This window comes from Centropristis striata, chromosome 7 (genome assembly GCF_030273125.1).
Source record: "Centropristis striata isolate RG_2023a ecotype Rhode Island chromosome 7, C.striata_1.0, whole genome shotgun sequence".
NCBI classification, from domain to species: Eukaryota; Metazoa; Chordata; class Actinopteri; order Perciformes; family Serranidae; genus Centropristis; species Centropristis striata.
This window is the reverse complement of record NC_081523.1, coordinates 25,331,609-25,443,981: the sequence shown is the minus strand read 5'-3', so window position 1 is coordinate 25,443,981 and position 112,373 is coordinate 25,331,609. Positions and strand designations below refer to the sequence as shown.

Below are 112,373 nucleotides of genomic sequence, written 5' to 3'. Positions count from 1 at the left end.
CCCTTCTGTTGCATGAATTTAAGAGTAGATGCACCGAAAAATATGATAAATCAGGTATGCCAGTCTGAATATGACCAAAAAGTTATAAATAAAGCATGCGCTTTAGCATTAAAATTGTAGTCACATTTCTATGTGCAATATTTCTTCAATGTATGAGCATGGGTCACATCCCAGGCAGATGGTAGGGGGTCCAGATTATGCTGCTTAGACTGCCATCTCTGTATAGCCACATAATGTCAAATGCACCAAGGGGAGGCTTTACTAAGGCTGCCTCTTCCAAACCCTCTGCTGCCAGGGGAGAAGGTAAAAAAGCAGAAGCAGAATAGGAAAAAAATGAAGTCTTTTTTCCTCTCCCTTCTTGCATCCGAGCAGGAGATGAGACTCAGTCAATGTGGAAGACAATAAAATTTACATCACATCACACCCAGAGGAACATTTATTGGCTTCTTCCCCACAGCCAGGGGTGATGGCAGATCAACGGGTCGTGGTTAGTTTGAAAAAAGAGAGACATAGAGGGAGGGAGATAGAAGGATTAGGCTTGATTCTAGTCCCTTATCATTCAGTTCAGTCTGCTGGCTCAGCAGCAGTAAGAAAATTGAAACTAACAGGATCTGCTGTAGCTACAACCTCTTCACAGTAATATGTGAGCCAAGCCGGGCCTGACTGTCATTAGAGGATTACACTTTATGTCCTCTGCTACTGCCAAAAGAATCCTGATGTACTTAAGGAACAGCCCCACCCTGAAAACAAAAATCACTCGAAACATTTGTTAATATGAGGATGTCTCCCTTGAAAGAAGCCAAACATCTTGATGTTTTTCAGGGGAAGGGCAATGTTTTTGTTTTGAACTTTAGCAATTATTTATTATAGTGGTGGAGTCTAGAACTTGAAAAGACACCAATTACTCAGGAAATGCTTCCTGGGTACTATAAAAATGTCTTTAACACTGACATTCATTGATGGCATCACTGCACACGCATTCAGACTCACTGACCTGTCCATTTATACAACCGTCAGCTTGGATAGATTACTAAACAGACAGACCAAGTTCAAGCCCAGGGGCCCAAAGTGTGAGTGGCCCGACTGGTCTTTACCAACAAAATATCACTCAAAGAGACATGTACCACAAGGAAGAGATTCAAAACGACCATAAAGAAACAAAAAAACTACAAAGAGACACAAAGAAACCATAAAGAGACACACTGTGACTATGAAAAGGGGCAAAACAACCACAAAGTGAAACAAAATGACTACAAAGAGACACAAAGCAATTACAATGAGACCGTAACAACTACATAGAGACGCAAACAGCTGCAAAGAGGCAAAGATTTACCACCACTATGAAATGGCAAAACAACCATAAAGAGACACAACATAACCACAAGTAGACACAAAGCAACTATAAAGAAACTCAAAATGACAACAAAGGGACACAAAGTGACCAAAAAGGGACTCAAATCAACCACAAACAGACTCAAAATGACCACAAAATAACCAGAAAGTGACACAAAGCAACTACAAAGAGACTTGAAAGTACTACAAAGAGACCGAAGTGACTAAAAAAAATGAGTAAAACAACCACAGACAAAAGATTCCAAAAGGCCAAAACAATTACAAAATGACACAAAACAACAACAAAGAGACACATAACAGCAACAAAGAGACATAAAGCAACTACAAAGAGACACAAAACAACAATAAGAGGCTAAATAAGTATAATTTTTGTGTGTCTTGCTCCCTTGTAGGCAAGTTGGTCGTTTCTTTTTTTGTCTGTGCTAGGAGGAACCTGTTATCTTATAATCCACCCATGACCTTCATATGTCCTTGGCTGTTTTGTACGTCGTGTCTTTGTCTGACAGAATCAGAGACACTTCATACGTATTCTACTGGACATATTGTCACCATGGCTGTATAATTCAGACCAATATCGATAACCTAACAAAAGGTCTTACGTTACACAATAAGCAAAGGAAATTAAACTCATTTTGAATTCCAAACATACATTACACTAGGTTTATTCACTTCAGTAGCAGGATAAGCCCCTTGAGATGAAACTGCTCATTAGAAGCATAAAAACAAGGGAAAAAAACTTAATGGACCTAGACTTCAGCACGACTTTCTCTGAGTCATTCCCACATCTTTGGTGAGTGCTGTTTAAGAAAGCCTCAGTGATCCACACAGGTGAGCTGTATTAATATCACAAGTTCTCATTTCATTTTACAAATTGAAAAGCATCCAACAAGATCCAGGAAGCTCAAACAGTCTTACAGGGAGCATACGACTGAATATTTGATTTTTCTATCTCACAAAAGAAGCAAAACAAAGCAAAATGTTATGCAACTATTCCCTTTGTGGGTGACCAATTTGAATTTGAATACCATTGTCTGTATGGAAATCATTGTTAGATATGATCCTAATTTCATGTCCTTTATGTAAAGATTTTTAGACTGTTTGAAGTGATAGAATTGATTTATTGCCCACATCCAATTAGTGCATTTATCCGAGGGCATAATATTTGCATTTACCTGTGCTACAAAGATTAATCACTCCACCTGATCTGCCTATATCAAGGAATGGGTCATTTTTACAGGTGTGTCCCTCTCCAGTCTGATAGGATCTGATATTTGCATGATGTCAATCACTCGTCTCAATAACCTTTTAAATTCCAAGCCTCATATTTTGCAACAGGTGATTTCCCTTTTTTTTAAAAAAACATTTCACAGGACAATATCCATGTTTAAAAAAAGCCTGGGAACAGACATTACCTCAAGTTTTATTTGAGGTATTGGTTTAAAGCAACAACAATTCCATCTAGAGCTTAGAGCAACACTTGCAGAAGCAGTCATGTTTATACTAGTTGCAGCCAGAGATATTTTTTTTGCAGCAGATTGGGGTTGAAAGTTCAATTTTAATCCTTTAAGATCTTAATTCATCATTTGACAAAACAGAATTTTAATGGGCTGCCTTCAATTCATGTGCTGACATCAAAGGAAAACACTAAACTGCCTCAGCTCAACAACATTCATACTCACTAATGGAAATGTCTTCTTTTTTTGCACACATTACCTTGTGGGGTTCCACAAGGTCCAGCCTTCAGCCCAGTCTTGTTTTTCATTTATTCGCACCCACTTGACCTTACAACATGAAAGGCAATAAAGAGTACCTTTGTGAAGATTTTATTTACTAGTTTTCTTGTTGAAACTGTTTTACTGATATATGAAATCCACTTGATTTTAGATTTTGAGTTAATCTCTGATGTTATACTTCTTTGATACGCTAATTTTCTACAGCTATCCATTTCCCTGTAATAGTAAAAGGAAGATTTAAAATGCTTAAATTAAAACATATCAGACAGGTTTGTTCCTACCCTTGAAAACAAGCCACAGGAGCTTTTCCTAAATTAGTGCCCCTCACTGTGGCAGGAGATCAACACGTCATCATAGCTAAACAACAACGCATGGTTAACGTTGTGAAACAGTTGCAATTCGGTTAGGTTTAGGCAACAAAACTCCTTGCTTAAGTTTAGGGGAAAAAATTACCCGGTAAGGCTTCAGAAAAGATAATTTGGCGTAGAATAAATGTGTGTACAGTGGTCTGCTGGGTGAATGTCCTGTGTTTGTTTGACCCGCCCACCCATGTTTTTCATTTAAATATGAATGCACACATACAGTAGAAAGAAAATGCTATTACAATGTGAATGAATTTAACTCTCCTTGTTTGTGTGATTGGTTTTAATGAGGCTACACTACTGTAACTCTCTATTTTGCAGTCAAGTCACACGTTTCACTTTTCTACCTTTCCTCTGCACGCAGAACCTCACATGCTTATTGGTAAAAGCAGACAAAATCCCACTATTCCAATTCTCACGGATTACCCATTGAGAATTGTATTTTTTTGCAATTTTACTGATAACTTTTAAATCAAGGTGATACAGTCCTGGGTCACATAGAAACATTATAACTCTAAAAGCCTCCAATTGAACCCTTTATTTGTCCTCAGTAACTCCCCCACATGATGGTCGTAGGTCAGGTAAATTTAAGACTAAAGATTATTTAAATGTTTTACTTAGACTTACATCATCATAATACTAATAATACACTTTATTAATGTTGCATCATATACAACAAAGTTACAAAGTGCTTTCCTGAGGAAAATCAAGATTAAAACATTTCAACGCCAGAATTCATTAAAAGCTGATAATTAAAGTCAGTGGTGGAAAGTACTCAATATTGTACAAATGTACAGTATTTTGATATGTGTACTTTACTTGATTATTTCCACTTTCTGCTTCTGTTCCACAAACAGACATTGTACTTTTTACTCTACACTACACATATTTGACAACAGCAGCTATTTGTGTTTTTGCAAATTCATATCAGGAGTACAAAATATAATTTAAAAATGTATATTATTATTCACAAACTATCTATCAGTACAGCCTGATATCACCAAATGGCATATGAATAACACGCCAACTAAGTAATTTTGCATGTTATTATTATGAATGCTTTGCTTTTGCATTTCATCTCACACTGCAGCAATATTTAATGCTGTCAGGAGGAGGATGGGGTGGATGGATGGGTTTAACAAACAAACGACTTTCACCCAGGAGACTGCATTAAAACCAAAAGTCAATGGCGACTTATTAACATTGACTACTAATGTACGTAGCTTAATTTACTTAACAAATGTAAAGCCAAACCATGGTCTTTTTCCAAGTAGTTTTGTTTGAATTCATGATGTTAACTGTTTAAAACTGTGACAGTATGTATGTAAATGATGAGTTGGAAATGAGAACAGGGCATTGAATGACATACGTAAAGCTTTAAATGTGTGGATATGACATGTGAAATGTGGGTTGCTATTTTTAGGCCTTCTCATGGGATCTTATAGTCAAAACCTCACCTTTGCCAGCTGCAGCATTAAAGTGATGTACTCATTAATGCATTAATAATTATAATCTCATAATAAAATATACATTATTCTGAAATGGGGCCACCCTGCATAATGAGTACTACTTTTACCTTTGGTACTTTAAGTCGGTTTTGATGTTTATACTATCCTAATTTTAAGTAAAAATTACAAAATGCAGACATTTTATTTGAATGCAGAACTTTTATTTGTAACAGAGTAATTTCACACAGTTGTATTGTAATTTTAATTGAAGTAAAAGTTCTGAGAAATTCATCCACTACTGATGAGCATAAAACCATTTAAATAGAATGAACAGCAACAATAGAATGAGCTAAAGAAAGATTGAAATCAACAAACAAGTAATACCTAAAGTTAAGGCTAGAGGTCACGTTTTTCTATTTTCTAAGTTTTTTTAAGCCTTGGCTCCATTGGGAAGTCTGATATTTAAGATTGTTGTATGTGTAACAATTCTTATCTTTTAGAATTTGACTTTTATTCTTCTGTCTGAAAACATAGATTTTTGTGAATGTTGGAGATAATCTTACCATGCACAATCATCCACACACAAAAGAGCGGCAAAGGGAAGGTACTGTGGAGCAGATAATGACACATGCACAATTCACCGGCACCTGCTGTAGAATTCAAGTAATGGAGAGGGAACACGAAGCAAAAACCAGTGAACCAGATAGCACATGAATAAAGCAGTAGGGAGATGGATGGAGCAGGGGGCTTGCGTCCTCCCTCCCCTCTCATTTCCTCCGGAGCGGGTCGGGGAGGCATCCTTGGCTTTAATCAGGCTCACCTAAGCATACCTCAGCGCTGCCGTGCCACAATGATGGATGGCCCGGAGAAATACCTGTAATGGCAAGCTCTCTGCAATGCTTTGTGTTTGGCAAAGCAGGTGCTGCCTTTCAAAAAGTGTGGTAGTGAACCAATCGACGGAGAGCGACAACCGAGGCATGTACTTTTCAATAGTTTCTGTTAATTACCGCATCTCTCCACTGTGTCTTTTTTTCCATCCGAGGAAGATGATCAACTTTAATGCTCCAACCTGGTGCCTTGAAGTTCAGACACAGCTGTGAAGTACTGACACAGGCTCTCAGGGCACTTGTGACATTTTCTGTGATATACCACACAGCAGTAACGTGTGTGTCATTCCTTTTTGCCTCTGGACTGACATCGTGTAGGGCTGATAGAAAGATGTCTTTTCACTCGGTCCTGAACGATACATTTTGTTCTTTGAGAAGTGCCAAAGGCTCAGTTTAATCTATTCACACACTCTTTTTCATGCTGTTGCCTTCGAGGGCTGAGGCTACTGCTGCACACAGAGCAGCTCTTGTAATTGTAATAAATAATGTATGATTAATATGGCTGATTAAACAGTCTGGGAATCCTCTCCCTGTGGGCAACACTACTTCTAGCAGAATAACAAAGATTACCTCAGAGCTTTTCCGCTCTTGTCACACCATTGTCTGATAAGGAGTTCGACAGCCGCTCCAGATCAAAGAACACCTTTATGTAACTTAGCTTTGCAAGTTCAGCTTTAGTCAGGTTGAAAGTCTTGGTAGGATTACAAGGTGTGCAATTTTGGTGATTCCTAACAGAAACTTTTCAGGTGAACTGTGTCTGGAATGTATTGCAATTATTTGGTATCCACTTTTGTTCAAAGCAGCTTAACAGATTCCCTCACATACCAGTCCTGACTCCTTTAGGAGGCACCCTGGGGCACCCTATGGGTTAAGATGCCTAATGATACAGCTCTGAATGTCACGGGACAGGTTTTGTTTACACTGCCATGTTGGCAGGAATAATGTCAGGAAAACAGATTGGTGCCAGCATTGATTTCAAGCTGGCAGAGTTCACCAGGCACTTTAAATCCAAAGACATTAAACGCTTCATTAAAAAGAAAAAGATAAATTCACCATTACTGACCCTGAGCCTCCAGAGTAATTTTCAGTATTAAAACATATTGAAACAGTTGGAACAGACAATATTCCAGATCTGCAATCTCAAAATTGCTAATGACCTGATCAACTTTCCTTTGAGTCTTTGAAAGCCTACAAACTCTTGGAGGGGTACAAATTGATAAATTCTGGATTTGTTGTGAATCTGTTTTGGAATCTACTGGGTAAAAGTAGCTCTGTCTTCAATGGACGTTAGCATGTAAACAGTGGGAACTGTAATGTAATTGGTGTGCTACCACGAACTAACTTTAATCCATAACATTATCTTTGATTTACCAAGACTAAACTACATTAATACTGTATAAAGGAATTTTGAAAGGCACTGGATCATGCATGAAATTATACCAAAACGTTCTCCAAGCCATACGATCACATGGGTTGTTTCTTCAAATACGACCCAAAGAAGTCACTCCAAAATTTGTGCCCTTACAGGTGGCAGTAGAGCAACACATTCTCATACATGAATAAAATGGTCTCTGTTTTAAATACATTGTTAACATTGTAAAACAATAGGAGTTTTATTAGCTTTAGGCAACAAAACTACTTCCCAAAGGTTAGGTACAAAAAAGACATGGTTGACATTATGCAAGACTGTTAAAACTGTTAAATAAATGCAAGTAACTGCCGGAAGTGACCTCCTGTGTTTGTTTGACCCATAAACCACGTCTCCCAACCGCCTTAAAGGGACCTTTGTGTCCTTTATGCTCCGTATCCTTGCTCACCCCTTAGTTGTTACAATCCAAAACGATCCTTTCACCATGGCGTCTTTCAATACCACAGCCACTAGAGGTCACCACTACCAACATATGTAAATATCAGTCTTAATAAGCTGCTGTACATACAACATATGGGCTACTTTTTTGGGGGAAGACAGTCTCTATTAGACTTTTATGATAAACAGCAATTCCAAGACAGCATGAACCTAATTTCTTTATGAATTGGATAACATTTTTATTCCCTCCTTTTTACTTGTTCCATTAGACTAGCTGTTAACAGACAATTTCATGTCAACTACCAGAGCTCTAAAAAATTTTTTTTTTAAAAGATATCTCTGGTTGCCATAAATTATTGCACTTAACTTTTCTATTTCAAAGATATCCACTGATTGTTATATGCAACCAATGCTAAATCAGTGGAGTATGCTTTTCATTTGTACAATGCATTTTAAACTCATTTTAACATAAGTTTTGATAACAAAAATTATAGATATAATGTAGAATGTTTGACTCCTCTTATTCACTTGCAAGTATTCATCACCATTTGTGCCGCAGAAACAGCACTAGAAATCCTTTTATTCTCTCAGTGTTAATAATCACCTGTTGGGAAATTGCATTTTAGCTACTGCGCTCTACAACCCCCTGCCTCCAAACCACCCTTGAGTGTCACCTTCTGTTATACTCTGTTCTTTAGCCTTCCCCTGGAGCCAGTAACATATCATCATTACTTGCCGAGATAGAAAATCTGGGCCTCTATTTCTCATTTATTTCTTTTCCCTTTTAGGACCTGTGGAGTACAATGCTTTAAGGACCATGACATTCTCCCTTCAATATCAGACACAAAGTATGAAAAATTACATTTCCTTCCTGTTCTACCTGATGGACACAACCCTAAAAACTTTCTGCCTATAAATTCTCTTTAACTGACAAGTTCCCATGGACTTGAGACAAGGTCAGAATCTTTGTCCATGAACAAGCCCCTGATATATGAGGATAAAATGCTATTACAAACTTAAACGCTTTTGAGGAACAAGCTCTGTCCCTGCACTTTGGCTAATGTACCTGATGGGACCGCCACCACAAGCGGCGCAGGGAGAGTAAGACTGGCGTATTTCTAATTTAACTGCCAATGTCTTTGACAGAGACTGACCTTTGGCGGACAGAGGTCTTTAAACACTATTACAGTGTTTTGGGGGAAATAGAAGTCATTTAGCCTAATGGCTGGCACAGGCACTCACAGAATCCAATGAAGCATAAGGTTACAGGCTGTCCATTCAAGTCTACACCAGAGCATTGAAAGAGCACTTGTTAAATGCTGTGTGATATCTTGTTGGGACTACAGAAACCTCAAAGTGTTCTGACAGCTTAAAATAGGAGAACAGCTGTTTGATTTACTATAATAGAGCGTTGAAGAAAAGGCTCAGAAAGAAGGTCATTTGTTTTACACATCAATACTTTATGTTCAATTATGTTAACTTTCTGACGAACTTAAATTATTATTAGAGGAATTATTTTTCAACCTGGGTGATATTCTCTCACCATTATAGCCATTTTAAAAACTCTTTACAGAGGCTGTTCTTATTCACTTTTCATGCTTTTATCTACGGAAAGTAATGCACTGTAAATCATATCTAACCCACATAAATGTTAGAGAGGAGGTGCAACTTAGTACGACCTCATGCGGTCATAGTAATTATAACGGAGTGATGGAGGAAGTCAGATGACACAGTACAACCCCAGTTCCAAAAAAGCTGGTACACTAATTAGATAGAATGCAATAATTTGCCAATTTTTCTTGCATATATTCAATAGAAAACTTTAACTAACATTTTTTTAAATATACACTCTGAATTCTGAATTTTATGCATTCTGTTTGTATTTATGTTTTACCCAGTGTCCCAAGTTCTTTGTATAAAGAACGAAAAAGTCCACGAAGGAATGAGGTCAGGACAGGACTTTGACCCATGAGACAGCTGTTTGTGTCCTTTATGAAACCAAAAGTCAACATTGTTATTTTAAATTTTGTAAATAGTGAACTTGTAAGTTAACGTTGGACTAACTATATTACAATCTACATTATCTAACTGCACACAAAATACATGATCTTTTTTCTAAACTTAACCAATAGTTTTGTTGCTTAAACCTAACCAAGTAGTTCTATTTCACAACAATAACCACAACTTTAAAACTGCAACAGTTCCACAATGTTGAAAATAGGAAGGTCATGTATGAAAAACAGCAGCTGCTTCACAATGTTAACGGTCATATTTTGCAAGATATCATACAAACAAATGTATGAGGATACATTGCACCACAACAACACAATAGCCACCTCAGTTGAAAAGATTTGGGAGATGCGACTCTGGCAAACAACTTACAAAGAGGGCCAAAGTCATAACGTTGCATCCGGGCAAGCATCTAGTTCACTGTAACTCAATGCTATCCGTCAAAAAATTCTGCCATTGGCTTTTCTCAAAAAATAAGCATGTTACTGGGGTCAACTTTCCCTATTCTACAACAAATTTGCATTTACTATAGTAGCTGCTTTAAGAAATTAAGTTAAAAACTATTTGTTTGTGAGCACAGAAAGAACTACAAGTGCAGCTGAGGTCTGAGCTAACCACGACCCCTTGACCCACTGGTTATGAGGCTTTTGCTACTTGCAGTTGCTTTACAGAATCATGTTTCCCCAACCTTGAATACAAAGTTAGCATGACCTACAGTCATAACAGCCACAGATATACCAGAAAAATACTGATATTATCCTTATTAACATATAGATATAGGATTGTGACTCATATCATGTTGGTATCTATACTGTTGAGATGTACAGTTGAATTTAGGCTACTGCACTTCGACAGCATATAGATGCTGTGATGCAACTGTTGTTGTTTGCCACAGACTAGTTGACCAGATGTCTCGAACGATACACACTGAAATGGAATATGTGCATGCTGTCTAGCAATAAAAGAGGGCTTAGGAGGCATTATGGAATTCATTAAAATTTTAAGAGTGAGCGAGTGTTTGAGCAAATAAATGCAAAAATCCTGCAGACATTTTGGCATTTCATAACAATACAAAATGACAAGTGAATCAGACAGAGAAAATGAAGAATGGCCGTGATGGTATTTAGCTAATATGAGTGGCATGACTGTGGTAAACCCATCCATATGCTAAATTATTCATTGTCTTGTTTGTTTGAAGGGGCCTGAAGTATTTCCCAACATGCATTGGGCAGGAGTTAATAACAGGGCTGACACAGATTGACAGTAACTCACACTCCCATTTATGGACAAAATAATGTTGCCAATCCAAACTACCTGCATATGTTTGGAGAACATCCAAAAGATAAGCATATAAATGTGGTAAAAAATATGCAAATGCGCTCACAACTGAGCCACTGTGTCACCTATTTTCACATGCAGCCACTCAAATTTTTGAAATGTGTCTGTGATTTTTTTTAACAACAAATCCAGTAGTCAAAATGATGTTAAAATCCCCCCAAAACTAAGCTGTCTCCAAAGAAGGACAGCAACAAGGTTAATGGCCTGGCTTGCTTTATGACTTTGGAGGATGATTACTTTTCGTGGTAATTTGCTGTTTATATGAATAGAAAAGCCTATAAATAGTGCTGCCTTGCAGAGTGACAATGTGATTATGGCTTTGGGAACTTAAGATAAGCAAATCGTGTTGCTCTAAGTAAAAGCTTTCCTGGGATTCACTTTCCTTGACCTAGAAAGTCCCATCACTCCCACTCGTATACACACTTCTTTCCCCTTGAGATGGTTTAAGAAGTCAGTTATGCTCTGAGGAAGCAGGGCCTACAGTATACTGTCCACAAGTAACCTAACTCTTTAGAGGTTGTTGTTTTTTACCTACTTTCATCCCCTCAAGATATTCACAAGAGTAATATAAGAGTAAATAAGAAAATGTTGTATATCGATGCTGCTGAGTTCACAGTGTGAGGTAGCTGCATCAATCACACAGTCCATGCCAATCAGCAGTCCTGGCCAAACTGTGAATTTGGATCTCTCTTGTGATTGTTAGAGAGCATTAAGGGTCCACAGATTTCATAGACAGATAGTCCTTAAGGCAATAAAAGCAGATAAGAGCTTGATATTGCTGTCCCCTGCATTATAATATGATTTTGAATGATGCTAGCAGCAAAGCTCCAGGGATGGCAGTGTGGCTTGGTCGTTCCACCACTTTGGTCCAGATTAAAATGTCTCAACAGCTACTGGATGGATTGAGAAAAAATGTTGTACAGATATTCATGTTTCTCAGAGGGTGAATCCTTGTGACTTTGGTGATCTCCAGACTATTCACAGAGCGCCACTAGCACGTGACCAAGATAATACTTTACAACTACAAGGGCACTCGGAGAGCGCAGAGCTCAGCCATGGCCAAATGCCCTGTCTTACAATGTTAATGAAAAATGTTAATGGATATGTTTAATGGGTTCTTCCTTGGCCCATGTGCTACCCTTGGGCCAGTGTTTTTTTTTCATAATCCTGCTGACAAAGAAATAGATAAACAAACTGAAATGGCACCTGGACAGTGCAGAGCTCAGCTAAGAATTACGTTGAATTCATGTGCTTCTCCAACAGTCCCATTTCCCACGTTTTGAAGTCATTCCACCGACCTTGGTGTCTTTCGCTTTAAGTCATAATGTGGAAATGACATGGAAGCTACAAAGATGATGTGTTGTGTTTTATTACTTATTTAAACAAAAGTGCTGATAGCTGTTTCCAGTATTTGTGTGACAACGTAGAGTAAAGGGAACACAGCAGATGAGCCAACTTTGCAACTTGTTGTTTGTGAGGAGGGCGCTCAAATGAATTTTCCAAGTCAGAAAAAATGTATTTCAAATATTCCAACATCACATGAATGCAGTGCAAATGGCTCATCTCATAATGTTAACAAAAGTGAAAATGAGTTTGTGTATCAGCCCCGTTATTCACTTCCTTTTCAAAATTTAATGGGTTCTTACTTGGCCTGTTCAACACCCTTAACAACCGCCCAAGTTTTATGAAAATTGAGCAGGTAGTTTTTTCATAGTCCTGCTGACAAACAGACAAACTGAACTGAAAAAAAACTTCCTAGGCAGATATAATAAGTGAACAAAGCATATACTTATGTAATGCTCTACTAATATATGACTCATGAGGATTTAAATTAATGCAGGAGGTATTTAAATTCCTGTTGCTCACCATTAACAAATGATCAATTTATAGTTCACACTCAATACATCATCAAATAATTCACATTTAGTTCTATTAACTGATATGTGACCAAATTAGCTGGATTCATTTTAGATCCATAAAATGAATGCTACGTTCAGCCAAAAACAAACAGACAAAGAAACTGTATGTACAGAGTGTATATACAATATATAAACATGTACATGTTGCATGAGCCAGTGGTAGTTATGTCATATTTACAACCTAGCGGGTAAAAGACAAATCATTGTTTTAAATTATTATTATATCTGCTTGTTGTTGTGGAGAGGAGTGAGAGTGTAGCAATGAGGCACCAGAACCAAAATCATCCAGCAGGTGCCAATTAACAGATTAGAGGAGAACGGAGTGCAGTGAAATGGGAAAACAAATAGCTTCATATTTCTCTGAGAATTGCTGCAGTTCTGCTTTCAGAGTTGAATTAGTTCATGAGTAAAGCATTACATATATCCATGATAAATGATAAGTCCAGTATCATCTCGCTATCAAATATAAATATAAGTACTTGCTGCAGAAAATTTCTCACTGCAGACACAAAAACCAGACCCATTATTATGCTTCAAATGGACACTGACTGGACTCTTTAGAACTGGATAATCAGCCATATTGGATGGAGATGTGTGTAATTATGCTGCCATTATGAAAACTGTGTGTTCTTTTCCTGTCTGCCTTTTAACTTGTCAAGCCTAAAGTTGTTATGTATGTGAAAAATGCTGGTTCAGTCTGCGAGTTTTGGAGCTGCAATTTAAAATACTGTTTCCTGTGAAGGAGATGATTGGCTTTTACCGATTTGTTTAAGACAGGCTGCAGCTTGATTTGACTCAATCACCCTTATGTAATGCAGTCCCCAGTGAAGCATGCAATGTTTCTCTTTCCATACCAGCAATATACGCCTGCTTCTAAAGTGAAAAGCCTCTGTGCCTCAAAAAGAAATATGGGTCCTGTGAGGTTATCAAACAAATAGGAGATAAAAAATGCTGCATAAATTACACAGTGTAGCTGCTGTTCTGTGAGCGGTAACATCAATGTAATGCTTCTCGGCACAGGCTCAGGCTTTGACATTATTGATCATGTTTCCTAATTGTAGATATCTACTACTGTGAACTGGTTTAGGATTTGTCCATTATCTGTAGCCGCTTCAGTGCAGGGCTGCAGTGGAGACTATCTGAGCTCATTACAAGAACTGACAACATTGAGTATTACATGAAAGAGGCTGACCATGGCACAGGTTTTACAATCAGTCCGGCACCTTAGGCGAAAAACACATAAAAAATCTGCTCAAACAGCGAAGAGGATCCATTCACTCAGCAAAAGTGATCCCTAAAGAGCTGACTGATGACTTTAACAGCTTCATTTGTGAATCTATAGTTGATTTCTTTCCTGTTATTATCGCATTTTTACAAACAGATTGTGAGGTAATTATAGCTTACACTAACAACTTATATTATATATGAATATATATTTATAGTGTTATTAATGTCTTATCCATATCGCCTCATGTCAGGTCCTGTATTATGGACAATGTATCATTTGTCCATATTGATTGTATAGTGTCAGTCAATGACTGGGAATATAGATTAAATAAATATATTATTTGGTGTATTATATACATCATATAAAATGGTTATTTTCCATTGACATAAAAACAAGAAAATTGCAACAATTTCTTATTATGTTATTAATGTGTCAATTATTGTTCTGAATAATTGATAATCTGTTAGGGTCTATGAAATGTTAAAATATCTGAATAAAATAAAATGGAATGAGTCACTGTCTGTCTCTCTGTCCTTTGATTTTCTTGACAACCACTTCATAGTCTGCAGGTGTATTGCTGAGCTACCAAGGAAGTGCAGTGTCAAGTGTACGCTCTTGAGATCTAAGGGACATATTCTATTCTAGTGTGTGATGTAAATACTGTGTACTGTCTGAAGAGGGGCCCATATTAACGGTTACACTGCCAAACGGCATAACTCACTCTCTATCGCTGGCTATAGAATATTCAAGAACAGATGAAGAAAGAGAGAAATAGTGATGTCCAAATGTGGCTTCATGAACCATTAGTTTAACTTGTTGACCCCAGATGGCAGTCTTGGTTTAAATAAAAGGGCTCAAGGAACCGCAGTTCAGTGTGGTTTCAACCCTTTGTTTAACAGAGTGCCATCTAGTTGAAAAATAAATAAAATGGCTCATGAAGCTTCAGTTGGCCATCACTACATTGTTGCAAACTTGAACATTTCAAGTACCTGTGCTTCAACTATTTTGAACTATTTTGCTTCTTGCTACTTGCTTCTGGTCCAAGTAGCTTACAGTTAGCAAATGACATGTAATTTGCTATTTGACGCAACTACATGATGGCAGTTTTATTGCTCAGGACCTATGGAAGCCCAGTGTCGAGTGTGAAGCGATTCTCAAGCAGAGATACAGTAGGCCAAGCAATTGGCCCATTCCAAACAGGAACATTTTGCAACCTAGTCATGTTTTTGCAAAACATGGATACTTTGAATCTCAACAGATCTAAGGCATTGCAAGCTGTTCTCATTCACTACTTGCCACATATCCATACACTGGGTTGTCATTTTAAACATGTGGTTAGTGTGAATTAAAGCAAAAACTACTTGGTTATGTTAAGGACAAAACTCAGGTTTTGGATAGAAAAACAACTTCTTCTGTACGTAACTTCTGGATGCAGTTTCCATACAAAGCTACATAGGTGACATAGAATGTGAAGTATTTATATAATTAAAAGTTAATTTACAGGTTAAAAAAACAACTGCTTTTACACAGGAACATCAGTCTCCTGGGTGACATTCTGTTTGATCCATCCAACCAGCCCAATCTGCCCCCTCTGTGTACTGTGACATTTCTTAAACTACATCACCAGCCGAAAACATTTCATAACAACATATGTGTGATTTGTAGAAATGCCAACACTTTTCCTGGCGACTGGGCTGCATTTTGTACCCGCACTGCACTAGCAAATCAAAAATTCCCAACACAAAAGAGAGTCAAAGATTATGTCTTCTTCATGTCTTGTTTTTTTCCAACCCACAATCCATAACCCAATGAAATTTAATTTATGATATTATAAAAACTGGGAAAGCAGCAAATTGTTGCTTTTAAACAAAAAAACAAGACAAGAAACAAAATAAGAAAAAAATACAAAAAATAGACGAGACACATGCAGAAACATGAATCAGGAAGAAAACACATGACAGGACAAAAAACACTTCAGGAAACAAATGTTATAAATACTTGAACCGTCGAGTGCAATAGCTTGTTATGCTCAAGTGAAGTGGTGCAACAAATACAAAAACAACTGTGTGAGAGTTAATTGCTGATACAAAATACTTTACATTTCTGTCAGAGTAGCACTTCCAGTGATAGCATCTACCTGATGAGAGCGGAGTTATCAGCCTGTCACCCTGTTGATTTTGCATCTGTGACTATCTCCCCATCACGGCACCTAAATGACACCCACAGATGGCATCTGTGTTCCAGAGCTGTTTAATGTGCTGTTTTTACAGCCTTGTCTATAAGCCTCCCACTCATCACTGCAGTTTTCTTTCCTGACTATAATATGGAAATCTTGACTGTTACATGGGGCTTTTTTTTTTTAACAGCGTTACTGAGCCTGCTTGCCAGCGGCTGAACATTGTGGACTTTCAAGGTCCTTGGACGTTTGAACTCCTAATAATGTGAAAAACTTTCTTTACACCAGCACCATTGACACTAATAGGAATGCGCTTTCTGCTGTGTGCCTTGAATGATTTCCTTCATGTTGGTGGCATTTAAATCAACTTTATTTTCACTTCACTACCCTGTGAGTCACACAAACTCCTCTCTGTGAAAAGGACTCATCATTATTCAGTTTTGCTGCTCGCTAATTTAATGATGCGGTCCCTATCATATTTTGCAATGCAGTCATGAGTGAAATGTGAATATAGAAGTGAACTAAGGGTGCACCTCTGGGGTGCACCTGCGTTCATTACCTCTGCAGATGAAGTGAAATTATCTATTCTCCCTGCTTTTTCTCTCCCAATAAAAAAGTCCGGGCTCACAGAAGGTGTGCATGCTGCGATGTACTGGTTGGTTTTAATGTTCATACTGGCTGATGATAGCGGTTAATTAGAGGAGTCTGTGTTGTGTGTGACCTTTAACATAGTACTTTGTGAGTGGGAGAAGGCTGCTTTAAGAAGGCAGATTTAACATAATGCTGATGTGTGGTTCTGCAATATAAATCAAAGTGAAACACTGAAATATTACCCATAACTGATCCTCTATCTCAATTCATCCATATTTTTGACGATGTGCTCCGTATTGGGAAACACATTTTCTAACACATCCACATTTTGTTTCAACCCTCACCAAAATAAAACACATTTATAGATGTAACATCTCTCTTCAGTGCTGTGACGATGGCTGAATGTGCTGCAGAACTGTCTAAAAAACTGGATCAAACAAGACTTATCAGCTTGACAACAAGATAAGATTAGTCTTCATGTTTAATAATGCTTATGGATTTACTTATGCCTTTATATCATTTCCACCCTGTGACTAAAGCACACTGTTTTGTTCCTGACTGGCACAGTGAGGAGTGCTACTGTCTCATCATCAGGAAATACAGTTTTAAATATCTCCCTATTGTATTTATTAATTCAAACAGTCTCGAACTGTGAACAGGTGTTCAAGTCCTTCCTATAGGAAATATCCATTCTGCAATGACCCTAAAACCGAAGTAAAATGGGATAGGGTAGGATACAAATGAGGAGTCACTGTATATTATAGGCATAAGACTGAAGGAAAAACTTTCCTGCAACATGAAATTAATTTTCCAAGCTTTGTTTGTGCCTAACCAAACCATAACTGTTTTTTAATTGTGACTTTTCAACAATCATTTCTCAATGGTTTGGAAGATACTGGGCATCAAATCAGAAATTGCTTCCATTTGCTGTTCTGGAGGGGAGTTAAGGGGGAGTTATTGGAATTCCTGGATAGTGTTGAACAGTCTCCAGGAACAGTATGGTACTGAACAACTGCAGAACTCTAAAATCTATTCAAAAGAGCAGGAACGGACTGAGGGGGATGGCTTCTTGGGCTCCATTGCTGAACATATGGGTTTTTGGCTGATCACCGAGGTCAGCCCTACACATGGGTGTGTATGTGACTGACTAACTGAGTGAGTGAGTGAGTGATCACATTTTGTTTAGGCAACAAGTTGTCCAACATTACCATACCAGTACCATAAAATACAGCACGTATGTACCTATCGTGGCTTGCAGTACAACAGCGTATTCTAAAAATAGCACACACGTACGGTCTGCGGTTGTAAAAAAGGCTGCAGTTTCTGTGGATTTATGTTGTTTGACTACTGACCTTAGGTTAAGGGCAAAAAACGTCCTGATTAGGCTTTATAAAAGACAGCTTTAACAGTTAATAAATGTAGTTAAATGTCGAAAGTGAAATAGTAACAAGGGTCACGTGACTGCCGCAAGTTATGTAAAAACCACTAGTAACGTTCAAAAAAGTGATTCACTTAAAAAGGGTTTACTTTTGTTTTCACACGGGAAGCAAATCCTGCTCTCCTAGGTGAAAATCCGCCGCTTGTTTGGCCCATCTACCACCCCATCCTCCAACCAAATGTGGGAATCCGTCATTTTAAACCTTGCCTGGCTGTCAATCACAACTATGTCAGCAAGATGGCGGCGGACGCATTACAGCTGACGCTGAAATAAGGAGACATAGCTCGTTTTTTCTCTATCTGTACAAGCGACCTATATTAACATTTTTGACGGGAAAATGCTTAACTCATTTCATATCAAAGGTAATTATTAGGGCTGGGGCATCGATTGGTGCAAACGCGCTATTGTTCCTCTAAGGTTTATTATATCAATAAGCATATTATCACTTGTTTGTATTACTGGGACAAAAGCGTACCAACTACTAACATGCAAAATATTCACATCATAGACACTAGCATTAACTATTCAGTTAGGTATTAACACATTGCCCCCAAAATCACACACAGTCAAACACAGTCAGCCATAGGATTTGACCTAGTCTTGTTAAAATATCTTTGACTTTGTGTCATTTACCCTGAGTCTCTCTGACTGGACCAGCAAATAAATGGAGCAAAAGTTATATTATAATGGAAAAATATTGCCATCAACGGGTTCACCTTTACTTTGTCATAGGGGGTTGTTTCATGCTACCACTACTAATACTACTATTACCACTGCTACAACCTCTGTGAAATGTAATACAATTAAGTAAATGTTCTTTTGTTAATCTCACACTCAGCATCAGAGTACAATTCAGAGTATTGAAAACCACATTTACTTGCCATTGTTGCAGTTAGAGCAGCTCAGCTCATTTGTCAGCCAAAACATTCATACTGAGAACCCTGCTGCAGCAGAGTAAAACAAAGTTTTGGGATGAGTAATGCTGTTTACAACAACTTCCTACCACACCTATGCTATGTAAAAATAATAACAGCAGTAACACACTGTTTGCCTGTGGCAGGAGTGAAAGTGAGTCATCCTCATCATTTGTTGTGTTACAGTTGCTGAATGATTAAGACAGCTGGAGAACAACTGGATACAAAATATGATGTAGGCTCTACAAGAAGGCAACTATCATGTTTTTGTAAAATGATATACAGATTTTTAAGTGTTCTATTTTAAACTATACTTTGTTTTAAGGATTGGGTACCTTTGGCTCACAGTCAAAGAGAAGAGTTTGGTGTATTAACACAAGCAAATGACAGGTTTGTAACAAAAAAAGAGGCAGCTTGCTGGCTGGCTAACAAAAGAAAACTGTCACCTGCATCATGTGAGCAGTTACATCATCTTGATGAGCTGTTAATGAACATGTTTTGTCACCATTTTTGTCTCCGCCACCCACTTAACTTCTTTTATTTTTTTTGTTTCTGGCTGCCTTCCGACATCATTTCCACCTGCTCATCCTCACCAGATGTCACCCTCACAGCAAATGTCTCTGCCACACAACATCCAGAACATCACTGTGAGCCAATTCCAGGTGAACAAGGAGATCAAGACCTGCATGGGTTGATAATGTGGAATGGACCCAATTTTTTGAAAAATATATTTCTATTTAAATGCCAAAAAGCTCCATATTGCAGCTTAAGCAGATGTTGCTACTGGCTCAGCATTGGCACATTTCCACTTTTCTTGACTTGCAACTGTGTGAGTTTCAGTTCCATGATTTACAGGATAGCGGCACATTCCTAGCTGTCAAAAAAACTGAGAAGAAATTTGCTTTACAAAACACTGTGAATTTCCAGTGTAACATTAACACACCATCTTCTCCATGGAAAACCCAACAAGCTGTTCAGAGCTGGACAGCCTCGACCCAATGATTGACCCGACTCGCTGGGCTCCCTGTGACCGTCCCTCACCTCAATAGCAATACTCCGAGCCCCTAATTGGGAAGACTGTGAGCTTATAGCAAAGAATGAGCCAATCAGGATGTCTCCCTCTCCACAGGAGTGGAACTGCATGCTGACTGTGGAGCTTGTTAAGGCATAGTTACTTGTAGCATCATGGGAGCAGCAGCACACATACCAGACAGTAGAGTTACTCAAATCACCACCTGTCTCTACACCATTAGAAAGCACCATGTAGAAATTTTATGTGGTACATTTGAGCAAAGCACATAACATGATAGTCCAACATTCTGTAGTTAATCATATTACCTTCCAAATCTTCCGAATTAATGACATTTGGCTGAATCAAACTGGCTTTTATAGGGGTGCCAGAGGGACAATGAGACACTATGAAGGAGATAAAATATAATAGCCAACATTTAACACTACAGTGAATCAGATTGTGCCTTCAGATGCCAATCAAATCCTAATGAGACGTCTTCTGTTGTTATTTCACCACCATCAGATCATGTTGGCAATGGATATGGCTCTAAGGGAAAGTCCCTGCATGTTTCCAATGCAGACAGTACAAGCTTTGAGCTACAAGAGCAGCTTTGACCACGACCAAGACATCAGGGAGGTTTACACCATCCTGCAAACAGCCATGATCGAAACAGGAAGACCCCTTTTATCCTTCATGGCCACTAAACCAGAGCACTGACCCAAGCCACATTTGACCCTTCAAGAGCCAACAAGATGGAAAGACCAATTCACACCCCAGTGTGAGCTGTTAGTACCACTTGGATAAACAGCCACCATCTTAAGTCACATCTAAGAGCCTGTCACCCACAGAGACCAACTTTAATTCCACTGTGGACTCTGTTCTCTATTAAAATGTAGTCTGGATTTTTTTCCACAGGACAGTTTGTATAGTGTATTAGTCTAATACTACATTACTATATACTTAATTAATACTGTAGTATATGTGTGTATATATCAATGTGTGTTTGCTTTAGTTTACAACACTTTCATTCCACTGCCTTTAAGTGAGGAAATGTACCATTAACATAATTCCACCAGTTTTGACAATACTAACGTTATGGTTAGTACCCCTCTGCATGTTTCATTCTTAAAAAAGCTAAACTGATCATCCAACATGCAAAATTAAAAATGATGTAATATGATGTTTAGTCATTGGAAGAGATTGCTTTTCATGTGTTTGCATCTCAGTCACATAACCTTAAAAGCAACCTATGGCAATGAAAAATCATGATTTTGATATGATCATAATTCTAATTTAGCTCTGCGTGGCCCAAAAGTACTGTTTTCCTATTATTGTACATATTGTTATGCGGCTGTGGCTCAGTTTGTAGAGTGGTCACCCATCGGTTGGAAGGGTGCTGGTTCGAACCATCGTCTACATGTTGAAGGATCCTTGGGCAAGATACTGAACCCCAAATTGCTTCTGATACTGCGTTCATCGGTGTGTGAATGAATTCCTGATGGTGTCAGGTGGCACTTGAATGTGTGTGTGAATGAGAGCCGTCAGAAGTGTAAATCACTTTGAGTGGTCGCAAAGACGAGACAAGCACTAAATAAGTGCAGTCCATTTACCATTCTTATATGATAATGTCTTTGGATGAATCATTTCATATTTGAGACATGCACAATAATCATTAATAATTCCTGCTTAAAATCACATATGTGTGCACAACTTCTTACATGGTTTACCGTACAGCCTATGGCTGGGTGATATGGACCAAAATTAATATCCCGTTATGTTAAGTCAAAGCCAAATATGACATGTCACAAGTAGTTTTATTGAAACCATTTATTTAAGTGAACATAAATATTGTACAACAGGAGTACCTTTTTTTTTTTTTTTTTAAATCAAAGCTCCATAAAGTGCACATTTAAATAAATAAAAATCTAAAATAAAAATTGCCTATGAAATAAAATATGCCAGTCTTTCTCTGAAATGAATATATTTATATGAGAAAAGAATAACAAACATTACAAAATAACTAAGTATGACAAACCCTAGTAAGGGCAGCATTTATATATAAAGCAGCTTGCCTGGATCAAGGATCACAGCTCAAATTTGAACTATATCGATATATGTGATATGGTCTAATTCCATATCACATTTAAAAATATATTGATATATCTTTTATATCGATATATCGCCCAGCCCTAGTACAGCCTTAACTACATAGGCCTATACAAACAAATCAGCCATGCTAGCAGCTCAACACTTTGACATAACAGTCTTTTGAGCTAAATGCTAACATCAGAATGCTAGCATGCTCACATTACAAAGCTAAAATTATATTTGTAAAATGTTTACCATGTTCACTATATTAACTCAACTTGTTAACATTTTTAATTATCAAATAACACAAAGTATGCTAGTGCATTATTATAGTGGAATTAGTTTTGCAGGTTTTTTGTCATAAAACAAAGTCAAATTAAGAATTTGACTTGATAAGGGCAGCAGATAAAGGTCAGGAGACCACCAAAGTGGTTTTAATTAATCCTGAGGTACACCAAATTTCATGGCAGTCCATCCAATATTTGACAAGACATTTGACTCAAAACCACAAATGTCAAGCTCATGGCAGCACAAGAGGAATATAAATGTCTGCACAAAATTTTGTGCCGTTCCTTCCAGTAGTTGTTGAGATATTTCACTGGGTAAGAAAATAATTAACTCTCTGGTGGCGCTAGAGAAAAAGTACATCAGATTCATCCTCTTGGGGAAATGTGTGTCCAAATTTTCATGGCAATCCTTCAATTGTTGAAGTATTTCAGTCTCATCCAAATAATTTGAGATGGGCAGAATTTTGAGTTCAGCCTCGGTGGCCTTGAGCTAAAGATGAGCCTGACATGAGTGACAGACACCCTGTGAAGAGATCACAGCGCAGGTCACATCAGACCTTGCTCTCCAAAAGAAGGCGGTGAATGATGAGCACCAGAAAAAGAACCTTCTGTCATATCAACTTTAATCTTCAGGGCTGCTTGTTTATATGACTCGTGTAACAGGCACTGCATCTACCAGGCAAAATAATAAAAACAATGGCGACTATACAATAACTTCACAGGATTTGAATATAGAGGAAATAGAGGCAGATGGGAAAATTAAAGGGCCTCAGAAGATGAATAAAGTAATATGAATATATATGATATGATCACAGTTTTTCATCAAAGGTGGCAGACTTTTACAAGAAGGGGTTAAAATGTGAGACACCCACTGATCGCTAATGAATGACAACCTCAGCAGGTACAAAGTTTGTTAACAAAGTTTGTTAAAATTAATCATATAATTTAAAGTGATTTTCATAACACTCAGCAGCTGGCACGAGCCTACATGTGGTGTGCTGATAGGTTTGACTATTTAGCATAATGCATAAGCCCCTGACAGCAACAGGGGGGCCAGATGTGTCTCATGATATGAAATAACTACCACAGACCTGGGGAAATGCTTTTGGCTCTCCTGCAATTATAAAGTGGGAGAACTTTTGGGAAAGCTAACAGCAACATGCTTTTAAAAATGTAAATGAAAGCAGTCAGGTAAATTATATCTTACTGTACGACAGCATGTTGCAGCACAGGTGAGAATTGCTTTGTACGTTTGGGCTTTCAGATTATATCCAGACTGATTTTAAAAGGTCTGGACACCAAAAAATGTAATTTTGGCAAGTCGGGTCCAAACCACTTTTGGAGGTTATTTAAATGCAGGTGTGTCTTAGCCAGGACGTTGTGGATTGGACAACGGGCGCAAATTGGCCGGCTGCCTGATTTCATCAAATGTGCCCACTGGTCCTTTGTGGATGGCACCACACCTCTCGCTGCACAGTGATTGTCTATGTTTGACACTGAGCCTTTGTTCAGCAACGGCTTCGAGGCAGCATCCATGTCTGTGCTGATGATTTAACTGTGCTGATGATTTAACCATCAGACAACAAATTAAACAAAAATTAGTTAGCTAGTGCTCCCCACGGTCCCTCTGCCTCAATCCCAGTCACATATGCCTGTCTGCTTAAGTAAAATCATGAATGCAGAGCCAACTAAATCTGTTATGCCCCGGCCTGGGGGTAACCTGAGCATGACAAAAAGTGCTCTCTCTTTTTCCCAACTCCCAGAGATGATGACGACCAGAGTTGCAGTGCAACACAATATATCTTTTAATTGAAACTAACTTGCCTATCCACAAATAAATAGTATAAAAGAATATACAGGGATCTTACCTGGCTCCCTAACACAAAACAGAAAAAGATTCCCAAACAAAATGGCAGCAGGGAAGACATCTCCAGCAGACATCCTTTTAACGCTGGCCTGACACAGAAATGCACATACCTAAACTATATGACCCATGTTAATATAACATAACAAATCTTAAAGGAGTACTTAGGGTATTGTTTCTTTTACTTTTACAGGTACAGCAGAAAGCAAATGAACACAACACTGACCCTGTTTACACTTACGTTTTAAAATGCGTCTCGGGCGATCACATGACCCCTTTTGTTCAGATTTCGTTACTACAGATGCCACATCTGCCTGAAGTTGAAATTGCCCCAAGCACATTTATTACATCGGATAACAACAACAACAACAACAACAACAACAACAACTCGAGTTGATAGTTGCTATCTTGCTAGCAATACCCCTTCAACTATATGAGTTGTCAAGTTTTCTTTGGATTCAATCTTACATCAGTGCACCTCTCTGTCATCAAACCACGCCAGGGCTTGCATCGATTACTTATTTTCCTGTTTCATCCTTGCCTGGTTGGATGCATCTGTGTTGACACTACTAAATATATTTGTTCAAATGCGTCCTAGACCACCTCGGCAAGTGGTTTGAGTGATCTGATCACAATGCATCTTGGACCCTGTTAACACGTATTTAGCGTTGACCACTTGTGATCCGATCACCCAAGGCACAATTTGAACTAAGTATAAGCTTTTGAAGTTGGTATAGCGAACTTGTCAGCAAACTCTTGCTTATTTACAGCAGTTAAAAGAGCAACATTATCATTTAGAGTCATCATGTCCATCAAGTCCATTGTTTGTTCACTCACTCTCACCAGCTACTTAGCCAAATATCTGGCTCTTTAGCTGCTAGATACTATATCAACAGCTGGTTGTTAGAAATTTTTTAGTATTCTGCTGCAGATGAAAGCAATGTCATGAGAGCGGGGAGAGTGAATCAAAAGTTAAACAATGACCTGAACTATAAAGCTCAATAAATCTGAAATCTTTCTGCAGATTCAGGCTTTATTCTCATTGTATATATTCATACATTATACTAAAGGTATAAATTACAGCAGATTTAAGTCAAATATCTCAGTTCTTTTTATACCCCTGCAAATCAAGTTTGTGCCACTTTTAATGAATGAAAACATAATTCTTGTTTTAAAAAAACATGGATACTGATTTTATGAAGGCTCTTACTGCATTTTTAGTAGTTAGTCTGCACAGAACTCTAACAGACTTTAAAACATACAGAAAGATTCAGTTCACAACAGGGTGTTGACTTTGAGGAGTGATAATTAAGGCCCCTGTCCCTCTGACCAGCAGCAGTCAAATCTGAGACTAAACTACAAGGACAAGGACTCTTCATTTTGAAGCCGCAACATTATTGCATCTTAAACTGCGAGCATCATTAGCACTCTACAAACCCCGAGGCTTTTTCACAATTTCAAAAGCCAGCCAACATTTAGTCCTGTGTAACAGATGTCTGTATAGGGCTTCACACGATATATACCCACGACAGACTTTATTAAAGCTCCGAGCTCCACCATTGAGCCGATCCCTCTCTACACAGCATCTGAAATGTAGCATGACCTTTCCGGTCCCATCAGACTGCCAGGCTGTCTGCTTGATGTGTTTAGGTCCAGTATGTGCTGACAGGAATCTGGAGGAGGAGCAGAGCACAGCCAAATCAGAGATGTGAAGCTTCTTATTCAGATCTGCCCTGTTTTGACAGTTTTCTCGCCCTTCTATACCTCTCTATTAAGGAGTCATTTAAAAACCCTCCATAGCTTAAATTTCATGTGACATTGAATGATGAGTATGTAAAAGATTCAGACGAGTCAGAACCAATCTGATCTATAAAGAACTCACAACACCTTTTCATAGGCGATGAACTCTATGAGCTGACAGCAATAATTTAGGAATAACACTTTCATTTCTATCTCAGGATAACAGGGTTAAAGTGCTCATAGGACAAGAAAGTTTGATAATCACCACAAAATTCCTTCCTTTCTATGTGTAAATGTTATGGATGAGCACACAGACTGATGTTCAATTCATCTAATTTCATTTTCAGTACTCGAAGCTGATACTGTAGCTCACAGGCTATTTTCAAATCCTGCATACCAACCTAATCATGAATTATTTAAGGAAAAAGATCCTAGGAAATACAGGTCATAAAAAGCATTTGTGAAAAACTTCCTCATCACATTATACGATTTCCTGTGTAATCTGATGTAATCATGTTTGAATAATTATGACCTGGTCTAATATGTGGAGCCTGCTTCCAGCTCTAATAAACAAAATCCACAGGACAACTGAATCATTAATATCAGCAGCACAAAGGATGTTATTTAGGGAACAATTCAAACTGAAAAAAAGACCAAACATTTGTTTTTGTCAGAACTTTAGCTGGTTTATAGGTTTTGGTGGCCCTTTATCACACTTTGATGATCAATAATTACATTTTTATTCATTTTTATCTGCACATACTGTCTGCAAGCAAGACTAGAAGCTGTACCCAAAGGCACAGTGGTGGTTTGAGCTAAATTATAATGCTATTATGCTCACAATGAAAATGCTAACATGCTGATTTAAATCGGGTATAATGTTCACCATGTTCACCATCTTAGTTCAGCATATTAGCAAGATAACATCAGGTAATTACCACTTAATGCAAGATACAGCTTTTGCAGTTTTGCAGGTATATTCAACCAAAATACTGGTTTATGAATTAGAATTTTACCTGATAATAACACAACATTAAATGTCAGAGGGTTGTCAAAGTGGATGCAATTCACTATTGAGAGGGATAGTCAAAGTCAATAGTTGTCAAAACACCCAAACCAACAAATGTCTAATAGCTGTTGAGATATTTCCATATGAACCAAAGTAGTAGATTAACCAACTGACACAGAGACAGAGTGCAACATGTCATAGTAAGAAAAAACACCATCGGAGGGGAAAACAGCACAACAACATGCAATCGTGCTAGGGCTAACACGCTAACAAAATGCCTGCAGCTAGCCTAACACTATTTTAGCCCCAGGAAGAGTATAGGGCTTTCAAGCCTATTTTTGTAGTTGCCACATTAAACATACTGTTTATACTACTGAGTGACAGGATCTGACAGTTTTCCCATTCTTCCTGCTGATGCCTCACATCATATTAAGAATCTATTTTTGTCTTTTACAGACTGAATTTTTCAGTTCGGCAGCTTATAAACATTCTTATGGGTTTTTTTTTTGTCCCTGTTAGTGCATCCCACCACACAGCAGGTTTCAGACATGTTTTTTTGTTTGCTTGCAGACAGAACTGACCAGGAGGCACCTTCACGCAAAACAAAGTCAATAGAGAGCAATGAGTTATTTTCCCCTCCAGTGTGGGCGGGACTTAATTGCACTCTGTCTTTATTGCCATCCCTGGAGCCATGCTGCCATCGTGGTTAAAAACTAAGTGAATCAAAAAAGGCAACAAGTAACTTGAAATTAAAAAAGTCACTGTAGCAAGTACATAGCAAAACAGAAATGAATACAGCAACGACAAGAAGTCCTGAGGGACAACAGTGACAATTGGATTTTGCCTGGGGATTTCTAATATGTGATATTGATTGGCTGCACACTAGGAGCAGCTCTGTGACCGCAGCAGCAGGGGGAAGTGGGATGGGGGATAACTAGAAAGGACAGTGTCTAGGTGAACAATGTTCCATTGAGATGTACAGAATGTACTCTTGTATGTTGGTCTCCTCCAAATCTAAATCAGTACAAGTGTGCATCAGCCTGTTGGAAAAATTATATTCCAGGTTTGAAACCAGACCTCCTCCTCCTCCGTGCTGGGCTTGTTCCCCAGAACAGTATTTAACCTGCAGCCCAGAGTTCGGTAGCTGCGATAAAACTCAAGAGTCTCCACTTCCCCCTCAGTCTCTGAACTGTTTGCTGTTGCAGTTAAAGAAGAGCTTCTCTGCCTCCTCTAAGTGATAAAGCTACAGTATAGCTGTAACAATTTCATTGCTGATTTTTCTCTCTTTCCTAACTTCTAATCTCCCCCATGGACATTCACTAATCTCTCATTTATATTTAAATCACAACTTTATGCAGAATGTCTGACTCGTGAGGCAAATGAGGCATGGTACTGTTTCAAGCTCAATTTAAGTGAGTGATAGCGTGATGGAGACACACGAAAAGCCAACGTTTTGCTCTCTGAAGCGTTGACCTGTCCATGAAAAACATATAAATAAGAGAGAAATATTTGAAATAAAAAACTATCTTTGTTTATTTCCTGTAATCAAATTAGTCCATCCAAGATGCAAGTGATTAACTTAACCTCAAGTAACCTATCATCATTACGGACCAGTGTTTGCACCCTCGAGTGCATCTGGTCCTATAAAATGGCTTCATATTTCCTGGTTGCTATGCAATCATGCAGAACAAACATTGGACTCTCATCAGATGGATGCCCAAACCGTTACAGATTGACCAACATGTTTAATGGTGGGCAACAGACACTGTAGGTTAAATGCATCCTGTTGGCTTTCTTCAAATTCAATCTTTTGGATGAAAAAAGGCTGAAAGATGGATGATGAGTCATCCATCAGCCCCTCAGCATTTCCACTCTTTGGGCTAAATTATGCATCTCTGTGTGTTGACCTTGGATACTAGTGGTGCACAAACTGCCTTTCTGTTATAGGTCAAAGCTTTGTGATGCCATTTTGTTGACACTGGAGTGAAATTCATTTCTAACCTGAATAAATTTGGAGGCCAAACTGTAGTTTTCTTGCCAAGGCAGTTTGTCCATGTTTGGAAGTTGTCTTCATTTTCAAGAGTGTTCCCTCTCCAGCATTCAGTGGCTCTCAGTCTTTCTGACAGGGGCACCTGCAATTTTAGAAGCATCTAGTGTTCCTCTTGTCTCTGTTTTCTGTCTTGTTTTGATTTTTAAACTCACATTCTCTGAACTCTTGTAAAATAGAAAGGAAACTTGTTTTTTAACAACACTATCTGTTTCCCACCTTTCTGCAGGGTTATATTTTTTAGAATGACACTGAAAGCAGGCACACCTGTAAGGTGTTATATTCATGAATATGCAGCACACTGTATCTGTTATTTATTGTAATTCATAATAGGTGTGTTAAAAATCACTGTTTGCGTGTTACCATTAAAAGATTTTGTGAATGTCAGTGCCTGATTTGGGTAGACTGTTTGAAAACAATGGACGTATCATCACTTCGACATCACCCATTGGTTTGTGGACTACGGTTCTGAAGCCCTAATTTCAGATTTCAGACCACAAATTAATTATGAAAATGTTTACTGAGTTAATAAATAAGAAGTAGGCTCCTTTTCATATTGACTTTCAAACAATTTTACTTGTTTTTGCAACCAGTGGAGTCGCCCCCCTCTGGCTATGAGAAAGAATGCAGGTTTTAGGCACTTCATACTTCACTTTTCCATCAGCCTCAGTACTTTGCAGTTAGTGCCAAGTAGCCAGTTTTATTGTGTGTTAACGTAATGTCTGCTTAGCATCAGCATGTTACCATCGTTACTGTGAGCATCTTAGCATGCTGATGTTAGCCCTTAGTTCATTCATTTAATTTAATTTATCCTTAATTAATTTCTCGAGGAATCACTGAGGGCAACTCAGAAACATAATGAAGAACAAACAACACAGACAAAACACTTGAAAAACATTAAAAACAGTTACGGTGAAAGGCAGAGTTATTGGTTATTATAGTTTTGGCCTATAGTTATAATTGTGTTAAGTTTGAGTGAATGTTGTGAGATGTTCCAGGTAGATGCAGCAGGAAAAACTGAAAGCAGTTTTTCCGAATTCAGTATTTGTCCGGCGAACATTGAGCATTAAGCCATCACTTGAGCGTGTTGTATAATTATTATGTGACCAGTTTAATAGAGACCTGAGGTATGGTGGTATGTTGCCTATCAAGACTTTATAAATGAAAAAGGACCAGTGCATATCTCGTCTCTTAGATAAAGGTGCCCATTCCACCTTGTTGTATAGGATGCATGATGGGTGGATTAACTGTCACCAGTAATGAATCGGAGAGCAGAATGACAGACACAGTCCAGTGAGGTGAGAGTGGAGACAGAAGCATGTCTATAACATCAGCATATAGCTAAAACCCCTACTGTACCTAAGTACAGCCCCACAAAGCTGCTAGCATGGCTGTAAATTCTGAAAAATAAGGTGGACCAGCAAACTATAAGGTAACAAGAACCAAATAAAAGAAAAAGTTTCAAAAGTCAAATTTTTGCACTGTGTGTCTCACCATATTTCAGCCCAGTACTGCAGCTCTGTATTCAGACTGCAGGATTTACCCAAGGAAAAACCATGCAAATAAACCGAGCTGAAATCGCTCTAGTGCTGTAGGTTATGGTGTGTCAGAGTAATAATCCTGTTAGATATGTTAGCCAAGAATCCATGAATACAAAGAAGGTACTTTCTTTGATTTCATGTGTGGTGAAAGTACAGGGATATTCACTGTTTGAAATTTCAATATCTAAGACCTTGTCATTTTGGTGTAATTTGTCTCATTAAGCACAGTCACAGGCCTTTTATTCCCGCCAAGGGGTGTGCTCTCCACTTGGAATATTGAGTCTCTTATTACACAAATTTCCATTACTTGGCTTTTCATTGAAGTGGCAAGAGAGTGACGGAAAAATGCCCTGAAATATATACAGCCTCACAAAGTTTTGTGTTGATTTAGCCACTGTTTCATTTTGCATTTCAATGGCACTTTATTTCCCCTTTCAATATCAACAGAATCCTTTTAGAATACCGTTCCTCAAATTATCCGATGGAAATAAAAAAGGGAAGAGGGCCAATTTTTATTTCTTTTTGATGAGACGGAGAGGGCTACAAAGACGCTATTTAATGCATAGGTTGTGTGGGTTGTACCTTGTTCAGCTTAATATATAATCTTTAATATAAGAAAAGGATATAAATGCTCAGATGATTCAACAAAATTTAGATAAAAGCATGAAGCAATCCTGTGTATAACTCATATTGCTCCCCATTCTTATTTAGAAACATCTTTTTCTTGTGCTCTTTTTCCCTTTTGGACAGAGGGAGAAGAGAAGTTAATATAAGGACTTTAAACACCCCCTCAGTGACCTTATTCCATCAAATTTTCAAGGCTCAACAGAAACACTCTGAGTAAAGAATTGAAGCATAATTAGCTGAAGCAGTGGCAGTTCTGGTAAAAATGAGGAATTTGTTTTTCCCCCTCCTTTATCTTGCCCTGTAAATAAACGCTTTGCTTGCAAAACTTGAATGGAAAAATGTTGATGAGGTCACTGGAGTGAGGGTGTAGGTGTGTGTGTTTATTTTGAATCACAAGAAGCCTTAACAGAGAGACGCTAAAAACCACTTTCATGTCTGCCAGGGGACTGACAGCACTGAGAACAGCTAGCCTGACTTGGTCCAAAGATTAAAAAACCTCCCTGCCAGCACCTTTGATGTCTCTAATTAACTCATTATTATCTTGTTTGTTGAATCTGTACAAAGAATAAAACATGACAAGTTATGGAGCGGGGTAATAGAGGGGTTTGTGCTGGACAGACAGGCTAACTGTTTCCTGTTTTCAGTCTTTGTGCTAAGCTCAGCTGTTGTCTGCAGCTAGTTGCTTCATATTGAGCAGACAAATGTGAAAAGTATCAATCTTCTCATCCAACACTTGCTAAGAAAGACAGTTTTACCCAAAGTTTATTTCCCAAATCTGTTCACTTTGAGCTGGAACTTTTTGTTTTCTATCTCAACAACTGTTGGATGAATAGAAATCATTTTGATCCCCTGACCTTTAATTTAGCGCCTCATCTAGTCAGAATTTCACTTCATCCAATACTTTGGTTTATGATTAAATAAAATTAACTGTGTGTAAGGATCATGAATGTATTAAAATAACTGATTACCGGACCCAAAAGATGTCAATCTGAATTTTTTACTGTTTACTTCTGCGGTACTGTATCGCCTGCTAGCCCCGCCCACAAATTCCCACTCAGCCCATAGACATTTAAATTGCTTTTCTTCAAGTAAAGTTTTACAGATATAAAACCCTTATTAAAAATAAATTAAAAATAGAAAGAGCTGTAATTGCCCTTGTGTGACATCTAAGATGTCCTGTCAACAGTTATACAGATGTGTCTTTTATGTGGTCTATGTGGTCTAAACTCTTGCTTTTTGAGCTACAACAGGAGTTTTAGCTTCAGTACCACAAGTCTCCACTGGGGAAAGGCTGAGTGGCAGCGTCATATCCAGTCCTACAATGCATCCATTATAAAGCTGGAGAACATGCAACTACTGGTGGCTGGTTGCAATATAGTTCATAAATCCTGCCCCTCCATGTTAGTGGATGGGTGAAGGGCCAAACTCTCAAAAGTACATGTCAAATAAATACTGATGGTTTCTGTCATTGTTGATAGTTTTTATCACACTGATATCTTCACTTGTTCTGATAAGTTTGAGTTAATGAGATACTTGATGCTATAAAAAGGTGGGTGTAGAGTCATAATGTACAGCTGTGATTGACACGCAGCTGAGTTGGACGGGTGTTTCGGCAGGACCTCCGTACCACAGGCCCAGCTGCCGATCCTTATTACGCAGATTCTGGCTCCAAATGATGTCGCCATCACCAGATCGCAGCAATGCAATATTTCTTCCGAAGGATCGCAATCGCAGGTCTGCCCTTCTACGCATCTGATTATCATATGCTGATATTCTTACTTTAATCTTAAGCAGTATCACGCCTCATGCCTAAATTCAAATTCAAATTCAAAATTACTTTATTTATCCCCGAGGGAAAATTCAGTTAGTCTGTTAGCTTTTGAAGAATTAGAAAGCCAGATGGCTGTAGGAGTGAAGGGTCTTTTGGATCTCTCCGTCCTGCAACAGAGAGAGAGGAGCCGTCCACTGCTGTTTTTTTGGTCCATAAAGGTTTTGTGTAGCGGATTATCCGGGTATTTCAAGATGGACTCAAACATCTTGATAGTACATCTCTCCACCACCTCCTCCTCAAGCTAACCAATCCAACAAACAAAGGCAATTAGTACAAGCCAATCAAGGCTAATGACTTCTTCCTCCTGAGGAAAAATAAACCCAATATTCAGGATATTTTGGCTTCATTCTGTACAGTGAAAGTGAAGATGCATCATTTATATAGTCTATAGGAAATACCTGCTAAACTAATGACATTCCACCTAGCTTTCGCTGAACTATATCATTAGAACTAATAAGCAAATGTTAGCATGCTACCACATCAAAATATTGGTGAACATGATAAAAATGATACATACTGCTATCACTGTGAACATGTTGATGTAAGCATTTATCCTAAGTGGCGCCTCAGAGCTGCTAGCATGACTGCAGACTCTTAATCTTGTTTATTAGTGCAATGTCAAGGCCAGGCACAACTTCCAATCACAGCTTATAAAACAGAATGAATTCTTTCATCTTTCTTTTCTCACATAATTTGATAGAAAAAGAGCGGGCGTGCACACAGGATGATAAATACTGAGGAGCTGCTGATGGATCACGCCTAATAAGCCATAAAGCAAAGAGCCACATAACTCTCTCTTTCCTTATATAAGAGAGAGGCTAAATATCGACAGTGTGCTCTGAAGCTGCCCTCATAGTGCTGCTCTGTAGGAGAATTATTTATCTTTTGCTCTATTCCTGGGAGGACATTGTTGACAGCATCTCATCTCACTGTCTGAGTACCACTGGCTTCCATTAGGGCTGGGATGGCAATAGGATGTCTTAGTGGGAGGTTCACCAGTTGCACTATATTTAAAAGCTTGAAAAGCAGAAGTAATACTGAGGCAAGAAAGAAAAACATTTATTGTTTATGAATGTAGTGTCACACAGGTCCTGTCAGAAAAGAACAGGGAGGTGAGGTCTTGGTTTGAGGTCTTTGAAATATTCCTGCCTCCCCTCTTCCCTTTCAACAGGCAGCTGGACTTTGGAATTGTTCCCATCAAAGAACAATCTGCACATTCGTGTAAAAGCGATACATTTCAATTGCAAAAGACAGTCTAACATTCCACATGACAACTAGGTTTTACATTTGTGATGCCCACTGTAGTTTATATTGTTATAAAAATTTACAGAATAACATTTTTGTGTCTCAGTGCAAAAGATATATTTGAAAAGAATTTCAGAAAAGCCGTGCCCTTGATAAATGTCCCCCCACGTCTCCCCCTGATCTGTGCCCCGACAGTAAAATAATTGGCCTGTTTACAAGACCACCAATAAATAACCAACAGAAGCAGTTTTACAGTCACCGTCAGATAGCAGCAGTGTTTCAGCTTTGACTTTAAATACATATTCACAAACAACAGTGTGTCACTGTACACCCACAATTCATCAGAACAACTTTAACTATAGATAATAATAATTACAGTTGTATTGATAGTAATTACCATGACAATAACAACCAAAAAAAGAAATCCAATGTGTCACATCTGCATTAAAGTATTTACATTGCTTTTTCAAGTTCTGTGGCTTAATTTCCCGTGTGTGAATTTCCCAAGTAAAAGAAGGCAATGAAGTGTCTCTAAGGTAAAAGGCTGGGAGTAGGGAGTTTATCAGCTGGTACAGATGCTGTTGATGGAGATGATGGCGGGGTCCACCAGGCCCAGCTCCTCATGCTCGTTAACGCACAGCTGATAGCCGCAGCCCCGCCTACGCTTCAGCGGGGTCACCTTGGCGTCGGGCTTGGCGCGAGGCGGAAGGAGGAAACCCACGCTCCCTGCAATCAGCATGTGCCAGATGCTGTGGATGTAGAAGTAGTTCTCCTCCGTCTCCACGAAGGCGTAGAGGGCCACGGCAGAAGTGGCGATCATGGTGCCCGGGAAGAGGAAGAACACCCAGCGCTTCCACGTGGGCGGGTAGCAACGCCGCCGACGGATGGTACGCACCGTCTGACAGGACAACAGACACATAAAAAATGTTTAAACTATTTTTTAAAACAAGTTTGAAATAGCAAAGAGATAGTTTTACAGGTCCCTTAGTACTATGCACGATGCGTACTATGCAGGAATTGTTGCTTACTGTTTGTAAACACAACATTCAAACTTGCATAGCATATCTTTAATTGGATATCTAGCTATTTCTTTTCAGGAGGTTTTTTTGGAAAGGCCTGTGTAATGTGGCTATAGGTAGGAGCATGTGTTATACTGATATGCTTGATTAATACTGTTAATACCAATGGTTTGAGCTTGGAAATAACAGTTACATATGGCCTGATAATAGAGGAGTGGAACTCGGTGTGGTTTATAAAAAGGAGAGGGATTTCCAGGAAAGAAATGCTCAATGCCATTAATTTGAAATACTGAGATACATTTGCAACCCATTTATCTAATCTATCCCCATATATGTTATATTGCCTGAAATTAACAACCACACAGAACCAGAAAAATGGAGTTCTGCTTCCCCAGGGTATATGTAAGTGAACGCACACAGTTGTTGATCAGACATGTTTGTGTCATAGATTGTGTAAAATGTGGCCGTAGTCTCCTTGACACGAGCCAAAAGTTTTCTGGAGACCCAAAATGAGGCTCAATGTGGGTGGCTCTGACCAACGCCATCTTGGCAGTGTCTTACTCCTCCTAACTCTCTGCTAATCCAAAAATGGGCAAAGAGTTGGAGCATGAATGATCTGAGGCGGGCTGAAAGAAGCCTGGTTGCTGAAATACGCCATCTGTTACAGCACCCACCTGTCACTCAACACAGCCACATCCACAAGCGTTGATGTATTTTAAATGGGTGAGTTGTTTAAAATTCATCCCATGTAAAGTTGTCATGAACAAGAAATTAGCTATATAGATCAGAAAGGGTTTTTTGTACCGGACTGGAAACATTGTTATTTGCATTCTAAAGATGGGAATTTTAACATGGGAGTCTATGGTGGATTGACTCATTTTTGGAGTCAGCCTCAAGTGGCCAGTCGAGGAACTGCAGCTTTTGGTACCTTCGCGTTGTCATCTGTTCAGCTTGGTTTGTGCATGTTTGGATTGATCAGAAGGTTGGTGGTTAGATCCCTGACCATGGCAGCCTACATGTCGAAGTATCCTTGGGCAAGATACTGAACCCCTAATTCCTCCCAATGCTGCGTTCATCCATGTGTGAATGAAATCCCAATGGTGTCAGGTGGCACCAGTGTGCCCTGGTAGCCGGGCCACCAGTATGAATGTGTGTGTGAACAGGTGAATGAGCGTAGTGTGTTGTGTAAATCGATTTGGATAAAAGCGCTATATAAGTGCACTCCATTTACCAAATAAGTAAATGTAAATAAGTTTAATTCCGGTGGCCATGTAAACAAACATCAATGAAACATGCGAAAAATAATTTGGGAGGTGTGCACAAAGAGTATAATCCCAGTTTAAGACAGTGTCTGGGTATGCTTGACACTGAAAAAGAAAATGTTCTGTGTTTTTCTGTAATTACTCTTAAATCAGACAGTCAGTCCTTTCCAAGAAACGTATTAAGAAATGTCAGCTGCATATCAATTTCTTTCCAGAAAATTATTAGGAAACTAAGGGACCCATGAAATTTTACAGTTTATTTCTTTTACAATTGATCTCAAAGGCCCCCATGCTTAATGTTCTTTTTCTTAATTTAATGAACACATTTCATGTAGAAACAGGATATTGAAGTGGGAGATCACACAGGGAGCAGTAATTCAAACGGAGACCAATGGGATTAGAGCGAGGGAGCAGTAGGCAGTTTACTTTGATTGGTGGAACAGAGGGACGGGATTCATCATAAATCTCTGTTGGTTTTATTTCCTGAAATTTGCATTCATGCCTACTGCTGCTGCATAAAGTCAGTCACAATGATCATAATCAGCTGATAGATGTTTTAATTGGTCATCAGTGATTGGCCAGTCAATTCTTTGGCTATTTGGTTATTTATGCTCTTGTTCTATTTGGCAGTTACTGTATACGATGTCTCTATTTGTTTAATACAGATCATGTGCTCATTCTCTGCTGAATGTGTGGCACAGAGCGACTTGAACATTTCATTTCTTTCTAAACAGCGTTTAGAGAGTGCTTCATTATTGAATTCTGTCTCTATTTTCATCGGTTCACAAACACTGATTGCTTGCATTAGATTGTTTCCTCCAACATTACCATAAACAATCCTGACATTGTCAAGGGAAATGTAAGCTGTTCATGAATGACACTAATAATTACATGTATTGTGGCAGTAAAATGACTCAGATTGAGTTATTATGCAGTAAACATTTTAGGTTAAAGACTAATAATCTATGTGAAGCCAAGTGAAGAAAACATTAAATGTGTTGTTACTGCTCCAGTCCCTTTGGTATCGCATAATTTTCTGGTAAAGACAAACAATTTCATACCAAGATGTTTTCATGCACAAGTCAGCGACCTCATTTAGTTTGGAGGGTTAGGGGTATTTGGCATTGACAGATTTGAACTTCTCCCCCCGCTTCTTACTGCTCATGACACCTCTGCAAAGCAGCAGACGCTCTGTGCCCTTCACTTGACTGATCTAATTCGGTTGTGTCTGGGAACATTCAGAATGCCAGGCTTTGCAGAAACATGACAAGCTGAAATGAAAGGGCTCTTGTAGAAAATGTGCGGCACTCAAACTCAGAGGCACAGCACTGAGGAGAGACTGCTGAAATGCAGACATATGCTACTGAACAGCTGATGAATTATAAGATGTCAAGTAATCAAAGCATGAGCCCAGGTTTGTCTTTAAAAAACGGTAACATCAGCATAAAATCCAAGTGACTTTTTTTTGTAAAAGTTGCTGTGCTGACTAAACTATTGTGGCTTGTTATTGTGCGGTTCTCCGCCACTGGAAGATCAGATATTTAAAAGGATAGTTCCAATTCATTGAAATGTGGTTGTGAAATTGGGTACTTACACATAGTCAGTATATTACCTACAGTAGATTGCAGTCAGCAGGCCTCCAGTTTAGTGAAACAGGCAGGAGTACTGGCACGGAAACTAAGCTAAGTACTGCTAAGAACAGGGACAGCAGCAAAACTAATTCAAGCCACCTAAAAAATCAATATCAGTTCAAGTGCAGACTATATTTAGAATATTTTCACTGGGGGAACTGAAGCCAAATATCTATGCTTTTGTCAAAGCCTCCCAACCCCATCCACATAAACAGTAATTTTACTTTGCAAAACACAGGAGTTTCTGGTCTGCGGCTGCCTCAATAGTTTAGTTAATTTGTGTTATTGTGTGACTTGGTGATTCCAAACTTACCCTTTAAAAGAAAAAAGTCACAAAATAATAAAAACAAACTTAATAATTGAAGCAGCGATGGTCCAGCAACTCTAATGTTCTGTGAGATAAAATCCCTGCTTTTGTCAGTGGAGTCTGGTGGCTTTGACGACAGCATAGAGAATGGCTTAGTTGGGTTAACTTAAACTGTACTGGCTGACAATAGGGTAAAGTAGTGAAACTACTCTAAATATAGTTTAACTTAAACCAATATAGATTTTGGTAGATGGCTAAAATATGTTTTGCTGCTGCCCCTCGTCCACAGCAGTATATTGCTTAGCTTTCATGTACTCCTGCCTGCTTCTCCAAACTGGGGGTGTGCTGACCGCTATCTACTGTAGATAATACATTGACTTTGGACAAAAACCTCATATAACCCCACTTCAATAAATTTTGATTCAATTTTAAATTGCACAAAATCTGTGTGTGCTTCTATTATGTAGACCACACAGAATAGCAGACCATCAAATTTGCATTTTATATTTTTAAAATAACATATGTCAACAAGCAATCTATAATTGAATTACAAATGCACTAGAGCCAAAGGAAAAGCAGCCAAAGTGGAAGCCAATGGCTTTATGTAAATCTCCACTCACATTTGAATGGTACAGTAGTGCCCTGCACGGATTCTGAGCGCTGTTGTTAATCTCAGAAGAAAAGAATCTCGTCCATGGTAGGATATACTGTCTCCTATCTTTGGTTCTAAAACTGGAGGGTTTACATGGTGGAATTAAACAATACTTCATCTTCCACAGTTTCTGGAGGATCCTCCAGCTCATAGACAGATAACTCTCAGAGCTACAACTCCCACACTTTATTCGAAGCAAAGCTTTTTCCAAGGAAGCCACAAACCTTGTTTTCAAACTCATGTCAGAGGTTTGGTGTTAAAGGCTTTTTTTCTCAAGAACCTTGCCTGAAAGACTATTATTTTTTATCTTCTCAGTTCAGGGAGCACATTATGACTCGGAGAAGAGTCAGTGGAAGTACAAGCTGACTTATAATGGAACTACAACCCATGACTAATACCCACAGGCTGCAAAAACTTTTAAAGCCCCTTCCATGCTAATGTAAAATAGCTTCATTGGTCAGAAACCCACAGTTTTTAGCCATGCACATGTTCCAGTCCTAAGCTTAAATGATGGATTAAATCCTTTTACACTTGCTAGCATGGGGAACAATAGAGGGACAGTGCTGACACATTTCATCTGCATGTTTGAACAAGCTTGTCTTTGAATGTCAAACACATTATGTATTAAAATTAATCATCTTATTTTGTGTAAAAATCCCTTGTAGACAAGTTGTTCACACACTGTAAGAAGTACAATCAGTCTTAATATTGTTATATTTTTATCAAATAAGAACATACTATATGTTTAAAAAAGCATAACTTCATTAAATACCTTTGCTTTTGCTTTATTCCCATACATTTTAAATTGAAATGGTAGTTTATATATGCAGAGGCTACAGTTTTTAAACTTTTAAAAGCTTACTGTGGAACAAACCCACATTTAGCTGTAGGCTATAGGATTACTCTGCAGTAAATATAGAGCTGCCCTTACCCATGCCACGGCCATGATGCCCAGAGCAAACAGACTCGGTCCAAGCAGGTTCCACAGACCGTGACGGTCGAGCTGCAAAGCCATGGACAGAGACATCGCCCCCAGCAGATACAGCACCTTAACAAAAAACACATGGATCAATAAAAGCCCTCAATAAACACTGCTGACACTGTTACTTCCCAGTAAATAACAGATTATTTGTGTGGTATCACTGAGAAAAATACTGTCAAAATGATTATTTCCCCCCCACGTAAGGAAAAATTATGACAAAAGCTTTGCAGTCTTTTCTTATTGATTGACGGTTACTTAAACACCAGGAGGTGATTTTCAGTCACTGTACTTGGAACTACATTTTCATTATTCCTGCACCTGTGCCATGTTTTTTTGGGATGTGAGAGTTCTACTTTTCCTAACACAGCTGGTGCATTCATGAAGGTCTGGTGTAGAACTGTGTTGCTGCCAAAAAAAGAAAGTACCACAAACAGGAAGGAAAAACAAAGATAGTGTTGTAGTACTGTGGGTGCCAGTCAGTTCAGTAAAGTTAGGAAAAATCAATAGTACAGTAGAGGAGAATTGAAATAACTTGTCTGTAATTACACGGTAGTGTCACAGTAACAGTTTGTTGTTAGTTTTGTGGTGTTCAAAGTGTAATATGCAGGAATATGTTTATTTACTTATTTATAATCACAACATTCAAACTTGGCCAAGTCCTACGGCTCAACCAAAGTGAAAGCAAGATTCACTCTTATTTATCTCTGCAGATACAGACACTGCTAGTGACTCAGAAGTGATGACTGAGAGAGATTGTTTTATGTATGAGTCTACATTTAATTACATTTTTTAACAATATATTTATTGGTTTCTGTGTTGGAAGAAATAAAACAGTCATTTTTGCATTGATATTTGATCCTCCTCCCCCCATCATCAACATCACATATTCAGAGGGGAAAAAAATACACATTAGAAAAGAAAATCAACATAGTATACCTTTAACCAGCCAGCAAGCTTATTTGGAAAACCATATATTTCAACAGTTAAGCTGTTTAATTTTTTTAATTGGTAAATTGAACGATGGTTTACAACAAATGTATGAGTTTCTCAGATTAATATTATATCTAGTTTAATATATATATATATATATATATACACACACACACACACACACACACACACACACACAAGAAAAAGAATACACGTAACTAAAATATATCTTTATTTCCGGTTGTGTGTTTTTGGAAACAAATTTTGCCAAATATGTGACAGAAAATGTTTTTTATGCTTTTATTTCATAATAATTTGAAATAAATTATACAAATCTATATTATTATTTATACACTATTTAGAAGAAAAAGATGTGTCACATTTTTATTTATATATAACAATTACAATAAACTGTAAAATAACGGTTGAAATGAAATTTCTTATCAAAAAAATGTAAACAAAAACAAAACATAAAAATAATAATGAGTATATATATATATATATATATATATAACATTATTTAATTTTGACTCAATCCCACACACACCATTATGGCACCTGAGCACCAAATGTGTATTAATCTACAGCTGAAAATAGTCATCAACAAGTGCACTATTACTCCTGTTTGAGTAATAAAAAACTACAGTGCCCAGGTGTTCAAGGTAAAATGCCAGCCTTTTCATTTAAAGTTAACAGCCATTACTACAGGTGGATTTCACAAATAGCATGCAAATTTGTATTTATATAAATATGTATCATATGTATAAGGAAAATTATTACTATTAAACACATAATCAGTTTAATGTATCAGTGGAGGAACGGTCAGTTTAGAAAATAACTGCGTCTACTGAGTTCTGTCAAAGGGAAATTACTATTTCATTCGTATTTTTCAAGTGCTTGCAGAATAATAAACCAACTGAACTTCCTCTATATGGGCGAGAGCCACAACATAACAAAGAACACAAAACACTCACAATGGAGGTCCTTGCTATAAATATTGCCAGTTTAACTTGTTTTTGTCAAGCTCACAATTTGACATAAAGCCACAGGATATAAAAAAGATAAAGTGAGAGGGAAGAAAATCAATAAGCTGTGCTACACATGCTTTAGGAGAACTTAAGCCTGTCCAGGATGCCTGAGGTCCGCATTCTTCTGTCTGGAAAGGAACGTGAGGAGAAATTGGGGATTTTGGAGCGGGGAAGGGATGACCCGTGCTGCAGGAGAGCAGGACTAATTGGCACCAAGCAAGGAGGAGAGGAGCCGCGTGGTGCAGCCCGAGGACTCTGTGCAGCAACAGTCATCAGTCATACTGCGCTGCAGGATCATACAGGGGCGCCCAAACATGCATGTATACATGTATTGTATGCAGGCATGAATGCACGGACGCTCACAGGCAGGGGTTTCACTGTAATGTAATTATTTTCTGTCATGGTGACGAACGAGCCTTTGGGAATTCTGGAAGAGGGTCTATTTTTATCTGCCACATATAACTTCATGCTTACAGTAATATAGACTGACACTGTATGTGTGTATGTGTGGATAACAACATCAGTGCCACAATAAGATGTGGTACAAGGTCCATGTTAGGCAGGAGATCAATGAAACTTTTAGACAATTTGAGCATATTTCTTCGTTATTTAAAAAGTAATGATTGTATACTTGTGAAACCTTATGCATTATGTTGGTGCTTCAGCAGCTCTTTGGTCTGAATTTAAAGGTCACAAGACTCTTATGAAATATGACCGTTCTATTTGACAGTGTAAAGCGATCACAATGTTTTAAACATTTGACGTTGCTTTTTAAACATGTTGTTAATGTTGTAAAACGGAACGACTTGGTAAGTTTATGCACCAAAACTACTTGCTTAGGGGTAGAAAAAAGAACTGTACTCACTGTATACATCTGTATACGTCTCCACTCTCTCAGCAAGTATAATAACGACAATGGCAGATTACATTGTCTCTTTACAAATGTTGCTCCTGGCTTTGCGAGCCTACACTGGCATCCAAATGGGCTGGTACAACACATTTGTTCTGCTCGCCTTGATCGATATGAAAGAAGATTATGTTCTTATCAACACTGAATGTACAATGTTAATATTAGACTTTGTTGTAAGCTAACGGTAGCCCGCTAACACTAACCCGTGTCAATCACATTGACAATCACAGTGCCCTGGAACTGCCTTGGTCGAAAAGGGGTATCACATGGGTTATCTACGTGTTTGATTGCATTACTTTCATAGGTATAAACAGGTATAGAACAGTGAATGAGAACAGCATGCTCCAAACTAACTGTTTACTCAGTGTCACACAACAACAACAACAACAAGCTGGCTGTTAAAATGTTCTACCTGCACTGTTGATCATTTGCCCATTCGCTGATTTGTTGAACCCTTTGTCATATAATTATGTTACATTATGGCTGATTTCAATAACAATGTTGCAGCACCTGCAATGTCTTTCAGTATCTCAGAATGATGAATTTTGAAAATGCTGAAATGGTGTAAATTATTGCAAGATGCAATCATAGAACGTTAATTTATGTCAGTAATTCAATTCAAAATGTGGAAATAACACATAGATCCATTACACACAGTATTGTATTAATACATGTATTAATTTATTGAATTTCTTCTAATTATAATGATTATGGCTTACATTTAATGAAGACCTTAAATTCAGTGTCAAATTGTAATATTACAAAAGACCAATTTTAAAAAAGTATGTTTAATATGGAAATGTTGGCCTCTGAAAAGTATGTCCACCTATATGCACTCAATACTTGGTTGGGGCTATTTGACTTGAACTACTGGAAATTGACTTTCCCATGATATTCTAATTTATTGAGATGCACCTTTATTATGGGCTTAGAGTGAGAACTCAAACTTTTTATTAAAACTTGGGTCTGATTTTTGTAGTTGTAGCTATCATTCCTGTCAGTAGTTGTAACAGTTTGCTCACAAATTAATTGCTAAAAGTGGCAACATCACTAAAAGAAGTCTGATGGTGCGAGAAACACAAGCAGTCAGACGATCAGACAGGTTTGGAAATCCCCCCGGAGAGCAAATCTTATTTCGGGAAGATCAAAGTTATCATAACTGTTCAGTAAAAGAGGGCAAAAACTTCAAAGATGAGATCCAAATTGTAATAAAACGCAATTATCCTTTAAATTGATTTATATGATACTGACACGATGACCTTCAGCAAGTTGAGATGAACAACTTGTACTCTGTATGTGAACTAGCAAAAACGTCCTTGCAAGATATTCTGCTGACATATTTGTGAGGACCTTCAGACCTTTGAAGGCCCAAAAGTCACATTCGCACACACACACACACACACACACACACACACGCTATCAGGTGCTCCTGGGTCCTTTCAACCTCTATTGCTGCTGCGGTCATAGACATAAACGAACACACAAACACACACATACACAAACAAACAAACAAACATACACACACATTGTCTCTCTCTAGTACACAAACACACACAGCTCCACTTGCCAGTCCTGACATGTGCGATTTGATTAGTGACTGCGTACTGCAGCGCTCAGCAAAAATGAAAACTCTAGAGGACAGCAGATGTTCGTATACTCTCCCTCCCTCCCACTACTCCACCCCTCCCCCTCCCTCTGTCTCATTTATGGACATGGACACACACACACACACACACACACACACACACACACACACACACACACACACACTTCCTTGCACAAACACACTTTCCCTGAGACTGCTCCATCTTGGTGTGCAGCCAGGGAGTGACCCAGGGAGAAGGTGCACCTGTTAGTGTTTACTGTTATCCACCGCAATATGTCAACAACCGGAGAATTTAGCATCAGGCATCACTGATTTTAACACATTAATATTTTAATTATTAACTAAAAATTGAGGCATATGCAGCATTAATTTATGTCTCTCCTTCACAGCTCTACAGCTCTACCTCTCAGTCCTCTAGCTTATCGACTGTTAACATGGAGCTCTGGGTTCAGGTGCTGCCAGACTGGACATGTGTTACGCTCAGTAGATTCCCTTTTTTCCCAAATGTCTGAATCACTTTCCAGACCCACTGTCCCACCTTTTCTGGACATTTAATTAAATTTGAGTATGTATTTAATAATTAATTGAAAATTAATTTAAATACATTTTAAGTAGAAATGTATTTGATTAACATTGATTGTCTTGGCAGTTGATGTATATCCATTAATACAGGGTTTGAAAAGCCTTTCCATCATTATCTTCTCCATCTTCATAAGTCATTGCCACACAAACTTAACCACAGTGCTGCTGCCATGTTTGGCAGTTATTTTGAATTTAGGACAGCCTCTATGCCATTCTAACTGAATAGATAAGATAAGATAGGAGTTTTTTCCTAAAAGCAGTTAGGGAACATGATTTTGTAAAACCAAAAATCCTAAATGTCATCCTTAACTGAGATAAGATAAGGCCCTGAGTCTTCTTCCAGTATGGCACTTGTTTAAATCTGCCAAGAGCTGGCCGTCCTCACAATCTGAGTGACCAGACAAGAAGAAGACTGGAGAGGTTTGTCACCAAGACACCTAGGACCACTCTGCAAGAGTTATAAGCTTTGGTGGCTCAGATAGGAGAGACTGCACATACAACAACTGTCGCCCGGGTTCTTCACCAGTCGGAGCTGTACAGGAGAGAAAAAAAGCTCATGGAATCTGGCCTGGAATTCGCCCAAATGCATGTGGGAGACTCCAGGGTCAATTGGCAGAAGGTTCTACAGTCTGAGACAAAAATGGATCTTTTTGGCCATCAGACTGGACACGATGTTTGGCGAACACAAAACACTGCACATCACCACCATCGCACCATCTCCAGCATGAAGCATGGTGGTGGCAGCATCATGCTCTGGGGATGCTCCTCAGCAGCGTCCATGGAAGGCTGCAGGACCAGTCTTATTTTTGTCAGGTCACTCAGATTGTGAGGACGGCCAGCTCTAGGCAGATTTAAACATGTGCCATACTGCTTCCATTTCTTAATGGTAGATTTAACTGAACTTTGGGATGTCCAGTGAGCTGGACGTTTCTTTGTAGCGATCTCTTGACTTATACTTTTCAATGATCTTTTCTCTGAGTTGCTAGAAGTGTTCTTTTGTCTTCATTTTGCAATTGTAGCAGTAATAGTGATGAAGCAGAGACTGGACCTCCCAGACACAGATGTTTTTATATGACGATCACTTGACACACATCAGCTGCACTCAGGTGATCTCCATTTCACTAACTGTGACACTGCTGCATCGACTAGCTGGAACTTTGTTGAATTAGTTCATTTACTTTAAAGGGGAATCATTTATTTTACCTTATATATTTTAAATTAATTGATACTATTTTGTAAAAATCAGTTTTCACTTTGATATTAAAGAGGGATTTTTTGCAAATTCTTTTGAAAAAGGCCAAATTATATCGACCATGATTTCATGTGTAAAAGCAACAAAAGGGTGAAACTTCCAAGGGGTATGAATACTTTTGCAAGCCACTGTATATGTCCTCGAATGGACAAATCAAACTACTGGCTCTAGAGATAGCCTTTTGTGATTTTTTACCTTACCGTAGGATTACTGTAGGTTCTTCTACATGCGTGAAAATGTTGGGGTGAGGGGAGGGTTTTACATTTGGTTGTGAGCTACAACCTTATCACTAGATTCCAAACACTGCTCTTTAAAAAGCAGAATGCTGTGCATGTGATGTAGTGTTCTCAGCTTCCCACAATGAAAAGCTCACAAGTTTTATTAAAGGGAACAAAATGGCAATTCAGTTAGAATATCAGGATAAATGTGCCCACTGTACACTCACTGCTCTTGTACAAACTACAGTTGCATCAGAATCATAATTTTTCCTTTTAACTATATTACTCCACTAAGGATAATTATGTAGAACTACAGTCGACACCTACCTGTTTGATGATGGACTTTAGCCTGGCCATTGCAATGACAGTGACCCACACTGACATGAGCGACCCGAGGAAGTCACAGAACTGCAGGACGTCATACTCCATGATGCAAAAAACCACAATACCTGGCTGGTCGCATGCATGATAGAACTGTCATAGGAGAGAGAAAAAGCAGTGATTTATTAGTATTTTCTTATCTGACAACAGCACAGACAAGCTGTGTGTTACGTGGTTTTTCAGCTTAGCTTGACTATTTTTTCGACTAAATCCTTGCACTCTCTGGTTTGGTCTAAATTTAACCACCACTGTTACATCTTTATTACTTTGTGAAAACATCTGCTTTTGTTCTTGTCCATGCTTTAATAATTGATCACTTTTCTAAAATTGTTGTTGCTCAAAGTGAAGGTAACTTATTTTGCCCAGCTTTTACTTTCAACTTAAACTCTAGTTTAATTCAGCTGCAGACGAAGCAGCAATGCAGCTTTCCAATTGTTTGTGCTGGTATCAGACCCAAAAATATTTTATAGGTCAACTCTGTTTTTGTTTTTTTGTTTTTTTTTTATAGTAGGATAGAACATGCACCACTTGTGTTTGTGTGTGTCACTCACAGTAGAGAAGAACATGGTGAAGATGTAGACCGAAGCCTCCAGCAAGTAGTGGCTGCGGATGGCGATGGCCACGGGTGGGACGAACATCAGGTTACTGAGACAGAGCAGCAGGGTGGAGAGGAGCTGGAAGCTGTAGGAGTAGGCCTCTGAATTGTCTGTGCATCCCCAGCCATCCCAGCCTGACACACACACACACACACACACACACACACACACACACACACACACACACATAGTCAGTACTGTACTGTGTGATGATCTAAGAAAGTATAGATCTAAAAGAGTGGAGAGCTTTTGTGTTTGCAGACTTTATAGGTTGAAAAAAAAAAGCAGGTAAAGCGTCTTCAGAGTCCCAGAAACTTTAAATAAACTTTAGGAAGGTCTTCTTAAATCTTCTGGCTGAATGGATGAGAAGGAATTTCTTCTGTGGATGAATCAGTTTGTTTCAAAAAGCTTGTCCCTTTAGAATTTACTGTATCTCTTAAAATGGATAAAATATTTATCTCTCAACAAGATGAATGCCTCATCGGCCCCTTCTTATAAACAGACATTTCTCTATGAAAAACAATCGCAAACAGATATGTGTGAAGTTGCTTATCCTGTAAACAAAAGAGCATCCCGGTGTGAACCCCCTCCTATGGCAAAACACTCCTGCTTTGCCACTTGAATTGGATCCTTATCAAGTGGTGGATTGGATAAGACAGTGTGAATTAAATATTCGTGAGCACTGTTGAACGGAGGGTTTGCAGTGTGAGACGGGCCAAGGGCGAGTGCTGAATGCAAAGCGCCTGCCAGGAAGCAGTCACACATATGAAGTATGACAATGAATTTAACTGAAGAGAAAGCAGCTCTGATAAAAGAAGATCAAAGGCAGGATTTAAAAAAGCCTCAGAGGACATGCTTTGTTTAGTTTCATAAGCTCATCTTTTATTGAAAAGCTGTTCGTAATTAAGAGTGTGTTTTATTGGCTTATATTAGAAGATTAATACCAGGCCGCTGTATGACTCATTGGACAGCGGCACATACAATTTAATCGCTCTACTGCCAGTTCAATTCTACAAAGAGACCTGTGCCATCCTAACTCACTCTCTTCAATTTTCTTGTCACTCTGCATGATGTATTTTCCAACAAATTAGATGTTCTTTGCAGCTGGGATGACCTAATTTCCTTACAGAAAGTTCTATCTTATCTTGTATGCAGGAAAAGCTTTTGACTGTTGAAAATCACTTCCAATTATTAATTCATGGTCAGGCTTTTTGCTAATTATTAATTACTGATTAATAATTAAAGGCATTGTTGTAGATACACCATATCTATCCACTTCTATCAAACAATCCTGCTTTTCTGGTAACTGGCTTCCATCACTGGGTTTAGTGAATGCAATTTGAAAATAAAGTGGAAAATTAAAATAGAATCAAAACAAGACATGGAGCACCTAATCTGAATTTAGTTCACGTTATAGTTTTGCACAACATTCAAATCAATGAAGAGGAAAAAGCTCCCCATGTGAGCCTGAAAAATATACTAACAATGTAAATGTAAATTGTTACCTGCTTTGCATTCACAGGCAGCATACAGATAGTTGTTGGTGCGCAGAAGCTTGCACTGTCCATATGTCCCACAGTCATTGATGCACGGAGTCAGGTATGAGCGCATATACACCTCGGCGGTGACATTGGTGCATGCCTCAAATCTGAAAAAAAATCACAGGCAGGCAGAGCATTAGATGGAGCTGTTTTTTTTTTTGTTTGTTTTTTTTACCAGTGTGAAGGTAGAAATATGCTCCTGTCACTTTTAAATGGATTTCAACTGACATATTCTACTCTCGATCTAGACCTTTTGGTTTGTGGTTTGTTGTTCTTAGCCATGCCTCTAGCATGGCTCGAGGTCTGTGGTTCAGTCCACCATTGTGGTCCAGACTGAAAAATATCAATAACTATTAGATGGATTGCCATGAAATTTTGTAAAGGCATTCCAACCCTGTCACCGAAAAATGTTGTTCCAGTATAACAAAACTGTATTATGTCATTTTTAAACACATGGTTAATGCCGTGAATGGACAAAAGTTCTTGGTTAGGTTTAGGAAAAGATCATGCTTTGGGTTGAAATAAGTATGTTTGTTACACAACAAAACAAGTCAAGGCTCATACAGGATACAAAGAGCAGTCGCTTTGTTTAATTTCGTTACTGAAGTCAACTTACCTTAAAATAAGACAATGTTGATTTTTGGTTTCACAAAGGACACAAAGCCTAAACTTTACCCTCTTTGGTGAAAGTCTCCTGAACGCATAGTTCACAATCAGTTCTGTTGTATGGAAATATAATTTTTGGGAGACCTGGCTGGGCTTTCATGGTTCTCTTGACGATGAGTCCTACTGACTTTGGTCATCCCCTGCGTCACCATGATGATTACATTTGTGGTTGAATGTTAGATTTCTCAGCAACTACTGGATAGACGGGATAGACCATTGGCAGCCAACCCGAGGCTTCAGAGCCAGCTGGGGCTCTTTGACCAGTTACTTTGACAAAAAAAAATATGGAAATGAATGAATGGTATTTGTCTCCACTTTAATTCTCCTTTTAGATTGTTGTAGTGATTATTACATTCCCCAATTGTAAAAATATGTATCCTATTCACAGAAAAAACAATATATTTTAGTCAACTTAAATGTGCATCATAGCCTATGCCCATCTGGCTCTTCACCCTATCCACTAAATCTTGTCAAATCTAGCTAAAAAAAAAAAGTTTCAAGGGAAAATAGACACATTGGTTTCTTTCACCGCCAATGCTGCTCACTTAGTGGTATCTGCAGCGAGAGATTGTCAAATTACTTTCATTATAAGGTTTAAAGATGTGGCTCCAAATGGATTTTTCTTTATCTTTTTTGGGCTAAAATGGCTCTTTGAATGGAAAAGGTTGCTGACCCCTGATCTTACTTTGGTATCAGAATATTTGTGGCTTTAGTTGACTGCAGGTCAAGAGCAAAAGAGGCAGAACACAAAATAAAATCTCAGAACCCACCAGCTATTGTCTGACGACAATTTAGCTTTTGAGTAGCTTAGCAAACTTTGCTAAACTTGTTTCTTGTAAAACAATCTGGTTGTAGATGTCCTCTCTCAACTCCATCTCCATTCATTCTTGTGTCTCAAGGTGCTCAGTCGGGCTATAAACAATAACCAGTGCATGGGAGACGAATCCTTAGCCAGGATGTCTGTTATTCATTATTGGGATATCCACCATCTATACTGGAACCACAGAAAGATCAGCCTTTGCCCTCATCAGACCAGTAGTTTATGGGTTCCAAGATTGGTTTAGTGCTAATTAGCAAATGTTGCTAACATGCAAAATGAAGATTGAAAACTTGGTAAACATTATAAATGACTGCACTGTGAGCAGATTAGCATGCTGATGTTCACAATGCACTTAAAGCACTGCCAAATTACAGCCCCACGGAGCTGCTGGAGTCTCTGTAGACTAGTCTTGTTGCATTATGTGCTCCACTGCTATCATTACCACAGCACATTAGATATCAAAAGGGTTGTTTTAGGGTTGTCAGAAGTCAGACAACTTTACTCTGTTAGGCTGGTGCAATCTCCAGAAGCAATTATAAAAGTAATTTTCCACAAATTATGTCTGTGCTTTATAGACCAACAAGGAAGCTAGAGCTCCACTGTGATAGTTTAACCTTCATTAAGTATCTTAATTAGGTACCCCATTTGGAATGTTTCACAATAATCACAAAGAACTCAATTTTTAATGTTAACTGTCTGTTTTTATAACTAGAGAACAATTTCAACCAAAAGGTATATATTTTTTAATTTCACTGCCTGATAGAGGTTTGTTATGTAACTGTTGAGTACATAACAACTGCACAAGGACCTAAACATAATTGTATTTCTCTGACATGGGATAAAAGAAACAAATGTAATATGTATATTTCTGCTTCCATTGCATCTTTTCTAATTGCTAGCTTATACAATCAGTCGCAGAGAAGGAAACACCAGGAGGTAACAAATGTGTTGCTTCCCAGAACCCATTTTTTTAATTGGCACAGCTGCTCACTTCTTAAGCTCAACTTATATCACTCAACTTAATTGTAGCCTTGAAGAGCACCTATCGTTCACACTACCTCTTTTCTTCCCTAACAAGACCTGATTAATTTAGCATGTGTAAATTTGTGGAAATCTAACACAGTTATGTGAATGCTTTCCACATTTTCCTACCTCAGCACTGCTCTCATGTGACGATGAGACCATGTCTCGCACCATCTGTTATTATTTGTTATTCAAATTCAATTGGGAGTCCCAAGTGGCCGGAGAAAAAAATCTGCTTAATTTCATTCTGTTCACATATTCGTGCCATTAAGGGTTTCGGCAAAACAGCTCAATCTGCTGAATAGCTAATACTTAAGAACTCGTGAAAAACATTGCGTTGGACAACTTAATGGAAACATTTTCCCCTCCTTCGCTTAGAGCCATTTCTCACAATGACTTTAAACAACCCTCAGAGAAACGAAGAGTGTGTACTTATTGCAGAGAACAATAGAGATAACAAGATATTTTCTGGTCACAGAACAGATAAGAGCTGTGCCCTTTATAAAACCCCCACACATCCTGTATCTTGCAGGTGCAATGCATTATATTCTGCTTAGTAAAAGTGGAAAAACTGCCTCCTTTACAATATATTGCTGCCTGTTTGAATGGGGATCATTTTGATTAAATATCCAAATATGCAAATGTGGAAACATGAAAAAATCTGCTTTTTAAAGCTAAAAATCGAACCCTCTTCCATGTCATATGCTAGGTGTGGACCAGAGGCACGTTTATGAAGCCAAATTAATCTGCTGGGTGACAGATGGGAGAGAATGTAGCTGAATGTGGGAGGCAGCGCCGTTTAAACAGTGAGCACTGAATTATTAATATTGGTAAATAAAGTAGCGATTGTTATACAAAGATGTTTTTAAGAAAAACTGAATGTCCTATTTTGCAGTTGTCTTCCTGTAATTGACAGCAAATATTGTCTCACAGAGGTTGCTCTGGGACCCTGGGACTAAGCCAAAGAATTGATTATGAGACTGTCAAAAATGTATGAGTATTTCTGCCTGTAAAATGATGTTTTGGAGACCTCCTGGGTTGACACAGCACACTATTTACACCATTATTTAAATTTTAAAGCTATAAAGGAAATAGTTCAACATTAATTATTCGCTTTCTTGCCGAGAGTGCCGAGAAGATTGATATCGCTCTCATGTCTCTGTGCCAAAAATGACACTACCAGCATTAGCGGGCAAAGTTAGCTTAAAGATTGGAAATGGGAAAACAGGTAAAAAAGAAATCTACCTATTTGCAGCCCTAGACCTCATGAATTAACACTTCTTTGTCAAGTAAATTTGAGGCATGGGGATTAATTACATTGTCACAGACATTGCAACCAGCAGAGACTCTAGGTTGCGAATATTGTGGCGCATCAACCCGAATAAAACATCTAATTGTCGTTTTTATACATTTACACTTTTACACTTTTACACTTTTACAGGTGTTGATTGGTGAGCTTCAGAGGTGCTGTTAGGTGGATTCTTAGATTTGGAAAGAGGTTGGATAGTTAGTTAGTTTCCCCTGTTTCCAAACGTGTTAGCTGGCTGCTGGCAGCTGTTTCACATTGAGCGTACAGCCATAATAGTGACAACAATATCATATCAATAACAGAGGGCTCAAGAGTCAAACCTTTCCCGTAAAGACATAAAACTACTTCGCAGGTTTCTTTTCATGAATAATTCTAAATTAAGTGACGTGTGTGAGTGACGTTCTCGAGTGAAGTAGAGTATAGGATCAACTATATCTATAGCTGTATTGCCCGTCTTACCCGTGTTCAGTGGCACACAGAGAGCGCAGACTGAGGTACCAGGTGCCTGTTTGTGGATAGGGAATCCTCAGTTTGGTGATATTAGCAGAGGTGTTCACAGAAAGGAAAAACCCGGCTACTGATTCTGCAACAGCGGAAAACAGAAGAAAACAGTGACAGAGCAGTTGCAGTCAAAAAATGTACTGTAAGAAGCTGAAACAGCGGTTGAAACAGGAAGTGTTGAATTAAGCTGAATTGGACTTTTCCATTGGCACTTTTTGCAACGCTGGCCCAAACCATGCCACAACTATTTGTGTTTACATTACTGCTTTTAGTGCCAAATTATGCCAAGTATATAGACTGTAGAGATGGAAGTAGTTTTGGTGCCTGTGATGGCACCACCTGTCAAAGCGTCCTTTTGCATAATTATGCATAACTTTTAAGCCTTAATATAATTTCACCCCTTTTTACACTTAAAAGTGTAAAAAAATATTAAATTCTGTTTTTCTTAATTTTTTTGCACTTAAAAGTGTAAAAAGGGGTGACTTATATTATAACTCACCCCTTTTTACACTTTTAATGAACTTCTTCATGATTAAGTAAAGATTCAGCAACATGATTAAATAGCATTATAGATTCATTTTGGCATCCTATCTCTGCTTTTCAATTAAAACCCCAATTCCAAAAAAATTGGGACACTGTAAATAAAAACAGAATGCTCAAATTGAGTGTGTATATTTACAAAAACAAAAGTTTATTTGTACTGAATTCAGTTGAGGATTTGTAAGGATTTGCAAATTATTAAATTCTGTTTTTCTTAAATGTTTCAAAGCATCCCAACCTTTCGCTACAGAGTTATAAGCAGTAGATTTCAAGTCAAATTGCATGTGAAGACCTGAACGAGCCTCAAACCCATATGTAAAGCATTCATTTCTTGTAATATTCTAACGGAGAGACAAACTGTTTATTAATTTAGCGGTTATTTTGTCAAAGTTGAAGCGGACATACCTGATTCACATTTCAATGATGAGTTCTCCCGTAAGAAGAGAGGCACCCCGTGGTTCAGGCAGCCAAACACTGTGACATTAGCTCCTCTCAGTGTAGACTGCAGGAGGAAACACAAGCAAATGTCATTCATCCATCCAGCCATCAGCCATCTGCTGCCATCATCCTGGTGAGCTAACACTGTTCATGATTACCTCAGGTCTCATTTCAGCCGTGAGATAGTAAACTTTAAAACTAACAAATCAAGTGAAACTGCTCTCCCTCTGTCTGCCCGAGGCACCTAAATGAAGATGTTGGCAGTTTATCTCCTTAAAGCATCAATTATACATTAACACGCTCAGGCATTAAAAAAAAATCCTGGAGAATTATTCAAGCGTTGGGAGCTGCATACGCTTATACAAATTGGTTCATTCTGCAGAGGGTGAGAGGAGACCACTACAGTCCAATTTGTTGTATTAGTAAAAGGACAATGGGAGTACAAATAACAGCAATAAATTACAGAGTGTGTTCATAAAGTATCAGTGTGCACTCAGGCATCAAATTTGATACCACATAAGTTTCTAAATGTCTTTTAATATATTCATAGTGTCTCTGTCTTTGGGAATTAAGAGTGTTTTACAACTAGTGCAAGTGTCCAACTCAGTCAGTGAACCTGAAACTAGAGGTCAGAAGTAAAAAAAATATTTTTCAGATAAAAAACTTTGCAGAAGATACAGCACATTATATTCATTTGCTTTGTTTCCAGGGGGAAATGCGCTTGGTGGTCGGGATAACTTTAGGCAATTATTTCTTGAATAAATAAGATTTCTATCACCCCCCCTAGCACAAAATGAGCATAATGTATATGCAGGGAGTTGGCAAAGTCGTTGATTAATGCAATGACTCAACAAACACTTTGCCAGGTGCTGAGATTTCCGGCTTCCTAAACTCGCCATCTGGCCTGTACTCTCTTGGTAGTAAGACTCAATCACGCCCACTGGCATTTCAAGATAGTCCCTCCCTCCTCCTCCCTTCTTTCGTCCCGACTCTGCCCTACAGTTTGAAGATGAAGGATTGAGTGAGGAACACTTGTGGATAGATTACCAGATGGATCAAATCAAGCCCAGGAGGTTCAAAGGGATCAAGAGGCCCCACAAGCCAAACTGTTTATATGAAGTAAGTGTTATTAACATTTCTGGTTGGTAAGTCAAAGAGCTCAGGCAACACAAGACATGTTTTTAGTCATGCATGGCAAGATGGCAATGTTGTCAGTTGGTTGTCTGGACCACCACTTTGGTCCGGTACTAAAATAACAGTATGTTCTTAACTACGGACTGTTAAGAAATGTATAACAGATATTAAAGGTCCCCAAAAGGTAAAATTGGAATGACTTTGGTAATCGTCTGACTTTTCCTCTAGAGTCAACATGAAAATGTTTAGTTCATGCCTCATTTTCGCCCCTTAGTGTTTAATACAATGAAATGCCTCTTTTTACTGATGGATAGAAATACGCGGTAATGATCAACTCCTCCCACTTTTATTCAACTTAAATTTAGGTGGTGCGGCTTACCATATACCCGTTAAAAGGTTTTTTAAGGAGTTTTTCCCTAGCCAATGTGAAGGTCAAAGGACAGAGGGTGCCGTACCATGTATAGCCTGTAAAGCCCTTTAAGGAAAATCTGTGATTTGTAATTTTTTATATAAATAAGACAGAGAATTGTGGTTTTTACTTTGGTTTATGACCAAATATGAGCAATATGACACTATTACGCTTCAGATGCACTTTATGTTTAGTATTATTTAGTCAATGTTTGTATGCTAAACATACCTGTAAACATCAACATGCTAGCTTTACCATTGCAAGTACATTAGCATACTGATGTTAGCATTTAGCTCAAGTAAAGTCTTTAAAGAGCCACTAGCATGCCCATATTGAGTACAATATTTATATTTTGTTCTTTTTTTTTTTTTTTTTTTTACATAATATAGCTACACAGTGACTGCCTTTGGTTGGTTATCAACCACACTAACTGTATGGCCACAGCAGAAATAAAGTTGCTATTGATGCTGAAGCGAAGCCAAACAATGCTGCACCTTCTACAGGTCTGTGCCCAGGGGCACATTGTCCCGATATCAGTCCATGCAAACAATTGCGCACAGAAAGTCACAACAAGGTTTTTTAAAGACTACCTCATTAAGCCTGTATGACTGAGACGGTACAGTATGTGATGAGACAAGAAAGTTGTCACCCCTCCCCCTGGCCCAGATAAATCGACAACCATTTGAAACCTGAGCCAAAGGAAAACAACAAAAGGAAAAGTATTTTGTTGTGTTGTGGTTAAAAAAAAATCACATTATTTGTTCTTCCGGGCACAGAGAAAATCTAAAGTGATCTCATCACTGTGCGTGAGAGGCACACAGGAAGAATCCAGCCAAAAATAAAACAGGTTTTTGGACATTTGTTTTCCCCTGCCTTTTGCAATTACAATGAAGAAACAGGAATACATAACCCATCATATTCTCACTTTAACTGATATGTTAGGATAGGGTGTGGAAAACAGTCCTGTGGGGTTTTTAATGTTAAAAACCACATTGTTATCTTCATAAAATCATCATAATTAAGATATCTTGCAAACATTTCCATGTCACGTGCACACCACCATGTTTCAACAAGATATCAAATTAAAAAGCAAGATGCACTCAAGATACAGATCATTATTTTCTGATCTGTTTGATCCTTCTCGAGTCTATTGTTTGAACTACTCATGAGCTGTAGAAAGCAGATTATTCCTTTGTTTCTGCCTCCACCATGCTTGTCTTTGTGGAGCTCAAATGATGATTTTACTGATAACTTTGGAGGCTCAATCCATTTTCCAGCTCCAGCGCATATGATTCCCCCTCCAGCTGGATGCTGACCCTGCAACCTGCATCTTTGCTGTATGGTAACCAGTTATTCAAAAAGCATTTCAATCACTTCTTAAAATACCTTTCTGTTGTCACGCCACGGCACTGTTAATTTATGTTCAGCTCTTGTTGTGCCTGTCCGTTTATTTTTATTTTTTTGTGCCTCATTTTAAATGCATGCCTGGAATTTTAATGTTAATTTTGTTTGGGGTTTTATTTATTGCTGTTACTTGTAAAGCACTTCGTAACATTGTTGTGAACACTGCTACATTAATCACGTTTAATATTGTGATTTATATGCCTGATCCATTATGCAGCTGTTAGTTAGGATTGTGGAACGTGAGCTGGAGAGGCATTATTCAATCAGGAGTGCTATCTACCAACAGTGCAATGCTCAAGGTTACCATAGAAAAAAAACCCTTGAGTAAACATCTCTTAAAAATAACTCCTACAACAGGACAGATTTCTGACTTCAACTCTCATAAAAGTGCTGCAGATAAAACAACCTTTGATGAATGCCAGTTCATCTCTGTTGTGTACTCATGTGGCTTTTGCTGTGCTAAATTTCCCAAGAGTTATACTGATGACGTGCCAGGCAGGACACAATGCCAAATGATACAGGAACATAGATGAGGCTGGCATGTGCACTATATGCTGCACATCCCAGTGCCCAAACTAATTAAAATAAACTCCATGATGAGTTTGAATTCTGCAGTGTGAAATATTAAACTGTCTTCTGTTTTGACTCATGATTAAGCTTTGTAAGCATGCTCCCTCTCTGAAAACACCAATGCTGCTTAGCAACGAAAGCATGAACATTTTGTCGTTGTTCGAAGTTCAATATTTTCTAATCAAATTAAACATGATTCACAAAGAAGTTGTTAGTTCTGGGACTCCAAAACTGACACAGGTGGCAAATGCATGAATAAATGAGCATGATGGTTTAAAACTTAACAAATCATAATTCTATAAAAACAAAGGATAGATAATGGGCATGAGCCAAGCATATTATATTTTTCTCTTTCAAATTATTTATACATGTATTTGTTCAAACATTTATCTTAATGTTTATTGTCACATTTATTGCCACATTTCTACATCTCCTGTGTGACATGAAGAGATGGTGTCACATATTTATCTCATGGTATCTCCTGGCTGATAATACACGGTCGCCCATAAAGTTGTAGTAAAATATATTTTTTACCTCTTTCCATGAAATGGAATAAATGTGATTTATTCTTGACGGATAAAGTGTATATCTTCTAAAAACTTTATTAATCAATCTCTTCCAAACTTATCACAATGGAAATGAAACCACAATTAGCAGATTATTGTGTCTGTAAACTAAATTATTCCAACTTCATGGGCGACCACGTATATTTGGTAATTGTAGATAAATAAATATTGAAATACATTTTTTAAATAAATGTATACATAAATGTGAAGTGTAAGTTAATCAATCTATGAATAAATAAATAAATACAGAAACATATGATGTTCTTTATGTATGTATATCCATTGGCCATTTTGCCAATATTTCTATTTTTTATTATTTTACTGCTAAATTATTTATTTAAGCCCATCCCCCATACTGAATTATGGTACTGAATACTGATTGTATTGTGTCAAAAAAGCATTGTAACATATAAAAACTGACAATACACACACTGATACAGTCTGAGTGACTAACGCACATTACAGTGCTTACAATTCCTTCCCCTGCATAAACCCGACCTGAAGAAAACTTTGAAAAATGGATCTAAAGCGATTAAAGTGATCCACCGGCAGTTGAGGTATCAGCGGAAATAAAAGCCATATGCATTCCTTTCAAACTCTCTCACAGAGAGTGATGCAAGGCAGACAAGCAGCTCCAGCTATTGTCTCCTAAAGCCCTGCAAATCTGCCAGAGTCCCCCACTGGCAGCGGCTGACTGGATTCTGCGCCTGTGACAAGCGAGTGACAGATCATCGCCGAGGGGGGAGAAATCTGTCCATAGAATAATATAGCATGACAGTCTCTCTGAAGAATACATCTTGCGGCTCATACAGCAGCAGCAACCAGGTTTCCTCACAGCATACTGTCTCTGTGACATCCACCGGGTCAGAGTCAACCAACCATACGCACTTATGGGAAGTGGGTGGGAGAGGTCAGAATCCATCCCAGGATGCATGAGGCAAGATAACACCCAGGACATACAAACGAGGTTCTCCTGACCAATGTACGATGAAGCACACATTAACATTTAGGGAAACTAAAGCCAGCTCGATCTCTCTGTGAGGTGACAGTAGCCACTAACTCTCCGTGTCGCCACATCAGCCGAGCAATCGGTCAATAAATGATGACTTTCATTACAGTCAATTATTTCCTTTCCTTTAAAGTCAACCATTTGTGTTTTTCCCTGACATTTCAGGAAATAAGGCTGTTTGCTTTCTTACCGGGGGTTAGATGAGAAGATCGATTATCAATTTCATCTGTGTGTGTTCGGTAGAGATGAAAGATGTGTTTAGCCCAGCTTATCACAAAGTCTGGGAGCAGGGAGAGACGGCACAGAGGCTGCATGATAATAACTTTTCATTTTTACATGAAACATACAATTATTTTCATTGTCGATTAAACATTATGATTGAACGGTTATTGTTTTGTTTGTAAAATCACCAAAAAGAGCAAAACAAGAAGTAAGAAGTAATATCTAGTGTAGTTTAATGTAAAATGAGAAAAAAACAGCATTTAGTCATATTTGGTACCAGTAGATTTTGGCCATTTTTGCTTAAACTAAGACTAGTTGAAATAGTTGCAAATTGATTTCTGACCCTTAATTTACTAATCCTTACATCTCTATATGAATACATGTTTAGAGCATTTAGGTTATGTATTGAGGTGTTTTTAGTGACTAAAAGCACACAGGAAGTGTATACTTAAAGTTCTGAGAAATTGCATTATACAGTGGAAAGCTCCATAACAGCTACTGAATGGACCTTGTGGTGAGATTGAGTTTTGTTCATTTCAGAGTTGTTAAAAAGCTTTATTTTTCCTTCTGTTGCCTCCTACCTCCGCCTGTTGTGCTATGCTGCAGGTACTGCAGGCTAAAAATATCCTTGACCAATATCTTTTCTGAATGCCGGGATGAAACTGATATCAATCCAACTCCCAGGAAGACAGCAAAAAGAAGCATATTTCCCAAAATGTCAGGTTATTTCTTTGAACTGAACAATCAAAGATATTTCTTTGGGTTTTGTGCTTCATTCTCAAGTTGCTGCTACAACAATCTCGGAAACCCATCGGCTATCAGTCTGATTTAATCTCTGAGGGCAACAGACAATATTTCTGGAGTTTCAGTGTGGCCAGCAGATATCTGGATAATGGGAGTCTTTAGCTTACTTGATCACAGCCTGTAGAAAGTCATTTCTTACACTTCTCATTGCATTACTTTTATATTTCTCTACAGCATCACCTGAGTGAGTGTTGCATAATTGCTGGTTAATAGTGTTAAACCTTACATATGCCCACATATCAGATTGGATGATGACAAACTTAACCTCTTTGTTGTCCTCAGGTCAAATTTGACTCGCTTTCAAATGTTTTTATATCAGACATTTTGGGTGCCTTTCATCTAATCGTCACAATAACATTGTAATGAGTTGGAAATAAGTTGGCTAACTCAAAATTGGGTGGTAATTTATACCTTATAAACAATAATGTAAAACTGGTTCAATTTTGACCAGGGGGGATAAATGTTGGACGGTTGACTGAAAGGAAAAAGTTTACTGGCATAAGTGCTGCATTTAATGGGACTAAATCCGTCTGATCATCAATACTTTTTGTAGGTGTTTCAGGTGCAGACGACATTTCAACTAATCTCTTAATAAAAGCTGAATAATAAGAGATAAACTGTAGACAAACAACAGCTGATGGATTCCTGGATTTCATTTCGAGCAATGCCTCTTTCATGCAGCCTGCAATCAACTAAAGCCAGCTTTAATGTGATTGGTCAATATACTAGGACTAAAAACAGAAATCAGAACACTACCACAACCTTGTCTCATTGCCTACAGATCCTGCATTCACATCCAGATATCTGTTTGCAGAGATTACTTCAATGCTGGCTGGTTCACTTTCTATTTGGAGTAAAATGTTAAAAAGTCCATCTGCCAGCCTGTAGCTCTCCAGTTTCTGGCTCCCTGTAGACCTCCAGAGCCACTGCAGGTGCATTCCTAATGCCATTACTCTCTGAAGGACAGTTTAACAAAGACATATTAAATCCTGCTTGGCTGATATTTGCATTTTGATCGCTCTCAATTAGAGACATATGTCACAAGCCCAAACACTGGCACTTGTTTCATTGTGAACCTTTTCAGCTCCCACAGCAAAGTCTATCACTATACCAGCATCCATATAGAGCGGTCTAGCTCACCCACACAGTCCCCAGCTTCCCCTGCTAACGTTTGCATATTTACTCAACTGATTACTATTTGATCCTCTGCAATAGGAAGGAACACAGCAGGTGTCCAACATGTGGAACCGAAATGTCTCCTTTAAGAATCCTCTAGGATATACTAGGAATACAGCAGTTATACAATATATAAGCGTCAATATATCAAAGTAAACACACAATCTTGCCCAATCCTTTCATTCTTCTTCTTGATGATAAAAATAAGCATAAGAACATAATCTTTCTAATCGTTTTCTTGTATAAAAAAAAAACTACTTTTATTTAGTTATTTTGTGTTTATACCTTTGTAAATAACCTTCAAACCAATTTGTGTAATAGAAATTGTGTTTTGAATTTGCATTTATAATTGGATCATGGGTTATGCCTTTAAAACATGCAGCAATAGTGTCATTGTGGGGATTTACCATGTTGAGTTTGAGCTCCATGTTGAGGACTCCTCCACTGTCCAACACCGGCATCAGGTTGATGGCGAACACAGCGGCCCTGTCTGGTGGGATCGATATATTTGGACCAAAGAAGACATAGAAGTGCACGGAGAAAGTGTCCAGCTCATTGCGTAGAGTAGGACGGATGGGCCAGCACTTGTTCATGTCAGATGTGGGCGGGAGGTAAATGATGCTGTCCTCAGAGGTGTGCAGGTGACTGGTGTTCTGTGTCGGGCTGGGCAGGGAGGCCACCGACAGCGTCTCAGACAGGGAGAAACCCATCGCTGTGCCGAAAGACTGGGGCATGTTCATGGAGGAGCTGGGCTGTGCTTGATCCTTGGACAAATTGGACTTGGAGCAATCTAGTCGGAGAGGAAAGATGGCAGATTCACAAAGAAAATCAATCAAAAGGATTCCAGTATGATGGATTTTCACTGGCTGCTGAAGCTTTAAAACATTCGAGTCGCCAGGATAAATGTTGCCATTATAGGTTTCTGCAAACTACAGATATGTTGAATCTCAGCATTTTTAAACTGCTGCAACTCATTCTTATTCCCTCCCATACACTGTATATAATGATGGACGGCCTGACAGCTCCCCATAAGTGAAGCCAAAACATCTGGATCACGCATCTGGTGTCTGGCTGCGGTATTGATCATAAAGCCCGCCCCCTTCATGTTGGTGGATGGAACATGAGATAAATTAACTAACCCTAACTCAAAAACATCAAATACATTTTTACCCAAAGATGTTGTGGTTTCTATCATTTTTTTCTTATTATGCTGATGTACATGTTCAGTTTTCTGATACATTTGGTTTGATGCTATAAAACATGACTGGAAGCTTGCATTGCACTCTGATTGGGTTGGGCAGGAACTCCTTATGGTGGCTCACTACTCACTATCTGGCTCCAAATTACGTCACCAGCATAAAATGGCAGCAGCCCTATCCAAGATAATCTGGCTTCACTTATGTACACGAAGTGGAGACGCAGTGTCCATTCTTTATTCAGTCTATATCTATTTGTGGTGTAAATAAAGTTTTACCAAAAAAACAGCAACGCACTCCATGGATGTACAAAGAGAACTGGGCTGCAGTTTTAAACACATGTAAATTTGAATTAAAAAAAAACCTACTTAGTTAAATTTAGGAAACAAAACTACATTGTTATGGTTAGGAAAAAGATTGCAGTTTGGGTTAAATTAGTTACTTCTGTATGTGATTACTGGACACAGTTTCAAGATGTGGAAAAAAAATTACTCCTGGATGCAGTTACAGAGGTTAATTTAGATTTCAACTTAAAATTTGACTTGAAATAATGTTAGGTTTCCACACAGGACACACTCAGGACCTGTCTCCAGCCGCCTGCTTATACAGACTGTGATGCTTGTTATAATACTTCACCAGCTAAATATAAAAGATGCTGAAAACATTTCATATCAACCTTTCTGTGCCTTTGGTTTGCAGAAAACTGCACCGCCTACAGTTTTTTCTGGCGGCTGGGCTGTTTAAAAATGCACCTTGCAACATCTTGTGTAATGCAATAGTCAAACAACCGATCCCCGGCAAGTCTCGAACAAACAGGCAATAACCAAGTCAGTTATTTTACTCGCGTTATTATGCATGCTAAGCAACCAAGTCTTTTGCAAATGTTTGAAATGATCCCCTTCGGCTGGCTTCCATAATGTAAACAGCGAGGTTCAGCGCTGTACACTGCTTTTTAATGAGACAAAGATTCACAGTAATTGCAAACAGTATGCTTTCACTCAACACAAAGCAACTCTGCAAAATGGTCATTGATGGCAATTGGCAAAGTACCATCACATACCGCGATCCCCAAGGGGAAAGGATTTCAAAGGCTTTTCTAGCTCAGCCTCGTTTGCATAGTGTTGTCTCTGAAAGGGTTTGAAGTATTTTGATGTCCGTTCAGGCAGCTGAAACAGTCCTAAAAATATTGAAATACCAAATACTGCTGGAGGCAGCTCAAGGCTAATGTAACTTTGGTAGATACAAGAAAAATCTTTGTAAAACCAGCAAAGACCCAAATATACAGCACATGTTTATGTATGTATATGTGTGGGTGTTTGGGAGTAGGGCTACGTAAACATACAGTTTCATAATATTCACAATACAAAGACTGGCTTCTTTTTGCTTTTTGTGCACAGCACAACACATAAACTCTCCTCAGTGCCCAATCATCTATTGAGGGCAAGACACCTGCAGTGAAAATACTGTAACAACAACAATAATAAATAATAAAGTGCAACCTAGTTTCACCACTTCCTGTCTCGCCAGCGAGCGTGAGATTTGTAATTCGAATAAGGGCACATATTTCTGAGACGGCTGCAAACAACAATAACTAATAACAGCAAGGAAGCATGAGAAGGTGAGGACTCCAGATGATCTTTTTTCTCTGAACCTGAGGTGTTCTTCAATTTAAATCCACAAAAGGTCAAGTAAGATCTGCCTGGCAGGCAGGGGGAGAGACAGAGTGTGAATAATTAGTGTCTGTGTTGCCATGGTGACAAAGTGCACTGTACGGTGTCCAACAGAGGGAGGGGATCGCTACATGGGAGAGGACTTCCCACAGATTTGTGAGCCATCCCTGTGGAGTGAGCATAAAAAATATCTCTGCTCTTCACAACCCCAAAACAGCATGTAGCACTTAAGCATGGTATCACTGGCTTCTTAGCAATCCCATATGAATCCTGTCAGCTTGGGCTCCGGTCTTTACTTGAACAAGCCTCTAAATGGTCCGACTGTGTTTGACACATTTAAAATGAAACTTGTGCCCTGTGTATGTGTGAGAAGCATGAGCATTCTGGACACGTTTTTTAAAACAATTTTGGAGATTTGGTACAAGTCTGCTTGTGCAAAAGAAAGCGATAACTCTTTATACTTTGACTGCATAATTTTGGATGTCGGATCAGACATGTTGCAGAGATCTAGTTTGAGCTTTTGTTTGGCCTAATTTATGAGTTTCCAGGTTTTATAAAAGCCACCCCAGTATCATCTTGAATTGCACATCAAAAGCAGCAGGAAGCGAAATTATGAACAACGCTGGAAGCAAACAGCACACACATTGTGCCGATGAAAACATTACCATGATTCATGTAAGAATGATGAGAAAAAAGAGGCATCTAACGCATTACCTCTCATAAATCATTCAATAAATCTGTTTAATTGGCAAAATTAGTAAAATACTCATTTACACATACCATCTGCACACAAAACCCTGATGGGGTGAAGGAACATTTTCAAGTTATTTTCATGTGAAGACAAGAAACAAGGATACCAGAGAGCAAAGATACTTTACATTAAAGGTATAATATGTACCTTTTTTAGCAGTAAATGTAAAAAAAAATTACTAGACCTGTGTTATATATTTTATTAAGTTATGCACTTATATTATTGCAAATGTTTCCAACAATTTTCAAACAATCAAATCAAATAAACGGTTCATTTAATTTCAACATTCCTTGTCGTATCCCTGTTTTGGTTGTCTGCTACAAGCTGTCATGAATGCACATTTATCCGGTTTTAAGCCACATATTTATGATTCACTTTTTAGATTTTAGTCATTTTTAACTAGGTGTTTTAACCAGATGAAGAATTTTAGTTGGACGTTTGGATCTATCAGAGAAACAAGCTGAGTAAACATTAGCGGCAGCTCCACTTGCAACCCCTCTGGAATTCCTTTGTTCACCAAACAGCATAGGAGAAACACATATTTTTAACCTTAAACTGCTTTTTCCAGTATTATTTACCAGTTTTAATCATCGGGTCCATTTGATTTGGAGAGGGGGAAAACTCGGCTCGTGGTAAAAACCTCCTGAACGATAAACACTGTATTAATACTAACTGGGAGAAACTATAGCCGTGTTTCCATTAAAGTCTAATCTTGTTTTGAAGCGAATTTTGAAGCGAATTTTTGAAATATCGCATGAAAGAAGATGCAAATTAGGGACGTTTCCATCAACAGGATTAGATCGAATAAAGCTGCATAAACTTATTTTTGCCAGAAGATGGCAGTGTAATGTATTGCTGTAGACTAATCCGTCAGTAAACAGTAGAAGAAGAGATTAAGCGCGAAAGAAAACAGAAGTAGAGATTGAGCAAGAGAGAAAAAATAATTTTATAAAAAGGTATTAACCTTTTTTGGATGACTTTGGCTACCCATGAGACAAAATGGAGAGAAGTCTTCAGGGATTAGATTAAATTGGGCAATTTATTGTTCTTTCATGTCATCTTACCTTGACCAGCAGAGCGGAAACCGCTGATCAGTCATGTTTTAAGTGTTCATACGTCAGAACTTATTCGCAAAAAGCATTTCCATCTCCTGTATAGCACATTAACTATGTTTTTAAAAAAGACAAAAACCACCTCAAGTGAGCGTAAAAACCTTTATGCGCATTTTCAAAAGTCTATTTGGATTTTGGTGTTTCCATCAAGCTTTTCTCTGATACTTTACAATGTCACCAAACTGAAATAGTTTTAAAAAATAATGAATAAACAACCTACACATAATTCATAAGTAATGAAACAATTAACCAACTATGAAAACCCAGGAACTCATTTATAGTTGGAATTTCTGCTTGTTTCAATGAAAACTTATGGAGCATATTATTATGCACACATATACTGTAGCTCTTGCTGTTACAGCTAATGCTTGAGTAAGTGGGTGGCTTGTATCACAAATAATCTGAAATATGTATTAGGCTGTCAATGCCACGGTCAAAGAAAATGGTGAAGGTCAAGATAATGTTAGGGAGATACAATAATTCAGTCTTTAAATTTTAAAGACTTTCAAGTATATGGTGAATGGATGAGGAAGGATATTCTCTTCTTCTCAGTATCTCAGTGTTTTTGTTTTTCTAAAAACAAAAAGAATGCTGCTTTATTTTACCACACATAAAGCAAGCCTTAAAATGTAAATTGAGCTCTGAGCAACAGAAATCCACAACAAGCCAGAAAGAAAATTCATAATAAAGAAAGAAAAAAAAAACCCTGAAGACTCATTAATCACATTTTGCAGGTAAAACACACTCACCTGTGACCTGCACCCCGATGCGGAAGTAGACGTTGCAGTTACTTAGATATCTCTCCACCAGGATGTAGTACCATTGTTCCCAGGCAGGTACGAGAGTGTCTAATTCACAAGGGTTCCACTCCCTGCAGTCGAGGGCACTTGAGTTATGCACCGGCGGTGCCCGCGCTCTTATCTTCAGCACCACAGGACAACTGTCGCTACTCTTGTTCTTGGTGCTGCAGTTTACCAGCTGAACTTTCACCTTTGATATATAATTGGGGATGAACACTCTGCACAAGCACACACACAGAATAAAACACACACACAGAGACACATGTTTCAGGCTGTAATAATACCAACCAAGGCTGTACACTGTATCAGTCAGCAAAATGTTAAACACCACTTTGTATAAAATGTATTCAAGTTAATGTTTACTAATGTTTTTTCGACCAAAAGCTGTTTAAAAAGAGCACCAATAATTATTCCTAGAAGAGAACAGCTTGTCTTTGCTGTTCAGTTTTATTATATGAATTACTTTAATGGTGATGTAACACACAGTTTGCTGTTTTTTAAGATGATAAACTAATAAAAGGAACTTCATAACTAGCATAATGGCGGTTTCTTCTGAACTAATGGTCGTTTGGACATGGTGTAACAATACTAACACTCTGAAGAGACTAGTGCTTAAAAAAAAAAACCTATATGATTTTCAAGCAGTAAAAACAGATCAAATACTAAAAACACTTCCAACAATTTACTTAAGATTAGAGCCGTTACAAATATCCGATTTTCACACAATTAATGTGGCCAAATGAATTCACAATAACAATATTATCATAATATCTGTTAAAAAATATCAAATACTACTACTACTAATAATAATAACATAGTTCCACAATATCAACAAATAATATTCTTATTTGGAAAACAAATTATACTTAAAGTTAGAATGTCAGGAGGTGGAGCAATTATAACTACATAACAAATAAAATGACAAGAGAAAGAAACCTAAATGATTTAAGATGAATTATTTAACATGAAATGATCATATCTATAATATCAATCAAGCAATCACTCATTATATATATATATATATATATATATATATATATATATATATATATATATATATATACATTACTGTGCAAAAGTCTGAGGCAGGTGTGAAAAAATGGCTAGAAGAATTGATGCTAGTTTAAAGGCAAAGTGTGTTAACTCCAAAACATTTGATTTAGACTTTTCTTTAACATTTCTTTTTTTTATATCAATATCAATATATATATATATATCAGTATCAGTATTTCACATTTTCAAATATCACGGTTATCATCAATACCTGTATATTGCAACACCACTACTTTAGATGTAAAAATATTGTTTGTAATATACTATTTAAATAATAAAGTCATAAATCATTTTTTATACAGAACAGAATATTGACTCTCCTTATAGGCACATCTATATTCCTCTGCTTACTGCAGACTGAGTTGACTTAAGAGAAGAGGAAGTTAATAAAGATGCTCTGACTATAAGCACACGCTTGGAAATTGCATCTTTTTTCAAATGAAAATGCAAGATAAGCTCACAGGGACTCCGGGAAAATCATAAGAAGCACATGAGGAGGTGGACTGTGGAAAAAAAGAGTATTTTTCTCTTAGGCAGCCCACAATTAGGTGCTTAACTTCAAAGCCAACCCATCCTGACATTTGGCCAGTTAGAAGACTTACTTATAAAGTGCAGATCTGTTATGCACGGGGATCATCTGGTCGATGAAGTATCCAGGATAAAGCACCGAAATCCCAATTAGCCTCTGGACAATGAGCTGGGGTTGGAACAGATACTGGCATTCTTCAGACAGACCCTGCAGAGATAACACAGCAGTGGTTAGGGTGGTATTTAAGTGGTTAACTCACCAATATTTCTTAAAAGCTGGTAAGGAGGAGATTAGATATCATTCAGACTGACTGAAAAATCCCTAATGGACTGTGTGTATAAAGCCTGTCAGCTTCCTGGATTAATATATCACTCTGTCCTCCCTCTGCCTGCCACACAGTGTAACATGCACCCACTATTTCACTCATGTTGTTCTGAACCATTAATGCTTGATGTGCATTACTCTGTGAGATGAGCCGAGCAGACAGACACTTAGAGCCAGGAGGCTGTGTATTGTTTCTACACACGATCTGCTGTAAAATTCGTTTTAAAAAAGCAACTGGGACGCTTTTTGCACCTGATTCAAAAGGACAGGTGTGAATGCCAAATGAGGCCCTTCATTCTCGTCAGCCGATCACTGACCCCGCCTGCTCGAGCCACAATTACCGTGGCATGTCATTAGTCCGGGATCTGCCGAGGTGACCCTTTGATTTATTACAGCCTGTCAGTTGGACCTGCACATGTGTCTTGTAGAGCAAGTTGCGTTTTAATTAAGGCTCGGCCAATATGGGGTTTTTAAGGCCAATGTTTTCACACTATAAGTGCAGACATCTTTTGATGGTGTTCAATAGCTTTAAATTTCATGCCAAAAAAGATATAGCCATTAATTTATTTCCTCCACAATTTCAGTCTTGGCAGGATGTTAAAGCCTCTAAAACTCCATTTAGGCCATAGAGCACTAAAAACCCCCATTGAAGCCCTGACTAATTGCATTACTCTAGCTCTTTCAGTCAGAATGACCCACTGAGAATATGCAATTTTAGGGAAACTCTGGGGTATACACTGAGCTTCCACTTTATTAGGTACACCTGAAGAGTCTAATGCAATCCAATGCAATAGTGCTGCAATAAATGCAACATTTGAGAGCTCGTGCACAGTTTTATTGAACTCTATGGTCATTTTTGAGTGTTTTGTTGGTGCTGTTGTTGCACTGAATATTAAGTTTCTTCTTCTTCTTTTTAATTCTCCCATTTACACATTATAATGAGACAGAAACAAACACCTCTCAATGTAATTTAAATGCTCACATAGGAGGGATTTCCTGCAGGAATAAAATGTTAGATTAGGTATTAGACACTACCAGCTAAGACAACTTAGTGTCTTTGGTCTTCAGATGAAGAATTATGCTAATTTACAAAACAGATGAACATTTGAATTAGTAAATAATGAGTGGAGAAAAAAAACTTAATCGCAGCTTTTACAGACTGTCTGGGACTGAGCCCCATTTTACTGACAGTAGACAATGCTGGCTGGCCAACATCCAACATTTAATAAAAAAGCTTATATATCATGTCAGATCTTGATTTTAATGATCATCATAAAACAGTAAGATCTTTTTTAAGTAATGGGTAAGTGAGAGGAAAGAAACCCCTTTAGAATTGTGATTGATTATATTAAGAGTTAGTCTTTGCACTACATTCCCCACAACTGTTGCTTTAATACAGCCAACAATAACTAGTGTTTCCATGACCCAAACACAAGATAAATGGGTTGCTCTTCACTTTAATGAAGTTGTACCAACAAACATCTAAAAGTATTAAGCTTGTTGGATGCATGGGTGGATATTTAAAACATAATTTATTGCTCTTTTTACTTCCCATTCATTTACCATTTATTTTCTCCTTGCATGGTGTGTAATAAAATCTAATCAGGATATGACAAATACACCTAGTCTTGATATGGAAAAAGCATCTGGAGTGTAACAAAGCGGCTACTTCAGGGTCTGAAAAGTGAACCCAATGCGGAAGTGCCTTAACGTTGCATTCTTTCAAATGACCAGCAGGGGGATACTCCACATGTTGCAAAAAAAAAGTCTAATTGTTTAGATGTGATTAAGAAAATTATGTATTTTTCACTTAAACATTTTCCTAATGAGTTTATGATCTCAATTTCAATTCAAGTAGTTTAAATATTAGTTTAGGTTGCCACTTCTGGCTCCAAAAAAAACAAGATTTCAACAGCCAAAATGTCAAACTTGAGATTTCAAAACAAGTCACAGTAGCTATGTCCACTTCTTACATATTGTCTATGAATATAAGCAATGTACTTTTTGTCCTCTTAAAGACATTACGGGGTATGAATAAATAAACACATTCAACAAGAAGTTGAAGTTGGTTTACAGGTCAATGTGCCCAAATGTGAAATTTTCAATGTGAAATATATATATATATATATATATATATATATATTCACAAGAATCTTGACTCTCCAATCTCGCAAGGGACATTTCAGCAAGTCAAAGAAAATGTGGAAATAATGTATAAGTTCATCGCTTTTCTGTTTTTGGTTGTTAGAAATGCAGCGTGCGTTCGCCCTGTTCTGTTCACATTTATTCCATCTGTGTTTCCTTTTTGATCTGAAAACATCACATCTTGCTTGGTAAAAATTGGTTCAGAAAGCAGAATGTGGAAAATGTATGTTTTCCATTTATACACAGTGTCATTGGAGACTGGTCACATTTTAGCCACGGCCACTTCTATTCTCAGTGCCCCCAAAGCAAACCCATTCTTTTGTACAAGCAATTTTGATGGCAACTTTTGATGATATTTTTGATTGTTGTGTATTCCAGGTGCACTTGTGCCAGCCAGTGGAAACCACAAAGGAAGCACAACTGAGCACCATGCCAGTGACAAATAAATTGCCTGAAATGGAAATCAGCAGGTGTTTTTATGTGCTCAAATAGGAGAACATGATGCGATGAAGAAAAACTCAAATGGCACTGTTCTGCCTCTTTAAGCTCTGCAGCAGAGGCAGGAATACTAATCCCAATGAGCACGTATATCATTTTTATTAGATTTTTTTTCTATCATGATAGGGAGGTAAGTAACCATGAAGAAAATATTTCAGATGTAGATCTCATCTCAGTTATCTTACAGAACACTTTTACATGAATAAGCCTCCGTTTTACCAGTTTCATTTAGTGAATGATATATAACAAAGCACAGACTCAAGCTTTTCATTTGCTGCTGAATGAGATTTTCCTCCACACTTGCTCTGATTGTCTCTGCCGATGCTGGTCTGTTGCTCAATCAGGCCTCATGGTCAAAACTGACATAAATCAGCAAGTATTACATGTTATGACATTTTGTTCAGATACTCATGCTACCTAGAGGATAAATCCTACAGACTTTAGCTAGCACTACCAGCGGGTGAGATTGTCACTTATGATGTGAATATCTTAACATCTCGATTGCATCTAGATTTCCTCACTGATGGTATATATGGTATAGTATGGTGTGTATATATATATATATATATATATATATATAGATTGATTGATTGATTGATTGATTGATTGGTCCAATACTCTGGTTTATGGCTTTATACCTGTAAAACTAACAACATTCTCATCATCCTGAGGTGAACTTTATGTTTAGTGCAAATTAGCAAATGTTAGCATGCCATCATGCCAAACTAAGATAATGAACAAGACAGCTACATGTTAGCATTGACAATGTGCGCAAGATAGCACATTAGCATTTAGCTTAGAGCATCACCGTGCCAATATATAGTCTCACAGAGCTGCTAGCAAGGCTCACAGACTCTGACTGAAGGATGAATCTTGTGGTTTAAGGCATACTATGCAGGAATTGTTGCTTACTGTTTATAAAAAACAACATTGCAACTCGTCCCTGGCTCTAAGCAAACCCAAGATTCACTCTTCATTGAAACTATATAACCTGCCATTATGCCTTGCTATATTGGCTCTTTTGGCTTTATAGTTGATACATTATTTTTTAGGAAAATCCTGCATAGTACTTCTTTAACTTAAGCTGTAATGGTGACAATATGGCAGAAAAACAAGACAGGTTTTTGTCTGAAGTGACCTAGCGACATTGCAAAAATTACAACTCAGATTCAAACTCTAACATAAAAGATGTGAAAGATGTTTATTTGTGATAAATGTTCAGGCTCACCTTGACTGAGATCTTGCCTTCATCCTTGGGTAAATGTGCGGCGAGGAACCAGTCTCCAGGGAGCGGGCTGGTCACGTTGAATGCTCCTGTTGTACGGTTTGGAAGAGTCCAGGTCAGAGTCACAGCAAAGGATCCTGGGACGACTGTATCCCGAGGGAAGCGTGTGTACAAGGGGTTGATTACTGGAGGAGCTCCAGACCTGAAGTACCTATTAATCACAAAGCCAAAATCCAATCCCTGTTAGACCTAATATGTTCACAAACAAGATCGGCATCTGCCAATTATAAAATTTATCCATACGAACAGCTGACAGCATGATCACAGATGGCATCTTCTATTTAAAATGTGGAAAATTCGAATCCAAAACATTAATAATCATATCCAGCCCTACATATTTGAATATGATAACCCTGCCCACGTCAATCACAACATCACAGGGACACAGAGGAGTCACCTGAGATGAGCGGCAGCTCTCATGACAAACACTACCAATGTGATAAATATCGACAGGAAAAATTAAAAGTTAAATGCTTCAGCAGCAGTTCCTTCCATATGTCAAGGCTGCCAGTAATTGCTGTTACTGCTCAGGTGGAACCAGCTGCTTTAACCCTTTTCCCAAAGGCATATTCTATAAGGTGCTTATTGTTATCTATTTATACCTTAGAGTCGGAGCCGAGTTCAGCTAAGTGTCTAACTTCAACAAAAGAACAAAAGGCTTTATGCTTAACACTTGAGAAGAGAAAAAGATAAAGTGACAAGTCGTTGTCTTACACAGTCACATTGCGGTTTGGACAGCTGTCTCCAAACGTGCCCCCTTGCTCCTTGAAGGTGATGAGGTTCCATACGGCCATCATGGTGTCGTCAGGCACATTGAAGTGGAACAGTTCCACACTGGCGAAGGAGTTGAAAGCATTCAGCTTACGAGGCGTGCGGGTGAAGTATTCAGTCACAAAAAGGCAATCTGTAGGGAACAGAACCAGAGGAAAGTCTCCCTGAGCGTTTGTGAGGATAAATATAAGGAACATGAGATGTCCTCATTTAGAAATTAAAGTGTTGCCTAAATTTGAACAACAGGATTAAGGAGTCTACAGCCATGCTTGTGGTTGTGAGGCTATACTCTGGCAGAGTACTGCTTTGAGTTCACCATGTGTTCATGGATGGATTACTGAATGGGCCTACCGGGCACAGGCCCAGGGGCCCCCCTGGCCTTCACCGACAAAATGTCACCCAAAAGACACGCACCAACCACAATGACTATGAAAAGGAGCAAAAAATTTGAAAAGACTCAAAATGTCTACAAAGAGACACAGAACGACTACTAACAAGAAATGTATCAGACACTGGGGTCAGATAAACAGATCTGCTTTATCTGTAAACAGGTGAATCCAGAGGGTTTAAACCCCTTTATAAGACCAATAACAAATCATGTAAAAAGTTCATAGCTGAAGATCTCAAAAATTGTTTCAGCGAGACATATCAACCCAACACACAGTCTTCATAAATCTTGTGAAAAGTATTGAAGGTGTAACACAGACAAGCTACATGATATATCACAAAATTAATCCATTCACCTCAACAAAATGCTGCTCCCTAAATTGGCACTCAGTAATAAAAATTTTGAGCACCCTTGATAGTAGATTTTGAGATATTTCAGAGAATAAGTGAAGACGGACTGGTGGAACTAGATAATAGATATTCATGAGATCACCAAAGTCATTAGAATTCCTCCTCCGGGGACCATTGGCATCTAGACTAAATTTCATGGCAACCAATCCGGTCATTGCCGAGAGATTTCAGCCTGAACCAAATTGCTGGACGGATCCAGCGACAGACAGACCAACATTGGCATCTCGAGCTGCGCTGCTTGTCTGACTGACAATGAGTTAAGACTTCTGCTTATAGAGACCAAATCCCAAGTACAAACATTTCCCAATTTGTCAGAACTATCATTCTTGTAAACAGAACAGAGGCATAAGCAGTCTCTCCGCCTTAAGTCCATAATGACAAGCTTCTTCTTGAACCCGACAAACTGTAGAGAGCTGTAGATCATCTAAATATGTGATGGCAGACTTTAACTCCTTATAAAGCAGCTGAGGGAGAAGATGTATGTATGCGGGCTCACTCGCGTCCTGCATAATGTCAAATCCTTGGATTACATCCACCGAAGGCTCTGAATATAAAGGCTGCAGAACAAGTGACAGGTGTAATCTGCCATATTACCTACATGAGCCATCGAGCTACACCCAGCGGGTGGGTAAAAAATCTGTTAGAAATGCGTGTGAGTCATTTAATTGCTATACTAGAACATGCTGCATCTCTTGGATAAGTGTTATCATAAATATAAACATAAGTAGATAAGGAGGAAGGCAGCAGTATTTCATTAAAACAATGTGGAGGCTTGATGTTTCACTGGAGGAGAATGTTTCTATTTGTCGCACACTCCCTTTGTGTTTATGCACGTCAAGCATTTCTACCATCTGCACTTGGAATACCTGTGGCGATGCTGTTCGCTGTTTTGTTTCCTTTTGGGGATAATTTATCTCACCTGCAATTTGTAAAGAAAAAATAGGAAAATCTCATAAAACTGTTTTGAGGATGCAATGAAAAAAAGCCTTTGCCTCTAAAACAGCATGAAGCCAATTCATTTAAGAGTTGTAGCAACACGGTGAGCAAGCTCAGTGTGCATGTAATGTCATTTGCAGATGCATGTGTTGCTTTTGCTGCTGCTTTTACCTTGATGATGACAAGGAGCAAAGAAAACCAGTGACCCTCTATAGTGACAAAGCGCTGAGGCGGAGATGCATAAAGGAAAAGGTTTGCTTGAATGTGCGGTGTGTTCTAATGCGTTAGGAAAAAGAGAAAAATGGCTCTGCTCTGCTCCTCTCCCCCACACTATTACCAGTCCTCAAAGCTCGCGCCGGCTCTCACCTATAGAAGCAACCTTGAATACTAAAGACGCAGAAGAAGGAGGCAGAAACTCAGAAGAATGAAGCAATCTTGCTGTCAAGAGCTAAAGCTTAATCCCATACAAAGCTCCCAGCCTTAATTTCACTCTCATCAGAGTCTTTCTCAGGTCTGCTATCTACGTTATACGTGAGCCTTCTTTACATTAAGGCTCCTCTTCGCCCTTTTATTACCTGGATACCTGTGACTGAGGCTGAGGAGAACTGGGTCTATGTCACTGAAGCACTATAACTCACTAGGTGGAGCATGGCACAAACACAGCAGGAGTCTTCAGTAAGCATGCTATATGTGAAAATAGAAAGAAACTGACTTTTTCTTACAGCTACGGATCAAAGCTAAGACCACTATGGGTTAATAACAGACTGTAACTAGTTGGTTACTTGTTGGTCCGACAGATGTTTGAGAGGAAAAAGTCACATTTTGCACATCTGGATAAAAGGCTTGTTATGGATGGTGACAAGGGTAGTCTTTAAATTAGGATGAATTGTGTGCTGCCACATTCTTCAGGCAACATAATTACAGTTTTAATAAAGTCACCAGAGTCACATGATTTCACACGACTTTATATTTGACAAAATAAAAAAGTCTCCCCTTTTTGATTTGAAAATACTTGATACCTTCCCCCAAGCTCAAAAATTAAATAGTATTCTATTTATGTTATTTAAAACGTGTGCCAAACACCAATTAATTTGCCTTAATTTCCTGAATCAACTAACATTATTAATTCCCAGTAAATCAACACAGATCCACTTTGTTTTAACCAATCTGACAGCATGCAAATCAAGTTACAGGAGAGAACCATGAAGCACGTACTTAACGCTGTTAAAATGGCATTGCATTTGGTGAAGACCACAATACGACAAGTTGAGGACTTGGAACGTGCAAAAAATAATGTGGTCGCAGCTCTGATTATTATATCAACAACAAGCTTCCACACACACTCTAAATAAGTGATGCCAGTGTACAGCAGAAACATTTGTTTATATTCAGTCATAATTTATTTTACACACCTGTGTTTATAAAGGCACACAAACATATTTTCATTTTACAGATTTATGTCAATTAACTGTAAATATTCATATTCTAAAATAACATTTTAACGGTTATGATTACAACCTTGTGTTTGCCATATTTCATGTCAAAATTCTAAATCGTTCACAACAATGGATGCAGTTACACTTAGCTGACAGGCAGACAGGCTACATTTCAAACATATCAGCATCTTAGGTTGTTGTGACAAGTTAAACACATGCCTGAAACCCACATGCCAAGTTATTATTAGAGAAACAGAATAATAAATTGCATGTCTATTTTTAAACCCCCAGAATGTGTGAAAAAAAAAAAGATTCTGCATGCAAAGGAAAAGTCTCAGCGACAATCCAGCAGCCACACACTGAAATACACTTAATGTGAAGGCGTAAACACACCAAAATATTCCAATATGCTTGTTTGTGTGCCAGCTAAATAAAGACATTTAAAGATAAAAGCAGCAGAGTGCTTACAGGCGTTCCTACAGCACGGTTGTGAATTCAGTAATCTCAGTAATCTTCAATGAGCGCCTCCCAACCACTGTTTTACTCTGTTAGAGGCTTAATACACGACATAATCCTGCTTTTTGTCATCTCAACTACAGATTTATCCTTGAATGCTCAGCAGGATCGTCTTTAAACTTAATTTTTTTGGAACAGTATAGGTAACGGCTGCCTCTCACAGTCACAATTGGTCTTGTAGGATTGTAAAATGAGATGAAAACAACAAGAACAATCTGTAACAACAATGACTAAAAGGAGAATTTGGTGCAAATCAATTCCCACTCTTGGTCAAACACAATATCCTAACAGGATAAAGTGACTTCCAGCTGATCATCGAGACAATAAGCATTCATACAAACAATCCTTCATTCAAGACCCAATTCTCAAATATCACTTTGATGCTCCTCACTGTGATATTAATAAAATAAACACCCAGTGATCCAGGAAAAAGAGCGTAAACGGGGACGTTGATCTTACTGACTTCAAGTCCAAAGATTGACCACAACGTACGGAGAGAAACAGCAACAAGTCTGCCAGGGGGGACTGCAACATCCTCAGACAAACCTTTAAGGTCTTCTGTGGTCAGCCAGTACAACATGTGCTGGAGGTATGGATTCATTGTTGTCTCACTATTGAGCTCTGAGGATTTTCTGTTTCACGCCTCTGTCTTGAAGCAGCAGAAAATATTGGTGGGTCGGGAGAAAAACACTCCTTGTGTATGTCTACATAAGATTTTCTTTTTTCTTAAAGGAAATAATTACATGGAGAGACTTGTAACAAGTACTTCTTGGTCACATTTATGACACAATTTGCCTCAATTGAAAGGATTTTAAAGGTTTAACTTAATTATTGTAACATATTCTATAAAATATGTAAATTTTCTATGAATTTAAAGGGAATAACAAGGTTTAACTTTAGCATTGCCCTATTGTCTGATGAATTTCAATATATTTTACATTATGCCAGTGTGTCCTAACTTGCCTCTGCCCTCTTTAACAAAGCAGAAACAACAGCAAACAACCAAAGGAAACAACAATGCGAGCGTCCAGCCTGATGTGTTTTCTTGTGGTCACATTCAGCTCTCAGTATCGTAGCGTACAACCTATAGGAGCATCTGTCAATGTGTTGCGTGCCATAATTAGCAGCAACCTTCCCCATGCGTCACGTAACTGAAGCCAAGGCTAGTGTTGATGAAAACGGTTTTGTTTGCTGGCCGAGACTAAAAGCGGCAGCTGTGGATGTTTCGGGCTGGATTCGAACCAGTAGAAACGGGATGCGATGCCGCTGCTCGCTGCTCTCTGGGAGGATTTCAGCACCCCCGACAAAAGGAACAGCTCCCCGCGAATCAAAGCAACACACACTGAATGGAAAGCACTCACCTCCAAGTGCGCACAGATAGGTGTAAACAAGCAAGAGGAGCCTCGGAGGGCTACATCCTGAGCCCAGGCGCTCCAGTTGCCACATCGTTAAAAGCAAAATATTGAGTGGAGGGGCTACAGCCCGGGTGCAGTTCTCAGTCGCTGTGCTGGTCTACATTTTTTCAGATTTTTGCCAACGACCAGCTGTTTGTGCATGACGTAATTGAGACGACGACGGGACAGCGCCTCCCCTTTGGCTTTGATTTGACAACCTCAATATGTCGACTTATTTCATTGGACCTCCGGCCCTGTCAGTCCGGGGACGGTGCAGACGTACATTGCACCACAAGGCTCGTCACTTCGGCGTCCGGGCCACCACACACACACACACACACACACACACACACACACACACACACACACACAGGGCCGAGCGTGGAGTACAGAGGCTGCAGCTGCCCCTGGAGGCTGCAGCTTCTTCACCCACCAGCCGGGACAGAAAGTTAGGTGGGAGTATTAAAACATGTGACCTGATCTGATCCTATGCAGCCCTCTGAACTCAGATACATCTGGATCCCGAGAAATAGCACAGTTTATCTTATTAAATTAGCAGCTTCTTCTGCATTGCAGTTTATTCCCTGTGCGTATAGAAGAGCTGCATTTATGAACTTTGGAATCACTGAGCTTTTTCTTTGTGCTTTTGTTTTTTCTCCATGTGCCGTGGAAAGATCACTGAACATGCCTACTTGGCACTGGCCGAGAGGTCAAAGGAGTCATGCGGCCCCTGGATCAGAGCTTTTATGTTAAGTGCCTGTTAAGATTTCTTGTTAGTAAGTCAATAAACCACAAATAGACTCAATATGACAACAAAGTGACTCAAAAATGAATAGAGAGGGAACAAAAAGTGGACAAATGGACACAAAATGAATAAAAAGAGACAAAAACACAAATACAAAGAGACAAAATGATGACAAACAGACACAAAATGACAAGATACATTACTAGCTTTAAATGTTTTATGGCTTTCAGAATATGTTCACATTAAACTGATTAGATTTGTAACTAACTCTCTTTCTCTCCGTTTCAGCTCTCCTTCCAGGCTAAAACAGCAGCTTTCTCCTCCCAAAACCTTTCAAAAGACTTTCATTTAAAATCTTAAAATAACAGACTTGTTTTGTCAGGTTATTTTCCCTATTTTTTGAGAATTCCTTATAAGCATGACAGACTGATTTTTTAGAAGTCTGCATTAGAGAGCAGGGTCAGTATGAAAATGTGCTTTACAGGGCTGATTGCTCAAATAGCAAAATTCTTTTTCTTGTTTTTGTTGATTTGTAACAAGGTAGGAACTATAAACAATACTATCCCAACCATTCCAGGCAGAGTAGACACACTTTGCTAACACTAGCATCATCTCATAGGCTAGAAGATCTTTCCAACAATATGCATCTTGTATGGAGTATAACTAAAACACAAGAAGGAAAATGAAAGAGCCAAAAATACTTACACACCGTAGATTTCAAAACTGTGAAAAAATAAAAATAGAAGGAATAGTTAGAAGGTGTGAAGAGGGTGTGACTGAGCATGTGCATGGTGCAGATGGCAAATGGCACAGGCACAATGTCTTTCTTTTCACTCACAAAAAATTGGGACTGTCCACACTAATCGGTCGCCCCTAATTTTGTTTGAATTGTCGGAGAACACAGCTGTAAAAAAAATCGTATAAATCATAAATCATAAAGGATCTTTACATACTCTATAGTGTATCTGTTATAAGTGTGGACATTTATTTTTACAACACAATTCTATCCCAGTCCTAGTTGGATTTGGATTTTAATGGAGTCTTATTAAGCCCAAAATAATTTCCCTATGTAGGAAAACATACTGTACATTTGTTTTTTTCATCCAATTTCATTTTAGCCCAAATAAAGCATAATATATTTCCTTATTTAGTGTTCTTAAAAACAATGCTATATGGTCTGTTTTTTGTCACTATGAAATATTCTTGCACCCACTGGTAACAAAACTAAATGTTGACTGCTCCATGGAGCAATAATAACACTGACATAGTTGCAGTGAAGTGAAAGGGGAGAGATCTGCTAATGTCTGCATCAGACAATAATCCATTTCCCTCCAGGAGCTGGACACTAAGACTGACTCAAATTCTCCGTCATGATTATTTTTAGGCTGTGGGGTGACTTCAACATGAGTCATAACTGTCCAAGTGGATCTGTCAAGAAAGTGAATGAGCTCCTGAATCAGGTTGAGTATAATTTATTTGACATAAATGAATCATTAAACTGAATTGTTCACGGTGAACTAAGAACAAATGTCTATGAGGTTGAGAATGATAAGTGGGCTGAATTTCACTTTGCCGCAAATTAGTTGCTGACCTCCCAGTTGCTGTTTTTTGGGTAAAGCAGCTCAGCCAACCAATATGTCTGGAGTTTGATTTGCTGCAGCTACTGACTACAGAATACCCTGCTATGAATTTCCTCAAGAAAGCCACATTAGGAAGGTATGCTTTGCTGTTTGCAGAGTGACATAAAAATGTTTACTTCAATACTTCATTGATCTAAAAAGCAGAAAATCTTCTTCTGCTTGCCCTCATCCACTTGAAGGTCAGCGAGAAAGATTCCTATTTAAGAGCTAGAGCTTGTATTATCTGGCACAGAGTTGACACCATTACAGCTCCATTTCAATCCCATCAAGCTTAGCCCAACAAAAATATTATGTAAAGTACATTTAGATGACCAAGTAACAAGAAATGAGGTGTACATTCTGCATTATTCATCACTTTGATGAAGGTATAGAGCAATGCAGCATGAAAATCTGAGAAAATCTCTGTTGTGGAACATTTGATAACTGGCATACAGTTGGCAGCGAACTTTACTCTGAAGTTTTTTCAACATTGTAAAAACTGCCAGATGCCCTGGATACCACGACCCACGCATAGCAACCTTTTGTGTATGGCTGGCCTCGCTATTAAGTGCTGCAATAATCAGCAGAGCTAGAATACAGCTCCACTGTGTCTGACTGAAATGGCCTGGCATGTCCTTCTTTAGCTGTGACATCATTTATCCTTGTGCAGAGACACTTTAAAGATGCACAGCACTGATACGACATGGCCAAAAATGGACTTCTAAGATGAAAAGCATTGTTGAGCTCTAAAGGTTTGACACTTTTGAACAAGGATTTTATGATTTAGGGGTTTTGGAACAAAGATATTCAAGTCTGGACACACTGGCTGCACATAGCTGTTAATGGGAGCATCTGTCTGTGTGTCTGGCAGCCTGTCCCGATGCCTTTAAATCCAGTGTATGCTGGGGGAGGCTGTCATCCTCCAGGTTGTGAAGTGTTGTACAACCTTAAAAGCCAGAATAATCAAATCAAAAGCTTGCCAGTGATTGTGACAAAAGGACAACCCCGTCCTTCTGTTAAAGGAGACCTGGAAGCCACCCAGTGAGTGATTATTACTGCAATTAAGAGCAGCCGCAGTCAGAGAGAAAGGTAAAGTCATAAATCTAGAGGAAAGTCATACACTTTTATAAATACCCCTCACCGATTAACATACATTCCTGTGCAGTTTCTTTATATCCCATGCCTTGAAATCGTACACACAAGACTTTTCTGAATCACAAGATCGCAACATCTCTGGCAAGTTTTTCTTCAGTAAAATGTAAACTTTTAAAACTGGTTCATGCTGTTTGGTAATGATCCCACAGTGACATTTGGTGGAAGAAGATGAAGCATAACCAGTGAACCGGTTTTTAAAAAATTGGTGGTAGGAGGTGGAGGAGGATGTGTGTGTGGGTGGCACACTCACACACACACGCACACATCACACACTTGAGTTATTTCTGTTCTCCCTAAGGTGAGGCTCTCTACAGCCTCAGTGTACCAGCCATACAGTCATACACAGAGGAGCATGAAGGGCTTCAAGTTAAGCATTTTAACCAGCTGGCTTCACAGGAAGACATTCAAACACTGAAATCCACTGCTGCACCTAATCCTCGGCCACTAAAAGTCCGACAGTATGGAGGAAAAACAATGTAACTTGTTGCCAAACTGAACTCAGATGTTCTATACAAATATGTGAGCATACCAACTGTGTGCAACATGTTCAGTTAAAGAGATAAATTGACAAAATGGAAAAGAGGGAGGGAAGGACAGGGTGGCCAGCTGGTAAAGTTAAGCACTCTTCCTCTGCGGCTCAGCTTCAGTACACAGCACACTCTGCCTGCAGCAGGTGATCTATAACGCTACATCCTCTTCCAGCCTGCTATAAAGCAATATTTGCACAATTAACATGAAAAGCAAACAGGAGGCTGACTTGCGTGGGATAATAAACCTACTAGAACCTCTGGACAAGAGATGTTACTCCAAGTGTGCATACAGAGATAACTGCAGCAAGCTTGGACCTCTTTAAGAATTTTTTTATTTTATGTTTTTCCTCAAAATAGCTCCTCTGTTAATACCAGAACACCACTGTGTTATCTAAAAGGCATTTAGCTTGAAAAAGGTTGAGTATGCTTCTCCCTTCCCTCTAGACTGCAACCAAACAGATATTTATAGCTAAACAGCGCCCCCTTATGAACAGTGTTTTTCAGGAGCAGCAGTAAAGATTCTGAATAAAGAGAAAGCAACTGGAATGTTTTCATATCTTTATAATTCATCATTTACAGTATTTGATTTTAAAAAACCAATCCAACTATGAGGGGAATAAAACAGAAAAGTACAGGTTGCATTTACACCGGAATAATAACAGTTAAGGCACAGCTTATTAGTGGAAATATCCCACAACACCAGCACACCATCCAATCACATCCCTATTCATCCAAGGTTGTGTGATTCTACATCAGTGATTTTTTTTTTTTTTTTTTTTCTGTCGCTCTTAATCTGGTGACACTTCACAAGTAAAACTATAAAGACTAGTTTAACTACAGTACATGTCCAACTCTAACAGGGACGGAGCACAACATCCTGTTTATTACATCCTGAACACTCCAAATCGTGTCTTCTTCGTCGGTGCGTTCAGTGCTGCACTGAGGCTCAGTCCCAAAACCAGACGAGTATCAGCGGGATCAATAATCCCATCATCCCACAGTCTGTAAAAACAAAAGCATCACATTATTAGATAGCACAATACACCAAAATAATATGATCAATCTTCTTGTAGATTTGTTGAAGGTCTATTTTAAATTACTTTAATACAGAAAACAGGATTTTGTTCTCCTTGTACACAAATGACTGTAATGTTTCACTTCAATACTGTTTTGCAGTATTTTAATGTAAACAAGCACTAATTCGAAATAACTGCACCATTAAATCTCTATGCCAAATTTCAGACTCCAAAGGCAAACACTGTTGCTGCTGGCTGTAACCAAAAATTACTTTCTACTGGGTACAATGGTGCCTCCTGCAAGGCTGTATGACCAACAGTTTGAGTTATGAAAGGGATGCGGATCAGGTTCTGTGTGTGTGCAGGTGAGGGGAAATTCACACCATTGAAACAAGAAATCGCTGCTGAGACCAATCATGTATCCCACAAGTCTACGACAAATGGTTCATGAGTTTAGGGATTGAATGGAAACTATGATGCCTTTGAACACCCTGCCTTTTCAATTTACCTTGGCAGCTGGATTCTTGTGATATTGTAAGATCACGTGAGAATCGCAGGATTACAAGATCACAAATCCCTCACATCAGGCTTCAAGTGATGTGTTAGAACAACTGGCTGTTCAGACACAACCATTCAGTGAGCTTTGAGGAGTTACTGTCGGGTACAACCGTGGTTTATGTGTGTATGCTTCATGTGTGAACAACATGAAGCAACATTCTAAACAACAATGACGACAATGACCATGGTGACGTAGTCTCAGATGGCAGCATCAGGTTACTTTTAATAAGCAGAGTTCATCTGAATTTATATATGATATGTCTTAGAGCAGTTTGTAGAGAATTTAAGTTTTGGTACACGTCATCTGTGAAACCATTTGGAAGTTATGCAGCATTTTGGGTTTTACCGCTGCCACACAGCTTTTAGCACATTGGCAGGAACACAGCACACACATTCTCACACACAAACTTGACCTCTATGCCAACTTTCAGCTGCCTAGGGTGAAAACTGTGGCCTCTAGAGGGTGGGGGAAGTTTTGTGGACCAACAGAGTGACGTACAGAGCTGCTAAAAGTGCCAAAAATGTATTGAATGTTTACAATAGTCAGTGTATTACAACCTAACAACCTCTTTTGAGAAAGGACATCACAAATCCTTTGATTTTCCCTCATCCACCAAGAGCATGGATGGCCAGCAAGACATTTTGATACGAATGGATACATTCGTGCATACATACATTACTGTCTAACACAAATTTGCTTTATTCTGAAAGGCCACCAGGGCCAAATTGATTGAATGATTATTATATTGGTGAGTGTCTTTAAAGTGGTCTTATTCTTGGCCACTAAAGCCAAATTCTTTTTCATCATCTCTACAATATGTAAATAGACTCATAGAATCGTCTTCAGGATCACAGGTGGTACAATCAACAAAATTCTTCTTAGACATCTCGTACATTTGGATAATGTTTATTTAGAGACCTTTTGACCTTCTGTGCTTTGTAAATCTTGATCAATCTCTTTATAGTTTAATGTATTCATTGTAAGTCTTCGTTGTGTTTTTTAACCTTTGTATTTACACGACTCTCCTGCAAATTACATTTTCAACTTCAGCAAGGCCCTTACTTGTTAAATACATATAAAATCTTTGATTTTCCTCCCAGCAGTGCAACATATACACACAATTCCCCACCATATGATGCATATTTTGTTTGTAACAACTCCATCTGATACGTGCTCTGCTAACGCACATAAAAATAGCCCACAGCACTAAATGAAAAGCAAAGAGGGCTCTTATTAGCTGAGCAACAGGACATCTAATTGAGAAGAATACACTCTGAACACAACACAACATCACTCCTCATGCATGAACATGAACATCATGGCTTTGAAAACCAGGATAACATGATGTGTTGAAACTATTTTAAAAAAAAACAAACAAGATGCTGGAGGCCTCTTGGTCCACTTTGCACAATACTGTCAATCCACAAAGAACATTTCCTCTCACTAAGTGTTTAAGTGCTGACTTTCTGACATTCAAAAACTTCATACCCTGTGTCAATGTTGTACAGCCTTTCGACGAATCATTTTTTCACAGACACACAGACACACTCACCTCGCACTAGAGAAGTATGGACTGCCTTCCGCTTCAAACCGCTGCACTATTGGTTTCTTCATGGCAGCTTCTTGTTCTGCTGTGAACTGTGAATAAATTGATAAAACAAAAAGGAAATGGTATTGTAGGTCTGCCAAACATAACTGCAGGGAAAAAAGTAACAGTCATGTTTATAATCCTCGTGAAGTTTCGATTCATTGCAAGGCTGTTAAATTAGACTGCTTTAGTTTTAGCTGGGAGGATATAATAAACTGCCAACTGAGTGTACACTGTATGTTGGTGCAGGCTGTTTTCATTGAATGTTTATTGTCATACCTGCTAAAAGTAATGCACTTATTCCACATAGGAGGGGTGGCTTATTACGACCTATAAAGATGTGTTGATCTCTAGTAGTCAAAGTAATTATGACATGAGTAAAGCACGAAGAGAGGTAATGAGGGATAAAGACAGACAAGGTCGGTGGACAAACAAACACAGGACTTGACCCAGGACACTGGCTTTTGTGCCCCCTTTGAAATCAACATTTTTATTTAGGGTGAACCTATAAATTATCTTCTGTACGTAAATATGTCACAGTCTATGTACATAAATGCATCAACACCTCGGTCACCTAAATAACTGTGTTCATATGGAAGTAGTTTTTAAAATCCTAACCGTGTTTCCTGTTTCTAACCTTATCCAAGTGATTTTGTTGCCTAAACCTAACCAAAGAGTTAAGTTTTATAAAGTAAACATGTGTGTACAAGCGTAATCATGGGACCGTTTCACAACATTAATTAGATATAATGCATATCATAAAACCTGTTCAAGAGAATAAACTGGTTGATTAGACAGTCAAATCATAAATATTTATACATTTTTCACAGTGTCACTGTGTCAATTATTCAGTTATATGTAGGGCTCTAGTGAATGTATTTTTTTGACACTTGAAGCTTCAAAGTCCTCGTATTTTATGACCTTATCACCCTAAACTTGTTCATCAGGGTTCAAATGTAAATACAAGTAGAACAAAGATGGTACAAAATATAAATTTACATTTATAAAGAAAAAAGAACTAATGATTAGTTTCCGTTGCAGCATATTGAATGCCGTATACTGTTAAACCATCACTGATTGAAAATCCTTCCATCAGGGCACTGGTGTGAGGTTTCATTCTGGCGCTATTAATGCGCTCTTAATACACCCATAACAGCATACCTGACACAATTTAATTATAGCCATTTGATGACTGCACTATTCAGGATAAGTCATCACTGTAACACTTAACACTGATATAATTTTATCCTTGTATAAGTGCCATGTCAAACCATTACTGAAAGAAAAGTGTCTTCATAATGTTTATGCTTTTGGCAGCAAATCCACAAAAGCTAATTTAAGCCTTTCCAAGAAAGCACAGACGGGATGATTAATGCGAATCGTTACCTCCTTTCCCTCACGTGCCCGCTGATCCTTGGTGATGGTGGCCAGGACGGTGGCTGCCTGCTCGCCGCCCATTACAGAGATTCGGGAATTTGGCCACATGTACAAGAATCGTGGGCTGTGGGGATGAATAAAGGGACTGTCAATGTGCTTGTTGTCTGCGGAGCTAGATTAGTCAGCTAAATCAAAGACTGGCAGATAATGCTCTACACACTTCAGTCCAGCAGCACAGAAGCTGTTTACAATCGCTAGTTTCAAAGTAGTCAAGATTAGTGTCACCTATTAAGTATCTGATCAAATGTCTTCCTTCTGTTCCCGAGTTATGGCGCTGAAAAATGGCCAGAAAAGTGTTTTTGTAGATTATGATACAAGGGAGTTGACCTTTTGGACATAAAATGTCATCAATTCATCATTTTATCCTTTTAGAAATTTGTGTGACAGTAGTCATAATTAATTAAAGAATCTTTGAGTTCTAGCCAAAAATGTGTCAGTGACCTTGACATTGAAATCCCCAGTTATCCCGTTTACAAGAACGGGGCGGACACATGGTCATAGTGATCCTGACCTATGACCAATAGATTCTGATCAGTTCATCCTTGAGTCCAAGTGGATGTTTGTGCCAAATATGGGAATAGGATGGACAAAAATCAAATTTTCCAAATCATTTTCCAAAATACTACATTTGTGCTTACATATATATTGGAAGCGCATGCTTGCTGTTAATTTTCTAAATGTATCTTAGGTAATGGAAAAGAAAAAAAGAGAAAAAGCTGAATGAGACACAGATGAGAAAGGCTTAATTTAATCAGACAACAGCTTCTCTCTGAACTATTCACAGAATATGCAAATTTTGCTATTTCGCAATGAAAGATGCAAGTACACACACACACACACGCACATGCACACAGCATATAAAGAGAGGCAAAGAGTGGTAGTCAGTGTCTGAAAATTCTAATTAAATGATGTTTTTATTATAAAAATGTGTTTATAACACTAAAAAGGTTCAAATATGAAAGCCTCTGTTTCTGCTGTTACAAAAGGTCATACCGACCTAAACATAAAAATCCAAGGGCACCTGATGCATATTATTCCACTTACTGAACAGTACATTCTGCACTCACAATCCAGACTGAGCTAATTACCTTACTGAATACTGAAGGTCTTGGCCAGGTTTCTATTTTGTTCACTTTTTTGTGATGCTACTGGTGCTGTGTGTTTTTTTATTTTTCATTAACTTCTTCATACCTGTAGGCTCTGCCGCACATGCCATAGTTTCCTGCACCATAGGAGCCGCCAATGATAACAGTAATCTTGGGTACATTGGCACAGGCAACTGCAGTTACCATCTTAGCTCCATCCTTGGCAATTCCTCCTGCTTCATACTCTCTACCCACCATGAAGCCTAAGAAAAAGATACAGTGGAGAGATAATACACGAAAAATGGATTGTCTTTGTGTGTTGCCATCTCAAGGGACAGTATCTAGGTGTTAAAAATACATGATCAATGATAAGCGGTTAAAAAACTGAGAGCATTTCATGAAAATAAATGTACATGGTGTCATATCTGATAATGAAGTGTGATATCATCACTTTGCCTTTATCACACATCACCTTGCAGTGTGTGATGACAAGCTTATATTAAATACAGGATTCATTAGCTGCCTAAGATCCCATTAAGCGCCACAACACCAACATGATATTTTAAGTAATCTAAACCGTGTGCCTCAATTTAACAAAGCTGCTCTGATGTTCTACAAGGACAAACATGTACATGTCAAAAAAATTGCCAGAAAATTATATAGTAATATTATTATTCCCCATTGAGCTATTTTGCCACATTGCTCTATCTGGTGGAAAATAGTAACAAAAAAAATATTTTTAAAGGGCTCTAGATTAAAAGCCTTATATAATAGAATGCATGATTTTATGCTCTAATGGCTGAGAGACCAAAATAATGTGGTTTTAATGGGTTTCACTGGGGACATTTTGTCTCCAAGGGTCTGCCAGGATGTCTTTCAGAGACAATTAGTATAGGAACACTTAAATAATAATAAATCTCTTTCATTATTGCTTTCACTATAGAAACAATAGAAAGATAAATAATCCCCTAACCTCAGATGTTAGGAATTCCCACTGACCTGTTATGTTTTGGAGGAAAATAAGTGGAATGTTTCTCTGGCAGCATAATTCGATGAAATGCGTTCCCTGGAAAGGAATCCAAATATTCAGTGAATCTACTATATTAGTACTGCAACAGCAAAACTGCCCAGAGGACAAAAGCACAGACATGCACTACAACAACTTAAAATAAAATGATAGGATGGTAATGATTTATTTTTCTTGGCACCTGAAGATAATAACAGGAATATAACCTGCACCAACAGAGAATATATATATATTCAAAGCGCACACAAGTGTAAATGCTGAACTGCCTCAGGTACTAGACGAGCGCCTGGGCTGTAGCTATACATATATACCTATACTGTCTGGAGGTGTGCTTTCATAGGAAGCTGGAACTTCTGGAGATGCTGGGAGCTGATTTGAAAGGCTGAATCAAACTAAATATGAAAACTGACAACCACTTCATGTTCATGAAACCTTTCGTTAAGTGTGTATCCCGTGAGCAGTTGGCCGCTTTTATCATCATCTGCAATACGAGTCGAGACCAGTCAGGACAGAAACGTATCAACTTGGGAGAGAGGTCACCTGGTTTCACATTGGTTTTGTACTTGCTAGATTTTACTTTGAATACGAAAGAGCTGAATGGCCTTCAGCCTCGCAGGAAAAAACCCACTGAACAACACAGAGCTGCCAGGAGCTATTGCACAGGAAAACAAGCACAAAAGACTGTGCACTGTGAGGAGACACCTCATTTCCATATACTTTGTATTGCTGAATTACTCAGGTGTTTTCTTTATTTTGGCAGTTACCTCTGCTGGCTTTCTTTCAGTGAAGCATCCTGCCTTGCATCGAAAAGAGTAAACAGAAGTTGGGAGACAGCGTGAAAGACGGCTGCTTATTAGAAACTGTCACCTGGTGAAAAATGATCCATCAGTTTGCTCCCAAATGTGCGCACAACAACAGAAATCTAATCTTTTCTCTCTTACCTCTCCCTTTCACAAACACCTGGGGAAAAGCTTTTAACAATTTAACAGTTTGCATAATAGAAGCCCTGGCACGTCTTAAGTGATGACAGCGTGTCTCAAAAATGCATCTCGAAAATGCAGCCTCTGTATTGATTTTTCTTGGATATGCTCTCTGAACATGTCTGTTCCACATCTGTGTCTGTCCCTTTCATCAGCAATTACCCTGATGAGACACCAATGCTCATACTGTCATATTGAGACCTCACAGATAATAATGAATCAGAGAAACCTTTTTTCCAGGTCAAGCTTGTAATCTAATTCAAAATGTGTTTGAAAAACGCATTAGTCTATAATCACAAATTCAGCTCCTCGTCGTTCCTAAGCCTGTGTAAAGTTCAGCTGTTCACGGGAGACTGGCTTGCAAATTAAGTGAGTTATATTGAATGAAAATTAAGATTGTCCCCTGTCCATGGTTTCTAAATGCTATGTTATTACAATGCCATTCATCAGAGTACTCCTGAGATGGCTCAGACAAGTACAATTTGAGAGCTTATTGTACGAGAGAAACTCTGCGCCTTGACTGTGAAAGGTCAATACAAACCTTCTACGAAGACTAAAGCTCCCTGAGGAGAAAAGTGTTGGTAGGCTGTGTAGTAAGCAGCAAGTCTCCGCGGATAAAACTATCTGAAGTGCTCCAGTATTCAGTTAAAGTCCTTGACATTTAGAGAAACACAGTACCAGTACAATGCTTATTTCTCTGAAAATTCAACTCAATCGTGAAGCTTAGCTTCTCACACTTAACACTGGCGATGCCTGTTTATTCATAACATCACAGGATCAAAGCTGTGGCATGGATGTTTTATGAAGCCCGGGGCAAATTTTAGGGATTTCTTCTAACACTGTAAAGATACTGTAAACAGGCTTTATAAATCCATATTTATTATTTAGACAACATTCACATTTATTGGTTCAGTCATCTTTAGGTATAAAGTATTTATTTACCTTTTTCGCAGACTCTGAAAACAGGACTCCGTTGTTGCCAATGATTCCGACAGGGTAACCAAATATTCTGGAAAATCCTGAACAGGTACATATTGAGGGTCAAATGTCAAAAGGTCGGTAGATTCAAAAAATTATGATTCTTTGGGTTGTGCAAATTAATAAAAAGGTTACTTCAAATACCTGTAACAAGTGTGTCTCCATAGAAAGCCTTGAACTCATCAAATTTGCTGCCATCTACAATTCTGGCGATGACCTGCAATCAAATGAAGAGAAGAAAATTGTAAAAGGCAGCCAAATACAGGCAAGCCAAGACTTGCATACCAAGTCTGCAATGTTTTCCTTTTTGTTTGCTTGTTTTAAACATAAATAATGGATATAATTTACTGCCACTAGGGGTTCTCTTAATCAAAACAATAACAAAAGATGGAATTTGGTTTTGGTCAGGAGGTTTTAACCAGGAGCTGAATTATCCAAGGAGGTCCTCTCTTGTCCAAAACAAACAGACAAGGTTATTCAAACTGGTAAAAACACTGAATTAAGCAGTTTCATGCTAAAAATGTGTGTTCCGGCACTGTAAGGCAGAAACAGGAGCTGCTGCGAGCTAATCACCTGGTCATGTTTGCTCCGCCTGTTTCTCTGATAACTTAAGATATTACATCTGATGATGGAAAAAAACCCCACAATGTGCAAAGGCGATATGATTATTGAAAGGCAACCAAATGAAATTAACTATAACCTTGATTAAAATTACAGATCTCTCTGAAATTATTTGGAAACATTTAGGATAATGTAAGTACACAACTCAAAAAAATATATAACATAGTTGGTTGAGACATGCAGAAAAGTTATATATAAAACCCATAAATAATACATTCTGGGATGTTACAGGCTAAGGCTGGTATTATCTCAATAATTCCGACGAAGGACTATTTCAAATGGGCCCCAAATACAGTTTTGTTTTGTTTTTAAAGGCTTGTAATTTCCTATAACAGAAACTACTCAAAGGGTTAGCATAAAGTGTACAAAAGAAGTAGACGTAGTCACTGTTTACTGAGGTGGGAAGTAACGTCAGACAGCTGAGTCGCCCCCTGCTGGTCATTAGAAAGAATGCAGGTTTAAGGCACTTCACCCTTGGATTCACTTTTCAGATCCTTGTCTGAGTTGCTGCTAAAGTGGCAGAAAGTATTTACAGCAGCATGGTGGTGTATGTTTAACCAGCTCAATAAATTACAATCCCCATGTTCATGGTAATACAGGAATATGTTACCCAGTGCAGCAGAGTGGCTCATTGTCATTGATGTGTTTTTAATAGCTTTTGGACAACAATGGAGTTCTATGGCACAGAGGAATAAGCAATGTCAGGCTCTGGCTACAGGGAAAAGACTTGTTAGTTGGATCAATTAATTGTTGGTTTTGGTCTTTTAATGGAACGGTTCATAATACGAAGATATATAAACTCACCAGACTGGTGCTTTAAACAATTTAACTTAAAGTGATTCAAGTGTGCCCTGTGTTGAAAAGCCTATTACAGTTGAAAAAACTCCTGTAAAGGGGGAGCAGCCACTTGATCTTGTATCCTAAATGAACTGCCAATACTGTTTTACACTACAAACAGTTTGACATCTGTAGAGTTAGCAGTAATTCTCACTCCTGGGTCTACATCAAGAATCAAAGGAATCGGCTTTAAACCAAATGAGAACATCTGGCGAGCCCTGCCAGACAGAGCAAGAAACAAAGTGATTGATGCTGGCTGTCCATTATTGACTCAGCTCCTGACAGGGACAACTGACAGTTAAATATTGTTTACAGTGCATTCTCAACCTGAAAACGCTAGGTTTGTTTGTTTATTTATTTCATAAATTGTAAGATTAACACAGAGGTGCAAAGTGTGTATATTATAACCACCATTTTGTGGTGGTAATACTATAACAAATCAATCAAAGTATTTACAACTTCAAAGGTGACTCCACCAGAATAAAAACAACATTATTAATAAACTGCCAGATCGTTTAGTTGAACATCTAGAATACAGTGTTGCCATGTTGAAATTTCTTTTTAGAAACGAAGAGAACGTTTTTTTTGGAGTACAGACTGTAACTTTTTTTCTTTCCCCTTTGAGACAGTGCACAGGAAACTGGACAAATACCTCTCTGACATCAAAGTTGCGTTTCAAGTTAGCTCCAACTATGCCATAGAGTTCATCCGCTGGGTAGAGCGGGGCTTCAGTCGGTTCTGTGGTGACCTGAAAAATAGAACAGACTCCACGTCAACAGAAAGCACAGAGAGCTTGACTTTGTGGAATATAAGAAGGTGATTGTTAATGATCGTCATCTTTGGACTGACCTCAATATTTTTCCTGTAGTTGAGGCTTCTCACTGCTTTTCTTGCTAAATGGAGTGCGTGGTTGTCATCTAATGCATAGTGGTCTGTCACGCCAGATTTTCTGAAAAAATAAAACAACAAATCAAACACTAAAAAAATTGTGAAAGCAAAGACATCATTGCTTAAAAATAACACTTAGAGAGCCACATACATATGATGTCACCATTTTAAATGAAACAGTATTTAAATCTGTTAATGTAAACATCTGACCTTTTCTGACCATTTTATTGTGTTATAAAAATACTGAGATCAATGCACAGAGAAAAAAAAATCAAAAAAAGTGAGTCAGACAACAGATGATAAAGAGAAACTTTTGCAATTTTCAACCGGCTTTCTATCATTGCAGTGGCAGGCTGGGCGCTGGCCAAACACTGTTCATCTGCAGATACTACCCACAATGCAATGAAGCAAAGCCAGCTGAGAATAAGGAAAGTTTTTCCTTTAATGACTTTTAATTGAGCAACCTTTCTCTAAAAGCAAAAACATGAGATTAATTTAAAAAACCCACGCATGCAATTTAATGTTCAACACTGTTATTTCATACTTGCAGTGAAGATCAGCACCACCAAGGTCCTCTGCAGAAACTTCTTCCCCGGTGGCAGCTTTCACCTGTAAATACAAAAGCAAGGAGACTCTCAGACAACACATTTGTGAGGTATATTCCACCAGTAGTAGTGTCTGCTACCATGTAGCAATTTACTGCACTGCTTTAATGAAATAAAAACAACTACATGGCATTAGTGAGATATTTCTTGTGCTTAATTTATAAACCTAATATATAATATACTGTATGAACCACCATTTAACAAACAGGTGTACGAGTCAACTTTATTGTCAAACTTTCATCTTAGTCTTATATAATTAAACAACAAAAATATATCCTACCAATGGAGGTCCTCCAAGGAAAATAGTTCCTTGCTTGCGCACAATGATGCTCTCATCTGCCATGGCAGGTACGTACGCTCCTCCAGCAGTGCAGGAGCCCATCACAACTGCAATCTGAAAGAGTCAAGAAAAGTCTAATATTATCAATGGACACCCAAGATGTTGACAGTGTGCTACCACCTCAAGGACAACTTGGCTTTAAGCGAGCTTGTAGCTTCACACTTGATTGTTCCAGCAGGGATTCAAATGCAGTATTGATTTGACACTCTATCTTCAATGGTCCTGTCATTACAGGCCTTTTCGGTGAAGAATTGAATTGTCAATGCAGTTAATAACAATGAAATGGGCACTTTCAACTGAAATTGGTAATACAGAAATCTAGTGGGAAATGTGACAGTACTGCTAAACACAAGAAAAAAAACCTTAAGAAAAAAGGCTTGAATAAGTTAGTTTTAATCATTAAGGAATTAATGGGCATTCAGTTTGTTGAAGTTGTATTAACATACTGAGCTGTGTTGAAAACCCTCGGGTCTCCTAGAGAGAAAATACCTGATTCTTCTACTGCATTTATCACATTCTTCAGCTCCCACACAAACTGACTCTTTTTTGTTTTGGTTTTGAACACAAGGATGTCTATTCTTCAACAGTCAATATCAAGATGGATCAGTTGCCAGCAGACAATAAAAAGATGAATAGCCTCCAGTAGTGCAGTCCATTTAAATTTACCATCCCCGCTATTTCTGATATAACTTTTCAGACAACCCTGTCTGCCTCGAAGAACTGATCCATGAATCAACCCAAAGTTATTTTAAATACAACAAAACGTACTAAGACAGTAACAAGAGGAAACAATAAAAAAACAATGGCCAAAGGTAGAAGAGCCGTAGTGAAGTCTCATCTGATTGAAATGTTATGTGTTCAACATGTGAAATATGATAAGCATCACCTGTGCAATTCCCTCTGAAGACAGCCTGGCCTGGTTGTAGAAAATACGTCCAAAGTGATCTCTGTCTGGAAAGACGTCGGCCTGTCTGGGGAGATTGGCACCTCCTGAATCCACTAGAGGAGTCAAGAACATCAGGCTATTTAGAGACATCTGATTATTATTAACATCTGGCCTCTGGCTACATTACAGACACTCTGCCTTCCATATATGATAAAAACTGAAAAGCCTTAACGAGGGAATTTTGGGATGACCCAAGTTTACACTTTTTTTTCTAAAGGGCTCTTTGATTTCAACTACTGCAGAGGAAACCTTGCTGATAAAGTAACTGAATTTCATAAACTCAATCCAACATCCAATATGCTAATTTAATAGTTGCAGAAATACAATATTTCTCTTGACTTTCATATTTATGGTTAGTTCTGCCAGTGAGAGTATTTTTTCTCCCTTTTGCGACTAAAAGGTTTCTTGTTTTACCAAACCCTTTCAATAATAGAAAAACTCACCTAAGTAAATGCATGGCAAGTGGTTCTGCTGGGCTATTTCTTGTGCACGAAGGTGTTTCTTCACTGTAATTGGGAAGTATGTTCCCCCTTTGACAGTAGCATCATTTGCAACAATAACACATTCCACCCTGTGAGAAATAACAATAAAAAACATTAAATTATGTGATGCACCTGGTGTTCCGAAGGGAAATCTCAATGGAAATTAACCAAAAAGCTAATTACAAGTCACAAAGATGAAATTAACACCGCATGAAATTATCATAGACTCAGAAATGTGAATATTTTGCATCTAGTTATGACATTTAAAGATGCATAGACACTGGCTGAAAATCCATTTTATTGTGTAGTTTGTTTTTAGCAATATTACCTACCTATTCATAGTGCTTACCCTGAAACCCGCCCAATCCCGGTAAGTATACCGCCTGCTGGGACGTCCTCTTTTCCATACAATTCATATGCGGCAAACTGAGAGAATTCCAAGAAGGGGGTCCTGCAACAAAACCAGATGAGTACCCATGTAACACATGCAATTTAAAATAGCTACTCTCCTCCCCCTGTTCTCAGCGTACAGGAGAGTGTGTACAGCATGAGTCATAAGAACTACCTGCACCATGGTTCTTGTAATGATAACAAACAAGAGCACTACAAATCCTTTGCATGTGCTGGGTTCTGTGTGAGTCAGCCAAGAATTTCTAATCAAAGATGGAAGTAGACGACACTGTACCCTGGATCCAGCAGTCTGTCTATACGCTCTCTAGGAAGCAGTTTCCCACGAGAAGTATGAAGTCTTCTGGCTTTCTCTCCCCCACCTACAAATAAACAGAATGTTAACATTTTAGCAACACTTTGAATAGTCCATTGTTCATTTAGTATGTGTCAAAGTGAATATCCTAACCAAAAACACAATCCCATACCCTACACATTAAAACAAAGATAAACATTTAGCATGTATGCACCACTTTACTTTACTTTTTATCGTCATAAAACTCACTGTAACTAAACACAGTTATCTTTTCAAAGTTAGATAAGTACCAGCATTGGAATATCTACTGCAAATAAAAGTGTGACTGGCCGTGTTGACACACAGCGCAAGAGGTTTTACCCTTCATTCTTTTAAAAAAGTTAACTGAGAACCAGTTGTAAATTTCAGTTTGCCTATTTACAAGTTAGAGCAGCGCTTAAAGCCACAAGTGGATCCTAAGCAGCTAAATTAGAACAGATAAGTACAAAAAGGTGTTTTGTCAATAGTTTCATCATGCAAATGGCTTGAACTTGGTCATCCAAATTCCACTGCTGGAATGAAAACACAAAGTGGTGAATTTAAACATACTGCAAGGATTTTTTTTAACTGGTTATTAAGTTTAATACATTAAGAGACATGGCCTGAGATCAATAAGTGAATGCATGCTGGTGGCCAAGACAAAGTTTACTTGGTTTCCCCATCATTATATTATTACAGGTATAAATATTACATAGCCATAAATATATAACCTAATCAAATAGCTGTTTAAAAAAAAAGAAAAATAGTACTTAAAATAAGTGTCTTTATTTCACTAGTTTCCAAAACATGCTGTTGGTGGAAACAAAAATCAACACAAAATTAAAGACCCTTGTAGTTGTGTTAAGATCTGTGTAGTGTGTAATCCATTATGTGCTCACACTTACCCAATTTAACATTCTCTGTCCGGCTTTTAAGTTCGTCGACAAGAACTTGCATTCGCTCATAATTATCCTGGAACACAAGAATATACAGAATGTTGCTTCAGGTTGTATGATTTATACTGATGACATTCTGTGGCAGACATAGCACCACATTAAGGAACTAATGACTGAATTAAGTTAATGCAGTCAACCTTAACAAGCAGGCTGCAAGCAAAGTGTTAAAGTCATATACATATATAGTAGAGGGGGTAATTTCCCAAACACATGTATATTAATCATTAACTGCTAATGACAGAAACATGATTAACATTAGCATATTCACACCACAAACACCACTCAGCCCTAACAGTTACTTGGCACATGGTCCAAATACTACTTACGAACCACATAATACAAAGAAAATTACTACAAGACCAGTGCTTTAAACTGAAATCGGTTGTAATTTGCAATAACACCCAATCATCTTCTGAGTGGGCGAGCATCATGACAGCATTTTCTTTCTCCCATGACAACAGAAGACAAGTTATGATTATGAAGCTAATTAAATTGTTAAAGTCAACTCTTAGACCATTTACAATAGATTAGTTTACAACCCCCTCAATACTATCTTAAAAGTGTATTTGTCAGGAAGAAATGAAAAAGGTCTAGAACATAGCTGTCATAACACTGACTTACCATGGGACCAAAACACTTGATAGACATTTTTAATAGGCAGTCTTTTTCCAAACTGTAAATATAAAGAAAATGTGTCTGTGCTGCCATCCAGTGAGATTTTTTGGTGTTGCGTCTGTAAGGTTCTTGGTAACTGAATGTGGACAATATGTACCAATAGTTACACTAATGCATCTTGCAGTGACTAGTATTTTCAGAGGTTCTAATTGAACATCAAATTATGTTTATGATAGAGTTTGCTCTTTATGCATTTATTTTTGTTTTTTACTTGTCAGTTATACTGTGCGAAGCACAGATTCTTCAGTCTGGTGACTGAACACCACAACTAGTAATTCACACCTCCACCTAGGAGGCACTGAATACAATCCCAGTTATGAAAGGTTTTCACAACATTCAAGGTTTTCACAACATTTGTCAAGGATGCATGCAGAAGAATTGCAATTACATATCAGTAAACTGCTTTGGTGAAATAAATAACTTCAGGACTATTCTACTGAGCTGAAGCTGTGTCTACCTGCTGAAAGGGACGAAGGATGGTTAATGGTAAATGTGCAGCTGTCAGGCTAACTTAGTATGATGATGCCAAGACCTTGGCTGAGTGAAAGCCCAAGGTTTTGACCTCTTGTAGCGAGTAAACAAGCTACAATAAGCCTATGCGTGGTTAAATAACTAAATAAACTAATGCTTCCCAACATTAGCTGACCTTAGCGTGGTTTTACACCTGCCTGTCAGTTGTGTGGTTAACCACATAGCGTTGACATTAGCAGCGAGTCCAGCTGCTGATAGTTTGGCTAGTTGACGTTAGCAACATACTAACCTACCTGATATTCAGAAGACAATTTATCCGTCTGAGAGCCGAGACGAGCTACTTTATCGGCGTAGTACGACCGTGTGCAGGCCAAAGGCAGACTCCTGCAACGAAGCAACCACGGTCTGACCGCCCGTAGAAGCATTTTGATGCTCACGTCAGTCTAAATGTGCAATTTGTAACGGCTAGCTTGTCAGCTAACCTAGCAGTGGTCTTCTTCTGTGGTTATTGTTAGTCGGAGTAAAGCTCTAGGTCGCCACCTGCTGTTTCTAAAACTTGCCTACATGCACTCAACAGACGGAGAGTCGGGAGCATTTTATACAGTCTATGGTCGTGAGATGCACAAGTGATAGTTAGGGCCACGGGGCAATCGCACCGAGCACTGTTATACTGTGGATTTTTTCTTCTTCCTCTTCCGGACACAATTTCGTCCCGCTACTAGACAAATTATACATCAAAACGTGCGGTTTGATCGGGATCAGTGTGCTGTTAACTTTTCTCTACGGAATACGAAAACTGCCCAAAATTTTGCATTGAAGTGATTGGGACGGCCGAAAAAAAATGAGCGAAAAAGAACAATAATTGGAGATTTTCAAACGTCTACTTCACCTAGAGACTCCATTTAAACTTTAAACAGTAGAATTACTGGATTAATTAGTATTAATCCACGTTTCGATATAGTTTTTTTAATCAATCCCTGTTCAATGACCATGATCATTTTTGGAGAAATTCTGAGATTATAATGGGTGTGTATTGCATGGAATGTTAGTGTCACAGTGTGTGACATCATCGCCAGAGTGTAGAGGGAGAGAAAAAATTGTCAAAAAATAAATTTGGAAACTGCGCTCCAGGCCGCAAATTCCACTTTACAGAAATAATTTATACATAGAAACTTAGGAAAATTTGTCTTCTCACTTACAATCCCCTGGTAAAGCTCTCAGAACTATAGTTTGGGCATAGGACGCATAGATGCGCCACCAACACGCACCAAAAGCCTCATTGACAGCCATATTAAAAAGGCAGGAAGATTTCTGTAGAAAAGCATATTTAACAGATTGCTCTTATAAAGCTATTTTTCTTCACAAAAAAAAACATATGTAGCTGTTCAGGAAGAACTCAGGATGCTCAAAGTGAAATCGGATCAATGATAGGTATTATGGTTTTGCCCAAAATGCTTTCTGTTCGAGGCCAGAAATTCCAATCTGTCCACCTCTGGCTGCTCTCACTGTTCCGGGACATTCAGGTGGCAGTTAATTCTGTTGATTGCTCTGCTCTTATTGCCTTTGATCCTTTGATTTGATTACAGTTACAGATACACACACGCACACGCACACACACACACACACACACACACACACACACACACAGGTAACTTTATGGGATATTTGTTACACACACACACAAATGCGCGCATAAGCGCGCACACTCCTCCAGATACACATGTTTCACACACACACACACACACACACACATTTTGAGGTTAAAGGGCATAGGTTGCTGTATGAATAAATACTTGAAAAGGAATGCTTGTTGTAGGTGTGCTCCTTGTATATAATATAGTATCATATCATTGCTAGTATTAATTGTTTGAAATCTCTGAAGAATCTCATCATAGTGTACACACACCGGCAGTAGCCCCCGTGGCCCTTTCAGAATTTCCCCAGAGGAAATTTTCTAGTTTTGATTATAGTAACCCTTCTTGTATTGTCACACTGTTAAAATAATCGCCTAAGTAGGTGAGTTTTTTTTTGTCAAAATTGTTATTTTTTTTGCCTAAATCATCTCCTCATGACGCCGGCCACCTATTGTCAAATCACCCTCATCCTCAGTTGATCAGATCATGTGATTTTACCCCTTTAAGATAATGGCCTATGTCAAGTGTGACTTAAGCGGATTTATTATGCCTAAGTCAAAATAAAATGTACATAAGAGTGACATGAGCGTGTCATAAACATGAGATGTGTCATGAACATTAATGACACTTTGAAGTAACATTAATGCTCATGATACTTGTCATTTCATGTTTCTGACAGGCTTGTGTGACTCTTATGTAGACACCTTTAAAATAAAGCGTTACCATATCTTGCTTAAGTCACAAAGTCCTGTTAAAAAATTGCCTAAGTCATTTATTTCTCTTAAATTACATAATCTACACACAGTGTTATTACTATGCCAATAGCCATCCTTTGTTACATCCTTTTTGAGTGAAATGATCAATAAATGTCATATGTTACACTTTTGGTGAAGTTTTTTGTGTTTCCTGCAAAACTTGAAAAAATGGGTTAGGCAATTATTTTAACAGGGTGACGATGTGTTAGTTTAGATTATAGTTACATTATAGTTAGATTATATAGTTAAAGAAAACAATCCAGGGCAAGATAAAGGTGAAATTATACACAAACTTTAAACTGGTCAGGTTTGGATTAACTGGATAATATTCATGAAATAGCCTGTTTTAACTTTAAGCACATCAGATCTGATCCAAACACAATGGGAAGGTCAACAAATATCCACACCCTGCTAAAAAAATGCTATAAAAATATTCAATATGAATCAATATTCATCCATATGCAAATTATGGGTTCTTATACCTTAAAAAAATCAACTCAATATATCAATTAAAATGTGATGTTTTAAAGCATTTTAATTTAAAATGTATGATTCACATTAAGTTTCAAACCAAGATGCCGAGGGAGATCATAATATAGATCCATACTGCCATCATGTGGATTTTATAAGAATTACACCCCTGAAATCAGTGCATAATTTGTGTGTGTGTGTGCGTGTGTGTGTGTGTATAAAGGACTATATTAAAGACATGACACGTCTGTTATGGCAACTCTAAGGGCAACAAAGTTCACGTTTGTTTTGGTTTATTGTTTTGTTTTTCTAATTCAATTTAGAATTAAAGCCATACATTTTAAATAACAAATGTCTCAACAAGTGTAGAAGAAAATGTCTTTTTTACTGTAACATGCTACAGTAACACTGAAACAGACGGAGAGAAAAGGTCTTGTCCTGTGAAATGGGAACTAAAGTTGGTTTTAAGTGGGAATCAGAGTTAGCCTAAAAGCTTCAAAAAACATCCCTTCTGACCTGAGTGCTTTATTCCAGCTAGAGTACATTTGGCAGAGTATAGGCTGAAGAGCATTCAAACCAAGAGCTTTTAGTTCATTTAGTTTTAAGAGGCCTTTCTCCTCCAACGCTTCCACCTATTCCGTCAGCATGCATAGAAATGTCCATGACCTCCACTCAAATGGCTGCTCCTGTTTTCTTAGGAAATATACAATCCTCCACTCTCTGTGCGAACTTAAACCCTCTCACTCATCCAGCTCTCTCTACTTTGCCGTGACCTTTGAACCCTTCTTGCTGCTGCAGCGGTGAAGTGACAGAATAGATGTAGAGGCATGAAAAGCCTCTTAAAAGTAAAAAAAAAAAATTAATAAATAACATATTTTGATGACTGAAAGTAGACTGCAGGAAATTGGTTGAAACATGGGCTGGATGAAAAAGAAAGGAAGAACAGGGTATCATTTGTTGCTGGAATTTGTGGAAAATCATGAGGTCAGCCCCTAGGTCATTTTTTTTACCAGAATGGATTTTTTTATTTCATCATACTATTTTTCTTTTGAATGTATTAGTCCATTTCATGCAGCATACAGAAGTCTCAAAGTATTCTTGATTTACAGCTTGAACTGATATATAATCAAGTGCACAATAAGGGCAGATATCAAACCTCAATAACTTTTTGGTACTGACTGAAATGTGTCTGTTGCAATGTGTATTAAAATTTGAATGGTGGCTTTGACTGTCACAATTGTTATCTTAATTACTTCTTTTATTAGATGCTTCCTGATTTAAATCTGAATTGTGCCAAATTAGTATGACTATTTTATTGAGGCACAGTTCCAGGAGTGCTACTCATGTTTACCTAGCATTTAGTATTTGATAGCTTTATTTTGAAAAAAAATGCGTGTATGTGTGGAAGTGTGTATAGAAAAGTCAGTGCATATTTCTCAAAATAAAATATCAAAAAAGAAATGTAAAACTTAGGTATTGTGTAATTAGACTTCTATTGAAACAATATCCAGTGTTAGTGCTTAGATGAATTCAAGTTAAAGGTGTTTTACAACTCTGAATGGAGCTTTCTTAAGGCTGCGAAAATAACCCTGATGATGTCATCAACATTGTTTGCAACTCCAGGGTTAGTGGGCTCTGAAAGACATGAGCATTTACCAAGAAGAAAGGATCTAATGAAAGATGCTACCCACTTGCATTATGGGAAATGTAGGATCCAGCTTTTCTTGGAGCTTCACCCATATACTGACTAAACGTCTGCAAATCCCAGCCTCTTGCAGTTACCATTTATGGGTGTGCATAAGTTCATATGTTTCCTGTTTCATAGATAAGTAAATAATTGTAAAAATTGCATATACTTAAATTGATATAGATCTTTTTAGATGGCTAAAATGCATTTAGCTGCTGACCACAATCTTAACGGTACATAGATTAGCTTACGTGTTGATACCCCTGCCTGCTTCTCCAGACTTAGGGCATGCCAACCAACATCTCTTGTAGGTAAGAAACTGACTATTGATATGTTCCTCACATAACCCCACTTCAATAAATCTGAACTATCCCTTTAATTGCTGTTTGGGTTGACAGAAAAGTTGCTTTTTCCATCCTTTTTCCCTCAGATGCAGGTTACAATGTAAGGCAATGCTCAAGTGTCACACAGTCACTCACTCACACTCACTCTTTCTCTCACACACACACACACACACACACACACACACACACACACACATATGTACACAGTGACTGATTCCTCCTGTCTTTATACAAGCTGAGCTGAAATCTCACATCCTTCCCTTTTTGAAAAAGAGATAATGATGCTCGTTTCACAGCTCAAAGAAATCATTAATGTGTGACACAGCCTTGAATGTAGGATATCAAAGCACCCGAGAGTGCGCCCCCCTCCTGTCCACTAACGGGCACAACCTCGTTAAGACAGCGGGGACATGAATTAATCATTAGTCCACCCTGTAATAGGGCAGGAAATTGTCAGCAGCATCAGTTGTTGTGAGAAATGTCCCTTTGAATTGCTCAAAAGTATAAAGCTCCTTAGAAATCTTTTATCTCGTTACAAGATTACCATCAAATTTACTCCACCAGATAAACCCTCCAATGTACCATCATCCAGTCTCTTTCACAGGTACGATGAGAATGGCAAGGTGAGAAACGAGAGAGGTATTAGTAAGTCAGATATGACAAGGACATATTTATGTGAGTTCAAATGGGATACACGGAGTATTCTTATAGCTGTGATATAATCCCATTAAAAATACATTAAAGCATAGCTTAATAACTGTCCCTGCACCAAAGAAACACATTTGTATTCACTTTTTTTATCCTTTCAGTGAAGTAAGACGCTTTTTTGTAGGACTGGGAGCATCATTATTATTTCTTTTATATTTTTGGTGGGGGCAGGGACTGACGGAAATGAACTTTTATCCTGGTGTTCCACTTATGTGAAAAGGCGGGCAGAAATGCTGTAGCACTGTGACAAAAATCTCTTTTCTAATGCCATGCTGTGAAATGCAAAGTTCACTTTTGTCTTGAACATTAGTTGTTTATGTATTTGCTGCTCCTCTATATGGAACAATCCTGTCGTTGCCTTAGGTTTCTATTACGTTATTACTGCCTGAGACCAGATTTTCTCTGATCCTGGGTTATAAGGTAATGTCTTGTACTTGGCAGAAGTTATTAAGTTGCCTGCAGTGAGCTAAAGGAGTATAAAAGCCGCCCATTATTGGTGGTCAGATGTTACAGCAATTCATCTACGTTCATTATTTAGGTGAAAAAATTCTGTTATTTCTGGTTCCTTTGTCCCTTTTGTGCAGAATGTGTCTTCTAAGGGAATAAAAGACCAAAGATACACAGCAGCATATCCACCACTGTCTCCTGGGATTTTGTGTATCCCATCAAAAGAATGACCGATGATTATAAGTTCAGATGAGGTTTTATAATCAAAGCACAGTAGCTACTGGAAAGGAATAGTCTTGTTCAGTAACCTCCCCATCCCGGTTAACAGGTGTTGAGGTTTTATTAAAAAAAAATCTCCTAGCAACCACGACCGGTACTGTGCCAAAAGAAAGAACACTTTTATAAAGCAGTTCAATCTGTCCTTAGAGGGCAAGAAAGCTCTGCTTATATAGTGATTGGACCAAAAATCATTTTTGATTGCGTACAAACTGGGGATGAAATAGCATCTGATATGGTTCATGCTGTATAATGCTGTTACTTGTGATTTATTTTACTGTTTAGCTCTCAATGAATACAGATGATACTGCATTGGGTGTTTAGATGACAATTTGCAGACTCCTTGGTTTCAGTGACATTGTTCTGTTGTGTTTTGGGACATTTGTAAAAAATGTTTTGTATTGAGCTGTGAAGAGGAGCTATGGTTTATGCTAGCTTTGGCTGTGGGCATGGTGATATCTGTCTGGAAGTTGGTCGGTCCAAAACTTTTGTCCAGACCACAGCAAATAAAAGAAGTGAACACAGCCACTGTGACGTCAGTGTTTTGAAGCGTTGAGATTGGCATTTTGGCTTTTGCCATCTAGCAGTAGCACTCTAATGCTAGCACTAGCTAGCTAGCTCAGTTACAAAGTTGCATCTGTAGTTCAAAATGAACAGCCGACCCCTTAGAATGTCTTTCAGTCCAACTGAACATTGAACAAGACATTCTTAAGGGGCCAAAATTTTACTTTCATGAACTGAAAACACACTGAAAAAGAGTAAAAGCTCAAAGACGAAAACAGTGAGCTGTGTTAACTTTAACTTTATTATTTTTCTAATTTACAAAACGAACATCATCCTATATTGAAGAAGACTTGAAATTTGCGATAAAGACCATAAACTCTTTAGGAAAATGTTTACTGAGGTAAAACATTAATCCTCTGGGGTCGTAACAAAAAACGAGGTCACGTGGAGCACTGCTGTCGACTTCACTCTAAATTACAGACTTGAAACTTTCTCCAGTTTTTTGTTTGACGTTCCGAGGTCGTGTAAAACCAAAGATATGATCGTTTTAATTTGATAGTACAAAAATATTTATTCAAGTGTAAAAGTAGGATGGGACGAGGTAGGCGTGGCATTCTGTAAAAATGGGGGGGGGGGGGGGGGGGATCATCTAACACTGTTCCTATAAATAAACATGTTTTTATGGTCATTTTTTGTGTATAATTTTATTACATTTGAATTTTACCTCTATATGTACATATTTGTAACCTATGTTTACATTTTTCAGGTCTCAATTTTGTTTCTATTTTATTTCAGATTTTATGATTTTTTGGCTGATTTAATAAAGTGGGTTAAAATCAAAAAATAATTGACAGATCATGTTGAAGTTGTGCTGAGAAAATGCCAAATACCAATCATGGGTATAGTAAATATTATGTGCTATATAAAGGGCAAATAGGCCCAGACCCCAGATTGTTAAGCAAGAAGTAGGGTCATATTCACATTGTTTTCTATCTAATCATACTTCTATTTGCAACCAATGGAGTCGCCCCCTGTTGGCCATTATCAAGAATGCAGGTTTAAAGCTCCTCTGCATTGCTTTCACTTTTCACATTTTACATAAACCCTGATCTAGTTTTTGGCAGCGAGCTAGTTCTATTTCACAACATTAACCCTGTATTCAAAAAGCGACCTATGACCATTTCACATCATCATTGATTAGAACAGTCATATTTAGTTAACTGATGTGCATAGGTTTTCGTAAGATATCATCAAACCCGTTCATGAGAATACATTGCGCAAAGCTGCCACTTGAAGACTCTTCTGACTCTAAAGACTCTTCTTGGCTGTTTAATGCTTTTGTAGTGAGCTGGTTCTAAAGGAGTGCTTCGCATACTTTGTTTTGAACTGCAGTAAATATTCCCTCTGTTGCATCTATAATCCTCTTCAGGAGACTCCAAAGTGTTCTGTCAGCGCTCTGAAAGTGAATTCATTAAGAGGGATTCTCACAGTGCTCTGAAGTTAGTAGAGTATTGTAATGGTTCTGTAAAGTGGCACTTTGCAAACATTAATGCCAGCAGACTGTGAGGTCGCTAACATTGTCATGAAGGTTTCTGGAAGCACAACGAATGGGACAGCAGTGGTCACAAACAAACATACTTTAACATCCAAGTGTTCAGTGTCGCTGACACGTAAAGTCTATCTTTGCAGTTTTATTAGCCAAAGCAATGTGATGCAACACCTGCAAGCTAAAGACAACTTGCTACTGTGTGGCCTGTTTGTTTAATCCAACTTCTATGTCTGTCAGGAAAGTGGGCAATTTGCAAGCCTGCAAGTGCTCTTGATATAAAATGTTGAAGTAGGGTTGGCTCATTCCCACATTACATCCCCACCTTTCCTCCTTCTCTCCCACTTTTGGTTGTTTGAAGTGCCGGTTGGAGAGCTGTAACAGGAGTATCATTCACTGTAATGGTGGCGCGTCCTCCTCCACAGCCCTCACTTAGATCACTTAATCCACTTCAACAGTCCAGCGCTGTGCTCTGCGTGAACACAGCACGTTCACAATAGGAGGTTAGACAGAGACTTGCGCTGACCTGTCAGCTTGGACTAAAATGCCACACTGAAACACTTGAAACCCTTGTTTCCCAGCTCACTTAATATGGATTTTGAGTATATCTGCCACACAGCTAGGAGTCAAAATCCAGATTTTTTTGGGCCAAAATAACCCCCGTTTGTCACACTACTTTAAAGAGGACATTGAATATTAATTATGATAATTATTGTGATGTTTATATCATTCGCTGCTGGTAAAAGAATGTCCTCATAACAACCTAAAAAAGCAGGTTAGGGAAGGTATAAAAAGGATGTGTCAGTTGATTCAGAAGTAAGTCTACAGCTGAAAAATAAACAAATCACAGGACAAAGAAGTTCTTGTTGTTTCTGGTTGCTTTGCCACAAGATGCAAGTGTCTTTCAAGGGCAGAAAGCCATAACCTTTAATGCAAAAATGTCTGCTGAGGCTGACAGGAGGCTGCAGCCAGTGTAATTGTGTGGTAGTTGTATTAAACTGTCAAGGAAACCATTAGAATATTAATGCCCTGGGCATGTAAGAAAAGAGGCAGGCTGTTAATGAGTCTGTTAACAGGTTGCCATACACAAATGTGTGAACTGAGGAATAAAATATGTGGAGATCAGTGGACAAGTCAAGTGTTGTGCCATGAGCTTTTAATACCTTTATGCAGGAGGGAAGTAACCTGCTGTCAATGACTGTAGGTTAACCTGTGTCATAAATCCATCACCCCAACCATCCATTTTTAATTTCTGCTATCATCAAATACCGTGGATACTCTTTAAAGACAGAAAATCCTTCTTTGATACACACTGTAACACCACAGAGGCAGAACAAGGTCATTTGCTTCAGCTACATTCTCTCAAATGTACTTTCAAACTAAATGTTTTTCAGTTGAACATGGGGAACAAGCCTTGTCCCAAGAAAAAGCAGAGATATGCAGTAGTGGGACTAGACCTCCTTCAAAAACGACCCCATAGGTCGCTCGTACAGGTAACAAATTATGACCCATATTTACGTTTTAGACCGTCCTCTGTTGCACTCTAGTGACCGTAATAATAATGACTGGCGGCGGTGCTGAGTTCAAATGGCGGAATGTCATGTCCCATGTGAAAACAAGCGTAAACAATGTGATTGAAACATCACTGAACTTCTGTGCCTCACATTTTGTGCATCATGTTTATACGTAACTATGTAATTTCCAGTAATCACGTCACTCTCATAACTACTTCACTTCCGGAATTAATGTACATTAATTTACTTTTTATAACACCTAACCAGGACGTTTTTTTGCCCTAAACCTAGATCAGTGGTTTTGTAGCCTTCAACGAAACTGCAGCCTCTTTTACAACTGCGAACCATAACTGTATATAATAAAGTGTGCGCTATTTTTAGAACACAGCAAAACACTCAAATGGGTCATTATGGGTGGTATTGACAAATGAACTATTTTTTCGTTTAGGTTGGAGATCTATGTTGGCAGTGGTGGAAGGTAGACTCCTGAGGGCCCCGCGCAAATAAGCTAATTGATGCCCGTTGTCTGACTTTTAAAGGTGGCTTGTTGTCATAAATAACAGTATCTGGCTGTCATACAGTTGCAAGAAAGTGAAAGTGACCCACTTATTTGGTCTTGTGACAGCAGTGGTTAACTGTATTGTGCCTTTATGGATGGTATAAGGGGTTTTATACAGTGGTTGGCATTTAAAAATATGCCAATATGAGTGCCCATCAGGGACCACTTTCCTTAAATTTTTTGGGGGGACTTCAAACATTTACATGATTGGCCTCTCCTGACCCTGGCCCCTAGGGATGCATATAAACATCACATCGTTTGGATTTTCCCCGCAAACTTGTCATGAGGGGTCTCAGTTTTTGGGTTTACATATTGTTAATATAATACGAAGCAATTGTCATGTAAATTGCTTCACATAGTACTTCTAGGTTAAGATCATTACTTTTCTTCAACATCTGGACAAAGAATCATTGTTGCAGAAAGTCTCAGACAAAATACTCCACACAATAATTTAATAAAATTAACCACAGACTAGAAAAAAGAGAGCAAAGGCATTTTGTATTGAAGAGGAAAGAAAAAACTCAACTAGAAACAGGAAGTTTCTTTCCACTGTAAGCTTGAAATATTACATGTTTACAGTAAATGTAATACCTTCATGAGTTCAGCTTAGCTAAATGCTCTTCACATAATCACTGTATGTTCTGCAACATCATTCTGTATCGGGTCGTGTTAGCCAGCTAACTTGTAGCAATCAGATGAGACGAGTAACATTGAGGTTTGACTCTTGACAGTGTAACCAGTGTGTTTTATACTTTTCCATTATTAATGGGAACATTGGTTGCACAGTAGCTATTAAGTACAGAAGGTACAGATTGTATGACTTATTCAAGAGAAGCAAACGCAGCTGAGCAGTCAATGACAGCGAGGTGAACGAATTGTCATTTTAATTTGAAAGCGTAGCTGACTGCAGCAAACACAAAAATGTTTTAGACTGAGAAGGAAAGCACAGAATAAGGCAAACACTGTGAAAAAAAACAATATAATGACCAGTCCTTCAGAATGTACAGTGTCACTGTGTGTCTGTCAAAGAAATTACAAAAATATCAGTCATAACAGTGTAATATGTTACATCGGGTCCCTCCTGCATCAAACTCATTAGACTTTTTCTCTGTGCTGCATAATGTCCCTCTGCATTCACGCCAGTGTAGTTATTATCAGTTTCTTCGTCTCAAGAACAGATCTGCCTGTGTCACAGCCACAAAAAAGATTAATATGTAAAGACATTTTAAAAAGAAATGGCACACTTTAAATATGCTTCTCCTTGGCATTTAACTGAAGAAAGGCATGCTCAGAAACTTCATATTTGTATGAGTGTCCCAGGCTGACACAAACGTTTTTTCAAACGTCTTTTTTCTGTTTTAATATCTAATTCAAACTATGAGGATGTTACAATAAGATACTCAGACAGGCAGACTATAACTGTTTACTTTACAAACTTTATCACTTTGTAAAGTAAACCGGAGAGATAAATCATTCAACAAATTCAAATTTGACCATTTGATCTTCTATAAAGCAGTCAGTACTGGCAGGGGGTGCCTTTGTGAAAGGAACAACTGTGTTAGGCCAGAGGATTAAGTAATATTATATCAATTATAATAACATGGGAATAACTAGCAGCCTTCTTATTATTTGGTCCTAATATTATTTTAACCCCATGAACAGTTAAATAAAAAAAAAATCATCTCTGTTCTTTGTTGCCTTCTTTTTCCTTCTTGATTTTTGTAGGTTGAAAAAAATATTTTCCACTCAAAGGATCTAGAATTGGAAGATAAAGCTATTATATTCAACCTCTGGGATAAAGGTAACAGGCCTAAATGTGATATTTAATGCATTAATCAGCCTCTAAATAACCCTTCAGTGATACAAAATGATGGATTCCACTAGGGTTATAGGCAGCAGTAATGTAAAATGTATCATGTTTAAGAATGAGCCTCCAGATAAAGTTTAAAATGGTTGTTTTGGTTAAGATTAGGGGAGGTTGGTGTGAGGTCATGTGGTCATTGAATCTAGCATGGATTTGCATCTCTGCCAATAATGTTGATGCACTGTGTTTGTGGAGTTACGTGTTTCCTGTCAGTGAATGTTATTTGGCCGTGAGGTTGTAGCTGTGCTGCAGAAAGGCAACAGCAACAAGAACAAAGCTTGAAAACAAAAGGAAAGTGAAGAATAATGTTACTTTAAAACTTCTGGTTAATGGAGACATGCTTAAAACAATCAGACTGAAACAGCATTAGCAATGAAAAGTGTATTTCACGTGCATGTGTTCAGCAAAGCAGGCGACATAAAGAAGTCCTGATTACTTTAAAGTGGACAACAGACAATTGATACAAACCGGACCGGATAATCTGGGAAATTGTTTGTGTTAATTTACTCACGCGTGATCTTTTTTAATAAAATCCATCCTGAAATGTTGCACTCAAAAACTGCTGTTGGTTGCTGTTTTTTTTTTGTTTTTTTTACTACGGAGTCC

The 112,373-nt window shown here is 38.3% G+C and overlaps 2 protein-coding genes across 3 annotated transcripts; both read right to left on the bottom strand.

Annotated features, from left to right (window-relative positions):
- Positions 1-34,872: 34,872 nt before the first annotated feature.
- tmem8b (transmembrane protein 8B) lies at positions 34,873-79,352 on the bottom strand. Of its 2 annotated transcripts, none has more exons than XM_059337695.1 (13): positions 79,165-79,352; positions 74,061-74,250; positions 73,290-73,497; positions 69,168-69,301; positions 67,462-67,730; positions 62,391-62,773; positions 54,657-54,753; positions 53,670-53,793; positions 49,357-49,499; positions 47,807-47,985; positions 47,202-47,348; positions 40,298-40,414; positions 34,873-35,393 (listed from the first exon to the last, which is right to left on the bottom strand). In XM_059337695.1, the coding sequence occupies exons 1-13, from the start codon at positions 79,247-79,249 to the stop codon at positions 35,058-35,060; spliced, it is 2,412 nt and encodes an 803-aa protein (XP_059193678.1). In that variant the 5' UTR covers positions 79,250-79,352; the 3' UTR covers positions 34,873-35,057. The 2 variants fall into 2 exon arrangements, with proteins under 2 accessions (XP_059193678.1, XP_059193679.1); XM_059337696.1 differs by lacking the exon at positions 79,165-79,352 and adding an exon at positions 78,350-78,429.
- Positions 79,353-83,791: 4,439 nt separating this feature from the next.
- On the bottom strand, positions 83,792-100,010 carry mccc2 (methylcrotonyl-CoA carboxylase subunit 2). Its single transcript, XM_059337773.1, has 17 exons — positions 99,752-100,010; positions 98,262-98,328; positions 97,321-97,405; positions 96,985-97,086; positions 96,597-96,724; positions 96,094-96,206; positions 95,148-95,261; positions 94,807-94,871; positions 94,224-94,323; positions 94,027-94,122; positions 92,061-92,133; positions 91,881-91,957; positions 89,931-89,997; positions 89,038-89,194; positions 87,796-87,910; positions 86,374-86,459; positions 83,792-84,248 (listed from the first exon to the last, which is right to left on the bottom strand). Exons 1-17 carry the CDS (start codon positions 99,881-99,883, stop codon positions 84,131-84,133), a joined length of 1,695 nt encoding a protein of 564 aa, XP_059193756.1. The 5' UTR covers positions 99,884-100,010; the 3' UTR covers positions 83,792-84,130.
- Positions 100,011-112,373: the final 12,363 nt, after the last annotated feature.

What these genes read in the sequence shown, in the direction of transcription:
- tmem8b (XM_059337695.1), bottom strand. Translation starts at nt 79,249, where the DNA reads ATGTGGCAACTGGAGCGCCTGGGCTCAGGATGTAGCCCTCCGAGGCTC. An exon ending in ATCATTGAAATGTGAATCAG is followed by an intron (nt 53,794 to 54,656) that starts GTATGTCCGCTT and finishes CCGCTGTTGCAG; the next exon opens with AATCAGTAGCCGGGTTTTTC. An exon ending in GCATCATGGCCGTGGCATGG is followed by an intron (nt 35,394 to 40,297) that starts GTAAGGGCAGCT and finishes TTGTCCTGTCAG; the next exon opens with ACGGTGCGTACCATCCGTCG.
- mccc2 (XM_059337773.1), bottom strand. Translation starts at nt 99,883, where the DNA reads ATGCTTCTACGGGCGGTCAGACCGTGGTTGCTTCGTTGCAGGAGTCTG. An exon ending in AATTGTCTTCTGAATATCAG is followed by an intron (nt 98,329 to 99,751) that starts GTAGGTTAGTAT and finishes CTTGTGTTCCAG; the next exon opens with GATAATTATGAGCGAATGCA. An exon ending in TGGAGACACACTTGTTACAG is followed by an intron (nt 91,958 to 92,060) that starts GTATTTGAAGTA and finishes GTACCTGTTCAG; the next exon opens with GATTTTCCAGAATATTTGGT.